Source organism: Gopherus flavomarginatus, unplaced genomic scaffold, assembly GCF_025201925.1.
Source record: "Gopherus flavomarginatus isolate rGopFla2 unplaced genomic scaffold, rGopFla2.mat.asm mat_scaffold_330_arrow_ctg1, whole genome shotgun sequence".
In the NCBI taxonomy this organism is placed as follows: Eukaryota; Metazoa; Chordata; order Testudines; family Testudinidae; genus Gopherus; species Gopherus flavomarginatus.
The window spans coordinates 1-109,761 of NW_026115055.1; the positions used below are offsets into that span (position 1 = coordinate 1).

The 109,761-nt window shown below is 50.9% G+C and overlaps 1 protein-coding gene and 6 non-coding genes across 7 annotated transcripts; 4 read left to right on the plus strand and 3 right to left on the minus strand.

Moving 5' to 3' along the window:
- The first annotated feature begins 16,828 nt into the window (after positions 1-16,828).
- LOC127042153 (uncharacterized) lies at positions 16,829-79,636 on the plus strand. Its single transcript, XM_050935775.1, has 3 exons — positions 16,829-17,663; positions 18,377-18,900; positions 79,254-79,636. The coding sequence occupies exons 1-3, from the start codon at positions 17,620-17,622 to the stop codon at positions 79,388-79,390; spliced, it is 705 nt and encodes a 234-aa protein (XP_050791732.1). The 5' UTR covers positions 16,829-17,619; the 3' UTR covers positions 79,391-79,636.
- Positions 33,468-33,541, minus strand: TRNAN-GUU (transfer RNA asparagine (anticodon GUU)). The gene has a single exon. It is a non-coding gene; the product is annotated as a tRNA-Asn (tRNA).
- TRNAK-CUU (transfer RNA lysine (anticodon CUU)) lies at positions 35,943-36,016 on the minus strand. The gene has a single exon. It is a non-coding gene; the product is annotated as a tRNA-Lys (tRNA).
- Positions 39,723-39,838, plus strand: LOC127042157 (U5 spliceosomal RNA). Its single transcript, XR_007771869.1, has one exon. It is a non-coding gene; the product is annotated as a U5 spliceosomal RNA (small nuclear RNA).
- On the plus strand, positions 49,829-50,026 carry LOC127042154 (U2 spliceosomal RNA). Its single transcript, XR_007771867.1, has one exon. It is a non-coding gene; the product is annotated as a U2 spliceosomal RNA (small nuclear RNA).
- LOC127042156 (U5 spliceosomal RNA) lies at positions 57,409-57,524 on the minus strand. Its single transcript, XR_007771868.1, has one exon. It is a non-coding gene; the product is annotated as a U5 spliceosomal RNA (small nuclear RNA).
- Positions 79,637-83,164: 3,528 nt separating the features above from the next.
- TRNAS-UGA (transfer RNA serine (anticodon UGA)) lies at positions 83,165-83,246 on the plus strand. Its single transcript has one exon. It is a non-coding gene; the product is annotated as a tRNA-Ser (tRNA).
- Positions 83,247-109,761: the final 26,515 nt, after the last annotated feature.

Below are 109,761 nucleotides of genomic sequence, written 5' to 3' on the forward strand. Positions count from 1 at the left end.
ATCAAGTGGACAGGATGTGTGACCACTACTGGTTCGGAGTCTACTAGTAAAGCTGATCATCATGGTGAAAGGAACAACATTCAATGCACAAGACAGCCTACGCGCATACATCTGTATTAAGGGCTTCTTTTCTTTAAATGAAACAACAGAGTTTACATACAGTACTTACCATACACAGTGCAAATACGGAAAGTTAAATGAAGATCAGATCTCACAAAATGCTTTGTCACTGATCCATCAGAAAAGTGCTAACATCCACCAAAGACCTGAAAAGAGGCCCAGCTTGTACACACGCAAGTTTTCACACCTAAAAAATGACATAAGGAAGGGAAGAAAAGCCGTTATCAGTCACTAAGCGGTTTGGCTATATTGAGCTTTGGGATGGAATCTGGAATGCCAGGCTGCATACTTTTAAGAAGCCTGAAGCTGATTTGCACACAGTGCAGCATTCTGAAAAAGTCATATGTTGAGGAGTTTACTTACCATCAATCTGAGGTGCTGTCACAGTCAGAAAAGAGCCTATGCAAACAAAATGGACTTTTACTCAGCAGCTCTGCTCCTGGATACTCTTAATTATTGATGTGCAACTTTTGGACAAAAAAATTGTTTTCACTCCTGTTAGGACTACAGCCTAAGTAAAAGTTCTGGAAGCCAGAGCTGGAATCCATTTTCCTTCATACATCAGCAACAGCTCTAATCCTGCAACAAGAACCACGAGGAAACAGGAATCTGCCTGCCCAGTTCTCTTTACAAGATAGGGACCTAAATGCCAATTGCAGCAGCATTTTTTTTTAACTGGTGATGATGCATGAGAAATGCCCAGCTTGACTTTCAGGGCTCAGGGTGAGTTTGCATGGTAAGCGTTAGAAAAAAAACAAAAAAACCCAATTATTCTTTTTACAGTACTTTAAATTCAGCAAAACTGATTTGGAGTCACTGAAAGACAATAAACATGGAACTCATCTATGTCATTATGAACAAGAGTCACTTTTCAGACAAGAACTACACTTGAATTCTTTGGGTTTTAATTTTTTTTTAAATCGAGATTTTAATTAATTAGCACCCATATAAGTGAAAGATTTGGTGTCAAAACATGAAACATACTAAACACATTTTGTCTTAAGGGGAGAACAAATATTTAAGTAAAACTTTTACCATTTCAACACAGAGGAGTTTTTCCAATTGTTAGAGGCAGTGATAAAGCTGATGGAAACTGGTTACAAGTCTTCGACACTGGGGTCCATTACTAGCCTTGTCACAAATACTCAGACTGGAGTATGGTTTTCAATAACTGGTTAAAATAACTTGGTCCCAGGCACACTGTTAGAACACAAGGGAAAGGTAGGTGAATTTTTAAAATTCTGTTGTTATCAAAACATTTCGTTGGGTTTAGAATTTGAGTAAAAGTTTGCTTATACAAAATCTAAATTTGGAGCCAAGTTTTCATTTCCTCCTTTGATATAGCAAACATTTTTAAAAATTATATAAATATGAAGAATGATATGCTTGTTGGGGTGTGGAGGAGGACTAGCTGTTTTTTTCTACACATTATTAATTTAAGAAATCTACAGTTCCAAATGATGCTAACCCAAAAATGTAAACTTCCCCAAAGGCTTTGACAAGAACAGTTTATCTGATGTTGCATGCTTCTGAACCTCAAAAATGAAATTCCCAATCTAAATTAAGCTGGATTTTGACTATGGATGGAGGAAACAAACCTGTCCATATACAATAGTTCCTACTGTGGAGGGAAAAGAGCCCTCTGTTGTGGCCATAAGCAGCTTGGCCTGTAGTTGATGAGCTCTGCCCTCAAAAGCAGGTGCCAATGTATGTACAAGGAATTCGCTTAGGTTGTAAAGTAGGAATACTCTTTTTTTAAATGTACTGAAATTTGTTCACCTCAATTGGGGGGGGGGGGGATATTGAATTCTGTGGTTGCCATAGTTTTGCTCAGGAGTCTAGATTCCTTGTAACATTAAAAGTTACTTAGCCAATGAGAGAGTTCAGGACAGGAGTTATACAATATGAGGTCTCTTGGGACATGACCTTTTTCTTATATGCTGTCAAGGATGAAGTGTGGTTCAGCTTTGTTAGTTTTTCTAAAAAATTATGCTTCTGGTTTTTGTTTTTAATTGGGTGGATTTTCCTGGGGCCCAAACACTGTAAACACTGCCAAGAGTAGTTCTTACTATTGGTCAAAAAACACTCTCAGCAGGATTTCAGTCCCTTTTCTTCAAGGTTGCATTTTATTTCATAGTAAGAAAATAGTTCAGCATAAGTCCCCTTATAAACCTGGCCCTTTGCCCTGACCTGGAGCTGCCTGAAAGAGCCTGTCTACGCCTTGCAGATCTCACTTCTCAGACTCAATAAAACCTGTGGTATTTCAAGACCAAGGACACACAGATTTCAGCGTAAATCTCAAACATTTATTTATTAGCAACAAAAATAAATATTCTGCTTGTGTTGCAAAGAACACTATTATTATTGTTTGTAATAAGGAAACACCTAGGGACCATGGTCCTACAAACACAGGACAAAGACAGCTTCTACCCCAAGGAGCTTACAGTCTAAGGACTTGTCTACACTGGCAATTTACAGCACTGTAACTGTCTCGCTCAGGGTGTGAAAAAACACCCCTCTGAGCGCAGCAAGTTTCAGTGCTGTAAAGCACCAGTGTAAACAGTGCACCAGTGCTGGTAGCTGCACTCCCAGTGCTGGTAGCTACACCTCTTGTGGAGGTGGGTTTTTTTAGAGTGCTTGGAGAGTAACCCTGTTGTTTTAATGACTGATTGCAGTATATACAAGTAAAAATTCCTGGTCTCTCACACAGGTTTGTCACCCTCAATTTTGAAATTCCAGCATGACAACTGAGGGAATTCTGAGTGGTTTCCAACATCGGTCATTACCTGTTTGGATTTGAAAGCAGAAGACATCACATAGAGGCTAGCGGCCCTCTCCCTCTATTGCTGCCATGACAACCTTAACTCTATACCCTGGCACAAGTTCATAGCAACTTCTTCTTACACAATACTGTATAATCTCAGCTCACTCTGTATTGAGAGGGGGAACAGGAGTGGTAGGAGGACAGGTTCTCCAGCCCATATGTGGAGGTCGGGCAGAGTTGTGATTGGCACAGGAATCTTAGAAAATATTCCTTTTTTTTTCTTTTTGTCTTTTTCGATGTATAAATTCTCAAGCTTATATTTGCATAAGAAAAATTCAAAACAAAAAATATAAAAAACACTTTACTAGGTAACAGCTTTCTAAAGATGTAGCTACAGTGATACAACATCTGAGTTTGCAATTTCAAGATTCATTAAGATATTTTTCCATAAAAAGATATCAAAGACTCTTTTTACTATTAAAATTATTCTGCTTCATTTGAATCTTTAACGTGCACTTGGGATTAGACGGTGGACTTCTTTACTAACAGGCATAAGGTTTGGCAATGGATTCCTTTATAATCTATAGATGAGCAACAGAAAACCTACCATGCTGCATAATCTTGTTCATAAGGATTTCCTCTTGAATTCTTTTGCACATTAGTTTTAGGGTCTCACATTTCCTTTTTAAAGCCATCTATAAATAAACTGACATTTAAAATGATTACAATTTCTCTGTTTGTACACAAAGGATTTCATGCTTCCACTGCCAGCTTTCTATGTTGCTGTTACGTTCTGTTTGTTTCACAAGAAGTATATCAATATAAAGTGATTTTCCCATCAGAACGACATTTATATGGCTGCCACTGAAATTATTACTGCATGTAGAATGCAAACAGGATAGATTTTAAAAAAGGTTGAATTCTCTGATCTGGCTGCTGATCAAAACAAATCTAGAGGAGAGGTGGCAGGACATAAAGGTAGCTTTACATATTTTGTATGCTAGCTACAATATGAAAAAACAGATTTCTTCTCTAGTGCTTTTTTCCACTTCAAGGTTAAATAGCTGTAATAAGGCATCACAAAAGGGGTTTTTTTGGTCAGAAAAGAGATTTTTCGTCTGCATATGCAGATGCATCCAGTCAAAGAGCAGGGACACAGAATTTTTCTTTATACTTCCCTAGTGAAACCACAAGTGGAATGCTATGTTCAGTGCTAAGCACGCCATTACCAAAACGATATAAAATGCCCAAGGGTCCAAAGAGATTGCTTTATTAATACACAGGAGAAGCCCAACAACGGAATATTCTCATTCCCTCCAACATGAGATTGATCAGGTCATACAAGACCAAAAACTCATATTGCCACTATTCATGTACTAATATCTACACACTGATGGAAGTGTATGGATTCGCTGTTTGAACACACAACAAATGAACACATGCAAATGCATGCCAAGATTTGACATTCTGTTAACTAAATGGTCATGTGCATGCACACACACAAAAAAATCAGGTGTTTGTGGTCATAAGTGTGGAAAGCAAATGCATATGCATAATTGTGCACATTTAACACAGAAAACGTGATCTCAACATGTAGCTGCCTTAAGCAATGGCCATGCCTACAAATATTTGAAGGGTGTGAACAGCAAGGAAGGAGAATAATTGTGCATGCTTTCAAGAGCTTTAAGTAGTGGGATGAGACTGAAAATTTATGCTGAATATCAGAATAAAAATTGCTGACAGTGAGATTTAAGACACTCCTAAGGAATGTGGTGGAGACAGTAGTTACAAGATAACATAACTGTCTCGGGATTATTTAAAATTGTTTTTATAAGTCTATAAAATAAGTAAGTGCTTCAGGGGACATTGCAAGAGGATGTTCAAAGGTAAGCAAGGGCAACCCCCCCAAAAAGTAGGATGGTAGAGATGGTCTTTTCTGGGCAACATTCAAGGATTTTCTGTAATTCCCGTTACAGTGCCTAGATACAGTGATGGGTGCTTTAGAAATACTGACAGGGAGCAGCAAAGCTAGACATCTCTCTTCCACTCCATTCCCCAGCAATATGAGTGCGAACTTCAAACCCTAACTGGAACCAGGTAAATGCTATGAAGCTGTCCAGTCTTTTTATTTTAAAGCAAATATGGAAATGAAGTTTTAAAAACCTGTTAATGCAGTATTAAAATTGAACAGGATTTGCACATGCTAAGGTTCCAGGAGTGTGGTTCATTCTGCCATATTGCAGATGTCATGGTATAATTTCCCACTCTGAACCTTAGCGTCCAAAAGATGGGGTACCAGCACGAATTCCTCTAAGCTCAATTACCAATTTAGTACTTGTAGCGCTGCCACCAACCAGGAATTTCAGTGCCTGGCACACTCCGGTCCCCCCCAAAACCTTGCCCGGGGACCCCCAAGACCCAGTCCCTCTGGATCTTAACACAAGGAAAGTAAACCCTTTCCCTCACCGTTGCCTCTCCCAGACTTCCCCTCCCTGGGTTACCCTGGAAGATCACTGTGATTCAAACTCCTTTAATCTTAAAACAGAGAGGACAACTCACCTTCCCCCCTCCTTCTCTCTCCCTGAGAGAGAAAGTAATCCTAACACTGAGAGAAATTAACCTTTCTCTCCCCCTTCCCTCCTCTTTCCCCACCAATTCCCTGGTGGATCCAGACCCAGTCCCCTGGGGTCTCACCAGAATAAAAAAAAATCAGGTTCTTAAACAAGAAAAGTTTTAATTAAAGAAAGAAAAAACAGTAAAAATTATCTTTGTAAATTTAAGATGGAATATGTTACAGGGTCTTTTAGCTATAGACAGTGGGAATACCCTCCCAGCCTAAGTATACAAATACAAATTAAAATCCTTTCAGCAAAATACAAATTTGAACTCCTTCCAGCCAAATACACATTTGCAAATAAAGAAAACAAACATAAGCCTTACTCACTTTATCTACCTAGTACTCACTATTCTGAACTTATAAGAGCCTGTATCGGAGAGATTGGAGAGAAACCTGTTTGCATGTCTGGTCCCTCTGAGCCCCCAGAGTGAACAACCACCAAAATCTAACAGCACACACAAAAACTTCCCTCCTTCAAGATTTGAAAGTATCCTGTCCCCTGATTGGTCCTCTGGTCAGGTGACAGCCAGGCTCACTGATTTTGTTAACTCTTTACAAGCAAAAGAGATATAAAGTACTTCTGTTCTATTAACCCTTGACGATCTGTTTATGACAGCAAATCTGTAATATTTTTGTCCCTCTTTTTCCTGACAAATGGTAGCTTAATATACTCTAGTGTAAATCTGGCCAAGTTAATTTTGCTGTAGAAACCTTACCATTTGCTTTTCCTGGTTGCGCAATACATTGGCATGAATGCAGTGCTTGTATATAACCATAGGAAATGTAGTTTAAATGTCTGTTGATAAAAATTACCACATGTATGAGTGTCTTCTGATATTAACCATCCATAGTTGTTATTCTTACAGGGCCAGCACACACTACCATCATGCTAACACCACAGGGGCTACACTAGCTTACACGTGGAATTTATCTTCTTCCTCCTGCCCTTTGTGCCTTTGAAAAAAATTTCCCATTTTAGTCTTTCCTGCCTCACTAGCCATCTCTTCTCCCATTTGAGATCACAATGCTCTTTTTATGGTAGCAGTTTGTTCCCATGGAAAAATTAGAGTAAGAAAAATCTTCATTAGGAAACACAAAAGGCCTGATTCACCACTATCCAGTTTGCAATTTACATCAGCATAAAATTGGAGTAATGCAGTGATAAGTTAGGACCAAATATTTTATTCTACATGGAACAGGGGAAACTACCAGCCTATAATTTTTCCCCTCCCTACCCAAAGTAGTTTCATAGTGAAGGTTCGACATCAGAGTGACCAGATTTCAATGTACAGCTGGATGACTGACTGCACTTGCATGGAAAAAATCCCATTGGTTCTCAATAATGTTCAGATTTTGTATATTGTAAAAAGAGAATAGATGACCTCTTCTGGGTTTAGGAGACTGCGTCTGTATTTGAATCTCCCAGGGATCAGTATGGCTTAAAATAATGCCTTTAATCCTTTGCTTTTACATTTAGAAATTTATCAAAAAACATTGCAGGTATTAGATCTCATATTGCACAATTAAGCTGACAGCTCCCTTGGGTCCCTTACAATAAATTATTCAAAAGCAGGAATGTTCAAGCCTTCTGTTCTTCTAAAGGTAAATAACAGAGTTCCATATAGCTTAATGGGAGATGATCTTCCATATGAAACTCTTAAAAGGTATTAATATACTTTTAGGCATATCTATGGTACTTGACACCAAAGTGTCTTAAACTAACTGTGCTTCAGGTTTCCATTTGGAAACTGCATATAATAATGTGACTTTAGTTCCTGGGGAAGTTGTAAGAAGAAATCACACACTTGTTAGGGGCTCAGACATAAACATTCCACTCTAGAGAAAACTCTGCTCTGCTCTGTTCTGAAGCAGAAAAGAACAACAGATTTATACCATCTGAAGAAAAACCACAATAAGTTGCAGAGGCACTGCCAGGGGAAAGGCGCCTTTTGCTCAACTTGGAGTGACTACACTGACAGCCCCACTAAACCTCTCCCTTTTAGAGGAAATTTAATTGAACCCATTTAAATCCCAAATTCGCTCATCGGAACCAGGGACATTGGGAGCAAAACCAGCCCCTTGAGCAGTGACTCACTTCGCTGCACGCAATGAACCCTGGGAATGGAAATGAGAGTTCCCTGCTGGCCTCCAGCGCTCAAAGGAGACTTTTCTCAGGGCTGCCCCTGCTCGTTCCCCAGCTGGGTGGAGACTGGGATGCGGGGGAGGGGGAAAGCTGCTCTCTTGAGACAGTCCCGCTGAAGCCCAGGCGCATGACAGAGGGAGCTGGGCTGGAAGCCAGAGGGCAATCAGGCCCCTGCTGGGTTAGTAGGCTTAAAACCTGGAGCAGATGCACTCACCTTGCAAAGGAGCAGGAGCTGGGATCTTGAACAAGTGTCAACAGGGGGTGAGGGATAGCTGAGGGGCTTGAGCACTGGCCTGCTAAACCCAGGCTTGTGAACTCAACTCCAGAAGGGGCCAGGTGGGGATTTAGTGGGGGATGAGTCCTGCATTGAGCAGGGATTTTACTAAGATGATGTTTAAAAAAAAAAGTGTACACTACAGAGTTTAGGCATAGAAGTTTCTGGTGGTCAGGAAATAACATTACAGATTATTGAGGGGGTGCAAAATTTGGTTTAAGTTCAGGTGGTATAAGGAATACACCATCTGCAATAGCCCCGATTGGGAGTAAAAGGTTAATGGGTCAATGTACAGACACTGAGATAGGAGGGTAAGTTGTTCATATGATGGCTATGGTGTGGCGTATAACGAGTGGATACAATGATGAGGCTGGATTGACCCTCATTTGGTGAGATTTAATGTTCAGTGAGCTTACGGCTCCAGTTCATACAGTACAACGGAAAAAAGACTCTCGGTCATTGAGATTCTATCTGCCAGCCAGGGTGCAACCCGGCATTGTACCTGCTACTTGGTCTGCCTCTGCTACAAAGTAGCTCACCTCAGATCCTCGGGGTCGGTGAGCTGCAGCAAACCTGACCTGATACACGAGAACAGCTTTAAACAGCGCCGTCTCTGCCTGTGCAACCAACCAACTAACCAGCCGTCTCCCCAACAGCCCGGAAAGGCTTCATCCCTCATACTAATGGTTGAAAAGACTCACCGCAGAAAAAAGCCCCGTCCCCAGGAGCTGCCCCGCCCCCACTCTGTGCCAGAGCTCCGCCCCCAGGAGCTGCCCCGCCTCCAATCTCTGGTTTTTCTTCTCCTGGCTCCTCCTTCCTTCTTCCCAGCACCCACCGCTCCCAGTTGCTCCCGTCCTGTGTCTGCAAACACCAGCCTTGGGCAGGCTGCAGCGCTCACTGGGGTTGTCTCCAGTGGCTGAAGTTGGCTCCATCTCTGCTTCACCTGGGAGGGGAGAGGAGATGGTCACAGAGTGTGAAAGCAGAATTAGGGGGTGGGGAAAGAAGGACTGTTTGGAAAGGTGGGTTTTTGCGAGAGGGGAGGGTGATCCAGCTGGAGTTAGATGAAGCTGGGTGGCAGAGGCTCAGAGAAATTGAGGGGAACCCCCTGGCTGTCCCAGTGTTGGCCAGGGTTTGTACAGCACCTTGCACAATATGGGGTCCCTATCTCAATCATGGTCTGTGCAGCACCTGGGAGCCCTGATGTCTGTTTCCTGATCATAGGCACTGGGAACGGATAGAGGGAAAACCTCAGTACCTGAAGAGCTAATTCAGCCCTGTGTGCAATCCCCACTGGGTGGCGCTGCTGCTCTTATGAGGAGTTGTCTTAGTAGACAAACATAGCAATCCTAGTCCCATAGGGTCTAGTGGTCAGGATTCCTGGTTTTCAACAAGTGACTGGGGTTCAATTCCCAGTGTGGGAATAATGCAGAGCTTTTGATTGGAGGGGATGGGGAGGCACCCTGGAAGCAGGGCATTTGGGCAATGCTGGAAGGGGATCCCAGAAGTGGGAGTGGGGGGCAGAGGTCTGAGGGGAGATCACGGAAGGCTCCCGGCAGTGTGGGAAGTGGATAGCATGGAGAGCCCAGGCCTGGCATGGGGACTGGGAAGACTGACTCTGTCCTTCTAAACTCACCACTGGCAGACTCAGCAGGACTGGAAGAATTACGTATTTGTTGGTAAATGTCAATTTCTGTGTAAACACACAGCCCAATGGCAAAATATTTCCATCGATAATAATCAAAATTTACAGATGGGCAAAGTAAGAAACATGCTGCTTGAGAACGTGTCCTGTTCTAATCCTATAGGGGTCCCGTCTGCCTTAGACAACACCATGCAATTTCCTTTGCATGGATCCATGAACAGCAAAATCTTCCTGTGTCTCTTCTCTGAGCCGGGAAATTCGATTCCATTGAAACCTTGTCTCCTGCAATGACAATGATTAAACAGAGAGAAAGTGGCCACTTTTCCCTGGCAGTGAGATATTCATGCTCCTCTTTCCTCATGTTGCTGCTGTTATTCCATGAATTGTCAAAGATGGAATATAAAGCTGAGTTTACTCCAGGGTGAGGAAAGAAAGGAGCCACCAACTCCCTGAAAAATCTCAGTGCCCCAGAGAAAAGCTGCCCCTGCTATTGGAATCACTGATGTGCTGGCGATATGATGGGAAAGGGACTGTCTGAATTATCCAGGCAGGGAATGAACAAGCTACAGCACTGTCATTAACCACAAATATCAGAGGGGTAGCCATGTTAGTCTGGATCTGTAAAAGCAGCAAAGAATCCTGTGGCACCTTACAGACTAACAGATGTTTTGGAGCATGAGTTTTCGTGGATGAATACCCACTTCGTCAGATTCATGTAGTGGAAATTTCCAGGGGCAGGTGTATATATATGCAAGCAAGAAGCAGGCTGGAGATAACGAGGTTAGTTCAATCAGGGAGGATGAGGCCTTCTTCAAGCAGTTGAGGTGTGAAAACCAAGGGAGGAGAAACTGCTTTTGTAGTTGGCAAGCCATTCACAGTCTTTGTTTAATCCTGAGCTGATGATGTCAAATTTGCAGATGAACTGAAGCTCAGCAGTTTCTCTTTGAAGTCTAGCCCTGAAATTTTTTTGCTGCAGGATGGTCACTTTAAGATCTGCTATTGTGTGGCCAGGGAGATTGAAGTAGAACACACAATAGCAGATCTGTAGCGCATTACTGAAGATGCTCTAAGCTGATGGGAGAGAGCTGCCCCATCTGTGTAGTTAATCCACCTCCCTGAGAGGCGGTAGCTCTGTCAGTGAGGGAAGCTATATCAGTGGGTGTGCAAGCCGTGGTGCCTACATGTATATATAAAGGTTAATCAAACCCCATTTTTAAAACCATCCTTGGTCTGGGAATGGAAAAGGAGCTGATTGAAGCTGGGTCTGTTCTTCAAAGTCCCTAAGATCACAGACTCTAACAGAGCTTTGTTATAGGGGTATAGCTCAGTGGTACAGTGTTTGACTGCAGATCAAATCACGCAAGTATCCCTTTAGAAGCCTTCTTAAATGAAAACATTCATATCCATTTCCATTATGTTCAGGAGATCCACTGAATGGGGAGCTTGAAATGAATTTGACCATTCAGCATTTTCCTGAGCAAATGAATAAAAACCCAGCTAAGCTGTCCAGCAGCTGAAATCACTTCCAATCCTTTAAGTGTCTAGTTTATGTTTTCATCAATTAAACAAAGGGATCATAGAAATGTTCATTTGCAGATTCCGTCTTCTCCAGGGGCTGTGTTGTGCAGAAGAACAAGAATCACATCCAGTTGCAGTTCAGGAGTCTGATGAGCAAAGGCAACTTGGTGCAGGCTAAAGTCACCAGCACTTTGGCTCCTTCCCAGTCAGCCAGCAGCTGGGCCCCCAGGACAAGGCATGAGAAGAAGACAGTGGCTGTGAGCAGGAAAATAGCCACCGAGAAGCTGCTAAAGCTGTCAAGATCCCCAGGGAGGTCACCATACCCATGTCTAGAATGTGGTTGTGGAGATTAATGGAAGGAGGAGGCACACGTCAGAGCGCTAGGGGGGCTCCCGTCAGGGCCCTCGTGGGGCTCTGGGTGATCACTGCTTCCCACCACCCAACACAGATGGAATGAGGTTGAATAGTGTCCGCAAAAGAGAAACGAAACAGCTAATTATTCTGCCAGAAAGGTTTTTAATGACTTATGACTATAAAGCAACACAGACAGAATAAGAAAAACAGAATTAAAGACCAGCACTGAGTGAGGATTAATACAAATGGCAAGTTATGCTGGAGTCAAGCACAAGTCCAAGGAATATTATGCAATAGCTGCCTATTCCTGTAAGTGCACATATCAAAGGTAAATAATATTGAAAATAGTCAGAAGCATATGCAACACTACTATTACTGATTGCCCAGCAACTTTATATGTATTGTTACCACCCCCAACAAATACAATTCTCTATGTAATACTAATACACTGATTCATTATATTTCACTAACCTGAACCTACCTTTAACCTTATATAAGAACTGATAAACTTTAACTTACTTTTATGATAAACTTGATGATAACTTATACTGAAGACAGGCACAGCGACTTGTAAAGCTATTATGGTTTATAAACTACTTGCTTCACCAGTGAAGGACATAAATCCACACCATGTAGAGGTCAAGCATAGGAGTTTATTACACACAGCGCTGATGGAGTGTCACCTTGCTTATTAGGCTCGGAGACACTGTCAATTAATTGATTACAATATAATATATAGATTTTCCATGGGCAGGGGAAAGTGACAGTGCCACACCCCAGGATAGATTTTGCAGCAAGACAAGATAGCACATTAGCCAGTGGCTAACAGGTTATATAATTTCTCCGCCCATGGTCTCAAGTTAGCAAGTTAACATTTAATGAATACTTTGATAAAATGTTATTAGTTTAAAATATACATGTTGAATTCTGATTTGGGGTCCATAGGAATGGAGCAACTCCTTTGATTGTCCACTAGGTACATTCCTAGGGGTTAAAGCAAAGAAACAGTGAAAGTATATGGCAATAAAGATTGTTTTCTGTGTATCTAAAGGCAGGCATTAGTCCCTTGGAAGGGAGGTGGAAGGATGCCGTATCTTATACTGACATGTGCCAACTTTTCATAAATTCAAGGTTGGATCTGTGGGAAGAACGTCTCCCTACAGAAGAAACAAACACAATAGAAACAGAGATTCTTTGTTCAATCTGTAACTCTGAATAAGACACAATTCTTCAGTTCTTAGCTCCAACACCTGGGAATTTGCTGACGAGGTCTATCTTAGCAAGCAAGGCTTTCTGTTTACCCCAGCTTTCTCTTAGCTGATCACTATTTGCTAGGCCTCTGGTTCCTTGACCATACTTTAGACTTTGGGTCTGGAAAAGAGCTGACACAATCAATAGACCAGGTTGTTATATAAACTGCACATGGATTTGAACCCTTCATATCCAGTAATGGCAAAGTTCTTGGTTCAGGATAGTAGCAGTGATGGAATAAACTGCAGGTTGAAATCAAGTCTCTGGGGTCCATCCACAGCTGGGATGGGTCATTCAGTCCTTTGTACAGAGCTTCATTTTGTAGCAAAGTCCCTCCAGAGGAATGAAGCAGGATTGAAGACAAGATGGAGATGAGGCATCAGCCTTTTCTAGTCTCTTGCCATGTGGTCTTTGCTTTCTTTGTCCCAAGGACACTCTATCCAGCAAGTGGCATAGAAAAAACTAAGTTCCGTCCATAGGCAGGTCCTGCAAACTTTGCTTAGTCACAAGGCATATCTGCCCTCTCTCAATGGGTCAATTGTATAGCTGATGGTCCTTAATGGGCCATCAAGTAGGCTAGGCAGAATTGATACCAACTTTTCTGGCTGGGGAGTTCCCTGGAAGCATAGCACAAGTTTGAAATACGGACAGCATAAAGCCAATTTTCATAATATCAACTACAAAAATGATACACATCTAGAGATAGCATCATTATAATCAGCCAATCAGAACCTCTCCATAGATCCCTTACACCACAACCTTTCTACAATATTGGCTGCAAACATAGAACAGTGGTCGCAATGGTGATCTATACAGTTACAGATTATGTCAATAAGGTCACAGGATGTGACACAGCATCAGTGAGACTGATATTGGAATACTGCCTCCAGTTTTGGTGTCCTCATTTGAAAAAGATGTTGTGAAATTGGAGCTGGGGCAGCAAAGAGCCGCCAAATGTTCTGAGGGCTGGAGAAAAATGCCTTCTAGTGAGCTACTGAAAGAGCTCAACCTGTTTAGCTTATCAAAGAAGATTGAAAGGTGACTTCATTGAAGTCTTCAAGGGCCTTAATGGAGAGAAAATATTGGGTATTAAAAGGCTCTTTAATCAAGCAGAGAAAGGCATAACAAGACCCAATGGCTGGAAGGTGAAAAGAGACACATTCAGATTACAACTAAGGCACAAATATTCATCAGCGAGGACAATTCACCACAGGAACAAGCTACCAAGGAAAGTGATGGATTCTCCATCTCCTGATGTCATTTAATGAAAACTAGATGCCTTTCTGGAATGTGTTTGCACCAAAAGTAGCTCTTGTGTCATACAGGAGGCCTGTGATATGCAGGGGGTCAGATTACATGCTTTAATGATCTCTTCTGGAAATAAAGTTGACTAATTTCTGAAAAACTGAGTGTAGCTTTGGGAGCAGCATCTGATGTTTTTCTGTATAGCCAGCTAGCTTCCTAGAACGAATGCTCCTTGAGTGGGGTGACCACAGGGAGTAGCTCAAACCTCCAAAGTGCCTGGCCAAGGCAGGACATTAGCACAGCAAGGGAGGGGTGTGGCAGTGACATCACAAAGGCCTTTTGGAGGACCTCAGACTATTGGTCAAAGGTGGTGGGGAGGTGGTGACCTCACAGAGAGATGCTGACATCAGCCAGGCATGAAAGGGGCGAGGAGCCAGGGAAACCTCAGAGACCCCCGTGGCTTTACTTCAGAAAGTCTCCTTCTCCAGGTCTCTCTTTGAGGACTGAGAGAGTATTCGGGTTCACGTATGTGAGCGCCAGGAGGAACCTCTTTCGAGTTTTCCCCTTCCCTTTTCCTGATTTTACTAGAAAACAACTGTTCCTGTTTGGAAGATAAGAGCCTCCTCGAGGTTTGAAACCTGTTCAGTCTGATCTATCTGGTGACAGTTGAATTCTAGGCATGGAAAACATGAGCTTAAGGAGGCCGAATTTTATTCTGTACCTGGGATTTTGTCCCATAGAATCACTGGGGACATTAGGGTTTTTCCTTTTTGTTTCACCTTTTCCTCCATCCATCCCTCCCTCCTTTCTCCTTCTCTCTTGCTTCTTTTCTCCTTTCACCTGTTTCCCTCCCAACACCAGGAGCGGGCTGTTTGTGTGTGTGTGTGTGTTACAGGGGAGTGCTCGGCAGCTCCCACTGTGGGAGGTCCACCCAAAAATGGGGGCTGAAATAGTGCTCAGGTAGTGATCCCCACCAATGACCTGGGCCATGTTTTGGGCTCTCTGGTGAGAACCCTCAGCCTCCCGTCCTCAGTCTCTACACTGATTGGCAGAGCAGGGGGTTACTGACAGGGAGGAGACTCAGGTTCTTGTTCTTCTCTTTTAAAACCAAGTAAATAAGTCATAACCACTTATATGTTTGATGAATTTTGCTGCTTCTCTGCATTAATGGTCTCTGAGCGGTTCATGATTCTCTCTAACATTGCAGTTCTCCTCAAATACTTGCTAAATAATTACTGAGCATTGTTGTTGGTCTGGAGCTCATCCGACAGAACTTTATTCAGGTCATTCAATGTCTGAAATTCAAGATGTGATGGTTAATTTGAAAGTCAGGGCTCTTGGGTCCTGTTCCCAACTCTGCCAGTGACTGGCTGTGTTACCTAAGACAAATCAGTTCTCCTTTCTCAGCCTTAGCTTCTCCCTCTTTCAAGTAGGGATAATAATGATCCTCTCCTACCTACCTCTCAGTGGGTGGAGGATGGGGATCCATTGAAGAATGTCATGAGGAGTAGTGTGTAATATAAGGTGTCCTATCACGTTTACTCAGAGCAGATTATGACATTATAGAATAGCTGAAATAGTATTTTTTATTTGTATTTCTTTATTTTGAAATTGTTAAGAGCAACAACGACTTAGCTCAAACTGAAGCATCTTTTCTACTTTTTGAGATCTTAGTGTCTCCCCTTTGTGTGCGAAGAGACAATTTAACACACTGTGACAAACAGGAGATGCTTTTGTTCTGCAACAAAATATTTTTGCAAAGAACTTTCATCTCACTTGTTTTGATTTTGAGAAACAAACTGGTTTAGTCTGAAGGGGATTTTCTGACTGAAATGGTTTCAATGAAATTTCCTGCCATTTCGATTCCTGGGCTCTATCCCTGCCTCGGGGGGTGGTTTGCTGTTTGTTAAAACAGGAGTCAGGACTGGTGGCTTCTCTTTCTGGCTCTGCCACCGCCTTGCTGTGTAGTCCCTTGGGTAGGACACTTCCCTTCTCTGGACCTCAGGCTCCTCCCCATCTGTCCAATGCGAACAGGGACAATTCTCGAACTCTGGGCAGTCGTGAGCCTGAGTGAGATAAGGGGCATTTAAGCCCTCTGTGAAGGAGAAAGGGGAGTTTCACGGTGTTTAGCACCAAGGAATTCTAAAGTTTGCTAAAATGTCTAGTCTGTGGAAACAAGAAATGGTCGGGCCAAACTTTTTAACCACTGCCTTTTTTAAAGCCCATTCAGGGATGTGAGTCCCTGTCTCTTAGGCGCCTGGGGTTCTTTACCAGCAGGAGTTTCTGCCTCTGTTTTTGTGGCCTTAACAAACCAGGTGTTGTGCCCCAGTTCTCGTCTGAGATCTCTGAAAAAGAACATCTTCCCATCCATGAACAAGACAGAACCAATCTTTAAAAGGGGAACAGAGACCCCTGGGACTTGCAGACTAGCTGGCCTCACTTCCACAGTTGGAGAGATACTGGAATACGTTCTTAAACAATCAGTTTGTCAGCAGCACCTACAGGATACTTTGGTTCTTAGGACTAGTGAGCATGGATTTGTCAAGAACAAATCATTCCAAACCAATCCTCTTTCCTTCTTCGGCAGGGTTCCAGGCCTAGTGGAGATGGGTAAACAGTAGATGAGATCTATCTCGGTGTTACTAAGGCTTTTGAGACAGTCCCGTAGGACAGTCTCACAAGCAAATGAGGGAAATGCGGTCTAGACGCATTCAGTGTGATGTGGGTGAAGAGCTGGTTGAAAGTCCAGATTCCAAGAGCCCTTCTCCATGTTTGGTTGTCCAACAGAGAGGGTGTACCCGTTGGGTTCAGCAGGGATCAGTCCCGGGTCTGGTACTATTCAATATTTTCATTACTGATTTAGAAAATGGACTGCAGAGCATGCTTCTAAAATTTGCAAATGATCACAGGATTGGAATTCAAAACGCCTTTAACAAATTGGAGAATTGGTCTTGAGCCAAACTTCCTGGCTGGGCCCCTCTCCCTAGACTGGGCTGAAGTGAAACCCCAGAGCCAAACACTCCTCTTCCTGGGCAGTGCGCTCCACCCTTGAATGGTCAGATGCTGCTTAGCACTGTCACAGCAGCTTTGCCTGGGGGATTCTCCCAGCACTTTCCAACAGCGGGAAAGTATGAAATCCCCAGCAACGGAACTCAGGAGTCCTGAATCCCAGTCCCCTGGTCCAGTGACTCCAGCAGAGCACACTCCCTCTCATAGGCAGGGGGAGCGGCCATGAGGGCCTGCTTGTAATTGCCAGCTGTGGGAGGGAGTGTGAAGCAGTGGTTAGCAAAGGGGCCTGGAAAGAAGGACTGCTGGGTCCCATCCATACATTTGACACTTCGTGTGACCCTGAGCCAGTAGCTTCCCCTCCCTATGCCTGTTTCTCATCAGTAGGGTTGGGGTCACAGTCCCGACAGCCCAGGGGGGTGGGGAGGCTCCAGGAAGGTGTGTAAAGTGCTGGGATTTCAGGATCCTGGAGGTGCTGTCACCCCTGCACTAGGGTGATGTTCTGCACCCCCTGCTGCTGGTCAAGTTTCTCCTTTCCTTGGCAATAAGACAGACTCTTGTTTTCCCAGCCAGCTGATCGCTCAGTGTCATCACCCTGCCTGCTGGCTGGGCAGGGTAACTTCTCAGGTCACCACCCCCCTCTCCAGCCTTCCTTGGGCTTGGAGAGTGAGGAGAAGGGCGAGGGATGACACTGAACATCCTCCATCCATCGCTCCGTCACCAGAGCAAGTGATTGGCATTAGGGGTCCTCGATGGTGTCCCCTGTCTATCTGGGGAGAGGCAGAAAGATGGGGAGAAAATCTCTCCCAAAGGACATTGGATTTACAAACAGCCCCCAGGAGCCCCTCACTCTCAGACCGGGGACGGGCTTCTTCAGAGCCATCTCCAGTGTGTTTGGCAAGGTCCCAGCAATGGGGCTCCCAGCCCTTCCCTTGTGGGAGACTGTTCCCCAGGCTGAGAGTCTCTGAGCTGGGCCAGACCCGGGGAGCTGCTGAGCATGGAAATCAATGGGAAATGAGGGGGTCTTGGCCTTGCTATGTCTAGGGATGTTGAAGTGGGGAATGGTTTCCCAGGAGAAGTCCGGACTCCAGGGTTCTGTTCCTTCTCTAGCCTGGGAGTGGGGTGGGGGGGAGGTGTGAGTGTGCCCTGGGCTGGCAGGAGGGAGCTGCTTGTCCAAAGTGACCGATGGTCTTTGTGACTGACCCCAGTGCTCGAAAAGGATGAGACTCCCCGGTTCTTGCAGCCCAAGGGATGAGGAGGGGGAACGCTGAGGGGGAGCAGATCATGCAATGAACTCCTGACAGTGAGTGTAGCTTGCACTCCCTTCACCCCTGTGGGGGGAGGAGGAGCTGCTCTGGCTGGGGCAGGGATGGAGAGAGACCAAACAAGTTGGTTAGTGAGAGGCTGCCTTGACCCCAGACTCACGTCTGCTCCCCGCTCAGTTCCAGGATGGCCAGGCTCCTGAGGATGTTCAGGAAGAAGGCTCTGCAGGCGGCCCCAGAGCCTGTGGGAAGCAGCTGCCATCTTCCCCAGGAGCGGAGTGGCCCCTTCGTCCCCACTGGTGGGGAAGGAGCTCCCGGCCGGGCCAGGAGGTGGAAGTGCCTAGCCTTCTGGAAGAGGAAACCTGCTCCCGGCACAGGCACCAAGGTGGGAGAGGCACCGGCCAGGCCAAAATGGAGCTGGGCCAGGATGCGGCTGGGCAGGCAGGACCCAGCCCAGGAGCAGAACCAGGCAGGGTGGCTCCAGGGCTTGTTGTGTGGGCAGCAGCGGCCCCAGGAGCCCAGCCCCGATTTCCAGCAGGAGGCATTGCCCTGCCCAGTCAGTGGGGACCTTCCAGCCTTCCCAGAGCAGGAGGTGGAGGATCCCTCTCCCAGCCCCAGCAGCTCGGCCCGCTCCCCATTGGACAGCAGCAGCGCCTGGGACTCGGACAGCAGCGTGGCTGACGGACGCTTCTGCTTTGTTCCAGGTAAGCTCAGGGAAAGGTGAGGAGGGGGTTGTGAACACCCCAGGTCCAGGCCCTCGAGCAGTGCTATGGGGGCGGGTCCCCAGCTAAGGTGGCTGGCCTGAGCCACTGAACCCCACTGACACTAAATGCTGCCACTTTAATCCTTGGTGCTCCATTGAGCGGGGGGTGGAAGGCACCTTCCAGGGAGTACAGGACAGTGGGAGGGGGTCTCTTTGCTAGGGACTCCTGAAGGAGTTGGGGGCTTATGACACTGAGGCTACTTGGAATCAAATACATTTGAAATACAAGTACATAGACCATATTCATAACTTCAAATACAGAAATGGTACATGCATACAGCCAGCATAATTATAACCAGCAAATGGTAACCTTGTCATAGACACCTCACATGCCAACCTTTGCACAATATTTGCTGCACATATATAACAGTGGTGGCAACAATGATCTCCACGGTCCCAGTTCATATTAATAACATCACAGAAGGCTATAGAGAAGTGAGAGGGAGGAGTCTTCCAGCCGGCGTGTCTCATCCGTTTCTCCCTTGCCGCTTGGGCCTAGGTGGGAAGAGAGCGAAATGTGCCTGGCTGAAGGTTTTGCTCTCAGTCTTGAAGATTAAGCCCGACCCCCTGGCATGGGCAGGTCGGGTGGTCCTGGGCTATGTGGGGGGGGAGGGCTCAGTTGGGAGAAGGGGCAGACGAGGGGATTTTGTATCTGATAGATAAGGGCTTTGTCAGTGGGAAGCTGTAGGTAACATACTGAGGGTGACAGTGAGCTATGAGCTAGGGTAGCAGCAGCAGGGGAGCAACATGTGTGTGTGGGAGAGGGGGGTTCACTTGGTAAAAATGAACCAGCCAAGCCGCTCCCTCTGCGGGAGCAGAAGCCTCTCATTTATCTCAACTCCCCTCCATGAAAATCTCCACTCCTCCCCCAGCGCTGAGAGACCCCCTCGCTCCCGTGGAGATTTGTAATTGTTCTGACTCTTCCTTGCCCTTCTCCAAAAAGATTTCCCAGAATAATGAACAAGGACATTTCAAATGAGAAAAACAAACCAAACCAGAGAAACCCCCACCACACACAGTTTGGGTCTGAATTTTTCTACTGAAATTTGGAGACAATAAAACTCATCCCTTTGTTGGCCAGAAACCAAAGCTAGACCTCCTCCGCTGTGGCTGTGACTTCTGCTACCAAACCACCAATGCTCTGAGTCCTCTTGTGAGACATTTCTCTGCACAATACTGCTGCTAATCCACTTACTGACTCCAGGAAACATTTTCCTTAGCCTGGTTCCGTGTGTCACTGGTTTCTCTAGCAAAGATCAATCCCTGGCCCTGTGGTCCAGATATCCTCATTCACATCAAGCTTCAAGTTGAGAATCATTTCCCATTCCTGCTCTGTGGTAGGGGAGACTTTTAAACATGCTCTCTGTACGACTGTACATGGCTAAGCAAAGAGAACAAACCCAAAGCCCCCATGTGCTTTGGGAGCCAGGTTTGAGGTGGGAATTCTGTAGTTCAGATGACTTCAAGCCTCGACATTGTGATTCTTTACCAGTTTCTCTGGCATTGGGGAATTTTTGGGCTGATGGCTGAGTGGTTAAGGCGTTGGAGTCAAAATCCAATAGGGTTCCCCTGCGCAGTTTCAAATCCTGCTCACAGCGAGGCCTGTGTTTTAGCCAGTCTCTAACCCAGGCAATACCTCTGTACAACTCCCTGAGACACTCTCAATTCTCTCCCCACCCCAAGTAAATCCTGTTCTGCTCCTTTCATGGAGATCCCTAGGACACCACCCCACACTGTGTCCCTGAGGGGTCAGGCAAACTCTCAGCACCTGAAGCCTCTGTCACTCACCTGGTGCCCCATAGATCAGCCATATCCCTGGTTCTGCTCCTCTCTCTAGAGTACGAAGGAAGCCAAGTCAGCGACTCCATGGGAGCTATGGGGCTGCAGAACCAACAGAGGAAAAATAGGTGCTCAGGACTCACTGGCAGCCAGCTCCTCCCCCTCCCACTACAGGCCTTGCTGACAAGCTCCTCCTCTTCCCCTTCAGCACCTCCCACATGCCAGTGATCAGCTGTTCAGTGGGGTTCAGGAGGCACTGGGTGGGGAGGGGGAGGAGCAGGGATGGGAAGAGGTGGGAGTGGTTGAGGAATGGGGCAGGAAGTTGCAGGATGGGAAGAGATGGGACAGGGGTGGGGACTTGGGGGAAGGGGTGGAGTGGGGGCAGGGCCTGGGGACGAAAGGGGGGATTTGTCCTTGATCCCAGACCCCTCCAGGGCCGGCCCTGAAGTGAAACGCTGACTATGACAGTGACAATACAACTGACCAGCATTGCGGGGGAGACAGAGGGAGATCCACACTCATCAGGTCTCTTCTCTCCCCCAAGGTGAGCCAGACACTGCTCTCTCCTGGCTCTCACTCTAGCAGCTGGATGCCAAGGAGCCATTTCCCCACAGGAAGTGCATTGAGTGCCCTTGTGGTGCTGGGGCTGGCGCTGCTGCTGGCTGTGGCGCTGGCAGGGGGTTGATGTCTGCACAGACTCTCAGCTGCCAGGCAGGAAGGGGCACTTGGGACCTTACCAGACTGGCTTAGTGAAGATGGGAGGTTGACAGAGCAATACAGATGTTCTCCAGAGCACGGAGCAGCGTCCGCCCATGCAGCCAGGCAATGAGCATTTCCCACAGCCTGGAGCCGAGGGGGAGGCAGCAGCTGCTGTTCCAGCAGCTCGGGGACAGGCCCTGTCAGCAAACAGCCACTTCTTACTCACCACAGCTAACAGTTTGGGGGGAATCCAGGCCCGCCCTCTACTCTGGGGTCCGGCCCAGGGCCCTGTGGATTGCAGCTGTCTATAGTACCTCCTGTAACAACTGCATGACAGCTACAACTCCCTGGGCTACTTCCCCATGGCCTCCTCCAAACACCTTCTTTATCCTCACCACAGGACCTTCCTCCTGATGTCTGATAATGCTTGTACTCCTTAGTACAGAGGTGTTGCCTGAGTGAGAGACTGGCCAAAACACAGGCAATGCTGTGACCAAGATTCAAACCCACACAGGTAAACCCTATTATACTTCAATTCCCACATCTTAACCACTTGGCCATCATAGCTGTGAGTGAAAAACTGCCCCAATGCCAGAGAAACTGGTAAAGAATCACAATGACCATGTGTGAAGTCATCTGAACTACAGAATTCCCACCGCAAACCTGGCTCCCAAAGCACGGGAGGGATTTGGGGTTTGTTCTCTTTGCCTAGCCATGTGCAGTCGCACAGAGAGCACGTTTAAAAGTCTCCCCTCCCACAGAGCGGGAATGGGAAATGATTTTCAACTTGAAGCCTGATGTAGAGTGACCAGATGTCCCGATTTTATAGGGAGTGTCCTGATATTTTCTTGTTTGTCCCGCTTCCCGACCGATGTTTGGTCGGGACCCTGGACAAACAAATAACTTTGTCCTCTTCTCCGGCACCTAGGCATAGTCTGGAGGGATACTTGCCCCCCCCCAACTCCGCCCCCTCATTCCCCCATTGGATCCCTCCCCAAATCCCGGCCCTGGCCCTGCCCCCAGCCCTACTCCCTCACTGCCCCATTGGATTCCTCCCCAAATCCTCGCCCTGGCCCTGTCTCTTCCCCAAGCACGCGGCATTCTTCCTTCCTCCCAGGTTTGCACACGGGCCATGGCCATGGTCGGGAGCGCAGCGCGGAAGCTGCTCCAGCCCTGCAGCCTGCAGGGCAGTGCAGTGGGGCTGAGGGCAGTGTGGAGCAGGCAGGGCCCAGGTGGGTGGGGGGCAGAGACACACGTGGGGCAGACACACTCCTGTTGGGAGCTGCCTGGTTCACCCCTTGCCCAGGAGCTGCAGGAGGGGCCCGGATCATGGCTCGGCTGCAGAGCTCGGAGCCTAGGCTGGGCCCAGGAGCGAGGGGATGGGGGAGCTGGGGGTGTAGTGGGGGTTGAAGCGGAGAGTTGGTTGGAGATGGGGCTGTGCCACTGCCGCTTGGCGGCGGGGGGGCCCTCCGGCATTTTTTTTTGCTCCGCCCCCCGCATCCCGATATTTCATCTTTGACATCTGGTCACCCTAGTCTGATATGAAGGAGGATGTCTGGACCAAGGGGCCAGGGACTGGCCTTTGCTAGAGAAACCACTGTCAAGTTTTAGCCAATTAGGACAAGTCAGCAAATAAGAACAACCTCAGGTATCAGTAACTGTTACAGGTTGCAAATTCCTACATGCAGCAGTTTCTGGCACTACACCTGCGCAGCTCTGCTCCCCGGTCTTCTCAGGCTCCTGCTCTCTCCTTAGCTCTGCCCCACTCTCGTCCAGGCAGTTCCAGCTCACATGGAGGATGGGATCCCCTGGCCTGGTGACTCCCTCATTACACTGCTTGGCCTGTCAGTGCAGCTAACTTGGAGCTTTGGCCTCTCCCCATTGTCCCTGGGGACTGTCAGTCTCAGGGTCCTGATTTCCCATTGATCCTTCCCCCATCTATTGGTGCTGGGAACTAGCCAACCAACCCCGCCACACACACACACACTAAGTTTTAGTAAAGGGCCAAGAGCCCCTTACACAAGCCAGCCCCATGAGGGTCACCGATGTGCAGAGAAGGCAGCATAAGCTTGTCCCATGGTGTAATGGGCAGCACTCAGGACTCTGAATCCTGTAATTTGAGTTCAAATCTCAGTGGGACCTTGTGTTGGCTTGTGGTCATAGGCGGCAGGTTATATACATTTGTGGTGCTCGGGCTGAAGGAATATTCAGGGCTGGGGGCCCTGCTCCAGCAATATTTGGAGCTGGGTCTCTTCCCCTGGCCCTGGCCCCTGCCTGCCACCCTTCCCCCTGCATGTCCCCCCCTGCTGCGCCACGTCCCTGCCTGCCCCTGCTGCTGGAGTAGAGGGATTCTGGGCAGAACTGCTGTCTGCTGCCCCAGGGTCCTAGTGCCCGCTCCCCACCTATGGCAAGGCAGGCTGCCCTGAGCCCCAACCCTCATCCCTCCGCACCCCAATCCTCAGCCCCAGCCCTGAGCCCCCTCCTGCATTGTGAATCCCTCATCCTGAGCCCTGCACTCCCTCCTATCCCCAAACTCCCTCCCAGAGGGTGCACCCCCTCCCCCTTCCCACACACTCCTTCCCACTCCCAGAGCCTGCACTTCTCACTCCTTCCTACAACCCCAACCCCTGCCCCAGCCTGGAGTCTGCACCCAGCACCCAAACTCTATCCCAAAGCCTGCACCCTGCACCCCTCCTGCACCCTAATCCCCAGCCCAGGATCAGCACCCCAGACCTCCCCCCCAAACCCCTTCCCAGAGCCTTAGGCAGGTGGGGGTGGAGTTTGGGGGGCGGATTTGGGGAGTGGGTTCTGGGCACCACCAAAATTTCTACAAACTTGCCACCCATGCTTGTGGTAAAGCCCCAGAGCTCAACTTCCCTGTCTCAAGCTGTGTAAGAGTGAATCTTTCCCCTCCTGCTGGGTGACTCACACCTCCCAGAGCCAGGTCTTTGGCTGAGATGGCCACAATGGGTTAGGGCTCTAGAACTTGCTACCCTGATAGTTGGGATTCTTGCTGCTGCACCTGATGTTCACAAGCTTGGCCCTTGTGCTTCCTACCACACTTTTCCTCTGGCCCAAATGGCACTTGAAGAAAGCAGTGCCAGGATAGCGATTAATAGTCAGGTCTTGACAGGAGGGAGGAAGAGTCCCAGGCTGGAGCCCCACGCACCTTCCCTCCTCCGAGCACCTAGAGGAGAGGCAGCCCAGCTCTGTCCGCTGGATACCTCAGCAGAGTAGGTGAGTTCAAGTAAATACAGTCTGGTCCCAAAGCCTCCTCCCAACCCTGGTCATCAGTGGCTGTCAGGGGAGAGCTCATTCACACCTCGCTTACAAATCATCATTTGAAATTCTAAGGTTGGCCAACACTGCCAAAGCCAATGCACCGACATTATCAGCAAACACCACAGCTGGGTTAGGAAACCCGGCTTTGTCCAGACTTTCCAAACCTATTTTACTTTCTCAGGTACAAGTAGTTTTCATACGTTGTATCGGCTTTTAAAGTGTGTGTTAATGTTTCAATTTCCATTCAAATTTGCAACCAATGACAACATTGGCAGCACTGCATGTAACTACCTGACCACTGAGGAAGGGGGTGTTGGGGAAATTCGGGGAAGGGGGTGCACAGCCCCTTGACTGGGGGGCGTATAGGGAATGCCCAGTTTTACTGAATTGAGTCTCCTACTGCAGCACCTCAGTAGGTTACATCAGAGAGGAGCTGCAGTGTCTAGGCAGTGGGATGCCTGTGCCTTTAAGAGCCCAGCCCTGGGAAGCCCATGCTGAGAGGTGCTGCCTGTGAGAGGGGAAATAAAAAAGCTCTCTGCTCCCTCCACCCATGTTTGCAAACACTGGAGTCTCAGCCCACCGGGATAACTGTTACCCCTCAGCCCCTGCCTGTGCCAGGATTTAACCCTCTGGCAGCGCCTCCCTCTGGGCTTAACTCCGGCTCCTCCCCCCCTCCCTGACTTTGCCCTTCAGTCCCTCTCCTAACTCTGCCTCCAGCTGCTTGAACCCCCGACCAGTCAATTTCCACCCCCTGCTCAGACCCTGGCCACCCCTCCTCTGATTTGCCCCCCTTTGACAATTTTTAATCCCTGTAAAAAGTCCCATTCTCTGGAGGGAGGGCTGGGCACCTGGCCCCTGCCTGCCCAGTGCTCAAAGTGCCCCATGATCTTGTGGATGTTTGCCGAAAGCTGCAGGGTCACCCGAAGGGGGAGAGAGACGCAGTTAGAAGGCGATGCAGCCAAGGGTGCCTCACACAACACTGAGATGCAGCCACCTCTGGGGTGAATTACACAAGTAAGCAAATGAATTTGGAACAAGAAACACACTGAAAGGACCGAGGCAGCTGCAGGAAGTGGAGAAAACCAGAAAAAGCAGTATCCCTGGATCCCAGCCCTACCCCTCCCCCAATCTGCCCCCTAACCTCCACTCCCCTCCCACATGTGAGGGGAGAACCCAGGAATCCTGGTCCCCAGCCTTGCCCACTCCCATATTTTGATATGGCTCCATCCAACAGCTGCCTCCACAATTTCAGAGCAGTGCCATGGGGCACACCAGGGCCTGCCTGTTTGCACAGGATGGGCAATGCCAGTGCCCCAGGATGGGGAGAGACCATGCTAAGGGAGAAGCAGGCAGCAGACAGCTCCCATGACAGAGAAAGAAACGCTAGGGGGTGCTATGCTGCAAGGAGTGAAGGGGGTTGGCAGGGAATGGGAGGATCTTCCCTCACAGCAGGTGCATCTGTCTCCCTCCCAATTCCTCCCCAGCCCTACCCCAGCCCAGGCTAATCCCAGCCCAGCTACCAGGGTTAAATTTGGCGTGGATTCCACAGCTGCTGGGGGTGGGGCGTGGGGCTGGGAAGCCTGAGCCTCTACTTCCCCTTCCCCAGACACAGTTGCATGGGCACAGACCAAAAGAGCCTGCAGCACTGCTGCCTAGAGGAAACTGAGTCACCAGCCACTGACAGACACATCATGGCTCTCCTCATCCTCATCCTCTTTTCCATATACAACCTGGCCAGGGGAGCGGGGGTAAACTCAGGGCAGTTGCATAGTTAACCTGTGGAATTCTTGCAAGAGGATGTTGTGAAGGCCAAGACTATAACAGGCTTCAGAAAAGAACTAGATAAGTTTATGGTGGATAGATCCATCAAGGACTATTAGCCAGGGTGGGCAGGAATGGTGCCTGTAGCCTCTGTTTGCCAGAAGCTGGGAATGGGCAATAGGGGATGGATCACTTGATGATTCCCAGCTCTGTTCATTCCCTCTGGGGCACCTGGCACTGGCCACTGTCAGAAGGATACTGGGCTAGATGGACTTTGCATCTGAACCAGTCTGGCTGTTCTTATGTCTCCCTTGGAGCAGCAGTGACACCCAGTGGGCAGTCAGAGTAATGTACAGAAGGTGTTTTGCTTGGCGCAGCAGTGACACCAAGTGGCCAATCAGGGTAACACACAGAGTATGTATTCCTTGGAGCAGCTGTGACACCTCGTGGTCATTGAAGGTAATGCACAGAAGGTGTTTCCCTTGATACAGCAGTGACAACCACTGGTCAGGTGGCGTAATGCACAGCATGTGTCTGCCTTCTGCGAGCAGTGACGCCCACGGACCAGTCACGGTAAAGCACAGAGTGTGTTTCCCACCAATCTGGGTAAGGCACAGAGCATGTTTCCCATGGAGCAGCAGTGACACCTAGTGACCAGCAGGGGTGACATCAGACTCTTCTCCTTTAGTGGGGGACTGAGATGGGCTAGAAAAAAAAATTGGGAGGCTGTGCCCCCCATCACCTGGCCCCACCCTTCATGGAGGCCATGATTCTGCTCCTTCTCAGTTAAAGGCCAGGCTCATCTCCTCTCCCCCAGGCTAAAGTTTACAGCAATACAAACTTTATTAAAATAAAATAGTAAACAGGGTTTACTTTAAATATTCTAAATCTGACCAAATTTTAGTAGTGAATCCAAAGTTCTCTTAGAGATCCCATCAGTAACCAAAACCTAAATGAAAAATTGAAACCAAAAACAAGGCTTAATTTAAAACCCAAACATTAAGAAAAACTTTGTTTCTAAAAATAAAAACTAACAAATACTGTAAATTAATAATTTCAACATTTTATCAAAAAAAGTGTGCTACAGCAGAATGATAAAATAACATCAAATAAATAAGCATGACCACTAAAACCTCCTATAAAGGAACTGAATCCTTGAATACTGGTCAAATTTGTATAAAATATGCAGAACTATGTCAAAACTGGTGTTGCAGGTCAGCCATTCAAATCCAGCAAATGTCAATTAAAAGCTCCATTCCAACTAAAAAAACCAAAACAATCCAATAAACCAAAATGGTCACAGCCTGAAACAAACCTACACAGAAGCAAAATTAAACCTGTACCAACACAGGAACAAACGATGTAAATTTCTAATTCTAACTTCTTGTTTCTCCCAGGAGGAAAGTGTTTTGCACCCAAGTAACCAGGCTGTCACTGCAGCTTTCCATTCACGAAATAAGATTTTTACCAAATATAAATTGCCCTCCAATTTCTCTAAGAGAAATTGAAATTGTATCTTTGCACTAATATCCCAAGTGTGCAAGTCCATCCCCTCAGAGCAGCCCCACACCCTGAGCCCAGGGGAGAATCCCAGCTGGTTTGTGCATTTGTAACCCTGGGGCCTGAAGCTGATGAGAGAAAGGGAAGTGAGCCATCTTGGAGCTTTCTGATACCACCTGCAGGGAGCATAGGGATTTGACTGAGGGTACGTCTTCACTACCCGCCATATCGGCGGGGAGCAATTGATTGCTCGGGGATCGATATATCACGTCTCATCTAGACGCGATATATTGATCCCCGAACGCGCTTATATCAATTCCGTAACTCCACCAAGCTGAACGGAGTTCCGGAATTGACAGGGGGAGCCGTGGACATCGATCCCGAGCCGTGAGATGGATGAGTAATTCGATCTTAGATACTTCGACTTCAGCTACGTTATTCACGTAGCTGAAGTTGCATATCTAAGATCGATTTTCCGCCGTAGCGTAGACCAGCCCTCAGTGACATCCTGGCTAATTTTCACCTTGTTCTCTGCCAGCAGGCTCAACTGAAGAGCTCGGGAGTGACTTGACCATGGCAGCACCCTATTTACATATTAAAAGCTGGCATTTTGGGGCCAATGGGGTGAAATGTGAGTACTTTGTGGGTTGGGACCCACATGAGAAGGGATGTGGACAAACTGGAGAGAGTCCAGCAGAGGGCAATAAAAATGATTAGGGGACTGAGACACATCACTTATGAGGACCTACAGGCCATATCCTGTATGTTAAGCTAAGGCAAAGTTAGCATATCTATATTGTGACCTTTTACTCAGAGAGGAAACTCGACCTTTATCATGTTACTTAAATAGATAAGTACCCAAGCCTGTCCAAGACCTTTACCTAGACCAATTGACAATGGAGAATGGCATAGGGTTTTTTTCAGTGTTATACCCACAGATTTAACAGGTACACCACAACGTTAACTTATGTGCATATGTACATGTCATCAACAAGCACAAACATACTAGCCTATGCAGTAAACGTACCCTAATGTTTTGTGGGTGAGGAATGAAATTTGGGCATAGGAGGAAGGATTTCCAGCCCTTGTCCCCTATAAAAGAGGTAACCCACCTCGCTAGAGCACTTTGCTCTATCCTTCTGACTTACTTCCTCCACTCTCTCTATATGTACTATCAGTAGGCTGTACTTGTCCTTAAACTTTAAGTTTCAAGGGAACTAGGCTAAGTTCGGTTTCCCCAAGTTGTTATTATTTGTTTATTATGTTTTGATTCTAAAGTTTAATATATTCAAATAAACCCTAAGTAACACCAGCTTTTTCTAAGCACTGCGTCTTTCAATTAAGAATTGAGAAACCTGAACTGCAAGGCTGGCCCTGTGTCTCTTACCACCAGGTTATCAAGGAAGGCTATGAGTATATTCACCAAAACTTTGTTGCATATAATGCCATATGTATCTTCTGAATAGCAGTAATGCAACTGTCACTTTGTAACTCAATTAAATTAAATTAAATGTAAGCTAATAAATTAAATTTTCATCAAATTATCCAAATTAATATTATTAGTACACCCTAAATCAGGCTACATGGGATAGAGAGTTGGAGTGCAGAGGGATGAAGGCACTGGCTCTGGGGGTGCAGACTCTGGGGTGGGGTTAGAATGAGACATTCAGGGTGCAGTAGAGGACTCAGGGTTAGGATAGAGAATTGGGCTGTGAATGCTCTGGAATGAGACCAGGACAGAGAAAATTGAGATGCAAGAGAGAAATCAAGCTGGAGCAAAAAGCAGAGAAGTGTGCAATTTGAGCTGCAGAGGAAAGAAAAAAGCCTCTGCCTGTCCTCTCTTACCAAAGCATCTAAGAACCAGATGACAGACATCTCTTCCCTACTGCAACAATTCCAGTTGACCTAGACTGAGAAAGGAACTCTTCTTCTCTGCAGCACTAGCAAACCTGGACTGAGTCATGAACACATCATTCCCATACCACACCCAAGTGTTCCTGGCCTGGGACATGGGCAGGGCTCCTCTCTTCTCCATTTGGGACATGGCGGGATGAGAGAAGTGACAGGGCTTTACGGGAAATCATTATTTGCCTGATTCTTGTGCAAGTCCTAGTCCTTGTTAACCCAAACAAACCGTTTATCCTGCATGCTGATACTAGTGTGGAAGGTCTGGGAGCAGTCCCGTACCAGGAAGTAGAAGGAAATGTAAATCTGTAGGCTTTGCCAGCTGAGGACTGTCTGATAGCAAAACTCGCTATCCCATCCACCAGCTGCTGTTCTTGGTCTTGAAATGGGCCATCACTGAGAAATTTCGAGACTACTTGTGCGGTGCTCAGTTTCAGGTGTGGACAGAGAAAAATCCACTGACTTATGTGTTAACAAGGGCTAAGCTGGGTGCTACAAAGCAGAGATGGGTGACAACTTTTGCTAGCCATCACTTCGCATTCAATACCAATGAGTTGGTATAATAGAGAATCTGATCTGCATCTGAGGAAGTGGGTATTCACCCACGAAAGTTCATGCTCCAAAACGTCTGTTAGTCTATAAGGTGCCACAGGATTCTTTGCTGCTTTTACAGATCCAGACTAACACGGCTACCCCTCTGATACTTGATTTATCAGGACCACCAATTCTTGGCTGGGGGGAGGATGTAAGCAGGGTGAGAATGAACTCTACCCTGCCATCTGTTGGTGATCTGTTGTAAAGGCCTTTTGAGGCTGCTGTCATTTGCATGGTTTCACCCACCCCGGATTGCATGATGGGGGTGCTTGTCCAAAGGATCATTTCAGCTGCTGTGGGATCCTCAGTCTCTTTCTTATTAGGGCAGTGGTAATAAAGTGCAGTTATTCCGGTGATATGAATCAAGGACAGTAGAACGGAACTTAGCGGTTCATGATTTCGGGACTCACCCGAACCTACATAAATCTCGTTAGGCAAGGGACATGGTTTCCAAAACATGGTGAAATAAGAGAGATTGACAAGGAATATTTGTACTTAGAGCTATGGATTTCTTATAAAATCTTGAAATGCACATTTTATGCCCTTTGTGTCTCTTCAGTTTAAAAATAGGGTGTTTTATATTTCTAACCCCTGTTTAGACCTAGCCATAGATAAAAAGTGGTTAATGACTAAATGCAGTTTTCAGGTATTCTTAAAGGACTAGGCTGTGATTTTTTTTCCACACTACAAGTTGAAAACTTCTCCATAGTTGTGGAAAAGGCTCTCCACCACTCAGAAAGCAAGAAAATTTTGCAGATTGAATTCTGAGAGTTAAGCTGTGGGGCACAGCTTTTGTGACACAACCTGAAACCAGATTCTTAGTAACAGGTCAATGGGTGAGTTTATGCAAATTCTGGCCTCTGGGACCAGAGCCAGGGGTGGGCCCCCACAACTTTTGTGGCACATGCACCACCTCTGCAAATCAACTTTTGCTACCTCACTCCGTAACACCACACACACAGCAGCTGTCTTTTACCTCTCAGAACCAAAACACACCCTGAAAGAGATCAAATGGCATAAGCTGAAGGTAAACAACTGCACCACTAACAACAACTCAAAGAGATTCAAAAACACCTCTGTCTTTACGCACCAGGGACAGAAAGAACAAAACCAGCAGGCACAGTAACAGGCTCCCAAGAGCCAAACAAACATCCACTCCAGCCTCCCACAAACCTTGGGCATTGGGAACCCAGACCCCTTAATGATGAGTACTTTTCAGGCCAGGGTGAAGCTCTCAGGCCTCAAATGCCAGCTACAGTTACTCTCTCCTTGATCCAAAATGAACAGAAAAATACACTGCATTACTCCTGCCCCAATAACAAAAAGACTAGGGATCCCACAGCAGCTGAAATGACCCTCTGGACAAGCACTCCCATCATGCAATCCGGGGTGGGTGGAACCATGCAAATGACATCAGCCTCAAAAGACCTTTACAACAGATCACCAACAGATGGCAGGGTAGAGTTCATAGTGACCCTGCTTAAACTAGATTGTGGAAAAGATTAAAAAACACTGAACGTTCAAACTCACCAAATGCGGGTCAATCCATCCTCATCGTCGTATCCGCTCGTTATACTCCACAAATGAACTAAGCCCTCACATGGACAACATACCCTCCTAACTCAGTGTCTGTACGTTAACCTTTTACCCCCAGTCGGGGCTATTGCAGATTATGTATTCCTTATGCCACCCGATCTTAAACCGAACTTCGCACCCCCTGGGTAATCTGTACGTTGTTCCCTGATCACCAGAAACTTCTGCGCCTAAACGCTGTATCGTAGCCTTTTTTTTTCTTTGAACGTCATCTTAATAAAATGTTGACATTTGTTTGAGATCCCGGCTCCTCTTCCTTTGCAAGGCGTGTGCGTTTGCTCCGGGTTTTAGTCTGCTAAGACAGCGAGGGGGGCCGATTGAGCCAGAGACGCTTCCCTGCTGCAGACACGGATCCAAGGCTGAGCCTCGTCCCTCACCAGCTGAAGGCTTAACTGAGAACAGTTTAAGACGTGCTCCCATCTCCGGCGCTCAGCTACCCAGCTCCCAGTGGGGTCTAAACCTCAAAGAGACCCCTTATACCCTGTAGACGGTGTAAAATCCTGTGACCAGGGCAGCTGCCTAGCAGCCTGCGCATCCGCCTGCCAGCACGAGAGCGCGTAAGGCACTGATCTGGATAGTGCCAGCTGGGTGGCAACGCTAGGCAGAGCCAGCAAAGTGGCGCAGTGGAAGTGTGCTGGGCCCATAACCCAGAGGTTGATAGATCAAAACCATCCTCTGCTACGTGTGCGTTTGTTTCTTTTCCCTCTGGGCCTTCCGGCGAGGCGGTGAGCGGCAAGAGGTGGCTGAGACGGTGGCCTGCCAGAGAGCTCCCTGGCTGCCTGGGCTGAAGGCAAGAGGGAGGTCTGGATGTGGCAAGGGTCTCCTGTCCCAGAATGAGGCTGCAGTGCTTCCTGGTCCCCTTTTCCCACCCACCCCGGTGGGCTGCGGGAGAACACGAGGGAGGCTCTCGGGGTGCTGGGCAGCGCTGTGTGGCTGTCAGGGGAAAGAGCCGAGGCTACCGACTCGACCTGCCATTGACTCGCATGGCTCTGCGCGCCGTCAGCCGGGGCGGGCCAGACTGCGCACGTGACTCAGGCTTGGGCAGCATGGCTGCTCTTTCCTGATGCGGGATGAGGCAGGCCAAGAGCTTTGCACAGCCTACAGAGAAGTGGGAGGGAGGTGTCTTTGAGCAGGCGTGTCTCGTCCCCTTCTCCCTTGCCGCTTTGGCGGAGGCAGGAAGGGAGCAAAATGTTCCCGGTTGGAAGGTTTTGTGCTCGGCCTCGAGGATTAAGCCTGAGCCTCCGGCACGGCTGCTCGGAGACGGGTTGCTGAATGGCATCCAGCACGCTCTTTGGACCACCAGCTGAAAGCACTGAGGCCAAGAGGCAGCAAGATGGGACTTTGGAGGCTCCCTGCAGGCCTCGGGGAAGCAAGGAAGTAGCACAGGCTCATCGCCATCCCCGGGTGGGCTCGAACCACCATCCTTTCGGTTAACAGCCGAACACACTAACCCATTGCGCCACAGAGACACGGACAGGCAAGGCTGTATGGAGCACAAAAGTCAGGAATCAGCACAGGGTACGGTCTAGCATATGCATGCAGCTCTTAGACAAGCAACAGCAAGGAACTGGACCAGTATGCAGTGAAAGTTCTGTGGGAAGGAACAGAAAAGAGCACAGGTGCTGCGGTACAGTGCTTGCGTACACTTTCTTTGGCCTGTTTTGCTGGAAGAGTTAGCAGAGCAAAATTCCTAGTCAGAGGTCAGCAGGCAGGTTAATGCAAATTCTGGTCTCATGGACAAGAGCCAGGGGTAAGCCCCCACAACTTTAGTGGCACATGCACCACCTCTACAAATCAACCTTTGCTGCCTCATTCCGTAACACCACACACACAGCAACTGCCTTTTATCTCTCAGAACCAAAACACACCCTGAAAGAGATTAAATAGTATAAGCTGAAGGCAAACAACTACAGCATTAACAGAAATTCAAAAAGACTCAAAAAACATCTCCTTCTTTACACACGAAAACAGCAGAAAGGAAACCTACTAGCGTAGACCAGCTAAAACCAAACAAACATCAATTCCAACCTCCCACAAGCTTTGGTTCTTTGGAACCCAGACCCCTTAATGGGTGAGTACTTTACAGGCGAGGGTGAAGCTCTCAGGCCTCAAATGCCAGGTACAGCTACTCTCTCTTTCATCTAGAATGAACAGGAAAACACACTGCATTACTCCTGCCCCGATAACAAAGAGACCGAGGATCCCACAGCAGCTGAAATGACCATTTGGACAAGCACTCCCATCATGCAATCCGGAGTGGGTGGAACCATGCAAATGACATCAGCCTCAAAAGGCCTTTACAACAGATCACCAACAGATGGCAGGGTAGAGTTCATAGTGGCCCTGCTTAACCTAGATTGTGGCAAAGATTCAAAAACACTGAACGTTCAAACTCACCAAACGCGGGTCAATCCATCCTCATCGTCGTATCCGCTCGTTATACTCCACACCTGAACGTAGCCCGCCCATGGACAACATACCCTCCTAACTCAGTATCTGTACGTTAACCTTTTACCCCCAGTCAGGGCTATTGCAGATTATGTATTCCTTACGCCACCCGATCTTAAACCGAACTTCGCACCCCCTGGGTAATCTGTACGTTCTCCCCGGTCACCAGAAACTTCTGTGCCTAAACGCTGTACCGTACAATTTTTTTCTCTTCGAATGTCATCTTAATACAATGTTGACATTTGTTCGAGATCCCGGCTCCTGTTCCTTTGCAAGGCGTATGCGTTTGCTCTGCGTTTTAGTCTGCTAAGACAGCGAGGGGGGCGGATTGAGCCAGAGGCGCTTGCCTGCTGCAGACACGGATCCAAGGCTGAACCTCGTCCCCCACCAGCTGAAGGCTTAACTGAGAACAGTTAAGAAGTGCTCCTGTCTCCGGCACTCAGCTACCCAGCTCCCAGTGGGGTCCAAACCCCAACTAGATCCCTTTTACCCTGTAGATGCTGTAAAATCCTGTGACCAGGGCAGCTGCCTTGCAGCCTGCACATCTGCCTGCCAGCGCAAGAGTGCGTAAGGCACTAATCCGGATAGTGCCGGCTGGGTGGCAAGGCTGTGAAGACCCGGCAGAGTGGCGCAGCGGAAGCGTGCTGGGCCCATAACCCAGAGATTGATGTACTGAAACCATCCTCTGCTACGTGTGCGCTTGTTTCTTTTCCCTCTGGGCCTTTCAGCGAGGCGGTGACCAGCAGAGTGGCAAGAGGTAGCTGAGGTGGCGGCCTGCCAGGGAGCACCCTGGCACCTCTGGCTGCCTGGGCTGAAGGCAAGAGGGAGGTCTGGGTGTGGCAAGGGCCTCCTGTCCCAGAATGAGGCTGCAGTGCTTCCTGGTCCCCTTTTCCCACCCACCCCGGCGGGCTGCGGGAGAACACCAGGGAGGCTCTCAGGGCGCTGGGCAGTGCTGTGTGGCTGTCAGGGGAAAGAGCCGAGGCTCCCAGCTCGACCTGTCATTGACTCGCGTGGCTCTGCGCGCCGTCAGCCGGGGCGGGCCAGACTGCGCACTTGACTCAGGCTTGGGCAGCATGGCTGCTCTTTCCTGACGAGGCACGAGGCAGACCAAGAGCTTTGCACAGCCTACGTGGAAGCGGGAGGGAGGGGTCTTTGAGCCGGCGTGTCTCCTCCGCTTCTCCCTTGCCACTTGGGCAGAGGCGGGAAGGGAGCAAAATGTTCCCGGCTGAAAGTTTTTGTGCTCGGCCTCGAGGATTAAGCCTGAGCCTCCGGCACGGCTGCTGGGAGACAGGTTGCTGAATGGCATCCAGCACGCTCTTTGGGCCACCAGCTGAAAGCACTGAGGCCAAGAGGCAGCAAAATGGGACTTTTGAGGCTCCCTGCAGGCCTCGGGGAAGTGAAGAAGTAGCACGGGCTTTTCACCATCCCTGGGTGGGTTCAAACCACCATCCTTTCGGTTAAGAGCCAAACGCGCTGACCCATTGCGCCACAGAGACAGGGATGGGCAAGGCTGTATGGAGCACATAAGTCAGGAAAAGCAGCAGAGAATCCTGTGGCACCTTATAGACTAACAGACGTTTTGGAACATGAGCTTTCGTGGGTGAATACCCACTTAATCAGATGCATGTAATGGAAATATCCAGGGGCAGGTATATATATGCTAGCAAGCAGGCTAGAGATAACGAGGTCAGTTCAATCAGGGAGGATGAGGCCCTGTTCTAGCAGCTGAAGTGTGAAAACCAAGAGAGGAGAAACTGGTTCTGTAATTGGCAAGCCATTCACAGTCTTTGTTCAATCCTAAGATGATGGTGTCAAATTTGCAGATGAACTGAACCTCAGCAGTTTCTCTTTGAAGTCTGGTCCTGAAGTATTTTTGCTGCAGGATGGCCACCTTAAGGTCTGCTATAGTGTGGCCAGGGAGGTTGAAGTGCTCTCCTACAGGTTTCTGTATATTGTCATTCTTAATGTCTGATTTGTGTCCATTTATCCTTTTCCGTACAGACTGTCCAGTTTGGCCGATGTACATAGCAGAGGGGCATTGCTGGCATATGATGGTGTATATTACATTGGTGGATGTACAGGTGAATGAACCAGTGATGGTGTGGCTGATCTGGTTAGGTCCTGTGATGGTGTCGCTGGTGTAGATATGTGGGCAGAGTTGGCATCGAGGTTTGTTGCATGGATTGGTTCTTGAATTGCATTTCCTGTTTGGCCAGCGTGGAGCTCTCAGCAGCACAGGTAACAATGCAGTCTCCTGAGACTAGGAAAAGAGCTCCAGCGTGGACCACACAGGAGTTATTGGATCTGATCTCTGTATGGGGAGAAGATTCTGTGCTATCAGAACTGCATTCCAGAAGATGATATGAAAAAACTTTTGAAAAAATTTCTAATGCCATGAGGCAGAGAGGCCATACCAGGGACTCAGTGCAGTGCAGAGTTAAAGTGAAGGAGCTCAGACAAGCCTACCAGAAAACCAAAGCAGCAAATGGCAGATCCGGATCTGGGCCAAAAACATGCCGCTTTTACGCTGAGCTGCATACAATTTCAGGGGGCTGCGCCACGACAAGCCCCTCCTTGTCTGTGGATTCTGAGGTGGGGGTAATAATCTCACCCATGGCTGAGGATTCAGCGGACGGGGAAGATTACGAGGAGGAAGAGGAGGAAGACCTTGCTGAAAGCACACAGCACTCCATTCTCCCCAACAGCCAGGAGCTTTTCGTGACCCAGACAGAATTAAACTCCCAGCCCTCCCAAGCCACTAGCCCAGACAGTGAAGCCATGGAAGCGACCTCTGGTGAGTGTACCTTTGTAAATATAAAACATAGTTTAAAAGCGTTTTTTAATGATTGATTTGCCATGAGGGCTTGCATGCATTAGCTGGCATTAAAGTTACTGGAAAAGTCTGTTAACATGTCTGGGGATGGAGTGGAAATCCTCCAGGGACATCTCTATGAAGCAGTCCTGGAGGTACCCCAAAAGCCTTTTCAGAAGGTTTCTGGGCAGGGCAGCCTTATTCCGTCCACCATGGTACGAAACTTTACCACGCCATGCCTGGAGCACGTAATCGGGTATCATTGCATGACAAAGCCTAGCTGCGTATGGTCCCGGGGATTGCTGGCATTCAAGAAGCATAATTTCTTTTTCTCTGTCTGTAATCCTCAGGAGAGTGATATCGTTCATGGTCACCTGGTAAAAATTAATGTATTTTATTAAGGGGACAGAGATGACCATTCCTACAGTGATGCTTTCCTGCTGCTTAAAAGAAATCCTTCCCTTGCAGTTAGCCATGCGGGGGGAAGGGAAAAAGCTGCCCATTCCTACGGGGAGGTGTCTTTAATGGCGCTGAGCTTTTCAGCATTTGGCCAGCAGGAATTTTCCCTGCTAATAGCCACGCGGTAGTGGGGGGAATGGGGGAGGGGATAGGGTTTCAGTGATCTGCCCATTATAGCAGACTTGCAGAGTGGAGGGGAACACAATTCACAATTTCCTCTACTGCTGCTCCTTCTGAAGGCATAAGAAAAAAAGCAAAAGATGTGCTTTTTAGCAGTTGGCTGGCCAGCAGGAATTTTACCTGCTAATAGCCACGTGGGGGGGGGGGTGCAGGGGGAAGGGAGACGGTGATCTGCCATTAGATGTAGGCCTTACCATGACCGCCTGCAAGCTGAATTGTAATCCCCTGACCTGCGTCTGTGTTGATCTGTTACACCACAGCTGCAGGCACTAAATACTAAAAGAATCCAAAGGTGACCTTGTAGTGAAGTGACATGTGCTACGTATGGTGAATAGTGTAGTTCACTGTGAAAGAGTATAACCATTGTTCTGTGAAATGTATCTCTCATGATCCTTCTATCACTCTTTTCCCCCACTCATGCAGCTGCAAATTTTTCAAGCCTCCCTACTCCAGCCCGAAGGCTAGCTCAGATAAGGAGGAGGAAGAAGAGGACACGGGATGAAATGTTCACAGAAATCATGGCAGTAACCCGCAATGAAAGAGCTCATCTGGGGGAGTGGAAGGACATGGTAGCAAACTACAGGAAAGATGCCAGTGAACGTGAGGACAGGAGGGACGCTCGAGATGAGATGTGGTGGCAGCAAGATCAGTGGTGGCTGGATGCAATGCTGCAGCTGCTGAGCGATCAAACTGACATCCTCCAAAGTCTGGTGGAAGAGCTGCGGGGTCACAGAGTGCCACTCCAGCCCATGTTTAACCTCCCTCAGTACTCACCATGTTCCATATCACGTGTAAGAATGCGTGGGGGAAGGCTTTCTGCACCCGCCCACTCCACCCCCGTGGACAGTCCAACCAAAAGGCTGTCATTACATTGAAATGTCCTTAATGGCCTTCTTCTTCCCTCCTATCCTCCTCCCAAACCACTCCCGGGGTACCTTTTTATTTCTCTTACTCTTCTTATAATTACATGCTTTTCAAAGCAAGTGGGAGGGTGGGTTGGTTACAGGGAATGACTTTATTTCCATAAGCAAGCTGTAATGGAAGGTGGGGGGGGGTAGGTTGCTTGCAGCAGGAGTCAAAACAGGGGGGAGGTTCATGAAGGGGAAAGAAACACAGCAGTCACACCGTACCCTGGCCCATGATGAAACTCGTTTTCAAGCCTTCTCTGATGCGCACCGCTTCCTGGTGTGCTCTTCCAATCGCCCTGGTGTCTGGCTGCGCGTACTCAGCGGCCAGGTGATTTGCCTCAGCCTCCCACCCCGCCATAAAGGTCTCCCCCTTACTCTCACAGAGATTGTGAAGCACACAGCAAGCAGCAATAACAAAGGGGACATTGGTTTGGCTGGGGTCTGAGCGAGTAAGTAAAGTTCTCCAGCACCCTTTTAGATGGCCAAATGCACATTCTACCACCATTCTGCACTTGCTCAGCCTGTAGTTAAACAGCATGCTAATCTCTGCCCAGCTGGGGAAGGAGCAGAGGCAGCCCAGACAAAAGACTCCTTTGAGCGCTGGAAACAGCAGGAGCATCTTATTTGCATACCCACAGTGCATTGCGTGCAGCCAAGTGAGTCCCTGGTCAAGGGGCTTGTTTTGCTCCCTGTGTCCCCCATTCTGATGATCCAACTCGGGCTGTCAATAGGTTCGATTCCATTTCCTCTAAAAGCTGGCAGTTTAGCAGGCTGCGAGAGTAGTCACCATGACTTTTGGTAGCCTAGGCAGTTGCCCCGGCAGCACCGATGGGCATATTCTATATACTCTGCTTTTTCTTCTGTTCTAAAAATCTTTTGCTTTTTACTGAAGATTTCCCTAAAGAGGAACATTTATGAGTCTGTACCCAAAATTTTTATGGCTTTGTTTTAGTGAGGCTGTTCCTTGTGGTGAAAAAAGCAGGAAGGTGCTGCCTGAAATGGTGTCAGTGGCTGAAGCTTTTCTGTAGTATGAAAACAACTCAGAGCTCTGAAAATGACTATTTGGGACTTTCTGGCTTTTTTGAGATCATCTTGCTAGTGAAATAGTTTCCTAGTTAGCAAGGGGCTGTTTTGTGATGTCTATTCCGCTGGTTGTTTGATTTTGTATGTTTTTGGTTATCATGATTGAAGAGCAGCAAAGAAATGCATTGTTGTTTGTGTTAACGTCTGGTTTGTCCGAAGAGTGTGTGGTTTGTAGTCATTTGTAACTTTTCGGTTAGTTGTTGGTAACAACTTATTATTGTCCCCGGAGTTGAAAGGCTGCTCTTGCAGATTTTAGTTTGTCATTGCTGGAAGGTCAGTTAAAGAGCTGCTTTCTTAATCTAGTCCATGAGGGTTCTTACGCTGCCCTCCTTATACCTTCCAGAAGGTGATTGCATGGTTTCCCTCATCTCCCCACAGAAGAGAAATTGTCCATCCCTTTTCTGTGGGAAAACACCAGTGTTTTAATTTAGGAAACGGTAAACGTTTTGCCCAGATGAGGGATTTAAAAAATTTATTAAAGGAAATGTTTGAAATGAAATAGACACAGGTTGAGAGGGAAGGTACTGTACATCTGGGGTCAGGCTTGGGTTATGGGGGGTTACAGATACCGTTTGCAAGGATGAAAAGATACATACATATCGCATAACCCGCACAGACGCAGATTGGGGTGCAAGGTTTTTTTAAAGTTTCAGTGAATAAGTAGGCTCAGGTTCGCCACCCATGGAATGAATAAGGAGTCCAAGTCAGTATTGGTGGAACGGATAGGTACATGGGTGGGGTGCGTCCCTTGGTCCCTCAGGGAAGGAAGTGGATTATTTCCCTGGTCAGCTGTCTCAATTACTCAGGGCTGGTCTACACTACGGGGGGAAATCAATCTTAGATACGCAAATTCAGCTACGTGAACAATGTAGCTGAAGTAGAATATCTAAGATTGGATTACTCACCCATCCTCACTACACGGGATCGATGTCCGCGGCTCCCCCTGTCGATTCCGCAACTCCGTTGGGGTTGGTGGAGTTCTGGAATAGATATAAGCGTGCTCGGGGAACGATATATCGCGTCTAGATGAGACGTGATATATCGATCCCCGAGCAATCGATTTTAACCGCCGATACGGTGGGTAGTCTAGACGTAGCCTCAGTGCAGTATTGGCGGTGTCCGGTGATGTGTTCGGTATAAATGTCTCTGGACCACCTGATGGTGTCGGACACCATGAGCTGTCTCATGAGCCGGACGCAGCGTCAACCAACCCCACATGCTCTAAGAACCGGCTCGTTGCGGGGGGTCCCATGAGCCCAGGGCTGCCACGATCAGGGTGCGTACCTGTACTTCGTAGCCCTGGGCTCTCAGGGTCTCAGCCAGCGAGGCATACTTCGACTCCTTCCGTGCTTGGGCCTCGTGGAATGCAGGGGACTGGTTTTCAAAAGGCACCGTGACGTCTACCAGAAGGACCTCTTCTTTTCTGTGTCCGTCACGACGATGTCGGGTCGCAGTCGGCTGCCTATCCCGGGGATGGCGGAGTCGACGGTGATCTTCCCCAGGGACGGTGGGATGGGTTTCACTAGTCGGTTCTGGATGGTGCTGTGGCGGTGCCACCAGGCTCCGGAGAGCTGCTTGCATCCACACAGGACGTGCGGCAGGGTCTCGTTCACGTAGCCGCACTTCCTGCAGAGCTTGTCCCGGCTGCCGTGGCGGATGGCTCCGTTGAGGGGAATGCTGTTGAGTCGGGCCCTGTGGATGAACCACCAGTCGGCGAACCTGGTGAAGCTGCCCCCAGGGAGGAAGTGGTTACTGGCCTCCCACTTGCTGGACACCTCGCACACCTTGCCCTGGTCCGGCGTCCGGTTGAGGTTCTCGGCGTAGTGGTGGCAGATGGCGTCTTTCAGGGACCTTTCTAGCATGGCTCTGGTGGTCGGGGTGACGATGGTGTGGTCCTGGGTCTTTACGCGTGGCACCGGTATTCCCAGCTCCCGGCATTCCTCGCATCACTTCCAGCAGCAGCCGATCCTCTTACCCAGGCGTCTTGAGGCGTTGAGGGTGCAGGACCAGAGAGAGGATTGGTTTCCCCGTTCTCTCCCAAACTCAGCCTCCAGGGAGCCGCTGAGGTAAGTGGCAACGTCCTGCTCGGAGGGGGCCCTGGTGATGTGTTTCAAGACCACACCCCATACGGACTCCTGTGCGATGCTGCTCACTGTTGGGTCCAGGCACGTCAGGAGGCGGAAGGTGTGGGTCATCACCGCCATGTCACACAGGTCACCCATCTGAGGTACGTTGGCACTGCCCTGTCTGTGGGAAATGTAAACGATGTCCATTCACGCCCTCTGGGGAAGGTGGAGCCATTTCTTCACCAGCTGTCTGATGGTGCTGTCGGCCTTGCTCAGGGGCACTTTGGCCTCAGCCGATCCCCTGAGGACAAAGGAGATGCGGGGGATCAAGAGGGCATTGAGGGCGTTGATCTTTTGCAAGGGGGCGAGCAGGGAGGAGTCGATTTGGGCCGTGTCTCGCAGAATCTCTGCAATGGTGTCTTCAGGGGTCTGCTGGACGCGGACTCCTGTGGGTATGCCGAGGTGCTGGTATATCTCTCCCTCTTGAAGGGAGGTCATGGATTCGCCCTGGATAAGGAACCGCGAAGGCCGGACCAGCGCTCTGGTGTCACCGTCAACGTGGAGGGAGGTGCACTTTTGGGGGCTGAAACGCATGCCCGTCCACTCGGCTGCTTGGCTGGTGATGTTGAGCATTTCATAGGAGCAGAAGAGGAGGAAGGTTGTGGCCCTTTAAGTCAGATCCCTAGCGTTTAAGGCCAGAAGGAACCAGCCCATCACCTCAGATGGACTGAGGGGCACCAATGCCCCAAATAGCGAGGAATTGCTTTGATGCAATTGACTGTAGATTTGAGATAGTTCTGTAGGAAGGAGCAGAAAAGAGCCTTGGGGCTGCGGAACAGCGCTTGCATAGGCTTTCTTTGCCCTGGTTTGCTGTGAGAGTTAACAGTGAGAGATTGCTAGTCACAGGTCAGTGGGTGGGTTTATGGAAATTAGGAGTGTAGAGGGGAAAGCAGGGAGAGGAAGGCATCTGCAAGGCTTGTTGGTCTTTGAACAGAATTGTGTGTGAAGGGTTCTTCCTTTGAATTCTTCCATTGGAGACATTTCGGGGAAGTGAGTCTCACGTAGAGTTCCCTTGTTTGTCGTGTGTCTGAGAGCTCGTCCTGGTGAGGTAGAAATGGGTGGGTGCAGGGGGGGTATGCGTGCCTGGCAGAGTGGTAGTATTGCTTCTCTGTTTTTTGGAGTTCAGATCAAAGTGTAGTGTCTTGATTTAATCCTGTTTGTTACACTTATATACACTGTATCTGCTACTTTTAGTAAAGTGCAATGATGATCATGGATGCACTCCGCTACTCCTAAAACGCAGCTGAAGGCACCGCCTTCCTTCCTTTCCTGTACACTGTATGGCTCGACACAAGCTCCCGGTGATCAGCCTTCAGAGGGTACCAAGTGCTCCTCTGGTTGTCTCACGGACACGACAGGTACTTAAATTTAAGGAGCAGGAGGAGACCAAAAAGGATCTTCCTGGAGATGCTGCTACAAGAAGCTCCTACACCACGAGACCAGCCTGCAAAAACACCACCAGGGAGAAGGGCTTGCGCCCGGCTCCCTAGACAACGGAAGACCGCCCTGCAGTGCTCCAGCTGCCGCAGGAACCCCCAGCTACTGGCTCGCAGCTGCAACCACCGGGAGTCTCTCCCACCGGGCTCTCGGCACCCGAGGAACTTCCCCGTGATGGCCAGCGGTTACAGAGAGCCTTCACCACTCTGCTCCTCCTGCGAGAGGAATCGCCTCCCGACCACCCCCCACGGCCTTGCCGCTGGGGAGACCTGCAGCCGCCCAGCTGCTGATGTACCCTGAAACTTGTCCCTCAGCCTCCCAGCTGCCGGAAGGAAGCCCCGCTGCCCAGCTGCTGCTCTCGGCGAAGGGTGAGTGCCCCACTGAGCCCCAATCCCTGCCCCCACAGGAGGACCTCCCTGCGGCCCCGCTTCTACCACCCATACCTCCGGGGGATCCCTGTCCCACGCCGCTGCCACGTGCGCTCCCTGGAGAGCCCGGCCGCGTGCTCTGGTCGCTGCTGACCGAGCAGCCCGGGGATCCCTGCTCCACGCCCTGGCCGCCGCTACAGCTTGTCGGGCCTGGGGAGCCCCGCGTCGCGCTGGGACCGATGCGGTCCGAGCCGCCGGGTGATCCCTGCCCCGCGGCCCAGCTGTTGGCGTGGCCTGGGGGGCCCCACCACGTGCTCTGGCCGTTGCTGCCGGCGCCGCCGGGAGACCCCTTCCCTGCGCCCCGGTTGCCGCTGCCTGGGCAACCCGGCCAGCCCCTTGTGCTCCAGCCGCCGCTGCTCGGGCCGGCGGGGGATCCTTGTCCCGCGCCTCGGCCGCCGCTGCCCGGGCGGCCCCGCAGCGTGTCTCCGCCGCCGCTGCTCGGGCCGCTGGGGGACTCCTCTCCCGCGTCTGAGCTGGCGCGTCCCCGGGGGCCCCGCGGCATGTCTCCGCCGCCGCTGCTCGGGCTGTCGGGGGACTCCTGCCCCGCGCCCGAGCTGCCGCTGTCGGAGCGGCCGGGGGAGCTCCACTGGGCCCCCCGGCTGCTCGGGCCACCGGAAGAAGCGGGCCCCGTGCCCCAACCCCCGCGGCTCGCGGCGTCTGGGGAGTTCCTTACTGTATTGCAGGAGACAAGACCCGACACCTGCCTGCAGCTCCAGGCACCGGGAGACTGCCCCACTACCTGCCGGCCATCCCAGAGGCAGAGAAATGCCCCTGCCAGACCCTGGCCACAGAGGGACCCCCTCGCTGGTCCCCAGTGACTGCGGCTGCCTAGAGCCAGCCCTACCGGACAGGAGCTGCCCCAAGCACCGAGCCCCCCTACACCTCAGCCACAGGGGGGCTCCCCCACCACCCACCAGCAACCGCAGCCACCGAGAGACCTTGCAGACAAGCCGCTCCAGTCCGCGAGAGCCCTGGCCGCTGATCACCAGACGCTCCAGCTGCCAAGAGATGTCTCTCCTGTCCTCCTGTGGTCGCAGAACACATCCCTTGCGCTCCAGCAGCTCCAGCCACTACAAGATGGCTCTCCCATCCTCATGCAGTCACCGGACACACCTCCTGTGCTCCAGCTGTTGCAAGATGGCTCTCCCGTCCTCATGTGGTCATCGGACACACCTCCTGTGCTCCAGCCGCCCCGAGATGACTCTCCCGCTCTCCTGCAGTCACCGGACACACCTCCTGTGCGCCCACAGCTCCAGCCACTCCAAGATGGTTCACCCGTTCTCTCATAGCCACCAGACACGCCCCCTGCGCCCCAGCAGCTCCAGCCGATTCGAGATTGCCCTGCGATTCTCCTGCAGCCACTGGACACACTTCCTGCACTCCAACAGCCCCTGCTGCCTAGGGGCAACCCCCTTGACCTCCAACAGGACACCCCACGAGATGACTGCTCAGCCTTAGACACCGTCTATCTCAAGTACCCCCTTGCCATGGATGCACTCATCTGCCCCATCTGCTGGCCACCCCGACGCTTTCCTCTCCTCAGAGGGCTCACCAGGCACCTGAGAAGGTGCCACAACAAGACCACTGCCTTCAGCTGTGCCCTCTGCAGCCTGCCCTTCGAGTCCCAGAAGAGATGCAAGGCGCACCAGACCAGCTGCAAGAATAACATAGAATCATAGACTATTAGGGTTGGAAGGGACCTCAGGAGGTCATCTAGTCCAACCCCCCTGCTCCAAGCAGGACCAATCCCCAGATTTTTACCCCAGTTCCCTTAATGGCCCCCTCAGGGATTGAACTCACAACCCTGGGTTTAGTAGGCCAATGCTCAAACCCCTGAGCTATCCCTCCCCCCACACAACAAGAAAGTCCACACAACAGCAGCCCCGGCCCCCTGCCATCCCGTGCCCTGGCCCGCTGCTCCTGCGCCGCGAGGGAACAGTACAACCCCACCAGCCACCGTCCAGAAACTTACCCTAGTCCCTGAGCCAGTGGACCAGGGCCCCGCCGTCAGGACGATGCCTGCTGCAGAAGGAGACGTCAGCCAAGCCCCTGCCAGCAGGGGTCCTGTCACATCCTTGCAGGTTGCTTGGAAGCTTTCCGAGCTGAGGCGTCTCAGTGCTTCCTTGAGGCCCATCCAGTGGGACCCCTCCTCAAGACGGGTCAGTGCTCCACCACACGTGGCCGCCCAAAAACCTGCCCCTGGAGGCACCACCGCGGACCCTCGGACCACCCAACGAACACTAGCCACAAGGGGAGCCGACGCAACTCCCCCACCCGCACTACGAGCCATGCCCACTGGGAGAACGGGAACCACCCCCCAGACTGCTCTGCACACTACTACTGTTGCAGGGCCCACTGCCACAACTAGACCGCACCACCAGTCCCCCATCATCAGATGGACCGACACGGACCCAAAAGACGCCAGGCTGGTCCCCGCCACCAGAAGGTCACGTGCTCCCACAGATACCCACCAGATGACAACCGCGCAGGAAAGACCAGGTGTCACCTCCACACCCACCAACCCGAACCAAGTCCCACCAGCAACCAACAACGGTGCTACCCCACCGGTGACTCTGCCTCAGAAACCAACCGAAAGGCCCCCTGAGCCGCAAGTGAGGCAACCCGTCGATCACACGGCAAACCCACTGCCCACACCGGTTGAAGAACCCGAGCAACAGCGGCCAAAGGATAGGCCAGCCACACCTTGGCAGGCCGCCTGGATTGAGGAGCTCCAAGCGGCAGCTTCCTTCGAGGACTTTGACTTGCTCATCGACAGGCTCACCCACGAGCAAACTACAGAGGCTGCCTCAATGAGGGCACCAAACCAAGCGACCCCCCAGCCTGCCTTCAGACGGCCCATCCCGAATCATGGCACCACCTCCAGAGGAGCTAGAAGAAGGAACACCAACCGTCGCTACGACCCGGCAGCAGCCTCCAAGATCCAGAAGCTGTACAGAACGAACCGCCTCAAGGCTGTAAGAGCGGTCCTCGACGGCCCCCCGTCCTAATGCACGATCCCGCCCGAGTACCTCTACAGCTACTTCCCTGGAGTATTTGGTGACAAACCCAGAAATGACGCAGAGCACCCGGAGTGCCTCCACCCCCTGCCACACATCACCAATACAGGCGACCTAGAGACTGACTTCACGCCTAAACAGGTGGCAGCCAGGCTTTCCAGAACAAAGAACACGGCACCCAGAAAGGAAGGCATCCCCTACAGCCTGCTCAAGAAGCGAGACCCTGGCTGCTTTGTGCTCTCTGGCATCTTTAACCTGTGCCGGCGCTTTGGCAGGTCTCCCACCTCCTGGAAGAGGGCCATGACTGTCCTGATTCACAAAAAGGGCGAACGAGACGACCCCAGCAACTGGAGACCCATCTCCCTCCGTTCCACGATGTACAAACTGTATGCCAGCTGCCTGGCAGCCAGGATCACGGAGTGGGCAACGGCCGGGGCAGCCATCAGCCCAGCACAGAAGGGCTTCATGCTGTCAGAAGTGTGCTACAAGCACAACTTCCTGCTCCAGACAGTTCTCCAGATGACCAAGAGGGCGCGGAAGCAGTGCGCGATAGCATGGCTCGACCTGTCCAACGCCTTCGGGTCCATCCCCCACCACTACATCTTCAGCACGCTACGGGAGTTTGGGATGCTGGAGACCTTCCTTGGCCTGATCCGGGAACTGTACGAGGATTGCAGCACCACCATCCGCTCGGTAGAAGGAGAAACCGCCTAGATCCCGATCCACAGCGGCGTGAAGCAAGGCTGCCCCCTCAGCCCAATCATCTTCAACCTTGCCATGGAGCCGCTCTTGCGGGTGATCTTGGACTGCGCTGACAGCCTCGACCTGCATGGCGAGAGGGTGAGCATCTTGGCCTATGTGGATGACCTGGTCCTAATCGCGGATGACCCCGAGAGGCTCCAGAGCATGCTCAACACTATCGGGGGAGTCGCGGACTGGACGGGACTCCGCTTTAACGCCAAGAAGTGCGCGTCCCTCCATGTCGACGGGAGCAAGAGAGACTCGGTGCAGACGACGGAGTTCCAGATCCAGGGCGAGTCTGTCGTTCCCCTGGCAGAAGGACAGGCGTACCAACACCTCGGCACGCCGACTGGTGTCCGCGTCCAGTAGACCCCTGAGGACACCATCCGGGAGATCCTACAGGACGCTGCCAAGATCGATGCATCCCTGCTGGTGCTGTGGCAGAAGATCAACGCCCTCAACACTTTCCTGATCCCCCGCATCACCTTCATCTTAAGAGGTTCTGCCGTGGCAAAGGTGCCCCTCAACAAGGCAGACAACACCATCTGGCAGCTGGTTAAGCAGTGGCTGTCCCTGCCCCAGAGAGCCAGCAACGAGCTCATATACATTGCCCACAGGCACGGTGGTGCCAACGTCCACCGCATGGGTGACCTCTGCGACATTGCGGTCGTCACGCACGCCTTCCGCCTCCTGATGTGCCCGGACGCCATGGTAAAGAACGTCGCAGCGGCCGCCCTACGCACTGTCATCGAGAAGCGAATTGGCAGGCCTCCCTCTGACCCGGATGTAGCCACTTTCCTGAGCAGCTCCCTGGACGGTGAATTCGCCCGGGACGGGGGCGACATTACTTCGCTGTGGTCCCGCGCCCGCAACGCCATGCGCCGGCTGGGAAAATGACTGGGCTGCCGCTGGATATGGAGCGAGGAACGACAGGAGCTGGGAGTCTTGGTGCCACGGATCGAGACAGAGGGCAACACCATCGTCAGCCCCGGAGCCAGAGGCGTGCTGGAGAAGTCACTGAAGGCCGCTGTCCACGCGCTCTACGTGGACACCCTGAGGAAAAAACCCGACCAGGGCAAGGCCTTTGAGGTGACCAGCAAGTGGGACTCCAGCAACCACTTTCTCCCCGCGGGCAGTTTCACCCGTTTCGCCGACTGGCGGTTCATACACCGCGCCCGCCTGAACTGCGTCCCGCTCAATGGAGCCATCCACCACAGGAACCGAGACAAGCGCTGCAGGAAGTGTGGGTACACCCTGGAGACCTTGCCCCACGTCCTGTGCAGCTGCAAGCCCCACGCCAGAGCCTGGCAGCTGCGCCACAACGCCGTCCAGGACCAGCTGGTGAAGGCCATTGCCCCACACCTGGGTGAGGTCGCAGTCAACCACACCATCCCCGACACCGACAGCCTGCTGCGCCCAGACATCATCATCACGGACGAGGAGCGGAAAAAGATCATCCTCTTCGATGTGATGATCCCGTCTGAGAACAGGACCCCAGCCTTCCGTGAAGCCCGAGCCCGTAAACTCGAAAAATATGCCCTCTTGGTGGACACCCTGCGGGCAAAGGGCTACGAGGTTTACACCGATGCCCTGATTGTTGGGGCCCTGGGTGCTTGGGATCCCTGTAATGAACGTGTACTTAGGGCCTGTGGGGTGGGCCGTCGCTATGCATGGCTCATGAGACGTTTGATGGTCTCTGACACTATCCGGTGGTCTAGGGACATTTACATAGAGCACATCACCGGCCACCGCCAATACCAAGAGTGAGCCGGCGTGGCTCTGTGCACCCACGGGGGGAGGAGGCCTATAAACCCCCCCTACTGAACTATATCCCCTAAGCCCTAAAGCCACAGAACTAGATTCCACCATGCGAGGGTCATCCTGTCCCCATTACCCGGCCCGCTTACTTATACCCATGACTGCGTGTAACTCACTGTATGAGCGATGTACCCTCACTGCTTCCTTACTGCTTCTTGATCCCACCCACCATACACCTCACATTGGGGGACCTTGCAGACTGTATATGTTATGTGCTAACCAATTCCCACATACCAGCGTCCCCCTATACTCTGTATGTTGCCCCCAATGACCAACAACTGACGCTTTGAACTCTTTGTATCATTTTTTATTTAAACATTCTCTAATAAACTTTTAAATCTGTTCTGTTCTTATCAGTTTAATCTCTGATATGTCCTTGATGTGAGGACTGTATGTTAACTTGATTTTTGAAATGAGGGGTTCAGAACAGAAGCTTGCTTTGTCTGCCCTATGCATCGACCTGGTATTGCAGTGTTTCCAGGAACGGTGTATCTCCCTTAGGGGAGAACCTTCTGGTTAGAAAAGCAGAAAAGAGTTGAAACTGTGACAATCTTTCTTTAAAGCAGATTTTTTTAGAAGTAGTAGAGAAACCTGGTGTGTCTAGTGTTCTTGTTTCTTTAGGGTAAACATGTTGCAGTTAGAGTTTATTGGAAGTGTTTTGTGAGTCTATAGATGTGAAACGTTCTTCTTTATCTTGCTAGAGAATTATTTAAGAAGTTGGACTCCTTCTTTCTGCTGTGAGTCTTTTCAACAGTATGATGGACAAATGCTTTCCAGACTCTGGGTCTGTTGGGGAGATGGTTGGTTTTTTTTGTTTTTTGTTTGTTTGTATGTTTTGGGGTGGGAGGGGGTGGTTGGTAATATTTGAGGTTACGTGTATATCAACAACTGCATGAGTTACACAGACTTCTCCCCACCCAGCCTACGTTCTATGTATCTTGGTTCGTAAGATCAAGACAAGGCACTAGGTGTCGTGCTGCACCAGGCACACCGGGGCCCCAATCCTGATTCCCCCCACCCCCCAACCTACTGTAATCTAAATGCTAAATAATAACCCTTAACTTCTCATTGTTGCCACCCTCACTATTGGAAAATCCCCAAAATCACGACCGTGGCTTACAAATCATGAGGATTCTTTTTTTTAAAAATGTAATGTGGGTTCTCTTTCTTTCCCTTCTGATTTTCTGAACCAGGCAAGCTAGAAACTTATCTTTCTAGTGCTGCCAGAGCCCCCGAGAGCAGGAGCCCCCGTCGCCTGGGGCTGGCAGGCAGTGGGGCTCCTCACGGTTGTGTGTTCCACACTTTGATCTCACCCACCAAGTATCAAGTGTGAACTCCTCCAGGCATAGAACAGCCTGAACATGGAGTCACAGACAGCCCCCTTGGACACTCTGACTCTATCTTGCCACCCAGGTGTAGCAGAAGCTGCTGTAACACACAAGCTCCGTATGTCCTTTAGGGCTAACTCCAGCCAAACAGCTGGGATCCCTTGCTTATGCTTAGAAGGTGGGCCATTTCCCTGAAGTCCAAGCAGCATTGGGGGGCACAATAGTTTCTTCCTGACAGGGAGTTTTATTCCATTCCCCCAGAGCTCAAGCTGATGGGGGCAAGTGTTTGTGCAGGTCTCTGCCTCCTCGTGGGTGTGTGAGGGGGAGCAATCAACCAAGTCTTTTGTCCAGGGATGATCCTCAGTGGTTTGTCTGATGTCTCAGTCAGGGCCTTCTCTTGTTGGAAAGGAGATGACACCTCTTCTGGTAAACTAGCATTTCACACTTGGTAATGCTTCTCTCCTGACTGGTGGCGGGGTGGCGGCAAGGGGGTTTACAGCTTTAGTGCCAATGCTTATCTATCACCTTACAACATGGGCTACGGCTATTATAGGTGAGAATAATGCATGCAGCAACTCATGAGCTTCGACCAACCCCCCATGCTCATAGCATCCACTTACCTAAGCCTCCAGGGAGCCGCTGAGGTAAGTGGTAAGCCTTATAAGCCACAGTAAAGTTTCAGAGTTGAGCTTTGCTTTTTCTCTGTTCGCCCCATCACCAGGAGGAATGACAAAGGTGCCAAGAACTACGGGGCCTGCGGAAAAGAGCAGTTACAGAGGTATGGGAGAAAAACTGCTTTCGTTAAAGTCAACGACACAGCTTTGCAGTGGACCAAGCATAGCCAACCCACTTTTGATATGGTCTTCCTCAGTATTCTCGTCGGTAAGTTCAAGAAGTATGGGCTGGATGAATGGACTATAAGGTGGATAGAAAGCTACCTAGGTTGTCGGGTTCAACGGGTAGTGATCAATGACTCCATGTCTAGTTGGCAGCCGGTATCAAGCGGAGTGGCCCAAGGGTCGGTCCTGGGGCCGGTTGTGTTCAATATCTTCATTAATGATCTGGAGGATGGCATGGACTGCACTCTCAGCAAGTTTGCAGATGACACTAACCTGGGAGGAGCGGTCAATATGCTGGAGGGTAGGAATAAGATACAGAGGGACCTAGACAAATTAGAGGATTGGGCCAAAAGAAACCTGATGAGGTTCAACAAGTACAAGTGCCCAGTCCTGCACTTAGGACGTAAGAATCCAATGCGCTGCTCCAGACTAGGGACCTAGTGGCTAGGCAGGAGTTCTGCAGAAAAGGACCTAGGGGTTACAGTGGACGAGAAGCCGGATATGAGTCAATAGTGTGCCCCTGTTGCCAAGAAGGCTAACGGCATTTTGGAGTGTATACGTAGGGGCATTGCCAGCAGATCGAGGGACGTGATCATTCCCCTCTATTTGGCACTGGTGAGGCCTCATCTGGAGTACTGTGTCCAGTTTTGGGCCCCACACTAGAAGAAGGATGTGGAAAAATTGGCAAGAGTCCATCATAGGGCAACAAAAATGATTAGGGGGCTGGAAGTCATGACTTATGAGGAGAGGCTGAGGCCTCAATATCAATCTATGTTATGCCCACATCCTGAAGACTGCGTGCTGATGTTGTCACTCCATCTCAAAAAGATATATTGGAATTGGAAAGATTCAGAAAAGGGCAACAAAAATGATGAGGGGATATGGACTAGCTTAAGTATAAGTTCAGTTTAATTTCTTCTGATGAACATTTACAACACCTGTTCTGAAGATGGAGTCTCCTGCTGCCATTTTTAAAAAATTGCTGCTGCCTTGAAAATATACTCCACTGCTGCTACTTTGGAAGAAAATTCTTTCTCACCCTCAGCTACACTCTCGTCGGCTGCTGCTGCTCCTGCATTCACTACTTTTCAGAAAGCTCAGCAGCAGCCTATTGTGAAGACTACCCTTGGTGCCTCATGGAAGATCTGAACCACCAGCAAGGATGAAAAAATCAGTATCCATGCTGAGCTGTAACAACAGTGCCAGGGAAGGTAGGAAAGGGAATATTGGCTGCTGCTAAGATCCAGTGGCTGTGTCCTGTATTCAGAAACTTTACAGGAAGAACCAGACAAAAACCCTGAGCGAGCTCCTTGATGGGACCTCCTCCTACTGTGCCATCCAGCCTGAGAAGCTCTAGTCCTACTTCAAGGATGTGTTTGATCACGAGGCTCAGACCAACTTGTGATGCCCAGAGTGCCTTCTCCCGCTACCCAAGATTGACCTCCCGGAGGACCTGGAGTGAGCTTTTCCCCTGCAGGAGGTGCAGGCGAGGCTGATGAGGACCAAAAACACCCTCCCCCCCCGAAAAGATGGCATCTGCTACCACCTGCTGAAGAAGCGAGACCCTGGCTGCTTGGTGCTTGCTGCCATCTTCAACAAATGCAAGCAGTTCCACCACGTTCCCCACTCCTGGAAAAAGTCCATGACTGTGCTCATCCACAAAAAAGGTGAATGAGACAACCTCGGCAATTGGAGGCCCATCTCCCTCCGTTCCACCATCTACAAGCCATATGCCAGCTGCCTCGCAGCAAGGGTCACAGACTGGTCAGTGTGCGGGGACACCATCAGTTCAGTGCAGAAGGGTTTCATGTCCTGCGAGGGATGCTATGAGCACAACTTCCTCCTTCAGACGGACATCCAGGAGGCCAGGAGGTCCAAGAGGCAGTGCACCGTAGCATAGCTTGACCTGACCAACATCTTTGGGTTCATCTCCCACCATCACATCTTTGCCACCCTGGGAGAGTTCGGGATGCCAGAAACCTTCATCCAGATCCTACATCCTCTACAAGGACTGCACCACTACCATCTGCACCTCCAGTCGGGCTCCTCCCCTGCCTGCCCAGCCCTGGTGCTCTCCCCTGGCCAGCCCTGGCTGTTGCATGCCCTATAAATTGTAGCCAGGTCCGGTGCCAGGAATCCAGGATATCAAGACAAGGTAAATAGTATTGTGGATCACCTTCTGCTGGGGAAGGAGTGCAGCCTGCATCTTGCTTCTCTCTCTCCCCACCTGAAATAGCAGGCTTCCAAAGTTTAGACGAGATGACTAAGGAGGGATATGATACAGCACTGATTCTCAGCCGGGTGTGTGCCAAAAGAAACCTGGGCTTGACCCACCTCCCACTCATCTCAGTGGTCCATCAAGCCTGCTTGGCGGGGGGCAAAGGGATGGTCATAACAAAAAATTGCAGTATCACTGCAGAAGAGAGATCTCCTCCTGCCATCAGTAAGGGTTGCCTCCCAACCACTGATTCCATGAGCAGGCAGCAGCTAGCCAAGGGGACATGTCATTGTTCTGCTCTGCTATATTAGCATTTCAAGGAGCATGGCAAAATGGAAGGGAGAATGCTGGGGTGTGTATGTGACCCCATGTACCCCCCCTTCCCGCTTCACCTCTGGTTGGGGATCTGCTGGGCTGAGTATTTAATTTTAAGGACCTCTGGTAAAATAAGGTTGAGAATCACTATGATAGAGGTCTCTAAAACCATGAATGATGTGGATGAAGTGAAAAATGAAGTGCTAGTTACCCTCTCCCACAATACAGTAAAGGTGTGGGAGGGACCCACCTGATGAAATTAACATGCAGAACTCCCTACCATGGTATGTTGTGAGGGCAAAAAGTATAACTAGCTTCCACAGTGAATGAGATAAGTTAATATAGACTAGGTCCATCAAGAGTTATTAGTGAAGTTGGTTAGTGATGCAATCCCATGCTTGAGATTTATCTCAAAAACAAAATGAGATAATCCTCCCAGGTTAGTGTCATCTGCAAACTTGCTGAGAGTGCAGTCCATGCCATCCTCCAGATCATTAATGAAGATATTGAACACAACCGGCCCCAGGACCGACCCTTGGGCCACTCCGCTTGATACCGGCTGCCAACTAGACATGGAGTCATTGATCACTACCCGTTGAACCCGACGACCTAGGTAGCTTTCTATCCACCTTATAGTCCATTCATCCAGCCCATACTTCTTGAACTTACCGACGAGAATACTGAGGAAGACCATATCAAAAGTGGGTTGCATGTTAGATGCCCTAAATCTATGACTACACAGACACCAGGAGTGGAAGCTGAGGGTGGATCACTCCAAATTCTCCTGTTCTGTACACTCCACTGGGCTAGGTGGACTGTTGGTCTGACCCACTCCAGCCTTGTGACAGGAAATCATGGGGGTGAAATTGCTAATAAGCTCTTCTGCATAAGGTCATCTAAAATAACCAGCTAGGCCCGTATGAATAACCTTTGTGTAGTATTAAATGTTAACAGTGAAAACATGGGGATTAGTTATTCAAATTCATTCCTTTGGAAATGAGATCATGCATGAAAAACATGAGACGTGAATACATACCTGAAAGTTATTTTCTACAGTATGCAAGGTCTCAGCAAATCACTAGTTCTAAAAACATATGAAACCAAACAGCAAGCTGAATACAGGACACACACTAGCCCCATGTTGGAAGAACATCTCACTAATATTTTGAGCTCTAAATATTTTCACTTCAAGGTCTCAGAGACACAGACAAGGTTTTCATCTTGAGGCTAAAAGACCAAAAACATCAAGACACTTGATCACGGCCTTGGATAAGCCAAAAGACTACTCACACTTGATCTTAGCTCGCTGAGAGCCAAGAAGTATTTGTTCTTGAGAGAAGTTCCATGTAAAGAACCAGTAGAGATGTCTGAGAAATGTAACCATTAACACAACCTCAATTAATGAATCACCAGCACTCTGTTTTTTTTCACAATATAAGCTCAGAGGGGCAGACCGCAAATCCTCCCCCTTCTATAGCCTATTGCACTGGCCGGCTTGAAGCCCGAGTTTTACATCAGAACCAGGATCTCTGGGAGCAAACCCAGCCCACGGACCAGGGAAGCAGGGCACGATGCGCAATGCATTATGGGTATTCAAATAAGCATCCAGTGTAGGTCTGAGAGCACAGGGGAGCCTGGGCGTCTGAGCTGCAGCTGCAGCGCCTGGAATGCGGCTCCCAGGATCCCCGCAGCTGCTCCGGGAGCAGCTCCGTGCATTGGTTCCCCAGGGCCACGCAGGAGACGACCCCGGGCCCGGAACCTGCTGGTGCCGGGCTCTGCACTTCGGGCGGTGCAGGCGGGCTCGGGGCGCTGGCCACTCCGGGGTGCCCGCGGCAAAGGGCCATTGCAAGGCCCACTGAGCCGCCCTGGGCAGATGTCGGGGCCGGACTGGCCACTGCCCGGCCAACCCCCTGTCGTTAGAGCAGCCTGCCTAGGGGCAGCAAAGAGCGGGCGGCTTGCCCCAGCCGCCCCCGGGGCTGGGCTTTGCTAGCCTGCAGCCACCGCACAGCTCATTAACCCACCAGCGGAGACCCGGGGTAGAGCTGGGGAGCACCGACAATACGCAGTCCTCCCACGTCAGAGGAAAGCCCTGCAGGCATGCAGTCTAGCATTGCACCCGGCTGCTTCGTCTGTTCAAACACCTCATCTCAGTCTCCACCCCCTATAGGCGTCAGCTCCCTGAAGGCAAACAGAGACCCCTAATAAAAAGCTACCTCAATGTTCATTCGAACTTCCCCATAAAAAAAATTAACACAGAAGCCAACCAATTTTGATGATAGAAATTATAACAAAAAAAATTAGCGTGTGTTACATTCAACTTTTTTTCTGCACATAACAAGGAGCAATTTCATCAAAATTAAGCTTGAAAAAAACAGAAAGAAACGCAAACATATTTTTCTCTACAGAAAACTTTAACAGAAAGCAAAATATTTGTACCCGAAACAGAGTATCAATAAGGTGTCTCCAAAAACACCACCGGGGCTAAAGCACTACGTTTTGAAAGCAGGGTGACGCGAGATACTGCTGAACGAATCAGGGAACTGTACATCAGAATGAAGGAGCCTATCAGGTCCGGTTTCAAGCACAAAAATCTGCCGCAAAATAATAAAAAAGAAGTTAGGACGTAAAAAGGAAAAACTGTGGTTATTTTAACAGGACTGCTTCCATTTTACATCTTTTCAGCTACAAATTGGAGTTACAAACCTAAAATGATGAATGAATTACCACAAATATAGAAAAACATTGGGAAAAATGCCACTAGTTGCAAGCAAATTATTTGGTTTACCTCATTTAGAACAACCATACACACTACTACCAGTGCTCTCTTTTCTATCATAAAATATGAACAGAAAATCTGTAGATCAAGGTAGCGAGCGTGCGTAAAAAGAACCGCGATTGAGGATTGGTTAATGTTCTGAATCCTTAATCTGAAAATAAACGAATACACAAAATAACCGACAACTCCCGAAGAACTGTCAGAAAAACTTTAATAAAATAACTCCTTACAGATCTTGTGTGGGTAACTAATTGGAAACTTAAAAAAACCAAAAACAGCTGTACTAAACAGCAAAGTTAAAAACCCAAACATAAGTTCTGCTTTCTTTAAAACTACTCACACATTGAACAGAACAAAACAACTTTCCTTTGAAATATTAATCTTTTTTTTAACAACAAAAAGCAGCTTCAACAAAGCAAAGCCTCAAAAAAATGAGTAAAAACTCTTCAATGCTCCTCTCCACAAAAATCTTTAGTAAAAGGCAAAAGATTTATGCAATATGAAGAAAAACCAGAGCATAGTTATTGCTCTGCAGAAGAGACATGAAGGCAAACGCGTGTTCTCAATAGCTCAGGGTGACTACCTCACAGCCCGCTAAACCTCTACCTTTTAGAGAAAATGGAATTGAATCGATTGACAGCCCGACTTTGATCATGGGAACCGGGGACACAGGGAGCAAAACCAGCCCCTTGACCAGGGACTTGCTTTGCTGCGCGCAATGCACTGTTGGTACGCAAATAAGATTCTCCAGCCCCTCCTCGCTCAAAGGAGTCTTTTGTCTGGGCTGCCTCTGCTCCTTCCGCAGCTGGGCGGAGATTGGGATGCCCCGGGGGTGGGGAAGCTGCTCTCCTGAGACAGTCCTGCTGATGCCCAGGCGCATGGAGGATGGAGCCCGGACGATAAGCCAGAGGGCACTTGGCCCAGCAAAAGCACACACTTTGCAAAGTAACAGGAGCTGGGATCTCGGACATGAGATTCTATCAGCCGGCCAGGGTGTGACCCCCTCGTTGTACCTGCTGCTTGGTCTGCCTCTGCTGCAAAGTAGCTCACCTCACTCAGATCCTTGGGGTTCGCTGAGCTGCAGCTCACCTTGATACACGGGAACAGCTTCAAATGGCGCTGCCTGCCTGTGCACTCAGGCCTGGTCCACACTATGCAGTTAAATCGATTTAAACAGCGTTAAATCGATTTAACACTGTACCTATCCACACTACAATGCACTTTAAATCGATTTTAAGGGCTCTTAAAATCGATTTCTGTACTCCTCCCCAACGAGAGGAGTAATGCTAAAATCGATATTACTATATCGATTTAGGGTTAGTGTGGACGCAAATCGACATTATTGGCCTCATTCTTTTACAGTAGCTACCCACAGTGCACCGCTCCAGAAATTGACGCTAGCCTAGGGCCATGGACGCACACTGCCGAATTAATGTGCCCTAGTGTGGATGCATAAAATCGACTTTATAATATCGGTATTATAAAACCGGTTTTAGTTAATTCGAAATTATGCTGTAGTGTAGACGTACCCTCAGCCTCACTTGGCAGGTAACAAAAGGGATCGAGTGGCCTTCCAGTTTCTGGAGAGGGACTGACAATACCCCACGTTCTGCACTGAGGAGAAACTGATGTGAGACAAGGCAGGGAAGGTCGTTCTTCTATTGGACCAACTTCCGGTGGGGAGAGAGAGAAGCAAAATGCAAGGTGCACTCTTTCCCCAGCAGAAGGTGGTCTAGAACCCAAGATATTACCTCCCCTGCCTTACCTCTCTAATCTCCTGGATTTCTGGGACTGGACTCCGCTACAACTATACTGCATGCAAGAATCTGAAGTGTTATTTAAATCAGGTTACAAAGTGTTAGATCCCACCAGGGCTGGTGCTTTTTTTGCTGCCCAGCCCTTTCTTTGCTGCTCTGCCATTTCTTAGTTTAGGTAACTAACCTACAGCTAGAATTGTGGATGAAAGTTCGTGTTTCCAGGCCTGGAGAGAATTTGAATGGGGCTGGAAGATCACAGCTTCATTTCTCCCAATAAATACAGGACAATCAAATGTTAGTAGCTAATATGGAAACACTAAAGGCCAGATGCTTAATTCGTGATTTCTTTTTACATCGAAAGGATATGACATCACCTCCATATAAACTGAAACCAGGACATGTCTTTCAGGGCATAGAACGATAGAATATCAGGGTTGGAAGGGCCATCAGGAGGTCATCTAGTCCAACTCCCTGCTCAAAGCAGGACCAATCCCCAACTAAATCATCCCAGCCAGGGCTTTGTCAAGCTTGACCTTAAAAACCTCTAAGGAAGGAGCTTCTACCACCTCCCTAGGGAACCCATTCCAATGCTTCACCACCCTCCTAGTTAAAAAGGGTTTTCCTAATATCCAACCTAAACCTCCCCCACCGCAACTTGGGACCATTGTTCCGTGTTCCGTCACCTGGTACCACTGAGAACAGTCTAGATCCATCCTCTTTGGAGCCCCCTTTCAGGTAGTTGAAAGCAGCAATCAAATCCCCCCTCATTCTTCTCTTCTGCAGACTAAACAATCCCAGTTCCCTCAGCCTATTTCACTCTATTCTACAACCCAGGTCACACAGGCCTCTCAGCCACTTTCATACGAGCCTCTCATGCAAAGTGCTAGACCAGAAAAGATGGGGGACTATAAAGAGCATTTCACCTTCAATTCGTGTAAAAGCAACATAGATCCTGCTGAAGCTGTGACTCTTCAGACAGTGCTGCCCCATGCTCAGCCCTCACTCCCTGAGAAAGGGCCATACACAGCCTTGGAGATTAGAACCTGTCCTGGCCTTTACTGCTGTTAGCATCTGGGGCTGTCAACCGTTCCTGTGAGATTTTTGCTTATGGAGGGAGTGTGGCAGTGTAGTAGGGCAGGACGGGCTGTGGCAGGCCAGGGAGCCTGTGCAGCCCGGGAGCCAATCAGAAAAGGGCTTATGGGGAGTCAATCAGGGCCCAGATTGGAGGGAACCAGTCAGAGCCAGGTTCACCCATATATAAGGGCTGCCCAGAGCAGGAGTGGTCAGTCTGTCCCAGGCCTTTGACAAGGGAAGGTCAGTCTCCAAGGGGGAGACTAGCACTGTGGACAGCACAGTGCAGGCTCAGGGAGGCTTGAAGCCTCTACCCCATAGCTGCCAGGCTGCAGGCCTGGAAGAGAGGGGCCTAGTGGGTGCAGGGTGCTGTAGGAGAAGTGGCCCAGGGGAACAGACAGAGGAGGGGAAAGAAAGAGGACAGGGAGGCTGATACCAGAGGGTCCCTGGGCTGAGGGCTGGTCTACACTATAGGGCAAAATCGATCTTAGATATGCAACTTCAGCTACCTGAATAACGTAGCTGAAGTCGAAGTATCTAAGATCGAATTACTCACCGTCCTCACGGCGCAGGATTGATGTCAGCGGCTCCCCCTGTCGATTCTGCAACTCCATTCAGGTTGGTGGAGTTCCGGACTCGATATAAGTGTGTTTGGTGATCGATATATCGTGTCTAGATGAGACGTGATATATCGATCCCTGAGCAATCGATTGCTACCTGCCAATACGGCGGGGAGTGAAGACGTACCCTGAGACCCAGAGTAGAGGGTGGGCCTGGGTCCTCCCCTTCCTCCTTGCAGTACGCCCAGCCATTATCTGTAGGGAGCGGCCATTGTAGACTACGCCTGATCCCTGACAAGAGGGATTAGACTTTGGGGTGTGTGGTTGCATATGGTGGCTGGAATGTCGGACTGCTGATCATCGACCCCCGGAAGGGGGTCCAGATGGACTAAGGGGCACTGCCGGAGGGCAGCGGCCTCGAACAGGACACCGCTGAGCAGGGAGCAGCGCGAGTCCAGAGATGCCAACGGAAGGCAGAAAGATGGATGGGACACCACCAGGAGGGGGCGCTCCACTGGAATCAAGCTAATTCCCGGAGTCACCAGCAGGAAGCGCCGCGGGTGGTGAGTCCCAACCTGTTTACAGGCAGGCTATTAGCAGGAGTTTCCCTGGGGTGTGTAAAGATATTCCCGAGGTGGGACTGTTCCTAGGGCACGTTACAGGGTTGCTACCAAGGCCTGGAGGACAATGTTTGTGCATGGGGCTGTTCTCGCTGCCTTGGGGGGAGCCAGGCCTAATGCGGGCTGTTCTCCTGGCATGCGGGGGTGTCTGTCAAAGGGGCAGTTATTGGAGGAGAGGGTGTTCCTGGGACATGGGGGTGTCTGTCAAAGGGGCAGTTATTGGAGAGGGGGGTGTTCCTGGGGCATGGGGGTGTCTGTCAAAGGGGCAGTTATTGGAGGGGGGCTGTTACCGGGGTGCACAGGGATGTCTGTTGAAGGGGCAGTTATTGGAGAGGGGGGACTGTTCCTGGGACATGCGGGGGTGTCCATTGAAGGGGCAGTTATTGGAGGGGCTGTTCCCAGGACACAGGGGTGTCTGTCAAAGGGGCAGTTATTGGGGGAGGTGTTCCCGAGGCACGGGGGTGTCTGTTGAAGGGGCAGTTACTGGAGGGGGGGTGTTCCCAGGGCACAGGGGTGTCCATCAAAGGGCAGTTACTGGAGGGGGGGCTGTTCCCGGGGCACACAAGGGTGTCTGTTTATGGGGCAGTTATTGCAGGGGGCGCTGTTCCCGGGGCATGCAAGGGTGTCTGTTTATGGGGCAGTTATTGCAGGGGGGGCTGTTCCCGGGGCACGCAAGGGTGTCTGTCGAAGGGGCAGTTATCCGGTGGGGACTGTTCTCGGGGTGCGCAGGGGTGCCTGTCTACGGGGCAGTCATTGGAGATGTGTGTGGGGGTGTACCGGGGCACGGGGGTGTCTGTCTATGGGGCAGTTTTTTGTGGCTTTGTTTTGGTGAGGCTGTTCCCTGTGGTGGTATCAGTAGCTGAAGCTTTTCTGTAGTATATGAAAAAAACTCAGAGCTCTGAAAATGACTGTTTGGGACTTACTGGCTTTTTTGAGCTCATCTTGTTAGTGAGATGGTTTCCTAGCTAGGAAGGGGCTGTTTTGCGATGTGTATTCCGCTAGCTCTTTGGTTTCGTATGTTTTTGATTATCACGATTGAAGAGCAGCAAAGAAATGCATTGTTGTTTGTGTTAACGTTTGGTTTGTCCGAAGAGTGTGTGGTTTGGAGTCATTTGTAACTCTTTGGTTAGTTGTTGGTAACAGCTTATTATTGTCCCCTGAGTTGAAAGGCTGCTCTTGCAAATTTTAGTTTGTCATTGCTGGAAGGCCAGTTAAAGAGCTGCTTTCTTAATCTAGTCCGTGAGGGTTCTTACGCCCCCCTCCTTATACCTTCCAGAAGGTGATTGCATGGTTTCCCTTGTCTCCCCACAGAAGAGAAATTGTCCATCCCTTTCCTGTTGGGAAAACACCAGTGTTTTAACTTAGGAAACGGTAAATGTTTTGCCCAGATGAGGGATTTTAAAAATTTATTAAAGGAAATGTTTGAAATGAAATAGACACAGGTTGAGAGGGAAGGCACTGTACATCTGGGGTCAGGCTTGGGTTATGGAGGGTTACAGATACCGTTTGCAAGGATGAAAAGATACATGCATATCGCATAACCCGCATAGACCCAGATTGGGGTGCAAGGGTTTTTTAAAGTTTCAGTGAATAAGTAGGCTCAGGTTTGCCACCCATGGATGAATAAGGAGTCCAAGTCAGTATCGGTGGAGCAGATAGCTACATGGGTGGGGTGCATCCCTTGGTCCTTCGGGGAAGGAAGTGGATTATTTCCCTCGTCGGCTCTCTCAATTACTCAGTGTGGTGTTGGCGGTGTCCGGTGATGTGTTCGGTATAAATGTCTCTGGACCACCTGATGGTGTCGGACACCATGAGCTGTCTCATGAGCTGGGCGTAGCGTTAACCGACCCCACATGCTCTCAGAACTGGCTCGTTGCGGGGGTCCCGTGAGCCCAGGGCTGCTTGAATCCACACAGGATGTGCGGCAGGGTCTCGTTCATGTAGCCGCACTTCCTGCAGCGTTTGTCCCGGCTGCTGTGGCGGATGGCTCCGTTGAAGGGAACGCAGTTGAGTCGGGCCCTGTGGATGAACCGCCAGTTGGTGAACCTGGGGAAGCTGCCCCCAGGGAGGAAGTGGTCACTGGCGTCCTGTCACGGAGTGTGGGGAGTCCGGCCCTGCACCCCTCTTCCTGGGACCCACAGTGACTCTTAGCCAGCCAGTAAAACAGAAGGTTTATTGGACAACAGGAACACAGGTTACAGCAGAGCTTGCAGGCACAGTCAGGACCCCTCCATCGAGTCCTTCTGGGCTTTCAGGGTGCTTCGATCCTAGCTAGGATACCCTGAATTCTGCCCACGCAGCCCCAAGCCCAAACTCAAACTGCTTCCCTCCTGCCACTCCCTTCCTTTTGTTCCCCCTTCCCGGGCAAAGGTGTTGATCTTTCCCCTCCCTTACCTAGCACAGGTTACAGCTCCGGTGTGGTCCATCCCCTAAAGTCCTTCCCTGCTCTACCATTCTCCACACATTCTCTCCCATTCTCCCCTACTCCATCACACGTCCCACTTGCTGGACACCTTGAACACCTTGCCCTGGTCCGGCTTCCGCTTGAGGTTCTCGGCGTAGTGGTAGCGGATGGCATCTTTCAGGGACCTTTCTAGCATGACTCTGGCGGTCGCGGTGATGATGGTGTGGTCTGGGGTCTTTACGCGTGGCACCAGTATTCCCAGCTCCCGGCGTTCCTCGCACCACTTCCAGTAGCAGCCAATTCTCTTACCCAGGCGTCTTGAGGCGTTGCGGGTGCAGGACTAGAGAGAGGATAGGTTTTCCCCTCTCTCCCAAACTCAGCCTCCAGGGAGCCGCTGACGTAAGTGGCAACGTCCCGCTTGGAGGGGGCCCTGGTGATGCATTTCCAGACCACACCCCATACGGACTCTTGTGCGATGCTGCTCACTGTTGGGTCCGGGCATGTCAGGAGGCAGAACACGTGGGTCATCACTGCCATGTCGCACAGGTCACCCATCCAAGGTACGTTGGCACCGCCCTATCTGTGGGAAATGTAAACGATGCCCATGCACGCCCTCTGGGGAAGGTGGAGCCATTTCTTCACCAGCTGTCTGATAGTGCTGTCGGCCTTGTTCAGGGGCACTTTGGCCTCGGCCGATCCCCTGAGGACAAAGGAGATGCGGGGGATCAGGAGGGCATTGAGGGCATTGATCTTTTGCAAGGGGGTGAGCAGGGAGGAGTCGATTTGGGCTGCGTCTCACAGGATCTCTGCGATGGTGTCTTCGGGGGTCTGCTGGACGCGGACTCCTGTGAGTATGCCGAGGTGTTGGTATATCTCTCCCTCTTGAACGGAGGTCATGGACTCGCCCTGGATAAGGAACCACGAAGGCCGGACCAGCGCTCTGGTGCCACCGTTGACGTGGAGGGAGGTGCACTTTTTGGGGTTGAAACGCATGCCCGTCCCCTCGGCTGCTTGGCTGGTGATGTCGAGCATTTCATAGGAGCAGAAGAGGAGGAAGGTTGTGGCCCTTTGAGTCAGATCCCTAGCGTTTAAGGCCAGAAGGAACCAGCTCATCACCTCAGGCCTGGTCCACACTACAGCGTTAAATCAATTTAAGCAGCATTAAATCGATTTAACGCTGTACCCGTCCACACTACAAGGCACTTAAAATCGATTTTAAGGGGTCTTAAAATCGATTTCTGTACTTCTGCTCAACGAGAGGAGTAACCCTAAAATCGATATTACTAAATCGATTTAGGGTTAGTGTGGACGGAAATCGAAGTTTATGGCCTCCGGGAGGTATCCCACAGTGCACCAGTGGCCGCTCTGGACAGGTAAATGAACTCTACTGCACTGGCCAGGTATACAGGAAAAGCCCCACGAACTTTTGAATTGCATTTCCTGTTTGGCCAGCGTGGAGCTCTCAGCAGCACAGGTAACAATGCAGTCTCCTGAGAATAGGAAAAGAGCTGCAGCGTGGACCGCACAGGAGTTATTGGATCTGATTGCTGTATGGGGAGAAGATTCTGTGCTATCAGAACTGCGTTCCAGTAGACGAAATGAAAAAACTTTTGAAAAAATTTCTAATGCCATGAGGCAGGGAGGCCATACCAGGGACTCAGTGCAGTGCAGAGTTAAAGTGAAGGAGCTCAGACAAGCGTACCAGAAAACCAAAGCAGCAAATGGCAGATCCGGATCTTGGCCAAAAACATGCCGCTTCTACGCGGAGCTGCATGCAATTTTAGGGGGCTGTGCCACGACAAACCCCCCCTTGTCTGTGGATTCCGAGGTGGGGGTAATAATCTCACCCATGGCTGAGGATTTAGTGGAGGGGGAAGATTACGAGGAGGAAGAGGAAGAAGACCTTGCTGAAAGCACACAGCATTCCTTTCCCCCCAACAGCCAGGAGCTTTTCGTGATCCAGACAGAATTAAACTCCCAGCCCTCCCAAGCCACTAGCCCAGACAGTGAAGCCATGGAAGCGACCTCTGGTGAGTGTACCTTTGTAAATATAAAACACAGTTTAAAAGCAAGCGTTTTTTAATGATTGATTTGCCATGAGGGCTTGCATGCATTAGCTGGCATTAAAGTTACTGGAAAAGTCTGTTAACATGTCTGGGGATGGAGCGGAAATCCTCCAGGGACATCTCTGTGAAGCACTCCTGGAAGTACCCCAAAAGCCTTTTCAGAAGGTTTCTGGGCAGGGCAGCCTTATTCCATCCACCATGGTATGAAACTTTACCACGCCATGCCTGGAGCACGTAATCGGGTATCATTGCATGACAAAGCCTAGCTGCGTATGGTCCCGGGGATTGCTGGCATTCAAGAAGCATAATTTCTTTTTCTCTCTGTAATCCTCAGGAGAGTGATATCGTTCATGGTCACCTGGTAAAAATTAATGTATTTTATTAAGGGGACAGAGATGACCATTCCTACAGTGATGCTTTCCTGCGGCTTAAAAGAAATCCTTCCCTTGCAGTTAGCCATGCGGGGGGAAGGGAAAAAGCTGCCCATTCCTACGGGGAGGTGTCTTTAATGGTGCTGAGCTTTTTAGCATTTGGCCAGCAGGAATTTTCCCTGCTAATAGCCAAGGGGGGCGGGAAAGGGGGAGGGGGTAGGGTTTCAGTGACCTGCCATTACAGCAGACATGCAGAGTGGGGGGGAACACAATTCACAATTTCCTCTAGTGCTTAACCTTTCTGAAGGCATAAGAAAAAAAGCAAAAGATGTGCTTTTTAGCAGTTTGGCTGCCCAGCATGAATTTTACCTGTTAATAGCCGGGGGGAGTAGGGTAGAGTCATCTGCCATTAGATGTAGGCCTTACCATGACTGCCTGCAAGCTGAATTGTAATCCCCGGACTTGCGTCTGTGTTGATCTGTTACACCACAGCTGCAGGCACTAAATACTAAAAGAATCCAAAGGCGACCTTGTAGTGAAGTGACATGTGCTACGTATGGTGAATAGTGTAGTTCACTGTGAAAGAGTATAACCATTGTTCTGTGAAATGTATCTCTTATGATCCTTCTATCACTCTGTTCCCCCACTCATGCAGCTGCAAATTTTTCAAGCCTCCCTACTCCAGTCCGAAGGCTAGCTTAGATAAGGAGGAGGAAGAAGAGGACACAGGATGAGATGTTCACAGAAATCATGGCAGTAACCCACAATGAGAGAGCTCATCTGGGGGAGTGGAAAGATGTTGTAGCAAAGTACAGGAAAGATGCCAGTGAACGTGAGGACAGGAGGGACCAACGTGAGGACAGGAGGGACGCTCGAGATGAGATGTGGCGGCAGGAAGATCAGAAGTGTAGGCAGGAAGTTCAGCAGTGGCGAGATGCAATGCTGAAGCTGCTGTGCGATCAAACTGACATCCTCCAAAGTCTGGTGGAAGAGCTGCGGGGTCACAGAGTGCCACTCCAGCCCATGTTTAACCTCCCTCAGTACTCACCATGTTCCATATCTTCCACACCCAGACGTGTAAGAACGTGTGGGGGAAGGCTTTCTGCACCTGCCCACTCCACCCCTGTGGACAGTCCAACCAAAAGGCTGTCATTACATTGAAATGTCCTTAATGGCCTTTTTCTTCCCTCCTGTCCTCCTCCCAAACCACTCCCGGGGTACCTTTTTATTTCTCTTACTCTTCTTATAATTATATGCTTTTCAAAGCAAGTGGGAGGGTGGGTTGGTTACAGAGAATGACTTTATTTCCATAAGCAAGCTGTTATGGAAGGGCGGAGGGTAGGTTGCTTGCAGCAGGAGTCAATACAGGGGGGAGGTTCATGAAGGGGAAAGAAACACAGCAGTCACACCGTACCCTGGCCCATGATGAAACTCGTTTTCAAGGCTTCCATAATGGCCTTTTCCTTCCCTCCCATCCTCCTCCAAAACCACTACCGGGGTACCTTGTTATTTCTCTTTAATCTTTTTTTAATTACATGCTTTTTAAAGCAAGAGGGAGGGTGGGTTGCTTAGAGGGACTGACTTTTAATAAAGAATACAAGGTTTTTAAACGATAGTAAGTTTATTTCTACAAGCAAGCTGTTATGGAAGGGCGGAGGGTAGGTTGCTTGCAGCAGGATTCAAAACGGGGGGAGGTTCATGAAGGGGAAAGAAACACAGCAGTCACACCATACCCTGGCCCATGATGAAACTCGTTTTCAAGGCTTCTCTGATGTGCACCGCTTCCTGGTGTGATCTTCTAATCGCCCTGGTGTCTGGCTGCGCGTAATCAGCGGCCAGGTGATTTGCCTCAGCCTCCCACCCCGTCATAAAGGTCTCCCCCTTACTCTCACAGAGATTGTGGAGCACACAGCAAGCAGCAATAACAAAGGGGACATTGGTTTGGCTGAGGTCTGAGCGAGTAAGTAAAGTTCTCCAGCGACCTTTTAGACGGCCAAATGCACATTCTACCACCATTCTGCACTTGCTCAGCCTGTAGTTAAACAGCTCCTGACCACTGACCAAGCTGCCTGTGTATGGCTTCATGAGCCATGGCATCAAGAGGTAGGCTGGGTCCCCCAGGATAACTACAGGCATTTCAACATCCCCAACTGTTATTTTCTGGTCTGGGAAGTAAGTCCCTTGCTGCAGATGTTTAAACAGAGTAGTGCTTCTGAAGACACGAGCGTCATGAACCCTTCCTGGCCATCCCACGTGGATGTTGGTGAAACGTCCCTTGTGATCCACCAGTGCTTGCAGCACCACTGAAAAGTACCCCTTGCGGTTTATGTACTGGGTGCCCTGGTGCTCCGGTGCCAAGATAGGGATATGGGTTCCATCTATGGCCCCCCCACAGTTAGGGAATCCCATTGCAGCAAAGCCATCCACTATGACCTGCACGTTTCCCAGAGTCACAACCTTTCGTAGCAGCAGCTTAATGATTGCTTTGGCTACTTGCAACACAGCAGCCCCCACAGTAGATTTTCCCACTCCAAATTGATTCCTGACTGACCGGTAGCTGTCTGGCATTGCAAGCTTCCAGAGGGCTATTGCCACTCGCTTCTCCACTGTGAGGGCTGCTCTCATCCTGGTATTATGGCGTTTCAGGACAGGGGAAAGCAAGTCACAAAGTTCAAAGAAAGTGCTCTTACGCATGCGAAAGTTCCGCAGCCACTGCGAATCGTCCCACACCTGCAAAACTATGCAGTTCCACCAGTCTGTGCTTGTTTCCCGGGCCCAAAATTGGCGAGCAGTGGGTAGAACCTCCCCCATTACCATCAGGAGCTCCAAGGCGCGGGGGCCCGCGGTTTCGGAGAAATCAGTCTCCAGGTCCTCGTCACGCTCATCGCCGTGCTGCCGTAGCTGCCTCCTCCTCTCCTGCGTTTGCAGTTCATGGTTCAGCATAGACAGCACGAGAATGCGTGAGCTGTTTACAACGTCCACGATCATGGTACTGATCAGAGCAGGGTCCATGCTTGCTGCGCTATGGCGTTTGCTCTCAGTTCACCCAGTAAAAAACGTGCGAAATGGATGTCTGCTGCTTTCAGGAAGGGAGTGGGTGAGGCTGTACCCAGAACCACCCACGACAGTGATTTTTGCCCCATCAGGCACTGGGGTAGTAACTCATAATTCCAAGGGTCAGGGAAGACTGTAGAAACTATGGGATAGGTACCCACAGTGCAACACTCCAGAAACCAATGGTAGCCTGGGACCATAGATGCACACTACTGAAGTAATGTGCCCTAGTGTGGATGTGAAAAATCAATTTTATTAATTTCAATTTTACTCTGTAGTGTGGATGTGGACTCAGAAACCAAAACATACCCTGAAAAAGATTGAGTGGCATAAGCTTAAAACAAACAACTGCAACACTAACAACAACTCAAAGAGATTCAAAAACACCTCCATCTTTACACACCACAGATGGCAAAAAAGAAACCTACAGACACAATCATAATCCAGCAAGAACCAATCAAACATCCATTCCCACCTCCCACAAACTTTGGCTCTTTGGAACCCAGACCCCTTAATGGGTGAGTACTTTTCAGGCGAGGGTGAAGCTCTCAGGCCTCAAATGTCAGGTACAGTTACTCTCTCCTTGATCCAGAATGAACAGGAAAATACACTGCATTACTCCTGCCCCGATAACAAAGAGACCGGGGATCCCACAGCAGCTGAAATGACCGTTTGGACAAGCACTCCCATCATGCAATCCGGAGTGGGTGGAACCATGCAAATGACATCAGCCTCAAAAGGCCTTTAAAATAGATCACCAACAGATGGCAGGGTAGAGTTCATAGTAACCCTGCTTAACCTAGATTGTGGAAAAGATTCAAAAACACTGAACGTTCAAACTCACCAAACGCGGGTCAATCCATCCTCATCGTCCTATCCGCTCGTTATACTCCACACCTGAACGTAGCCCTCACATGGACAACATACCCTCCTAACTCAGCGTCTTTACGTTAACCTTTTACCCCCAGTCGGGGCTACTGCAGATTATGTATTCCTTACGCCACCCGCTCTTAAACCGAACTTCGCACCCCCTGGGTAATCTGTACGTTCTCCCCGGTCACCAGAAACTTCTGCGCCTAAACGCTGTACCGTACACTTTTTTCTCTTTGAATGTCATCTTAATACAATGTTGACATTTGTTCGAGATCCTGGCTCCTGTTCCTTCACAAGGTGTGTGAGTTTGCTCCACGTTTTAGTCTGCTAAGACAGTGAGGGGGGCGGATTGAGCCAGAGGTGCTTGCCTGCTGCAGACACGGATCCAAGGCTGAACCTCGTCCCCCACAAGCTGAAGGCTTAACTGAGAACAGTTAAGAAGTGCTCCCATCTCCGGCACTCAGCTACCCAGCTCCTAGTGGGGTCTAAACCCCAACTAGATCCCTTTTACCCTGTAGATGCTGTAAAATCCTGTGACCAGGGCAGCTGCCTCGCAGCCTGCGCATCTGCCTGCCAGCGCGAGAGCGCGTAAGGCACTAATCCGGATAGTGCCGGCTGGCTAGCAAGGCTGTGAAGAGCCAGCAGAGTGGTGCAGCAGAAGCATGCTGGACCCATAATCCAGAGGTCAATAGATCAAAGCCATCCTCTGCTACGTGTGCGTTTGTTTCTTTTCCCTCTGGGCCTTCCAGCGAGGCGGTGACCAGCAGAGTGGCAAGAGGTGGCTGAGGCGGCGGCCTGCCAGGGAGCTCCCTGGCACCTCTGGCTGCCTGGGCTGAAGGCAAGAGGGAGGTCTGGGTGTGGCAAGGGCCTCCTGTCCCAGAATGAGGCTGCAGTGCTTCCTGGTCCCCTTTTCCCACCCACCCCGGCGGGCTGCGGGAGAACACCAGGGAGGCTCTCGGGGTGCTAGGCAGTGCTGTGTGGCTGTCAGGGGAAAGAGCCGAGGCTCCCGACTCGACCTGCCATTGACTCGCGTGGCTCTGCGCACCGTCAGCCGGGGCGGGCCAGGCTGCGCACGTGACTCAGGCTTGGGCAGCACAGCCGCTCTTTCCTGATGAGGCATGAGGCAGGCCAAGAGCTTTGCACAGCCTACGGGGAAGCGGGAAGGAGGGGTCTTTGAGCCGGCGTGTCTCCTCCGCTTCTCCCTTGCCACTTGGGCAGAGGCGGGAAGGGAGCAAAATGTTCCCGGCTGAAAGTTTTTGTGCTCGGCCTCGAGGATTAAGCCTGAGCGTCCGGCACGGCTGCTGGGAGACGGGTTGCTGAATAGCATCCAGCACGCTCTTTGGGCCACCAGCTGAAAGCACTGAGGCTAAGAGGCAGCAAAATAGGACTTTTGAGGCTCACTGCAGGCCTCGGGGAAGCAAAGAAGCAGCACGGGCTTATTGCCGTCCCCGGGTGGGCTCGAACCACCATCCTTTTGGTTAGCAGCTGAACACACTGACACGTTGCACCACAGACACAGGGATGGGCAAGGCTGTATGGAGCACAAAAGTCGGGAATCAGCTCAGGGTACGCGCTAGCATATGCATGCAGCTCTTAGACAAGCAACAGCAAGGAACTGGACTGGTATGCAGTGAAAGTTCTGTGGGAAGGAGCCGAAAAGAGCACTGGGGCTGTGGTACAGAGCTTGCATATACTCTCTTTGGCCTGTTTTGCTGGAAGAGTTAGCAGGGCGAAATTCTTAGTCACAGGTCAGCAGGCGGGTTTATGCAAATTCTGGACTCTGGGACCAGAGCTGGGGTTGGCAGTGGGGGGGCCCAATTTTTGTGGCACATGCACCCCCTCTGCAACACCAACCTTTGCTACTTCACTCCATAACACCACACACACAGAGCAGCCTTTTACCTCTCAGGAACCAAAACATACCCTGAAAGAGATCGAATAGCATAACCCTAAGGCAGTGGGGCTCCTCATGGTTCTGTGTTCCACATTTTGATCTCACCCACTATGTACCAAGTGTGAATTTCTCAGGCACTAGAATAGCCTTAACATGGAGTCATAGACATTCTCCTTGGGCATCCTGACTCTATCTTGCCACCCAGGTGTTGAAGCTGCTGTAACAACATGCAAGCTCTGTAAGTCCTTTAGGGCTAACCTTAGCCAAGCAGCCGGGATTCTTTTCGTACGCTTAGACGGCGTGCTGTCTCCCTGAAGTCCAAGCAGCATCCTGGGGGCGGGATGCCAACAGTTTCTTCCTGACAGGTATTTTTATTCCATTCCCCCAGAGCTCAAGCTGATGAGGGCAAGTATTTGTGCTGGTCTCTGCCTCCTCATGGGCGTGTGAGGGGAGCAATCAACCAAGTCTTTTGTCCACGGATGATCGACAGTGGCTTGTCTGATGTCTCAGTCAGGGCCTTCTCTTTTTGGAAAGGAGATGATGCCTCCTCTGGTAAACTAGCGTTTCGCAGTTGGTAATGCTTCTCTCTTGACTGGTGGTGCGTTGGCAGCAAGGGGGTTTACAACTTTAGTGCCAATGCTTATATATCACCTTACCATATGGGCTATGGCTATTATAGGTGAGAAGAATGCATGGAGCAACTCACGAGCTTGTCATAAACGGTAAACACATTTTTTATGAATCTAATTCTTGTTTTAACAACACTAACAAACAAGTGAGCAAGACTAGTTTCCAGCCATGCGTCTGTCACTTTTCAGTAAGGCCTAGGGGCCTTGGCATGAGCTGGCACCTGGTCTGCCAGTGTCAGAAGAGGATCCTCCCTCTCTTATCCCCAGGTGTCTGTACTGGGAGCAGTACTGTTCAACTTATTCATAAATGATCTGGGGAAAGGGGTAAACAGTGAGCTGGCAAAATTTGCAGATGATACAAAATTGCTCAGGATAGTTAAGTCCCAGGCAGCCTGCGAAGAGCCACAAAGAGATCTCACAAAACTGGGTGATGGGACAACCAAATGGCAGATGAATGTCGGTGCTGTTAAGTGCAAAGTAATGCACATTGGAAAACATAATCCCAACTATCTCTGTAAAACGATGGGGTCTAAATTAGCTGTTACCACTCGAGAAAGAGATCTGGGAGTCGTTGTGGATAGTTCTCTGAAAACATCCATTCAATATGCAGCAGAGTGTTGGGAATCATTAAGAAAGGAATAGGTAAGAAGACAGAAACTATCATATCGCTTCAATATCAATCCATGGTAAGCCCACATCTTGAATACTGCGTGCTGATGCCATCGCCCCAATTTCAAAAAAGATCTATTAGAATGGGAAAGATTCAGAAAAGGACAACAAAGATGATGAGGGGATATGGACCAGCTTCCGTCTAAGAAGAGATTCATAAGATAGGGACTTTTCATTTTGGAAAAGAGACGACTAAAGGGGCATACGACGGAGGTCTATAAAACCATGACCGGTGTGGAGAAAGTAAATAAGAAAGAAAAAAAAAGCTGTGGCTCTTCGGAGGCAGCTCAACCACACTGCTTCTTCTGCAGCAGTTCGGCGGCAAGTCCTCCCTCCCTTCCTCTTTGGTAGACATTTGGTGGCAGCTCAAAGACTAAGACAGGGAATGGGGGACCCATCGCCGAATTTCCGCTAAAGACCCAGACGTGCTGCCCCAATACCGGGCGGGCCGTCCCTTTGAATTGGCTGCTCCAAGCACCTGCTTGCTACGCTGGTGGCTGGAGCCAGCCCTGCTCCCGTGACAAGCAGGGGCTGGTGCAGAGCCTGGCAGGGCAGGGAGATGACATCTCCTCTAATAGCGGGGCCCTTTCACAGCAAGGGCAGCATCTCCCCGCAGTAGCACAGAGCCACCTACTCCTCCTGCTTTCTCCTGATCACCCTTCCCGGCACTGCCTCACAGCAGCACCTGCTTCCAGACTCGCACCAGAAATGGGAAGTCTGGGCCTGGCAGCAGCTGTCAGGAAATGGAAGCAGGAGACACGACCACTCCCATGGTGCTGTGGGGTCTGTCCTGGCTGGTGGGAGATGGAAGCAGTGGACACTACCACCTCCATGGTGCCGTAGGTTTTTCAGGTGCCCTCCCCAGGGTTGGGCTCCAGGGGAGGTTTGGCATCTTAAGGGACTGGGTGGGGAGGCTTGGAGGAGGTTTGAAGACCAACAGTGAAGGGGAAGTTGGACACTGGCCAGAATACCAGAGAGACAAGGCAGTTGAGGTGATACCTGTTACTGGACCAGCTTTGGAGTCACACAGGGTCTTCTTCATGGAAGGGAAAGGTGCTCAGAGCATCACAGTTCAATAGAAGGTGGAACGCTCTGCCCCGAACACCAGACTTTCCCCTACTTCCTGGAATTGGGGGGCTGACCGCACTGTCCTGTAAACAGTCCCACCATGTAACCCAGAGGTGGCTGCATCTTAGCACCAAGACACCAGTGGTCACCACTTCAGAGGAGATGGTACATACAGGCCACTGCCCTACGTGGCCACCAGACATCACAGACTGTGCACTGTCTTAGCTGGCCCCACACGTTACTGCCCCAAGAGGTGAGGTACACACAGGCTACTACTCAAACTGGGCACCTGGGGTCACTGCAGCAATGGTTGCTGGTGATACATGCAGGGCACTGCTGCACATGGCCACCAGGTGGCACTGCTGCAATGGTGGTGGTGGGGGGAGATGATAAACAGGCCACTGCCTGAAGTGGCCACTACCACAATGGCGTGGGGAGAGAGGGAGGGAGATACCAATAGGGCACTGCCACACCAGGGCACCACGGGGAGGTCACTGCTCCAATTAGTAGAGATACACATCGGGTAGTGCCCCAACTGGGGGCCCTACCCCGGAGAGAGAGGGGGCTGGGGAGAGAAGAGGAAACCAAAGGCCACTGCCTCACTTAGCCATCGGGGTCACTACCTAAATAGGGGACACACACACACACACACAGGGCACTGCCGCACCTGACCAGCAGGGGTCACTGCCCCAATTGGGAGATATACAGACGGTATTGCCCCACAGGGATGCCAGGGATCAGTGCCTGCCATACCTGGCACAGGGGTAGAGGGGATAGGGTGACCAGATATCCTGATTTTATAGGGACAGTCCCGATATTCGGGGCCTTTTTCTTATGTAGGTGCCTATTATCCTCCACCCTATCCCAATTCTTCACACTTTCTATCTGGTCACCCTGCGGGGTGGGGGGAGGGGGCTACACAAAGGGCACTGCCATACTTGGCCACCAGTGCACATCCCTAATGGGGGAGTGATACACACCAGAAGCAGGGCTCATTGCCACAAAGGGGTTGGAAGATACCCAGGGCACTGCCTGACACAGCCACCCAGGCACCCTGCCACCTTGGGAGAGTTGAAGAATACACCTTGGGCACTGACTCCTCTGGCTACCAGTGGTCACAGGCCCAATGCAGGGGTTGCGGGGAGTAAATACACACAGGGGACTGCCCCACCTGGGCTACACGAGTCACTGAGATGAGAGTGGGATACGCAGAGGGCCCTGCCCCAATGGCTGATATACATACAGAGCCCTGCCTCACCTACCCACCAGCGCTCACAGGCGCAATGGCAGTAGTGGGGGGGGTCACACAGACAACTGACCTCAGTTGCCACTGTGCCGCCACCCCCCCCCCGGGGCAGCGGCGCAGCAGGAGCCGCTAGGGGAGTGGGAGGATGGGAAAGTGAGGTCCAGCTATGACAAATGGGTTAGAGGCAATTAGGGGTGGGGCGCTGAGGACGGGGATGGGGGGGGGAGGAGGAAGGGGGGGCGGGGTGCTGGGGACAGGAAGGAGGATGTGGGAGATGAGGTGAGAGGAGGTCGGTGTCGGGGTGCTGAGGACGGGGGGGGGAGGAGGAGGTTGGGGCAAAGGGAAAGGCCAGGCAGAGTGTACAGGATGGGGGAGGGGATGCTGGGGGCTGAGGGATCCCCACAGATGGGGGTGGGGCTGGCGAGAGGGTCACAACAGATGAGGGGACACTGGGGGGTGTTGGGGGGGCTTGAAGGAGCTGCTGGGAGAGGGAGAGGAGGGGGCGGTGCTGGCAGGAGAGTCACAGCGGGGAGGGGGACACTGGGGGGCAGGTTGGCGGAGGTTGAAGGCCCCGCAGTGTGTCCTGTCAGGCCCCTGTCCTGTGCGCCCCACGCGCCGAGTCTCTGTCCCGCGCTCTCTCCGCCAATGAGGGAGCGGGGAGGGGCGCGGCGAACTGACGAGCTACGGCCCCTGCTCCAGTAGAGGCCGCGTGTGAGAGGGAGAACTACGCTTCCCAGTGTGCACCGGGAGGGGGCGCGTTCCTGAGCAAAGGTTCGTTACTTCCGCTCTGAGACGAGCCAGGAACTACAACTCCCAGCCTGCCCCGGGGCGCTTCCGTCCTCTCGAGCCCAGGTGAGAGTGGGTCCCTGGGTCAATCGCACACCTCCCGCCCCGCCCCCCAGAGATCCCCGGCCCCGCCCTCCCCAAGCTCCGGCTTCTGACGCGAACTCTCGTGTCCCGGGGTCTCGGCCTGGCCCCGACCCCCCGCAGCGCGGCGCCCCCCAGTGTGGTGGCGGCTGCCGGGCGCCTTCTTCTCCCCTGGCCTCGTCTGTGCCCGCCCCGATGTAACCCGCGGGGCTGCCCCACTCGGGGGGAGGGGGAGGAGATGGGTGGAGCCCTATGGAAACACGGGGGTGGGCAGTGCTGGGAGCCAGGACTCCTGGGTTCTCCCCCCAGCTCGGGGAAGGGCAGGGCTGGAAGCAGGACTCTTGGGTTCTCCCCCAGCTCGGGGAGGGGAGTGGAGATTAGGGGGTAGAGTGAGGGAAGGGCTGGGGGGGGGGTCTCCTGCCCAAGAGGCAAGTCCAGGAGCTGGTGTCAGGCAGCAGGTCAGTTGTGGGCCCCGAGTGTCCGATCTGGAAACAGCTGCCTGTCCCCACGCCCGGGGACTGCGCATGGCTGGCAACCGTCTCCTTGTACCTGAGAATTATCCATACCCCCTAGGGGTGTGAGCCCTGCGCTCCCCTGTCAGTCCCTGGAGCACAGAGCCATGTGTACGAGTCACTCTCTGTGCGGGGATGTCACTTCGTACAGACTTTGCTGGTGCTTTTTCTGTAGCCTGTGGTAAAATGAGGCAATTAACTAGATGCCTTGATGGAAGTTCTCTGCGTCCCCTCAGGGGTACACGTACCCCTGGTTCAGAACCACTGATGTAGGGAAAACCAGGCCCACCCCCCTATTCTGACTTCCAACCCTGTACCCTGGGCAGCTGGTTCAGCTTTGCTTACCTGCATCAGCCTCAAGTCAGCTTCTCTGGGTCACCAGTTCCACCATGGCCAGGCATCAGAGAGAGGAAGTTTCCTCTCAGCTGTAAAAGCAGCAAGGGCTCCATGAGGGGTCGGTGATGGTGGAGCAATTATTGACACTTTCTCTAGTCTCCTTTTCAGATTTTGCCCCATTTTCTCTTTAATTCTCCAATGTTAATTTAACAATCTCAGATTTGGGATATTTTCACACCCGTTTGACCTGCAGCAAATTTTCTTCCTTTCTTTGGGAAATTGTCCTGAATCATCCCCAAATGAGAAGGGGCTTAATGGATGCAGTTTGCAGAGCCCTGAGACACAGCGGCCTCTGGGGTGGGCTGGGGTGGTCTTTCTCTGCTGGCGAGGAAGGGGACAGGAGGAAAAAGTCCCCAGTGGAGACTGTCCAGCACAAGTTACGCAGTCCTGGCTACTGCTACCCCCAACTGCCAGTCACCTGCCTGTCCCTGCTTCTGTCTCCTTCCCACTGCCAGGAAGTTTTCCTGCTCCACACTCCCCTCACATACCCTCTTAAAGCACCTCCTCAAAGGGCTCCCTGCTGCCATGCGAATGGTGTGGGTGTGTGTGTGTGTGTGGGGGGAATTATTGCTGTCTGTTAATTGAACTTCCACTGTCCAATTACTCTCACTTAATATAAAATCTCTTCATATTTGGGTGGTTTTCTCTCATTAGCAAATGTTTCTTTTTAGACCCATTTCTTCCCCAGTTCTCAAAGATAGATATAAAATATCCTGTGTGCAGCGCTGTAGTAGGCAGGGTGGTCCCAGGGTATTGGAGGCTTCCCCCTTGGTTTGTATACAAATGTTTGGTGTTATTCTCCAGCCCATTCCTTATGAATACTAACTTGATGTTAACTTTTTTGCTGGCAGCTGTGAATTGAGTGGAGCTTTTCACTGATCTGCCTACAGCAACATGCAGATCCCGTTCTTGGGTTGTGTAGCCGATAATCTGTTCTGCTGCCGTCGCTAGGTGTAATGCATGTTCAGTAGGGGTTTCTCCTCTCTTCCGTTTTTGTATTTCCTCTCCCTACTAGTGTTGGAGTGTCCTTCTCCTCAGGTTAGTGTATTAATGATCTCATCTTGGGGTCATATGTGTCAATTCGTTGCTACGGCTTCAGAGAACTATCCATGATGACTCCAAGATCTCTTTCCTGATTAGTTGTAGCTAAATTAGCCCCCATCATATTGTATAGTTGGGGTTATGTTTTCCCAACGTGACATTTATCCACGTTAAATTTCATTTGCCATTTTTTTGCCCAATCATTTAGTTTTGTGAGATCTTTTTGAAGTTCTTTGCAGTCTGCTTTGGTCTTAACTATCTTGAACAGTTTAGTATCGTCTGTGAACTTTGCCACCTCACTCTTTACCCCTTTCTGCAAATCATTTATGAATAAGTTGAATAGGATTGGTCCTAGGGCTGACCTAGGAAAATGACAGCAGCAAGATGGAGTCTGGAGTCACATGGGCAGGTCACATGTCCATGCATGATTCAATTTGCAGGCCTACGACATTGTTTACAGGTTAGTTTGAATGTTCCCAGGAAAGCTCAGATGTGGATTGGCATTTTCCAAAGTCCATTGTCAGTGAAGCGTTTCTTGATTGGGCACTTACTGAGAATAGTCCTTTCTCAAGAAGCTGACCAAATGCATCACTGAGGCTACTTGAAATCAAATACATTTGAGATACAAGTACATAGCCCATATTCATAATTTCAAATACAAAAATGGTACACACATACAGCTAGTATAATTATAACCAGCAAATCATAACCTTTTCATAGACACCTCACATTATAACTTTTGCACAATATTTGTTGCAAATATATAATAGTGGTGGCAGCAATGATCTATATGGTCCCAGTTGATATTAATAATGTCACAACCTACAGAGAAGTGAGAGGGAGGTGTCTTCTAGCAGGCATTTCTCCTACATTTCTCCATTGCCGCTTGGGCGGATGCGAGAATGGAGCAAAACACACCTGGCTCAAGGTTTTCCGTTCAACTTTGAAGATTAAGCCTGAGCCTCCGGCATGGGTGCTGGGAGATGGATTTCTGAGTTGCATCCAGCACAGTCTTCGGGCCTGAGCTGAAACCACTGAGGCCAAGAGAGACGGGTTTGAGGTGGCCTTTGAGGCTCCCAGCAGGTCTTGAGGAGCAAGGGGTTACCGCCATCCCTGGGGGAGCTCAAACCACCATCCTTTCAATTAACAGCAAAACACAAAGACCCATTGCGCCACAGAGACACATGTCTGCTGTTACCAAGGCTGCTGCCTAGCAGCGTGCGCATCTGCCTGCCAGCGCTAGAGCTCGCAAGGCAAGTGTGGGTGCTGGAGGTAAAGAGCCAGTAGAGTGACACAGCAGCTCTAAAGGGGGGTGAAGGCCAGGAGTGAGGGGTTCAGGGCATGGGAAGGGGCTCTGGGCTGGGGCAGGGGGGTAAGGATGCGGGCGGGGGTGAGGGCTCTAACAGGGGATGAAGGGCAGAAATGAGGGGTTCAGGGTACGGGAAGGGGCTCCAGGCTGGGCAGGGGGTTGGGGTGCAGGAAGGGGTGAGGGCTCCGGCTGGGGATGTGTGTAACCTTCCCCTTTCCATAGCCATGTGTCTGAGCCACCAGGGCCAGAACGTACAAGGCCTCGCTGTCGAAGCGCTGACAGTGTCCAGTGACGCTACACCTGGCTCTCTACTGACAGCTCAGGGGTTTGGCGTCCTCTGGCACTGAGACACCACAATAATTACAGGGTTATTTCTAATGGGTTAAAGCAGAACTTGTGCTGAGATTAACACGTCCCTCGTGGGTCTAGGGGTTTTACAGCATGAACTGGCTCTGCGTGTGGGTACTGTGCATGTGTTTGAGTGATACTAACATGGCTGAAACACATAACTCCCCATCCTGGGGGTTTCCATCCCCCCGATTCCTTCCACGGGGGGCGCTGACCCGGCTCCTCTACGGCCAGATGCCCTGATGGGCAGCAGTCGGGATGTTGGGAGAGGTTCTGTTTTCTGTGGCTAGTGACAGCCCCAAAGTGACTCCCACCAGCCCCCATTGCCTTGCCCTGCAGCTGCCAGTCTCTGAATCCTGGCCTGGAATTCTATTGGAACGAGGCCCCTGAGAGCTGGATAGGCCACGGGTCAGACACTACAACATTGTAGCCAGAACATCCATGTCTAGATTTTAAGGCCAGTCAAGACAACTAAATAATCCTGTCTAGCTCCCATGCACGTGACAGGCCACAAAGTCACCCCTGCACTGAGCCCAACCACTGGGATTAAACCAAAATATTCCAGCCCTTAGGAAAATATCCTGTTGTGTGCCACAGACGGAGCATAGGAGAGGCAGAGAGGTACCAATACTGGAGGACCCTGAACTGGAATTGATTTGGTGAGATGTACCCAGCTGATCCTGGCAAGTGACTTGTGCCCCATGCCTCAGAGGATGACAAAAACTCCAACATCCCTGCCAGTGTGAGCTGGGGGAAATTCCTTCCTGACCCCAGCAATGGAGATCAGGGAGACCCTGAGCATGAGAGCAAGGCCACCAGCCAAGCACCGGAGAGAAATGGTTTTCTATCTCACCCGAGAGCACTTTCTTCAGCCCCCCTGTTCCCACTTGACACCCCCATGTGGGGTGGAGAATCCATCATTGCCCTGGGTACTTTGTTCCAATGTTTAATCCCCCGATTGCAAATGTGTCCCTTATTTCTCATTTTACTTTCTCTGCCATTAACTTCCAGCCACTGGTTCTTGTTCTGCCTTTTGCTGCTGGGTGAAAGAGCCCTTCCGTACCCAGGATTTTCTCTTTGGGAGGGGATTTACACACTGTCATCATGTGACCTCTTGGTCTTCTCTGTGATAAACTGAGCAGACTGAGCTCTTGTCTCACACTGGAAGGCAATTTTTCAGCACTTTTTTTTCTCTTCTCTGCCCCCCATCCAATTTTTCGTTCTTCATCTTAAAATGTGGCCAAGACGACTGTGTGCAAGAGTCCAGTGTTGGTCTGACCAATGTTGTACAGAGATAACACTAGTGCCCTATATCTCGTCACTGTTCTTCTGTCTGTACATCCAAGGACGACCACAGCATCGCACGGGCATTTCATGCTTAGTTGTTTGTTCATTATGACACCTAAACCCTTCTCCGAGTCACAGCAGTCTGGCCTTGCTTGTTAGTAAAGCTCAGTGTGTTTGAATGGCCACAGCTTCCCAAGTGCTCCGTAACATGCATAAGGGAATCCCCTCCTCAGTCCCCTTCACCTGCTGCTGGTCTCTTTTCTCTTTCTTCTTCTCCAGGATCCGCATGTGTCATTGTGGGGGAAGTTCTCCTCCTCTCTTTGCCTGGGAGCGATGTGACCCCCCGGATGGACTGACCAAACCCAGGATTCCTTCAGCTTGAAAGCAGAGGGGAGCCTTCACCCGCTCCCTCTTTAAGGCTCCAGTCCCAGGTCCTAAATTTCCTGCCAAAGCACAAAAATCCACACTTGAGCCCAACTCCTCTCTCGGTGGTGATTTCCTTTCTCCCACAAATCTGTCTTGAGGACACAGCCCTGGGAACAAGTGAACACAACCCCGGAGATTTCCCTTCGCAGCCTGCAAGGGGCAGTTCGCCCTATTAAACAGCTCGGGAATGTCGTCTTTTTCTTTTCTCCTTTCAAAAGTAATTTCTTGTATTTCTAGTCTCTTTATAGGACCCCCCGATTTGCCGCTTCCAATTCTCTGCTGTACACGCCAGCACTGGATCAGGTGAGGTGCCTGGAGCCATCCTGTACTGGGTACATGGGGGACTTGCAGGATCAGACCCTAAAATCGCTTTGGAGGGAAATTCTAAGCCCACCCAACCCCGACCTGTTCCTGGGAGGTGTCGGTATTGACCCAGGCCGTCGAGCACCATGGAGTGAAGAGACCAATTTTATCAGTAAGTCAGACCCCCCGGCTGCCCACTGACTGGATCACCTCCCCCCAGGTGATGCAAGCCACCCTCCAGAGCCATTGCTGGGCCCCGGGGGGTAGGCACACAAGCCATGGGGATGGACAGCTCCCAGGAATCTCAGCAACGAATCTCCAGGGTGGAGGGTTTCCCCTAGTGCTGGATCCACCCTCAGGGTCCAGCCAGCCAGCAGCTTCCACCCAAGGCTAGTGCGCTAACAGCAGCAGCGTGGCTGGGGGGCTCGGCCGGTGACAGGGGCCAGTCACTTGAGCATGAACCCAGCCGGCCCCAGGAGATGGACCCCGGTCACCAGCCCAACCCACCACGCGGCTGCTGCCGCTACCCCATTAATGCGTGAGCTCCTATGGACCACGCTGGGGAGATCCCCCAGCTGCAGGGTAGATGCCCCTGAGCGCCTGGCAGGGCACAGCTCCTGGCTGACCTGCCCTGCTGAGTTCTCTACTAGGCTGGGTGGATCTGGGGCCAAGGATGCTGGGTGACAGGGGGGCGTTGGCTCTGGGCTGGGACTGTCACTCCCCCCCTGCCCATCCAACAGGATCACAGCAAATGAAACCAGCTCAGCCTGCAGGGGAAGAGTTCAGTCCAGGGCCTGGTGCATTCTGGGAGCAGGGACGGTGCAGAGAAAGGGCAGATACAGGGCACCTCTGAACACTCTGCGCAGAACTGCCTGTCCTGACCCACAGCCCCTGTTATCCCAGCCCTGGGCTCCCCTCTCACTGCTCTGCCAGTGCCCCTCACTCACGATCCACAGACCTCCCCCGCTGTATCTGTGACTTCTGCTACTGAACCACCAATGCACTGACTCCTCTTGTGAGACATTTCTCTGCACAATACTGCTGCTAATCCAGTTACTGACTCCAGGAAACATTTTCCTTAGCCTGGTTCCGTGCGTCACTGGTTTCTATAGCAAAGGTCAGTCCCTGGCCCTGTGGCCCAGACATCCTCATTCACATCAAGCTTCAAGTTGAGAATCATTTCCCATTCCCGCTCTGTGGGAGGGGAGACTTTTAAACGCGCTCTCTGTGCGACTGCACATGGCTAAGCAAAGAGAACAAACCCCAAATCCCCCCTGTGCTTTGGGAGCCAGGTTTGCTGTGGGAATTCTGTAGTTCAGACGACTTCACGCCTGGTCATTGTGATTCTTTACCAGTTTCTCTGGCAGTGGGGTAGTTTTGTGCTCACAGCTGTGATGGCCAAGTGGTTAAGGTGTTGGAGTTGAAATCCAATAGGGTTCCCCTGCGCAGGTTCAAATCGTGCTCTCAGCGAGGCCTGTGTTTTAGCCAGTCTCTAACTCGGGCAATACCTTTCCACAACCCCCTGAGACACTCTCAATTCTCTCCCCACCCCAAGTAAATCCTGTTCTGCTCCTTTCATAGAGATGCCTGGGACACCACTTCTCAGCACCTGAATCCTCTGGCACTCACCTTGCGCCCCATAGATCAGCCATAGCCCTGGTTCTGCTCCTCCCTCTAGCGTGCGAAAGGAGCCAAGTCAGCGATTCCATGGGTGCTACAGGGCTGCAGAAAAAAAAAAGGTGCCCAGCAGCCACCTCTGCCCCTGCACCTCCCACGTAGCAGGCCTGGCCAACAAGCTTCTCCTTCTGCGCCTCCTGCTGGCCATTGATGGGGTGTGCTGGAGGAGTGAGGAGAGAAAGAAGTGGGGCAGGGTCGAATAGGAAGAGATTTGATGGTTTGGGGGCAGGGCCTGAGGTGGAGCAGGCATTGAGCTCCGCCCGGGAACTCTCAAAGTCAGCGGCTCTGAGTGCAGAAGCCTTCCCTGAGTCTGAGCTGCCAGGATCCCTGCTGCAGAGCAGGTGCCACAAGTCTCAGCTTCTGTCCCACACATGGCTCTGGGCACCACCAGGAATCAATTGGCTGCTGGCACACAAGGCAACTTAAAAGCTGAGTCCCTGGACAGCAGCTCAAACCCTGGCCCCTCTCATTAACAGCCTGATGCTCTACTGACTGAGCTAGCAAGGCTTGCTAAGAACCTCCACCCCTCCTCTTCTTCTCCACGGCCACTGCCAATTCTTCCTCCCTCCTGCACCTGAGGATCACTACATCTCCTCACCTAGACAGCCAGCCCGTCCACTGCACCCCAATCCCCCATGCCTGAGCCTCCCTGCCCAAGTCCTGCATCTGGCTCCATAGAATTAATTCTCACGTGTTGCTGGGAACTCTACTTCTTGTGCCCAGAGAGTCTCAGCCCCCCTCAGTAGAAGACCCGAGAAACACAGTGTCTGCCTTTTCTAAAGAAGTACTTGGAGGGGCTTTTCTCATGTGGCCTAATGGGTAAGGCATCTGACTTCAGAGCAGGAGTTGAGAGTTCAAGTTACTTCATGGTTGTGTTGCTGCAGTTTTACCTTCGTGCTGAAATTCCTGCTCCCTTCAGGGCTGGAACCTCTTCTTGGCCGCTCAGGCCAGTGCTCTGGCTTCAGCTAGAGTCCTGGGAAGGAATTCAGGGGTGAGTGTCACAAAGACTGGGGCATGAGCCCCAGGTGCTTCCAGTCTAGCCTCTGCCCTTCCTGACTTGCCAAAGAAAATGGGCAGCTGCCCGGGCTGGTGTGTAGAGCAGTTTCCCTCTTCCAAGAGTGCGCCTGTCCCTGTGCTTGAGGGGGTTGCTACATAGCACCTTGGGAGCCTGCATGTTTCTCTGCTTCTCGCCAGCTGGGGAAAAGCCTCTTGGGGTAAAGTCTCCTGCCCCACGGCAAAAGTGAGCACTGTGAGTGGGAACAGACAGGGGCCACACCAGGGGGCTGGCCCTGCTTTCCTAGCTTCTTCTGATGTTGGCGACAGAGCATCAGCAGCTGCCCTGCATGCTGGTCTGTGGGTCGCTTTCAGTGGGTGTTTGGCATGGCAAGAAGCAGCCTGGCTGGGGGTCTTTGTGGCTGTCTGCTGGCCATGCATAAGCATGGTCCTCCCCTCCTCTTGCCCTGCCTTCAGTTGCTCTGTGGCTTATAAACCTTCCCTTGAAGCTGTCAGCACCAGCAGCTGTCTGCTCTAGGTGTCCGGAGGAGGGAAGGTGTGAGGGGCTCCAGGCTGGGCTCCACCTCCCTCCTGCCAAGCCCTGACTATTAATCCCGGCCCTGGCATTCCTTTCTTCAAGCGCCGTGTGGGCCAAAGGAAAAGTGTGGCAGCAAGCACAAGGGCCAAACTTGTGGGAATCAGGTGAAGCAGCAAGAATCCCAACCACCAGGTCAAACCACAGTACTACAGGCAGCCATAGCCACTTCTACACCCCAATCCACTGCAGCCATCTCAACCAAAGACCTGGCTCCAGTGGGTGTGAGTCACCCAGCAGGAGGGAAAAGACTCACTCTTAAACAACTGGAAACAGGGAAATTGAGCGCTTTGAGCTCCAGTGCTTTACCACAAACCAGCACAAGGTCCCACTGACATTTGAACTCAGACTCTAGGATTCAGAGTCCCAAGTGCTGCCTATTACACCATGGGATCAGCTTGTGCTGCCTTCTCTGGCCATCGGTGACCCTCATGGGGCTGGCTCGTATAAAGGACTGTTGGCCCTTTACTAAAACTTAGTGGGGTTTTTGGTTGGCTAGTTCCCAGTCCCAATAGAAGGGAGAAGGGTCAATGGGAAATCAGAACCTTGAGACTGACATGCCCCTGGGGCAATGGTCACAAACTGGTAGGGAACACGTGAGAATTTGTTAATGGAGAAAAATTCCTGGTGAAAATTGACAAAGCTGTGGAGATTCTGAAAAGTTCCTGTGAATATACACATGAAGATACAAACAGAGAGACAAACACACACAGAGAGAAAGAGAAAATCACACACTGCACAGGCCCACACAAACATAAACAAAAACCAAACCCACACAGCACACAGAGCCATATACACATAAGAGAAAGCCACACAAAATATAGAAAGAACAAATCCACACCAAAAAATACAGCAAAAGCCCACAACAAGAAAGCACAACAACCACATACCAAAAGAATACTAAGCAAAAAAACAATCTCTATGCAAAAATCATACACACACACACCCAAAACTATGCCAGGCATCCACCAAAATCACACAGGACCCACATGCAGATCAACACGACAGATGAAAAACACATTAAAATATAGAAGGCCAGGCAGGGTTGGAGTCTCACAGCGAAGAGGGTGAGCATACTGGTGTTTTGGGGAGCAAAGACTGAGGGGGAGTCAGGGGCAGTGCTCTGTCTGACCCCTCCTGACACAGGTGGCTGGTAGAGAGCAGAGCCTGGTAGATCTGTGGAATCTGCCCTGCTCTCTGTAAAGCAAGGGGACCTCGGTGTCTTCTGAGCTGGAATTGTATTTTCTGCAGGACAAAATGATTGGCAGAAGCCATTTGCTTAAAGAAAACTAGTGCTTTAGGTGAGGTTTAAACTCACAGCTTCAGCATCATTCCCCTCAGCACTGCTGCTATAAGTCCTGTGCACTAACCCATTGCACCTCTGCTGCCTAACTGAGGGTCTTGTCTCCTTGATTCATGGATGGATTAGGGGTTGAGGGGGTTGCATTAGGAATGGTCAGAGGCCCCACCTGCTTTCCAACCACCTTGTGATGCCGGCTGCAGAACGAATGCTGGTCTGTGTGTGGCCTTCAGTGGGGGTTTGGCATGGCATGGAGCAGGCTGGCCGGGTGTCTTTGTGGCTGACTGCTGGCCACGCATAGGCATGGTTATCTCCTCCTCTTGCCCTGCCCTCGGTTGCTCTGTGGCTTATAAACCTTCCCTTGGAGCTGTCAGCACCAGCTGCCTCTGCTCTAGGTGCCCAGAGCAGGAAAGGTGTGTTGGGCTCCAGCCTGGGACTCTTCCTCCCTCCTGCCTAGCCCTGACTATGAAGCCTGGCCGTGGCACTCCTTCCTTTGAATGTCGTGTGGGCAAGAGGAAGAGTGTGGCAGCTGCAGGGACCAAAGTTGTGGACATCAGGTGAAGCAGTGAGAAACAACCATATGGTCAACCCACAGGGCTCTCCAGCCAGAGTGTTAAGTTCAAGGACCCCAACCTATAGCAGCCAGCTCATTGAACTGGCTGGACCAAAGACCTATCTCCAGTGGGCATCAGTCACCCAGCAGGAGGGAAAAAACTCTCTCTATTTCACCCTGAGGGAGGGGAGCCAACACATTGAGCTCCATGGCTTTGCAGGAAACCAGCATTGCTCCAGGAGGTCCCACTGAGATTTAAACCCAGGATCCAAAGTCCTGAGTGCTGCCCATTACACCATGGGACCTGCTGCCATTTCATTTTCTAGACCCCAGTGACTCTCAGCTGGCTGGTTTGTACCCTGCACTTATTGCTTCCCACTAGCAGCTTCCTCTTGCGGGACTCTCTCTCCTCCTCCAGCGACTGTGGTCCTGCACTATCAGATCCGCAGGTCCTACCCTGAGTCCCCGCATCCCCCTGCTTTGTCTCCATTCCCTGCAGGCTGCAAAAATGTTAGGGGAGCTGCCCCTCCCTTCACTCAGTGCTCCCGCTCATATCGGCCAGCTGCAGCCTCATCTCCTGGAACTCGGCCAGCTGTCATTTGATCCGGTCATACAGTCACATGCTGACTGGCTCCTCAGCATGGATGCTCTTGTGGAAACCCCACAGGTGACGCTGCAGGACTTGGTACCATTGGTTTCTTTAATGTTGTGGTGTTTTCCCAGCCGCTGGAACAAAGCCGCCAGCAAAGCAGGGGGGGCAGTGGCGGGCTCTGGGATGGAGTTTGGGTGTGGATGGGGTGCGGAATCTGGGCTGGGGCAGGGGGTTGGGGTGCAAGGGGGTCAGTGGCAGGCTCTGGGAGGGATTTTGGGTGCATGAGGTGCAGGTTCTGGGCTGGAGCAGGGAGTTGGAATGTGGCACATATCTCAGGCAGCTCCTGAAAGTGACCCACACCCCCATCTGGCACAAATCCTACATGGAGGAGGCTGGAGGAGTCCCCTGGCACCACTGCCGACAGGCACCACCCCTGCAGCTCCCATTGCCGCAGTTCCAATGGCAGAGTTGGCACTTGGGGCGGGGGCAGCATGCAAGAGACACACCCCACAGGGGCTGCAGGGACGTGCCAGAGGTTCTGGGAGTGGTGCGCCGTGTGAAGCGAGGGTGGGCAGGAATCTGCTTTAGCCCCACTGTGCTGCCGGTAGTGGTGGCAGGAACCCCCGGGTCCTTTCAAATCACCCGGGGCCAGCTGCTCAGGCTTTCTGATGGGGAAGCAAAGGGAAGCCACAAGAGTGGTCATGCACCCCTCGTGAGCAGTTCTGGGGAGTCTTTTGGGAGCTCCTGGAGTAAGCAGCAGAGAGGTGCAGCCTCACCACAGAGTCTGTTTCCCTGGAAGGGAGAGGGGGCTGCAGGGTGATATCCCACCTCTGAGCATCCAAGAGCCTCTGCTCCCCTCCACATTTATTTATTAGCAAATAAAATTTGCAGAATTTTAAACTATTGTGCACAGAATTTTTATTGTGCAGAATCTCCTGAGGAGTGAAACCGACTCAGGGAACCTCCTTGAATTGTTACTGCTTGGTTAACCACTCAGCCACCACACCAATGCACAGAGAGAATGCCAAGCCCTACTGCTATATGGGGGTGGGGGCTGGGGTCAGGTCATACATATTCAGACTGTATGCTCCCCCAGCTACTAGCCACTGCTGGTTTCCCATTTAGGACATTAGCCCTTACTGACAAGGTTTGTCTGTGTTCTTTTTTTATCTCATGCTGCTAGTTAGAAGGATATTATTTTTTATTTTTTTTCAAAAATACACAACTCCCTAAATCTGCTTTTAGCAATCAGAATAATGTAGTGTCACCTTATTTTTGCCTGCCCCAGTACAAAAGAAGAGGCTTTTGTGGGTTTCCTGACTCAGAGGATGAAAACAAACATGTGTCGGTCCCAGGGGTGGCTCTAGGCACCAGCAAAGCAAGCAGGTACTTGGGGCAGCCCATTTGCAGGGACAGCAGCTAAGAGGGATCCAGCCTGGGAGCGGTGACCTAGAATCCTACTTTCATCGTCTCCAACTCAAAGAATACTTCCAACACACCTCTGAACAACATCCTAACCCACAGAATCCTTCCTACCAATGTTATAATAAAAAGGATTCTGCATGGACTCCTCCTGAGGGTCGAAACAACAGACTGGACTTCTACATAGATTGCGTCCATCAATGTGCACAGGCTGAAATTGTGGGAAAGCAGCATCACTTGCTCCATAACCTAAGCTGTACTGAACACAATGCCATCCACAGCCTCAAGAACAACTCCGACATCATAATAAAAAAGGCTGACAAAGGAGGTGCTGTTGTCAACATGAATAGGTTGGAATATGAACAAGAGGCTGCTAGGCAGCTCTCTAACTCCACATTCTACAGGCCATTACCCTCTGATCCCACTGATGATTACCAAAAGAAACTACACCATCTGCTCAAAAAACTCCCTGAAAAAGCACAGGAACAGATCTGTACAGACACATGGCTAGAACTCCGACCAGGTGTATTCTATTTGCTGCCCAAGATCCATAAACCTGGAAATCCTGGACGCCCCATCAACTCAAGCATTGGCACCTTAACAGCAGGATTGTCTGGCTATGTGGACTCTCTCCTCAGGCCCTATGCTACCAGCACTCCCAGCTATCTTCAAGACACCACTGACTTCCTGAGGAAACTACAATCCATCGGTGATCTTCCAGAAAACACCATCCTGGCCACTATGGATGTGGAAGCCCTCTACACCAACATACCACACAAAGATGGACTACAAGCCATCAGGAACAGTATCCCCGATAATATCACGGCTAACCTGGTGGCTGAACTTTGTGACTTTGTCCTCACCCACAACTATTTCACATTTGGGGACAATATATACCTTCAAGTCAGCGGCACTGCTATGGGTACCTGCATGGCCCCACAGTATGCCAACATCTTTATGACTGACTTAGAACAACGCTTCCTTAGCTCTCATTCCCTAACGCCCCTACTCTACTTGTGCTACATTGATGACATCTTCATCATCTGGACTAATGGAAAAGAAGCCCTTGAGGAATTGCACCATCCCACCATCAACGTCAACCTAGACCAATCCACACGAGTGGTCCATTTCCTAGACACTACTGTGATGAATAAGCGACGGTCACATAAACACCACCCTATACCTGAAACCCACTGACCACTATACTTGCCTACATGCCTCCCACTTCCATCCAGGACACATCACATGATCCATTGTCTACAGCCAAGCTCTAAGATACAATCGTATTTGCTCCAATCCCTCAGACAGAGAGAAACACCTACAAGATCTCTATCAAGCATTCTTAAAACTACAATACCCACCTGCTGAAGTGAAAAAACAGATTGACAGAGCCAGAAGAGTGCCCAGAAGCCACCTACTACAGGACAGGCCCAACAAAGAAAATAATAGAACGCCACTAGCCATCACCTACAGCCTCCAACTAAAACCTCTCCAGCACATCAAAGATCTACAACCTATCCTGAAAGATGATACCTCACTCTCACAGATCTTGGGAGACAGGCCAGTCCTCGCTTATAGACAGCCTCCCAACCCGAAGCAAATACTCACCAGCAACCGCACACCATGCAACATAAACATTAACCCAGGAACCTAACCTTGCAACAAAGCCCAATGCCAGCTCTGTTCACATATCTATTCGAGTGACACCATCATAGGATCTAATCACATCAGCCACACCATCAGAGGCTCGTTCACCTGCACATCTACCAACGTGATATATGCCATCATGTGCCAGCAATGCCCCTCTGCCATGTACATTGGCCAAACCAGACAGTCTCTATGCAAAAGAATAAATGGACACAAATCTGACATCAGGAATCATAACATTCAAAAACTAGTGGGACAACACTTCAACCTCTCTAACCACTTAGTGACAGACTGAAGGTGGCAATTTTTGCAACAAAAAAAACTTCGAAAACAGACTCCAAAGAGAGACTGCTGAACTCGAATTAATATGCAAATTAGATACAATTAACTCAGGCTTAAACAGAGACTGGGAACGGCTGGGTCATTACACTAATTGAATCTATTTCCCTATGTTAAGTTCTCCTCACACCTTCTATGGGTCATCTTAATTATCACTTAAAAGGTTTTTTTTTTCTCCTGCTGATGATAGCTCATCTCAATTGATAAGACTCTTCCTGTTGGTATGCATACTTCCACCTTTTCATGTACTCTGTATGTATAAATATCTCCTGTCTGTGTGTTCCAGTCTATGCATCTGAAGAAGTGAGCTGTAGCTCATGAAAGCTCATGCTGAAATAAATTTGTTAGTCTCTAAGGTGCCACAAGTACTGCTGTTCTTTGCGGATACAGACTAACATGGCTGCTACTCTGAAGCCTGGGAGCTGAACCCCAACAGGGGGCCCTGGGAGCTGTAGTTCCTTGGTTAGCTCCCTGCCTATAGAGCCAGCCCTGGAGCAGGGAAAGAACTATATTTCCCAGCATTCCCTTGGCTGCTATCAACAGGGAAGGGAGGGGGAGGGAGTATGGTAGCTGAAAGCTCATGCTGCAGCTTGCTGTGAATGGAGAGCTCACTGCTAGAGCGGGGTGGCACTGTGAATAGGGAACAAATGTGCCCAAGGAGTTTGGCCCAGATACCCCCTTCAGAAGACATCCCCAGACTGGCTTAGGGACACTGGTGTGACTTCACCTTGCAGCCCCCAAAGAAGGAGTTGGGTAGACTAAATGGACAGTGCCCCTCTCTATCTGAAGCCTAGCAAGGGAGGTATGTGGGTCCCACTAGAATTTAAAATGCAAAGTAAGGGAGGGGAGGCTCTACTGGACCTGGGCAGCTTTAGATACAATACCAGGCACATAGAAGTATTTCCACTTCTGAGCCATGGAAGCAGAAATTGACTTTTCCTTTCCAGATTTAGCTAATATTCAGAAAGGGAATCTAGCACCTGCCTTCCAGATTTGAACACCTCAAAATTGAGGAGTGCTCAAGCTCAGTTTGGGCAGCTGGTACTTCATTTCTCCCAAATCAAATATACTGATCCACTGTAGAAAAAGTAGGATGAAATTGAGCAAGAAATGCTTCCAAGAGGTTTTTAGGACTGGAATTGCTATTTTCAACAGCCTTTTTGTTTGTTTAAAAGGAAGACAGTGATATTGCACTGGCAAATTCCCCATAGAAGAGTGGAAGAAAGAATAATAAAGGCACCTCAACTTTTCCTCATTGATGGAGGACAGTCTTACAATATGCATCCAGATATCTTCCAATCACATAAGCTGAAAATTGTTCCACTTTACTGCAGCTTTGTAACCATGTGGGAACCAATCCTGTCTGTGTTCTGTGCACATCCAAAATTCCTGCTGAATGACCCATCCTGGGAGCAAGTTACCAGTGATCCAGGGCTGGGGCAGAAGGAGGGTGCAGGTGGGGGGAGGAGCCCAGGGCTGGGGCGGCAGGGGGTGCAGGTGGAGGGGGCAGAGCCCAGGACTGGGGCAGCAGGGTGTGTGTGGGTGGGGGAGCATTGGTGAGGGGAGATCCCACAACTGGGGCAACATGGGGTGTGTGTGTGCGAGAGCCCAGGGCTGGCTTGTCAGGGGGTGCGGGTGTGGGGAGGAGACCCCAGGGCTGGGACGGCAGGGGAGTGAGGGTCACAGGATAGAGTCCAGGGCTGGGGCAGCAGGGGGGTGAGGGTCAGGGGGTAGAGTCCAGGGCTGGGGCAGCAGGGGCGTGGGTGTGGGGGGAGGCCCAGAGCTGTGGAGGCAGGGGGTGCAGGGTGTGGGGAGAGCCCAGGGCTAGGGCAGCAGGGGGATGGGGGGACAGACATATTTTTTTTTGCTTGGGGCAGCAAAAAACCTAGAGCCAGTCCTGCCTCTACATACCGTAAGGTAGGTAGGAGCGGATCATTATTATCCCTACTTGAAAGAGGGAGAAGCTAAGGCTGGGAAAGGAGAATTGACTTGTCTTAGGTCACACAGCCAGCCAGTGGCAGAGGTGGGAGTAGGACCCAAGAGCCCTGATGTTCGGAACTTGAATTTCAGACATTGAATAACCTGAGTAAAGTGCTCTCAGATGAGCTCCAGATCAACAACAGTGCACAGTAATTATTCAGCAAGTATTTGAGGAGAACTGCAATGTTAGAGAGAATCGTGAACTGCTCAGAGACCATTAATGCAGAGAAGCAGCAAAATTCATCAAACATATAAGTGATTATGACTTATTTACTTGGTCTTCAAAGAGAACAACAAGGACCTGAGTCTCCTCCCTGTCAATAACCCCCAGCTCAGCCAATCAGAGTAGAGACTGATGATGAGAGGCTGAGCGTTCTCACCAGAGAGTCCAAAGGATGCCCAGGTCACTGGTGGGGATCACTGCCCGAGCACTATTTCAGCCCCACATTTTTGGGTGGACCTCCCATAGTGGGAGCTGCCGAGCACTCCCCCGCAACACACACACACACCAGAGGGGACACCAGAAGCAAGAGAAGAAGAGAAAAGAGGGAGGGATGGATGGAGGAAAAGGTGAAACAAAAAGAACAAACCGTAATGTTTCCAGTGATTCTAAGGGACAAAATCCCAGGTACAGAATAAAATTCTGCCACCTTAAGCTCGTGTTTTCCATGCCTAGAATTCAACTGTCACCAGATGGATCAGACTGAACAGGTTTCAAACCTCGAGGAGGCTCTTACCTTCTAAACAGAGACGGCTGTTTTCTAGTAAAATCAGGAAAAGGGAAGGAGAAAACTTGAAAGAGATTCCTCCTGGTGCTCATGTACCTGAACCCAAATACTTTCTCAGTCCTCAAAGAGAGACCTGGAGAAGGAGAATTGCTGAAGCAAAGCCACAGGGGTCTCTGAGGTTTCCCTGGCCCTTCTCCCCTGTGCTGCCTGGCTGATGTCAGCATCTCTCTGTGAGGTCACCACCTCCCCACCACCTTTGACCAATAGTCTGAGGTCCTCCAAAAGGCCTTTGTGATGTCACTGCCACACCCCTCCTTTGCTGTGCCAAAGTCCTGCCTCTGGCCAGGCACTTTGGAGGTTTGAGCTATTCCCTGTGGTCACCCCACTCAAGGAACATTCGTTCTAGGAAGCAAGCCAGCTAGACAGGAAAACATCAGATGCTGCTGCCAATGCTACACTCCGTTTTTCAGAAATTAGTCAACTTTATGGCCAGAAGAGATGATTAGAGCATCTAATCTGACCCCCTGCATATCACAGGCCTCCTGTATGACACAATAGCTACTTTTGGGGCAAACACATTCCAGAAAGGCATCTAGTATTCATTGAATGACATCAGGAGATGGCGAATCCACCACTTTCCTTGGTAGCTTGTTCCTGTGATGAATCATCCTCGCTGTTGACTATTTGTGCCTTAAGTGTAATATGAATTTGTTTCTTTTCACCTTCCAGCCATTGGGTATTGTTATGCTTTTCTCTGCTAGATTCAAGAGCCCTTTAATAGCGAATCTTTTCTCTCCATTAAGGAACGTAACCTTTCAATCTTCTTTTGATAAGCTAAACAGATTGAGCTCTTTCAGTAGCTCACTAGAAGGCATTTTTTCTCCAGACCTCAGAACATTTGGTGGCTCTTTGCTGCCTCAACTCCAATTTCACAACATCTTTTTCAAATGAGGACACCAAAACTGGAGGCAATATTCCAGTATCAGTGTCACTGATGCTGTGTCACCTCCTGTGATGTTATTGACATATTCTGTAACTATAGATCACTGTTGCAACCACTTATATATTTGCACCCAATATTGTAGAAAGGTTGTCGTGTAAGGAGTGTATGGAGAGGTTCTGATTGGCTGATTATAATGATGCTTTCTCTAGATGTGTATCATTTTTGTTGTTGACTTTATGAATATTGGCTCTATGCTGCCCATATTTCAAACTTGTGCTATGCTTCCCGGGAAGACCCAAGCCAGAAAGTTGGTGTCAGTTCTGCCTAGCCTGCTTGATGGCTCATTAAGGACTACTACCCCATGCTACTCATCCATGTGGGCACAAATGATACTGTGAGGTGTGACACTGAGCAGATCAAGAGTGACTACAGGGCTCTGGGAGTACGGGTGAAGGAGTTTGGAGCGCAGGTGGTATTCTCTTCAATTCTTCCTGTCGAAGGTAGGGGCCCGGGCAGAGACAGATGCATCGTGGAGGTGAATGCCTGGCTGTGAAGATGGTGTCACCAGGAGGGCTTTGGCTTCCTTGACCATGGGATGCTATTTGAGGAAGGACTGCTAGGCAGAGATGGCCTTCACCTTTCGAGGAGGGGAAAGGCCTTATTTGCGCACAGACTGGCTAATCTAGTAAGGAGGTCTTTAAACTAGGTTCGACGGGGACAGGTGAGCAAACCCCACAGGTAAGTGGGGAACAAGACCTGGGAGATGGGTCGGAAACAGGAGGGAGCATGGGCTATAATGGCAGAGAGAAAGGAGGGTCAGGGCAAAGCTGGGAGGCAAGATCAAACCAGTATCTTAGATGCCTATATACAAATGCAAGAAGTATGGGTAATAAGCAAGAAGAACTGGAAGTGCTAATACATAAATACAACTATGACATTGTTGGCATTACTGAAACTTGGTGGGATAATACACATGACTGGAATGTTGGTGTGGATGGGTATAGTTTGCTCAGGAAGGATAGACAGGGGGAAAAGGGAAGAGGTGTTGCCTTATATATTAAAAATGTACACACTTGGACTGAGGTGGAGATGGACATAGGAGATGGAAGTGTTGAGAGTCTCTGGGTTAGGCTAAAAGGGGTAAAAAATGCAGGTGATGTCGTGCTGGGAGTCTACTACAGGCCACCTAATCAGGTGGAAGAGGTGGATGAGGCTTTTTTCAAACAACTAACAAAATCATCCAAAGCCCAAAATTTGGTGGTGATGGGGGACTTCAACTATCCAGATATATGTTGGGAAAATAACACCGCGGGGCACAGACTATCCAATAAGTTCCTAGACTGCATTGCAGACCACTTTTTATTTCAGAAAGTTGAAAAAGCTACTGGGGGGAAGCTGTTCTAGACTTGATTTTAACAAATAGGGAGGAACTCATTGAGAATTTGAAAGTAGAAGGAAGCTTGGGTGAAAGTGATCATGAAATCACAGAGTTTACAATTCTAAGGAAGGGTAGAAGGGAGTACAGCAAAATAGAGACAATGGATTTCAGGAAGGCAGATTTTGGTAAGCTCAGAGAGCTGATAGGTAAGGTCCCATGGGAATCAAGACTGAGGGGAAAAACAACTGAGGAGAGTTGGCAGTTTTTCAAAGGGACGCTATTAAGGGCCCAAAAGCAAGCTATTCTGATGGTTAGGAAAGATAGAAAATGTGGCAAAAGACCACCTTGGCTTAACCATGAAATCTTGCGTGTCCTACAAAATAAAAAGGCGTCATATAAAAAATGGAAACTAGGTCAGATTACAAAGGATGAATATAGGCAAATAACACAGGAATGCAGAGGCAAGATTAGAAAGGCAAAGGCACAAAATCAGCTCAAACTAGCTATGGGAATAAAGGGAAACAAGTAGATTTTTTACAATACATTAGAAGCAAGAGGAAGACCAAGGACAGGGAAGGCCCACTGCTCAGTGAAGAGGGGGAAACAGTAAAGGGAGACTTGGAAATGGCAGAGATGCTTAATGACTTCTTTGTTTCGGTCTTCACTGAGAAGTCTCAAGGAATTTCCAATATAGTCAATGCTTACGGGAAGAGGGTAGGTTTAGAAGATAAAATAAAAAAAGAGCAAGTTAAAAATCACTTAGAAAAATTAGATGCCTGCAAGTCACCCGGGGCCTGATGAAATGCATCCTAGAATACTCAAAGAGTTAATAGAGGAGGTATCTGAGCCTCTAGCTATTATCTTTGGGAAATCATGGGAGATGGGGGAGATTCCAGAAGACTGGAAAAGGGAAAATATAGTGCCCATCTATAAAAAGGGAAATAAAAACAACCCAGGAAACTACAGACCAGTTAGTTTAACTTCTGTGCCAGGGAAGAAAATGGAGCAAGTAATTAAAGAAATCATCTGCAAACACTTGGAAGGTGGTAAGGTGATAGGGAATAGCCAGCATGGATCTGTAAAGAACAAATCGTGTCAAACTAATCTGATAGCATTCTTTGATAGGATAACGAGCCTTGTGGATAAGGGAGAAGCGGTGGTTGTGATATACCTAGACTTTAGTAAGGCATTTGATACGGTCTCGCATTATATTCTTATAGATAAACTAGGAAAGTACAGTTTAGATGGGGCTACTATAAAGTGGGTGCATAATTGGCTGGATAACCGTACTCAGAGAGTAGTTATAAATGGCTCCCAATCCTGCTGGAAAGGTATAAGAAGTGGGGTTCCACAGGGGTCTGTTTTGGGACCGGCTCTGTTCAATATCTTCATCAACGATTTAGATGTTGGCATAGAAAGTACGCTTATTAAGTTTGCGGACGATACCAAACGGGGAGAGATTGCAACTGCTTTGGAGGACAGGGTCAAAATTCAAAATGATCTGAACAAATTGGAGAAATGGTCTGAGGTAAACAGGATGAAGTTCAATAAAGATAAATGCAAATTGCTCCACTTAGGAAGGAACAATCAGTTTCACACATACAGAATGGGAAGAGACTGTCTAGGAAGGAGTATGGCAGAAAGAGATCTAGGGGTCATAGTGGACCACAAGCTTAATATGAGTCGACAGTATGATACTGTTGCAAAAAAAGCAAACGTGATTCTGGGATGCATTAACAGGTGTGTTGTAAACAAGACACGAGAAGTCATTCTTCCGCTTTACTCTGCGCTGTTTAGGCCTCAACTGGAGTATTGTGTCCAGTTCTGGGCACTGCATTTCAAGAAAGATGTGGAGAAATTGGAGAGGGTCCAGAGAAGAGCAACAAGAATGGTTAAATGTCTTGAGAACATGACCTATGAAGGAAGGCTGAAGGAATTGGGTTTGTTTAGTTTGGAAAAGAGAAGACTGAGAGGGGACATGATAGCAGTTTTCAGGTATCTAAAAGGGTGTCATCAGGAGGAGGGAGAAAACTTGTTCACCTTAGCCTCCAATGATAGAACAAGAAGCAATGGGCTTAAACTGCAGCAAGGGAGATTTAGGTTGGACATTAGGAAAAAGTTCCTAACTGTCAGGGTAATTAAACACTGGAATAGATTGCCTAGGGAAGTTGTGGAATCTCCATCTCTGGAGATATTTAAGAGTAGGTTAGATAAATGTCTTTTAGGGATGGTCTAGACTGTATTTGGTCCTGCCATGAGGGCAGGGGACTGGACTCGATGACCTCTCGAGGTCCCTTCGAGTCCTAGAGTCTATGAGTTTATATCAGTAACATCACACCTTCCCAGCTCTACTATGGGACTGGGGAGTAGCCGTTTCAGCGGGAGTAGGGTGCTGCCTTCCCTCCCCAGCTCTGCCAGGGGAGTGGGCAGCGGGAGTTCAAGCGGGGGCGGGGAGCTGGGTTCCCTCCCCGGCTCTGCAAGGGGACTGGGGAGCGGCTGTTCCTGCGGGTGTGGGGGGCTGCCTTCCTTCCTAAGCTCTCGAGGGGAATGGGGAGTGGCAGTTCCTGTGGGGGCGGAGCGCTGGGTTCCCCATCCAGCTCTGTGAGGGGACTGGGTAGTTGTCGTTCCTGCGAGGGTCGGGCACTGGGTTCCGTTCCCAACTCTGCAATGGAACTCTGGAGGGGCCATTCCAGCGGGGGGAGGGCCCAGCGTTCTCTCCCCACCTCTGCGAGGGGACTGGGCATCGGCAGTTCAAGCGGGGGGGGTGCTGGGTTCCCTCTCAGCTCTGCGAGGGGAGTGGGGAGCGGCCGTTCCAGCGGCGGAGAGGCGCTGCCACCCCACCCCAGCTCTGCCAGGGGACTGGGGATTGGCCGTTAATGCAGGGGCGGGGTGCTGGGTTCCCTTCCCAGCTGTGCGATGGGACTGAGGAGCGGCTGTTCCAGTGGGGGCGGGGCTCTTGGTTCCCTTCTCAGCTCTGCCAGGGAACTGGAGAGCGGCCATTCAAGCGGGGGCAGGGCGCGAGATTCCCTTCCCAGCTCTGCGAGGGGACTGGGTTGCGGCCGTTCCTGCAGGGGAGGAGCGCTGCCTTCCCTCCCCAGCTCTGCAAAGCCACTGGAGAGTGAACGTTCGTGCGGGGGTGGGGTGCTTTTTTCTCTCCCCAGCTCTGCGAGGGGACTGGGGAGCGGCCATTCCTGCGAGGGCAGGGTGCTCCCTTCCCTCCCCCGCTGTTCCAGGAGACTGGGGAGCAGCCTTTCCTGCGGGTGCGGGGCGCTGCCTTCCTCTCCACCTCTGCGAGGGGACTGTGGGGCCACCATTTCTGCAGGGGCGGGGCGCTGGGTCCCCTCTCCAGCTCTGCGAAGGGACTAGGGAGCGGCCGTTCCTGATTGGGCAGGGCGCTGGGTTCCCTCCCCAGCTCTGGGTGGGGACTGGGCAGCGGCCATTCTTGCGGGGGCGGGGCGCTGCCTCCCCTCCCCAGCTCTTTGAGGGGACTGGGACGCGGTCTTTCCTGCGGGGGCAGGGTGCTCGGTTCTCTTCCCTGCTCTGCCAGTGGACTGGGGAGTGGCCATTCAAGTGGGGGTGGGGCACAGGCTTCCCTGCCCAGTTCTGCGAGGCCACTGGGAGTGGCCGTTCCTGTGGTGGTGGGGCTCTTCCTTCCCTCCCCAGCTCTTCCAGGGGACTGGGGAGTGGCCATTGCAGTGAGGGCAGGGCGCTGCCTTCCCTCCCCAGCTCTACGAGTGGAAAGGGGAGCGGCCGTTCCTGCGGGAGCAGGGCACTGGGTTCCCTCCCCGGCTCGGGGATGGAAGTGGGGAGCATCCATTTCTGCTGGACCGGGGCACTGCGTTCCATCCCCAGCTCTGGAAGGGGAGTGGGGAGCGTCCATTCCTGATGAGGCAGGGCGCTGGGTTCCCTCCCCAGCTCTGCCAGGGCACTGGGAAGCAGCAGTTCAAGCTGGAACGGGGCACTGGGTTCCCAATGGACAGGGCAGGGGCAGTTCCAGTGGGGGCAGGGCGCTGGCTTCCCTTCCCAGCTCTGGGAGAGGCCTGGGGAGTGGCGGGTCCAGCGGGTCAGGGCGCTGGCTTCCCTCCTGTTATAAGCAGATAGTTAAGGGTTTAATGTCTCTTTTATCTGTGAAAGGTTAAGAAGCTCAGTGAACCAGCCAGACACCAGACCAGAGGACCAATCTGGGGACAAGATAATTTCAAATCTTGGTGGAGGGAAGTCTTTGTTGTGCTGTTTGTTTTGTTCTTTGTTCGCTCTTGGGGCTAAGAGGGACCAGACATGCAACCAGGTTTTCTCCAATCTTTCTGAATCAATCTCTCATGTTTCAAAGTAGTAAGTACAGCCAGGAAACGTGGATTAGTCTTATGTTTGTTTTCTTTACCTGTAAATGTGTCTTTTGCTGGAAGGATTTTTACCTCTGTTTGCTGTAACTTTGAATCTCAGGCTAAGGGAGGGAGGAGGTCCCTCTAGGCTATATAAATCTGAATACCCTGTAAAACATTTTCCATCCTGATTTTACAGAGATAATTTTTACCTTTTCTTTCTTTAATTAAAAGCTTTCTATTTTAAGAACCTGATTGATTTTTTCCCTTGTTTTAAGACCCAAGGGGATTGGGTCTGAACTCCCCAGAAATTGATGGGGGGAAAAGGAATGGGGGGAAAGGTTAATTCCTCTTTGTTTTAAGATCCAAGGAGTTTGGATGAGTGTAGCCTCTCAGGGTAACCCAGGGAGGGGAAAGTGTGGGGGGAAAAAGAGGGGAGGGAAGGCTAATTTCTCCTTGTGTTCAGATCCAAGGGGTTTGAGTCTTGGGTTCCCCAGGGAAGGTTTTGGGGGAACAGGAAGTCTGCCAAACAATATATTTTTGGCTGGTGGCAGAGTACCAAATTTAAGCTGGTAGTTAAGATTAAAAGTGATCATGCAGGTCTCCACTTTTTCAGTGCTAAAGTTCAAAGTGGGGAAAAACCTTGATACCACCCCAGAGTGGACCTTGCCTGGGCGGACTCACTGTGGGAAGCGCACGGAGGGTCAGAGGATGCTGATTTTTCCAAGGAGAGAGCCAGGAGGTGAAGACGTTTGAGCTGCTTGCCCTAAAAACGTCTGCTGCAAGGGAGAGGAGGCTCCTGAAAGTCCTGACTGGCTTGGTGGGGAGCAGTTCCAGAGCATTGCCCGATGACTCCGTGACAACTGGTGGCAGAGGTGGGATGTACTGCACCCCGTGAATGGCGCTGCTTGCAGTAAGTGACTGGGGAGCAGTAAAACAAAGGAGGGATAATGAGAATCAGGTGTGCTGAAGGCTCAGAGAGGGTCGGTTTCAGGGAGCGGTTAACCTCTGGGAGTGTGTGACCAGCGAGAAGGACTGTTGGAGTAACAGGGTCCCCCTGAGGAGTGCAGCGAGCAGTCTTGGGGCGGAGGAGCTTGCCGCTCTGCCCTGGGAGAGAGGAATTTTTCAGTAGCAGGGTCCCCTGGGGATGGCGGGAGCAGTCCCGGGGCGGAGGAGTCTGCAGCTCCACCCTGGCAAAGAGGTGGTGACCATGAGAAGGGCTGGCACACCAGGGGTTCTTCCTGGAAACCATGGGGGAGCCAAGAGCACACAGGCCTGTGAGTCCAGAGCCACTTGGGAATGGTGAAGTGATGGCCTATCACCATCTCCTTGAGAAGGACATTGTGATCCTGTGCACAAAGAGAGGGTTACGCATGGGGAAGTTCACCAAGGCACAGTTAATCGTGAGTGGGAGGAGAAGGACACGTCTGAGGAGCAAATTCCTGACCCAGATGGGGCTACAAGAGGATCTGGGAGCAGCTGAAGCAGCAGCCAGGCCTCCCCGAGAGTCTGGTCCCCAACCAGATGAGAGTTTTCATGATCGGGTTCCCCATCAGGGGATCGGAGACGTATGGGATGGGAGCAGAGCCTGAGAGTGCAAGAGGATCATGAGAGAGAGCAAGAACCTGATAAAAAGCTGCAGGAGAAGCAGCAGCAGCATGGACTGGGGATGGTAGAGCAGAGAGACATAGGGGGCTGCCCAAGGGTCAGTGGGGAAACATGCATGGGGTGGCAAGACCCTGGGACAGAGAGAACTGTGGTGGTGCAGCCGCAGATGCTGAGGGGCTGTGGGACCTGGATGATGGTCCCTGGGGTGAAGCCCCTCGTCCTGCATATGGCCCGGATCCCTGTGCAGACCCAGGAGGGGTCTGGCTGGCTGGTCATTGGGGTTCTCCAGGATATTGGCTGGGAGGCCCTGTTGGGGGGTGACTGTGTCTCTTTGAGACAGGATCCGGGCCCTGCTCCTGTAAAGGCCGAGGATTTGAATTCAATCCAGGGAACCAATTGGGTAAGACGGAAATGGTCAATGAAAATGCAAATAACCTGGCTGGCAGGGGGGAGGGGCTGCTGGGCGCAGGGTACCTACCTACCTGTAACCAGCCCCCTGGGGCTGAGTGGGAGGGAGAGATGCTCCCCACTCCCCCTGCACACCGGAGAGGGGGCTCATGCTGGCTTTGAGGCTGTAACCAAAGCAAGGAGTTCGCTGCCTGCCCCCACTCAAACCGCCACTTTCCGGGGCCCATCCCACAGCTGGGGAGGGAAGCCAGCCCCTCGCCCCTGCTGGAACCGCCGCTGACCACTGCCCACCCAGAGCTGGGGTGGGGAGCCAGCTCCCTGCCCTCGATCGAACCGCCACTCCCTAGGCCCCTCCCAGAGCTGGGGAGGGAAGCCAGCACCCTGCCCCTACTCGAACAGCCGCTCCTCGCTACCCTCCAGAGTTAGGGTGGGAGTTCAGTGCCCCTCCCCTGCTGGAACCTCCACTTTCCGCTCGCCTGCCAGAGCTGGGGAGGGAAGGCAATGCCCCTCCCCCACTCGATCCGCCACTCCTGACCCCCCACAGAGCTGGGGAGGGATGCCAGCGCCCTGCTCCTGCTGGAACCGCCACTCCCCACGCCCCTCCCAGAGTTGGCGACAGAAGCCACCTCTCCCACAGGAACCTCTCGTTGCAACCTGACCTCATGGACTGTACCGCACTGAGGTCAGCCAGGTCCCTTTGTCTCCGCAAGGAGGGATCGTTCTGCAACTCGGCCTGGAACTCAGCAGCTGGGACAGGGATGGGGACCTGCTCTCTCTCATCGGCTGTGTCTGAGGCCGCAGCCTCTCTGAGCCGTGTCCCTGGGCATTCCCTCCCCAGCAGGTTAGAGTCCTGTGCCTCGGGCACAGTACCTTCTGCGTTGTTGGGGCGCAGTGCCCTGTGCTGACTCTGACTACGGAACACGAGCAGGGCACCCCGGGTGTTGCTTGGCCAGAGCTCCACGTCCCCCCCCATTAACACCTCCATGGGCAAACGTGGGAATACCCAAGCGTCCTTGGGGCCCTCCTTGGCCCCCCACTTCAGGTGTACCATCGCCACAGGCACCTCGAATGGGGTCCCGCCCACACCCATCAGGGTCAGGTAGGTGTCGGGCACCATCCGATCTCAAGCCACCTCCTCGGGCCGTACCAATGTCACCTCTGCGCCCATGTCCCAGTGCCCAGTGACCTTCCTCCCATCTACCTCCAGGGAAACAAGGCACACTCTATAGGGAGGGGCAGCCCTGCACCCACCCTGTAATCCAAAAACTCGGAGCCTGGAGCATCCAGCCCCCCAGAGGAGCTGACTGGGGACCTCCTCCCTCTTTCACCACTGGAACGCTGCCAGCCCCCCTTTCCTGGGAACGTTGCCCCTCATCCGACTGAGTCTTTACCCAGTCAACCCTCTGCGGGTTGGGTCTGCTCGGTCTGTCTCTGAGCTTGGGGCACTGGGCCCGTATGTGGCCTCGTTGGCCACAGTGATAGCAGCCCATGTCTCATGAGTCCCCTCGAGTGGGACGGATGGACCTGATGCTGGATGTTCCCCTTTGGTGGGGGTTCTCAATAGGCCCCCGCTGGGAGGTTCCATGGTGACTCTCTCTCTGCGTTGAGGCAGGCCTGCTCCTTCGAGACTCCTCCCTGTTATCCCCTGCCCGACTGTCCACAAATTGGTTGGCCAGCTGGCCTGCGTGCTGCAGGTTCTCCGGCTTCTGGTCCATCAACCACAGCCTCAGGTCGGACAGACACTGCTCCTGCAGGTACTCTAGTATGAATAGGTCAAGCAGGTCCTCTTTAGTTTGGGCCCCAGCTGTCCGCTTGCAGGCGTACCCCTGCGCCCAGTTGACCAGTTGTAGGTATGTGACCTCATGGGTTTTACGCTGACTCCGGAACTTTTTCCGGTACATCTGAGGAGTCAGCCCAAACTCGCGGAGCAGGGCCTGTTTGAACAGCTCATAGTCCCCTGCCTCCCCTCTTTCATTTGGCTGTACACCTCCATGACTGTGGAGTCCAGTAAGCGGGTGAGAAATGAGATTCTGTCTGGAGGATCAACCTTGTGCAGCTCGCAGGCATTCTCAAAGGCCGTCAGGAAGGTGTCTATGTCCTCCCTCTCCTTATGCCGGGCCAGGAAGCACTTATCAAAGCTCTTTGTAGGCTTGGGTCTCCCCCTCACTCGCCTCAGCCAGGCTAGCTCCAGCTCATACTTACGCTGGATCTCCTTCTCCTCCCGCTCATGCTGGCGCTGGTTCTCCTCATGTTTATGCTGGTTCTCCCACTCCTTCAGTTCTTGCCTCCTTAACTCGAGCTCTTCTCGTCTCAGCTCCCTGTCATGTCCCATCCACATCCATTCTGGGGACAGGGAGCTCCTCCGGGACGATCCACTGCTGGCCACCGGGGTCAGGGTGCCCCCAACCTCTTTCAAGGTATACGTAGGCAGGGTCTTGAGGTGTCCTTGGCAGCAGTCTGGCCCTTCCCAGCCATGTCAGGCCCCGGGGCCCAAGCTGCGTCCGCTGGGCAGCTTCCCTCATGGACCGAGCTCCGTTCACCAGAGCGATCCTTTCCCTCCAGCTGGGCAATTAGCTGTTCTTTGGTGGACCTTCCAATGCACAGCCCCCTCTGCCTGCACAGCTCCACCAGGTCTTTCTTAAGGCGCTTAGCATACATCTTCCTGCTGGCCACTTGCTGGCCTGTGTTCTCAGCTTCCACTGGTTCCAGGGAGATCCCTCGTGCACCAGCCCTTTTTCTGGTCACCCCCTCCCTGCCAGGGTCAAGCTGCAAACTCCTCTGCCCCTGGGACCACTCCTGCAATCCCCCCGGGGGACCCTGTTACTGCAAAGTCCTTCTCTCTGGTCACACACTCCCAGGGGTTAATCACCCCCTGACCCTGTCTCTCTCTGATTCTTCAGCCACCTGGTCCTTGTCAGTCCCCCTTTGTTTTACTGCTCCCCAGTCACTTACTGCAGGAAGCGCCGTTCACGGGGTGCAGTAAATCCCACCACTGCCACCGGTTGTCACGGAGGTTATGGGAGTTGGGGCCCTGCACCTCTTTTCCTGTGATTCACCAGGACTCTCAGCCAACCAGTAAAGCAGAAGGTTTATTTAGACGCCAGGAACACAAACCAAGACAGGTCTTGCAGTCCCAGACAACAGGTTCCCCCCAGCTAGGTCCATCTTGGGGCCCCAGGAGCACCATAGCCCCATTTGGGGTGGGGTGTCAGAGCCATGTCTCTCCTTCCCTTCCTCCCCCAGCCAGCTCCAGACTGCCAAACCCCCTCCAGCCCCTCTTCCTCTCTCAGTTGCTTTCCCCGGGCCAGGAGGTCACCTGATCCCTTTGTCTCCAACACTTTCAGCTGGCACCTTTGCAGAGGAGGGGCCCAGGCCATCAGTGGCTAGGAGACAGAGTGCCAGGCATTTTGGTGAACTGGCCCTTTGCTTTGCTAGATACTTAAGAACTGCCATGGGGACACGGAGGCACCAACACAGTATTCACAGACCACAGTAAGAACAGTCCCAGTTCGTCACACCACCTGGCTGCAGGGAGACTGGGATGTGCTGGGCTAAGGGAGGCCAGACCTGAGGCCCTGAGAGTTTCCTGTGCTGGGTTCAACTCTCAATAAACCCTCCTGTTTTATGCTGGCTGAGAGTCACTCCGGGCTAGAGAACAGGAGGCATCAATCCCTTCGGGGGTGAGGAGGCCTGGGGGGTCCAGAGCGTGTGGACTCCCTGAGGGGGCCACAGCAGAGACAGACGTGCTAAGGCTCAGAGAGGTGCGGCTCCAGGAGGTGGAGGGGCCTGACCCAGAGTGAGAGTGGACCCCCGAGAAGGGCTGTCACACTGAAAGGGGCACCCCCCCCATGGACCACATGGGGCCACAGGTGGGCACGATCTGTGAGTCCGTGACAGAGGGTACGTGAAGGGAGTGTGGAGCAGGACAGGGGGGACAGGTGATGATCAGATGTGAGGGGGGGGCGGGACATAGGGGCTGGTTGGATCTGGGGTTGTGAGATGCTGGGTGGTTGGACCTGAAGGGGTGAGATGTGGGGTGGGGGGCGGTTGGACCCTGGGGTGGGGCAAGTCATGGGGCAAGGGGGCAGGTCGGACCCGGGCAGGGGACAGGACACAGGGCTGGGAGGGCGGAACGTGGGGCGGGGGCACTAGGACGCAGATGAGGTGGGGGGCGAGGTGGATCAGGGAGGGGTGGGACACGTGGGGGAGGATGCGGAACACAAGAGTTTGCTGGAAGATGCCGGGGGACAGGGGTTTGAGAGGTGCTGTCCGTGAGGTCTCTGCAGGGGGAGGGGATGAGCGGGGGGGTCTGAGAGGAGCTGGCTGGGGGATCCCTGCAGGGGGGGCTGAGCAGGGAGGTGTGAGAGGGGCTGGCTCTTGGTCTCTGCAAGGGGCGGTGATCAGCAGGGGGGATCTTAGGTCGGGTGTGCTGGGGGCACTGACAGGCTGCATGTGGGAAGGATTATGCAGCCCAAACCCTTTTGCCACCCCAATACCCCTGGGGTTCAAACTGGGATTGGGTCTTTTCCCAGCACTCTGGGCTGCGATTCGGGCTTTCCTGGTTAAGAGCCCCGCATTTTGGCTTTTGGCCAGCTTTGGGTTTGGGCAGCTGCTCCCCACCTATTGGCCCAGATTCAACACCTCTGCCGTCCCCACCTTACACTTTTCAAATTTTACCATCAGTCCGGCCTCCTTGAGGCAGCCCAGCCCCCTCTTCACCTGAGACACCTGTTCCTCCCAGGTCTGGCTAAAGACACACATGTCATTGTATGCCAAGGTCATGTTCTCCATTCCCCTAAGCTTGTCTAGAATCTCTCCAGGCCTAGGGATGGGGTAGGCATTGGACACCATGATGGCTTTAAGCTTTTGATAGTCCCCACTAAACCAGATCATCCTGTGTCCCTTGGGGATCAGCCCCACGGATGAGGCCAATGGGCTGTTGAATGGCTGGATGCCATCTAAAGCCAGCAGGTCCTTGACCTCTCTCTCCAGGTTGTGGGCTGCTTTCCCAGTGACTCTGAACAGGGAACACCTGACGGGGAGATTGTGTCCCACCTCAGGGAAAAGATCCCCCACTGGGTCTTCCCCCTTCTTCTCCCAATCCTCCCCTTCCAGGTTCAGGGGTCCCCTCACTCTCCTCCCATCCAGCAGCTCAAAAGGGAATAACCCTGTGGATTCCTGGGGCATCACCAGCTGCCTCTCGATTCCCCCCAGTTCTACTTCCCGTTGGGGAACCCATTCCCGGTACAGGAATCCCTTCTCCCACAGGACTCTGTCCCTGCAGCCTTCCCCAAGGGGGTTTGCAGCGCCATGGCCAGCAAGTTCCCTCAGCTTCTCCAAGGAGGGATCACTCTGCAGATCACCGCAATGTTTGGGAGAGGCCTGGGGAGTTATAGACTCATAGATTCATAGATTCTAGGGTCAGAAGGAGCCAATGTGATCATCTAGTCCAACCCCCTGCACAAAGCAGGCCACAGAACCCTACCCATCCACTTCTATAACAAACCCCTAACCTATGTCTGAGTTATTGAAGTCTTCAAATTGTGGTTTGAAGACCTCAAGCTGCAGAGAATCCACCAGCAAGTGACCCATGCCCCACGCTGCAGAGGAAAGCGAAAAACCTCCATGGCCTCTGCCAATCTGCCCTGGAGGAAAATTCCTTCCCGACCCCAAATATGGTGATCAGCTAAACCCTGAGCATGTGGGCAAGACTCACCAGCCAGCACTCAGAAAAGAATTCTCTGCAGTAACTCAGATCCCATCCCATCCAACATCCCATCACAGACCACTGGGCATACTTATCTGCTGATAATCAAAGATCAATTGCCAAAATTAGGCTATCCCATCATACCATCCCTTCCATAAACTTATCAATCTTAGTCTTAAAGCCAGATATGTCTTTTGCTCCCACTACTCCCCTTGGAAGGCTGTTCCAAAACTTCACTCCTCTAATGGTTAGAAACCTTCATCTAATTTCAAATTTAAACTTCCTAGTGTCCAGTTTATGCCCATTTGTTCTTGTATCTACATTGGTACTAATATTAAATAATTCCTCTCCCTCCCTAATATTAATCCCTCTGATATATTTATAAAGAGCAAGCATATCCCCCATCAGCCTTCTTTTGGCTAGACTAATCAAGCCAAGCTCTTTGAGTCTCCTTTCATATGACAGGTTTTCCACTCCTTGGATCATCCTAGTAGCCCGTCTCTGAACCTGTTCCAGTCTGAATTCATCCTTCTTAAACATGGGAGACCAGAACTGCACACAGTATTCCAGATGAGGTCTCACCAGCGCCTTATATAACGGTACTAACACCTCCTTATCTTTGCTGGAAATACCTCGCCTGATGCATCCTAAAACTGCATTAGCTTTTTTAACGGCCATATCACATTGGCGGCTCATAGTCATCCTGTGATCAACCAATACTCCAAGGTCCTTCTCCTCCTCTGTTGCTTCCAATTGATGTGTCCCCAATGTATATCTAAAGTTCTTATTATTAATCCCTAAGTGCATGACCTTGCACTTTTCACTATTAAATTTCATCCTATTACTATTACTCCAGTTTACAAGGTCATCCAGATCTTACTGTATGATATCCCAGTCCTTCTCTGTGTTAGCAATACCCCCCAGCTTCGTGTCATCCGCAAACTTTATTAGCACATTCCCACTTTTTGTGCCATGGTCAGTAATAAAAAGGTTAAATAAGATTGGTCCCAATCTTAGGAGGGGCCTGGGGAGTGGCAGTTCCAGTGGGGGCGGGGCGCTGCATACTCTCTGCAGCTCTGGCAGGGGACTTGGGAGTGGCCACTCCAGCGGGGGCGGGGGGCTGGCTTCCCTCCCCAGCTCTAGTAGGAGGCTGGGGGGTGGCGGTTCCAGCAGGGGCGGGGCGCTGCCTTCTCTCACCAGCTCTAGTAGGGGAGAAGGGAGTGGCAGTTCGAGCAGGGGCGGTGTGACGGTGCTGCCTGTGGGAGCCAGCTGAGGTCACTCAATCAGGGTGAACTGCAAACAAAACGGGGCAGACAAATCCCAAATGCTGGTGGTTATTCCAATACTTAGATTTACCAATCAGCACAAAAGAGCTTCTATAGTACCTCACTGGTAACTTAGAAGTCCATACAACACAGTTCCCTTAAAGTGCCAAGCCTCAGGCCTCCATCCAGACACACCTGTCAGATATGATGATGATTCCTGAAAATCTTACTTCATCATATAAAAGAAAAGGTTCTTCCAATCCCAAAGGATCAGCCACATACCTAGGTCCAATTACAACTTAGATCTTACCCAAAATACACGCTATAGCCAATTCTTATTAACTAAGCTAAAATGCATTAGAAAAGAAAAGAGAGAGCGTGTTAGTTGAAAGATCAATATACATACAGACTTGAAGTTAATTCTTGAGGTTTAGATACATAGTAGAGGTGAGCTTGTAGTTGCCAAAAGTCCTTTTAGAAATAGTCCATAGGTTATAGTCCAATGTCCAGATTCAGGGTGGCTCCAGT

Bases quoted from the DNA above. Each gene is read 5' to 3' on its own strand.
- LOC127042153 (XM_050935775.1), top strand. From the start codon at position 17,620: ATGACACTGAACATCCTCCATCCATCGCTCCGTCACCAGAGCAA. The intron at 17,664-18,376 runs GTGATTGGCATT...CTCCCCGCTCAG, and splicing joins TCGCTCCGTCACCAGAGCAA to TTCCAGGATGGCCAGGCTCC. The intron at 18,901-79,253 runs GTAAGCTCAGGG...TTCAATTAACAG, and splicing joins ACGCTTCTGCTTTGTTCCAG to CAAAACACAAAGACCCATTG.